Below are 109,751 nucleotides of genomic sequence, written 5' to 3'. Positions count from 1 at the left end.
GAGGCCTACATTGTTTGTTCCAAAGCATCTGGCACACCTGAGGTCAGGGCGAGTTAATGTTGAGGGGGCCATTAGACTGTGGCAGCTGTGTGTGAGGGAGCCTATGAATACCATCATCAGCCAATAGTAGGAGACGGGGCACAACAGATCAGCATATAATAGACTTTGCATGTAGAATCCTCCTTGTCCTGAGGTACTGGTACACAACAGAGAAATAAAACATCTGATGGGGGGAAATGTAAAGTGTTGCAATGTTGTTAATAAATACTATGCTGGCAATACTAAAGGTTTCTGTGAGAATGGGTGCTTGTTTGGGTAGATAGATTATAAAAGTCTACCAGAAAGAGAGAAAAGGATGGCAATGCCCAAGAATGGACTGCAACTTTGATCGGTTTTCATATGTTACTCTTTTAAAAAGCAGACTCAACTTGACTGTAGTCTTTCATTTTATACGTCAATTTCATGACCCCCTCCACCTTCTTACAGGTAACACCCTTCAGCCCGGTCAAAGGTCATGTCCAACAGTACTCCCCTCAAAAACATTGAAATGGCACTGTACAGTACAAGACATTAACTGTACAGTACAATACAGAAAAGGTGCATTCTGTGTTTTATTACGACAGTTATTACAATATTATTACTTCTCACATGGTCACGTGGTAATGAATTACTCTGCTACTTTACAAGTCATTATGTCCATGGTTCTGGGTGAAACAATACAGCCATATCGACATGCTCCATACCAGCTCTAATTTTGACAATAAACCCGATAAGGCATACAGTGGCGTGCGAAAGTATACACCCCCCTTGGCATTTTTCCTATTTTGTTGCCTTACAACCTGGAATTAAAATTGATTTTTGGGGGGGTTGTATCATTTGATTTACACAACATACCTACCACTGTGAAGATGCTAAATATTTTTTATTGTGAGAAAACGGAAAACTTGAGCGTGCATAACTATTCACCCCCCCTAAAGTCAATACTTTGTAGAGCCACCTTTTGCAGCAATTACAGCTGCAAGTCTCTTGGGGTATGTCTCTATAAGCTTGGCACATCTAGCCACTGGGGTTTTTGCCCATTCTTCAAGGCAAAACTGCTCCAGCTCCTTCAAGTTGGATGGGTTCCGCTGGTGTAGAGCAATATTTAAGTCATACCACAGATTCTCAATTGGATTGAGGTCTAGGCTTTGACTAAGCCATTCAAAGACATTTAAATGTTTCCCCTTAAACCACTTGAGTGTTGCCTTAGCAGAATGCTTAGGATCATTGTCCTGCTGGAAGGTGAACCTACATCCCAGTCTCAAATCTCCGGAAGACTGGAACAGGTTTCCCTCAAGAATTTGCCTGTATTTAGCGCCATCCATTATTCCTTCAATTCTGACCAGTTTCCCAGTCCCTGCCGATGAAAAACATCCCCACAGCATGATGCTGCCACCACCATGCTTCACTGTGGGGATGGTATTCTCAGGGTGATGAGAAAAGCCCAGCTCTGTGGAGTGTACGGCTTAAAGTGGTCCTATGGACAGATACTCCAATCTCCTCTGTGAAGCTTTGCAGCTCCTTCAGGGTTATCTTTGGTCTCTTTTGTTGCCTCTCTGATTAATGCCCTCCTTGCCTGGTCAGTGAGTTTTGGTGGACGGTCCTCTCTTGGCAGGTTTGTTATGGTGCCATATTCTTTCAATTTTTTAATAATGGATTTAATAGTGCTCCGTGGGATGTTCAAAGTTTCAGATATTTTTTTATAACCCAACCCTGATCTGTACTTCTCCACAAGTTTGTTCCTGACCTGTTTGGAGAGCTCCTTGGTCTTCATGGTGCCGCTTGCTTGTTGATGCCCCTTGCTTAGTGGTGTTGCAGACTCCGGGGCCTTTCAGAACAGGTGTAGATATGTGTAGACACTTAGATTGCACACAGGTGGACTTTATTTAACTAATTATGTGACTTCTGAAGGTAATTGGTTGCACCAGATCTTATTTAGGGAGATCATAGAAAACGGGGTGAATACATATGCACGCACCACATTTTTATTTTACTTTTTTTTTTTAAACAAGTCATTTTTTTCATTTTACTTCACCAATTTGGGCTATTTTGTTTATGTCCATTACATGTAATCCAAATAAAAATCTATTTAAATTACATGTTGTAATACAACAAAATAGGAAAAATGCCAAGGGGGATGAATACTTTTGCAAGGCACTGTACCTAGTGCAAAGACACTGCCTATAAGCTCTCAGCAACAAGATACTGCCTCAGAGCATCCAAAGCGAGCAATCACTGAAGTTATAATTAAGATGCTGAAGATAAAAGCAATGCTCCCTAGCGACTTACCACTATCGTTGTTTGGTAAAAACGACATCCCAGGTGTCTATTTAAATCTCGGGATCACTGTGGTGTAGATGGTGTAATTGTTTTAGCAGTAAAATGTTGTTTTGGTGCTCAGAATGCATCAGATTGAGTCAGTGGAGCTTTTTGCTGAGTCTTGCTGAACGGTTGAAGTTGGGATGAGGAGGCATTGCCATTTCACGTTCCCACATATCCACTTCCACGCTTGTGGCTTTATTTGTGATGTAACATGATTTTCTTTCAGCTTTCCCTGTTTTTATTGGACTCGAGCCTTTCATGCCTCTTGTTTGCATATTATAAGGCTATGTTATTGGGGCCTAAGCTGTCAAATAAGGGTTCATGGAATGACTCGCCCTGTTTTGAGACACATAGAAAGAGAGAATGTGTTTGGAAGCTTGCCAGGTTTATATAACACCACTCTTGTTCTTTCTTTGGGAATGAGATTACCATAGAATGGCGTTTGATTTACAGTTTGGGTTGTGAGTCGTTGGTTTGTTCCATCCAGATTCAAATGGAATCCCTTGGTAACCCTACAGTATATCATTTTGAAAGCCGCTGTCTCAAGCCTTGAGACTATAGTCGGATTCAAGTGGACCCTCCTTTATGTGCAGCTATACATGATAGGTCTTATACCTGTGGGCGTGGTCTCCAAGGACATGGCGATCTCCTGTGACAGACACCATAACTCGTGGCGAGGTTTGAGATCAGAGCTCCTCATGGTACATGTAAATTAGAGGTGTCCTGATGTCTTGTCCACCAGTTTGTTCCAGACAGTCTCAGACAGCCCTGGCTGCTCCCCCTGAACCCATTTGCCAAGTGAGACCCATTTCTGTGGTCGTCTCGGGGAGGTGACAGGCACTCTAAGTAAGAATGTGTATCTTTTTCAGTGACCGCTCAGACGTGCGCGTGTGGGGGAATACGTGGTTTTGTGTGTATGTGTGTGTTTTGAGGGACTCCAAGGGTTCAGATTTTCTGCTCCGGTTGGTCCACTGTCATGTGTGTGGCTGACCTATACTTTGTGAACTCAGCTGCTGGCCCAGAACCCCCCCCCCCACACACACATATAAATAAATATCCACACCTTTTGGATGTGTGGAGTCTGCCTCTAGCAATACAGAGTCAACACCATGATGGTATGTTAGACACAGCAGAGGTTACCACAACAGAAAGCTTTATTCATAGCAGAGACCAGGATCATGTGTGTGATGTCAACTTTGTCCTCGGAGGAAAGAAGCCGAGGTTGGTTTTCTGTGGCACAGTATCTTCCTTTCCATTAAGATAGATATGACAACAGTGGAGGGTTGCACTCTTAAACAGACTAAATTGATGGTCCCTGTACTACAACATTCTTTTAAAAGTCAATCTCCATAGAGGTCAAAAGACTTTGCTTACAGGTGGAACAGAGCAGCGACTCCAATGTCTGCACCTTCAGTCAGCTGGAGATCGAGACAGGCCAGAATAACCTCCAGCATTTCCTCAAGAGTTATTTCTGCATGATGGGTCTAGTTTCCTGACCGGAAGGAACAGACTCATTGGATAGCTTCACAGACGTGACCTTTAGTTGAAGGGAGAAGAAAGCTTTTTGTGCAATGCCACAGTCAATAACTCCAGAAACCTTTTTTTTACCCTTTTTTTGGGTGTATACACATTCCATGCTATAAATTGTAGTCATAGAAATGGGGTAGATTTATTGTAATTAGTATAATGAAGCTAATCAAAATGGTGTAGATGTATTGTAGTTAGTATGATGAAGCTAAACAAAATTGGGTAGATTTATTGTAGTTAGTATGATGAAGCTAAACAAAATGGCGTAGATTTATTGTAGTTAGTATGATGAAGCTAAACAAAATGGCGTAGATTTATTGTAGTTAGAATGATGAAGCTAAACAAAATGGGGAAGATTTATTGTAGTTAGTTTGATGAAGTTAATCAAAATTATTTATTGTAGTTAGTATGATGAAACTAAACAAAATGGGGTAGATTTATTGTAGTTAGCATGACGAAGCTAAACAAAATGGGGTAGATTTATTGTAGTTAGTATGATGAAGCTAAACAAAATGGGGATGTGAGAAAGGAAACCCAGAGTAATAAATCATATCAAATTTTATTGGTCACACACATGGTTAGCAGATGTTAATGCGAGTGTAGCGAAATGCTTGTGCTTCTAGTTCTGACAGTGCAGTAATATCTAACAAGTAATCTAAAAATTCCCCAACAATTACCTAATACACACAAATCTAAAGGGGTGAACGAGAATATGTACATATAAGTATATGGATGAGCGATGGCCAAGCGGCATAGGCAAGGTGCAGTAGATGGTATAAAATACAGGATATACATGTGATATGAGTAATGTAAGCATTATTAAAGTGGCATTATTTAAAGAGTCATTGTTTAACCTCTTACGTCTAGGCATCCGCTAGCGGAACCCCGTTCCGCCAGCGGAACCCCTAGCCAACAGCCAATGGGATCGCATGGCGTGAAATACAAAAACAACTAAAATACCACAATTCAATTTTCTCAAACATACGACTATTTTACACCATTTGAAAGATAAACCTCTCCTGAATCCAACCATGTTGTCCGATTTCAAAAAGGCTTTACAGCGAAAGCAAAACATTCGATTATGTTAGGAGAGTACAAAGACCAAAATAACCTCACAGCCATTTTCCAAGCAAGCATATATGTCAATAAAACCCAAAACACAGCTAAATGAAGCACTAACCTTTGATGATCTTCATCAGATGACACTCCTAGGACATTATGTTATACAATACATGTATGTTTTGTTCAATCAAGTTCATATTTATATCCAAAAACAGCTTTTTACATTGGCGCGTGATGTTCTGAAAATGAATTCCCACCAAAAACTTCCAGTGAATTTACAAAAATACTCATCATAAACGTTGACACGTTGACAAAATACATAACAATTATTTTAAGAATTATAGATACAGAACTCCTTTATGCAATCGCTGTGTCAGATTTTAAAATAGCTTTTCGGCGAAAACACATTTTTCAATATTCTGAGTACATAGCTCGCCATCACGGCTATTCAGACACCCGCCATGTTCGGGGCAACCTAAACTCAGAATTACTATTAGAAATATTGTATTACCTTTGCTGATCTTCGTCAGAATGCACTCCCAGGACTGCTACTTCCACAAGAAATGTTGTTTTTGTTCGCAATAATCCATAGTTATTTCCAAATACCTTCGTTTTGTTCGTGCGTTCAGGTCACTATCCAAAGGGTAACGCGCGAGCGCAATTCGAGTCACAAAAAGTCAAAATGTTCCATTACCGTACTTAGAAGCATGTCAAACGCTGTTTAAAATCAATTTTTATGGTATTTTTAATGTAAAATTGCAATAATATTCCAACCGGACAATAGTGTATTCATTCAAGGAGGAAAATAAAAAACAGCGTGCTTGTGGGAATGCGCATATCCAATCTCTTTGTCCTCAGGCAGACCACTCAGTAACTGAGCTCCTATACTCTGCCCAGAGACAGGAGAAGGCTCAATCCACTTTCTGAAGGCTTTATACAGCCAATGGAAGCCTTAGAAAGTGCAACGTAACAGCACAGATACTGTAGTTTCGAAAGGGACTAGAAAAAAGAACTACATTTCTTAGATCCTACACTTCCTGGTTGACTTTTTCTCAGGTTTTTGCCTGCCATATGAGTTCTGTTATACTCACAGACACCATTCAAACAGTTTTAGAAACTTCAGAGGGTTTGCTATCCAAATCCACTAATAATATGCATATTCTCGTTTCTGGGCAAGAGTAGTAACCAGTTTAAATCGGGTATGTTTTTTCATCTGGCTGTGAAAATACTGCCCCCTATCCATATCAGGTTAAAGTGACTAGTGATCCATTTATTAGTGTCCAGTGTTTGGTCTCAATGTAGGCAGCAGCCTCTCTGAGTTAGTGATTGCTGTTTAGCAGTCTGATGGCCTTGAGATAGAAGCTCTTTTTCAATCTCTCGGTCCCAGCTTTGATGCACCTGTACTGACCTCGCCTTCTGGATGATAGCGGTGTGAACATGCACTGGCTCGGGTGGTTATTGTCCTTGATGATCTTTTTGGCCTTCCTGTGACATCGGGTGTTGTAGGTGTCATGGAGGGCAGGTAGTTTGCCCCCGGCGATGTGTTGTGCAGACCGCACTACCCCCTGGAGAGCCGTGCTGTTGAGGGCAGTGCAGTTGCCGTACCAGGCTGTGATACAGCCCGACAGGATGCTCTTGATTGTGCATCTGTAAAAGTTTGTCAGGGTTTTGGGTGACAAGCCAAATTTCTTCAGCCTCTTGAGGTTGAAGAGGCGCTGTTGCGCCTTCTTTACCACACTGTCTGTCTGGGTGGATCATTTCATTTTGTCTGTGATGTGTACGCCGAAGAACTAAACACTTTCCACCTTCTCCACTGCTGTCCCTTTGATGTGGATAGGGGGTGCTTCCTCTGCTGTTTCCTGAAGTCCACGATCATCTCCTTTGTTTTGTTGACATTGAGTGAGAGGTTGATTTCCTGTCACCACACTCCGAGTGTCCTCCCCTCCTCCCTGTAGGCTGTCTCGTTGTTGTTGGTGATCAAGCCCACTTCTGTTGTGTCGTCTGCAAACTTGATGATTGAGTTGGAGGCGTGCATGGCTATGCTGTCGTGGGTGAACAGGGAGTACAGGAGAGGGCTGAGGAAGTGGAGATCTTGTTTCCTACCTTCACCATCTTGGGGCAGCCCGTCAGATAGTCCAGGACCCAGTTGCACAGGGCGGGGTTGAGACCCAGGGCCTCCAGCTTGATGATGAGCTTGGAGGGTACTATGGTGTTGAATGCTGAGCTGTAGTCAATGAATAGAATTCTTACATAGGTATTATTTTTGTCCAGATGTGATTGTGCAGTGTGATGGCGATTGCATCATCTGTGGACCTGTTGGGGCGGTATGCAAACGTAATTGGGTCTAGGGTGGCCGGTAAGGTGGCGGTGATATGATCCTTGACTAGCCTCTCTAAGCACTTCCTGATGACAGAAGTAAGTGCTACGGGGCGTTAGTCATTTAGTTCAGTTATCTTTGCCTTCTTGGGTACAGGAACAATGGTAGCCATCTTGAAGCATGTGGGGACAACAGACTGGGATAGGGAGCAATTGAATATGTCTGTAAACACACCAGCCAGCTGGTCTGCGCATGCTCTGAGGACGTGGCTATGGATGCTGTCTGGGCCAGCAGCCTTGCGAGGGTTAACAAGTTTAAATGATTTACTCACGTCAGCCACAGAGAAGGGGGGGGGGGGGGTCTTTGTTAGCAAGCCGTAACGGTGGCACTGTATTATCCTCAAAGTGGGCAAAGAAGGTGTTGAGTTTGTCTGGAAGCGTGATGTCGTTGTCCATGACGTGACTGTTTGGTTTTGTATTCCGTGATTTCCTCTAGACCCTGCCACATACGTCTCGTGTCTGAGCTGTTGAATTGCGACTCTGCCTTGTCCTTGTACCAGCATTTCGCTTGCTTGATTGCCTTGCGGAGGGAATAACTACACTGTTTAAATTCAGCCATATTTCCAGACCTCTTTCTATGGTTAAATGCGGTAGATCGCGCTTTCAGTTCGCGCTTTCGCCATCTATCCACGGTTCCTGATTGGGTATGTTTTAATAGTCACAGTGGGTACAACATCTCCAATGCACTTCTTAATATACGCACTCACCGAGTCAGCGTATAGGTTAATGTTGATCTATGAGGCTGACCGGAACATATTCCAGTCCGCGTGATCAAAACAATCTTGAAGCGTGGCTTCCGATTGGTCAGACCAGCGTTGAATGGTTCTCGTCACTGGTTTATCCTCTTTGAGTTTCTACCTGTAAGACGGAACGAGCAAGATGGCGTCGTGGTCGGATTTACCGAAGGGAGGGAGAGGGCTTTGTATGCATCGCGGAAGTTAGAGTAGCAGTGATCGATAGTATTAGCCCTGCGAGTTGTGCAATCTATATGCTGATATAATTTAGGTAGCCTTGTTCTCTTATTTGCTTTGTTAAAATCCCCAGCTACAATAAATGCAGCCTCCGGATATATGGTTTTCAGTTTACATAGAGTCCAGTGAAGTTCCTTGAGGGCTGTCTTGGTGTTCGCTTGAGGGGGAATGTACACAGTTGTGACTATAACTGACGAGAATTCTCTTGGTAGGTAAAATGGTTGTAAGGAATTGTAAGGACTTCTAGGTCGGGTGAGCAGAAGGACTTGAGTTCCTGTATGTTGTTATGATTACAACATGGGTTGTTAATCATAAAGCATAAACCCCCGCCCTTCCTCTTCCCAGAGAGGTGTTTATCTCTGTTGGCGTGCTGCATGGAGAAGCTCGGTGGCTTAACCGATTCAGACAAAATATCCCGAGAGAGCCATCTTTCCGTGAGACAGAGAATGTTACAATCTCTGATGTCTCTCTGGAAGGCAACCCTTGCACTAACTTTGTCCACCTTGTTGTCAGGAGACTTGACATTGGTGAGTAGTATACTCGGGAGCGGTGAGTGATGTGCATGTCTTTGGCGCCTGACCAGAATACCGCTCCGTCTGCCCATTCTGCGCGTCGTTGTTTTGGGTCGGCTACTGGGATCAGATCCATTGTCCTGGGTGGTGGTCTGAACAGAGGATCCGTTTCGGGAAAGTCGTATTCCTGGTCGTAATGTTGGTAAGTTGGCGTTGCTCTTATATCCAATAGTTCTTCCCGTCGTTATGTAATAAGACTTAAGATTTCCTGAGGTAACAATGTAAAAATGAATACATAAAAAACCCGAAATACTGCATAGTTTCCTAAGAACGTGAAGCGAGGCAACCATCTCTGTGTAACGTCTGCTTCCAACTCACACCGTCAAACATGTAGATCCATTGAACGCAGATCACTTTCCAGCCCACTTTCCAGTTCACACTCTCAAACACCTAGATCCCCTGAACGCAGCTCACTCTCCAGATCCCAATCACCTGAATTATAATCACCTGTTCACACACCTGTATGTCTTTATTACACACTATTTAGTTCAGTTCTTTGCACCCCATCACTGTGAGGTATTGTTTGTCACACGTCTTTAAGAGCTCTGTTTCTTCCCGTGATTTACTCCTCCGGGATATGATAGTTTTTGCCTGCCTCACTAACGATGCCTTTTGCCTATTCTCTGCCTATACTTTAGCCTATTGGATTTCCTGTTATCTACCTATTGCCTGATCTCCCAGACTACGTTACTAGCCTTTTCCCTGCATGTACTGTTGCCCTTTTGGACCCCCTGTGTATGACCTTCTGCCTGCCCCTGGACCCAGCTACCTGCCTCCTCCTGTGGTCCTTTGCAATAAACACCTGCTGCGCCCTGCGCTTGAAACCAGCTCTCTGTCTCCCCTCGTGTTCATTACACTCTGTCGGCGCCATGGTTGATATTCAGTACATTGTTATGGATTACTCTTTGGAGAGGACACCCTTCAATGCACAATAAATACTGACTCCAAAGACAAACCTTCCTCCCAATCTAAAGACCAATACAGTATCACCCCGTTTCCCCATTCACCTTGATGAAGGACAACCCCTCCCTCTATGTACAGTAGATGAAGCCAACCATTGATGATGCATGTCAAGGTGTTATATATCTTATTGCATAAGAGACACACATGAATGCCATGATTGGACCAGTGCAGAGAGATAGAACAATGATGTGTGTAACTGAGAGGAAATTAATTTCTGCCAAGGCCTCCAGACAGTCAATAGAATCGCTGATGGGGCCTTTATATTATGTACTAAGAACAAATCAATTAGTCTGATACTTTCTTTGTCTTCACTTTTTCAAATTTTGACGCAGCAAGTAAAATATATCAGAACATCTCTAGAAATAGATCGTTTTTTGGCCGTTTGATATTTAGTGTGGTCACTTCTTCTTTTGGCATGGCAACTGAAATACAATACACATTTCGTTTTCAGATTCTTTCTACTGTTTATGGAGGCTACGTACTTTTAAGAGTGAGTTCTAACTAATCTCACACCTGTTTGATTTCTCAGTCAGGCTTGTACTAAGTATAAAAGTTGGCTTGAGAAAACCCTTTGCTAGTGTGCAATTTCATATTTATCTTTTATTTAGGGTAAAAAAAAAACTACGGGCTTTGGCGTACCTAATGACTCCAACTAAACACCCTGGACGGGGGCTGCCTCTCGTAACATGTGTGTGTGTGTGCACATGTGTGTGTGCTGATCAGACATAGGCAACGGGGAAGTGTTGGGCACAGAAAGCTTAGAAGAGGAACACAGAGAATCTTGTTAGCATTTTAGAGCCCTAGTGTAAGTCAGGAGAGAAGGGGTTGACATGGTTCTAAATCCTTCTGGGTATCTGGTCACCTTAAAGTGGAACTGACAGTGTCACGTCCTGACCAGCAGATGGAGCTGGTGTAGTAGTTTGGGGGTCAGGACGTGGCAGTCTGGTGTGTGTCTTGTGACTCCTGATCAGGAACAGCTGGGAATCGTTGTTCCTGATTGGGAGTCATATATGTAGGAGTTGTTTGTCACTGGGGTTTGTGGGTAATTGTTTCTGTTTTGAGTATTTTTCCTAACAGGACTGTTTGCTGTCGTTTTTTTGTTCATTTTGTAGTGTTCTCTTGTTTATTTTGAATTAAAATTCTAATGATGAACACATCCTCTGCTGCACCTTGGTCCCCTCTTCCAGACAGCCGTTACAGACAGCATTTTAATGACTTTGCAGATATGAAACAAACAGACAATCACAATACCAGCAAAGAATATCAAATTCCCAGTTTTTGCAACAAAAACAACTTTATTAGAGGTTCTATTTGACAAAAAAATTCTGTGATGTATAGTAAGGCAGAATAGATGGATTCAGTTCAATTCATGATTAATATATGAATATAAACACAAAATGTAAGTTGTTGTTCCCATGTTTCATGAGCTGAAATAAAACATCCCAGATACTTTCCATACACACAAAAAACATTCATTCTCTCAAATGTTGTTCCCAAATTTGGATACATCCCAGCATTTCTCATTTTCCAAGATAATCCATCCACCTGACAGGTGTGGCATATCAAGAAGCTGATTAAACAGCATGATCATTACACAGGTTCACCTTGTGCTGGGGAGAATAAAAGGCCACTCTAAAATGTGCATTTTTGACACACCTCACAAAGCCACAGATGTCTCAAGTTTTGAGGGAGCGTGCAATTGGAAAGCTAACTGCAGGAATGTTCACCAGAGCTGATGCCAGAGAATTTTATGTTAATTTCTCTACCATAATTCTCCTCCAATGTTGTTTTAGAGAATTTGGCAGTACGTCCAACCGGCTTCACAACTGCAGACAACGTGTAACCACGCCAGCCCAGGACCTCCGCATCCGGCTTCTTCACCTGAGACCAGCCACTCAGACAGATGATGAAACTGTGGGTTAGCACAAATAAAGAACTTCTGCACAAACTGTCAGAAACCGTCTCAGGAAGCTCATCTGCGTGCTTGTGGTCCTTACCAGGGTCTTGACCTGACTGCAGTTCAGTCGGGTAACAGGCACACTGGAGAAGTGTGCTCTTCATGGATTGATCCCAGTATCAACTGTGCGGGGCAGATGGCAGACAGCATGTGATAGCGTTGTGTGGGCGAGCGGTTTGCTGATGTCAACGTTGTGAACAGAATGCCCCATGGTGGCGGTGGGGTTATGGTATGGACAAGCATAAGCTATGGACGACGAACACATTTGCATTTAATTAATGGCAATTTGAATGCACGGTGATGCTGTGACGAGATCCTGAGGCCCATTGTCGTGACATACATTTTCAGCATGATAATGCACAGCCCCATGTCGCAAGGATCTGCACACAATTCTGGGAAGCTGAAAATGTTCCAGTTCTTCCATTATCTGCATACTCACCAGACATGTCACCCATTGAGCATGTTTGGGATGCTCTGGATCGACGTTTACAACCGTGTGTTCCCGTCCCCGCCAATATCCAGTAACTTCGCACAGAAGAGGAGTGGGACAACATTCCACAGGCCACAATCAACAGCCTGATCAAATCTATGTGAAAGAGATGTATCGCACTGCGTGAAACAAATGGTGGTCACAACAGATCAGATCAAATCAAGTTTATTTATAAAGCCCTTCTTACATCAGCTGATATCTCAAAGTGCTGTACAGAAACCCAGCCTAAAACCCCAAACAGCAAGCAATGCAGGTGTAGAAGCAGAAGCAGAAGATACTGACTGGTTTCTGATCCACGCCCCTACTTGTTTATAAAGATATCCGTGACCAACAGATGCATATCTGTTTTCCGAGTCATGTGAAATCCATAGATTAGTGCTTAATTAATGTATTTCTATTGACTGATTTCCTTATATGAACTGTAACTAGGTAATTTTTTTACATTTGTTTCCTGTTGCGTTTATATTTTTGCTCAGTTTAATTTCTTGGTAGTTGAACCAATATTGTTATCAGGTTGTAAATCACAGCTTGCCTGCTACATTGTGTGCTTCCTCCGGCCATTTGGGATACAATATTTCAGTTTCAATGACTCAATACTTTGGACAATAATGGACAAATGTAACTACGGAAGTCTACAGTGATCTAATAGTTGTGACCGACCAACTCGATGTAGCAACATTTTGAAATGGATAAAAGTATAGACTCAGACCTAGAAAATTGTATATCATACACTACAGTTGAGGAACAATGGCATACACTACAGTTGAGGGAAAATGGGAAAGTAATTCTGCTTTGAAAGTTGATAAACCCACTTTTGAGAAAATGGCCCCTGATTGTTTTGGTTCACCTACTGGAGAGCTCGTCGTTGTCTACACACATTCAGCATTGTTCACACCCTGTTAACTTCTTGGTGACAGGGGAGAGTATTCCGAAATTCAGATGAATAACGTGCCCAAATTAAACTGCCTGCTACTCGGGCCCAGAAGTTAGGATATGCATGTTATTAATACATTTGGAAAGAAAACACTCTGAAGTTTCTAAAACTGTTTGAATGATATCTGTGAGTATAACAGAACTCATATGACAGGCAAAAACCTGAGAAAATATCCAACCAGGAAGTGTTTTGTAGTTTTTCAAGTGATTGCCTATCCAAACTACAGTGTCTGTGGGGTCATTTTGCACTTCCTAAGGCTTCCACTAGATGTCAACAGTCTTTAGAACCTTGTTTCATGCTTCTACTGTTACTGGGGAGAGAATAAGAGCTGTGGACTGCCTGAGACCAATGAGTTGTTTACTGCGCGGTCACACAGGCGCGCTGTCACGCAGGCGCGCCGCTCCTTCTTTTTCCTCTGTAATGAATACACTATTGTCCGGTTGAAATATTATCGAAGATTTATGTTAAAAAGACCCTAAGGATTGATTGTAAACATCGTTTGACATGTTTCTACGAACAGTAATGGACCTTTTTGACTTTTCGTCTCGGGTTTTGCGCTCGCGCATTATACCTTTGGAATAGTGATCTGAACGCGCAAACAAAACGGAGGTATTTGGACATAGATATGGAGTTCCGTTTTAGGACCACTATTGTTTTCACTATATATTTTACCTCTTGGGGATGTCATTCGAAAACATAATTTTAAATTTCACTGCTATGCGGATGACACACAGCTGTACATTTCAATGAAACATGGTGAAGCCCCAAAATTGCCCTCGCTAGAAGCCTGTGTTTCAGACATAAGGAAGTGGATGGCTGCAAACGTTCTACTTTTAAACTCGGACAAAACAGAGATGCTTGTTATAGGTCCCAAGAAACAAAGAGATCTTCTGTTGAATCTGACAATTAATCTGGACAGTCGTCTCAAATAAAACTGTGAAGGACCTCGGCGTTACTCTGGACCCTGATCTCCCTTTTGAAGAACATATCAAGACTGTTTCAAGGACAGCTTTTTTCCATCTATGTAACATTGCAAAAATCAGAAACTTTCTGTCCAAAAATGATGCAGAAAAATGAATCCATGCTTTTGTTACTTCTAGGTTGGACTACTGCAATGCTCTACTTTCCGGCTACCTGGATAAAGCACTAAATAAACTTCAGTTAGTGCTAAATATGGCTGCTAGAATCCTGACTAGAACCAAAAAATGTGATCATATTACTCCAGTGCTAGCCTCCCTACACTGGCTTCCTGTTAAGGCAAGGGCTGATTTCAAGGTTTTACTGCTAACCTACAAAGCATTACATGGGCTTGCTCCTACCTATCTTTCCAATTTGGTCCTGCCGTACATACCTACACGTACGCTACGGTCACAAGACGCGGGCCTCCTAATTGTCCCTAGAATTTCTAAGCAAACAGCTGGAGGCAGGGCTTTCTCCTATAGAGCTCCATTTTTATGGAATAGTCTGCCTACCCATGTGAGAGACGCAGACTCAGTCTCAAACTTTAAGTCTTTACTGAAGACTCATCGCTTCAGTAGGTCCTACGATTAAGTGTAGTCTGGCCCAGGGGTGTGAAGGTGAACAGAAAGGCTGGAGCAACGAACCGCCCTTGCTGTCTCTGCCTGGCCGGTTCCCCTTTCTCCACTGGGATTCTCTGCCTCTAACCCTATTACAGGGCCTTAGTCACTGGCTTACTAGTGTTCTTCCATGCCGTCCCTGGGAGGGGTGCGTCACTTGAGTGGGTTGAGTCACTGACGTAGTCTTCCTGTCTGGGTTGGCGCCCCCCCTTGGGTTGTGCCGTGACGGAGATCTTTGTGGGCTATGCTCGGCCTTGTCTCAGGATGGTAAGTTGGTGGTTTGAGATATCCCTCCAGTGGTGTGGGGGCTGTGCTTTGGCAAAGTGGGTGGGGTTATATCCTGCCTGTTTGGCCCTGTCCGGGGGTATCATTGGATGGGGCCACAGTGTCTCCTACCCCTCCTGTCTCAGCCTCCAGTATTTATGCTGCAGTAGTTTATGTGTCGGGGGGCTAGGGTAAGTCTGTTACATCTGGGGTATTTCTCTTGTCTTATCCGGTGTCCTGTGTGAATTTAAATATGCTCTCTCTAATTCTCTCTTTCTCTCTTTCTTTCTTTCTCTCTCTCGGAGGACCTGAGCCCTAGGACCATGCCTCAGGACTACCTGGCATGATGACTCCTTGCTGTCCCCAGTCCACCTGGCCGTGCTGCTGCTCCAGTTTAAACTGTTTTGCCTGCGGCTATGGAACCTTGACCTGTTCACCGGACGTGCTACCTGTCCCAAACCTGCTGTCCCTATCCTGCTGGAACCCTGACCTGTTCACCGGACGTGCTACCTGTCCCAGACCTGCTGTCCCAGACCTGCTGGAACCCTGACCTGTTCACCGGACGTGCTACCTGTCCCAGACCTGCTGTTTTCAACTCTCTAGAGACAGCAGGAGCGGTAGAGATACTCTTAAAGATCGGCTATGAAAAATCCAACTGACACTTACTCTTGAGTTGCTGACTTGTTGCACCCTCGACAACTACTATGATTATTATTATTTGACCATGCTGGTCATTTATGAACATTTGAAGATCTTGGCCATGTGCTGTTATAATCTCCACCCGGCACAGCCAGAAGAGGACTGGCCACCCCTCATAGCCTGGTTCCTCTCTAGGTTTCTTCCTAGGTTTTGGCCTTTCTAGGGAGTTTTTCCTAGCCACCGTGCTTCTACACCTGCATTGCTTGCTGTTTGGGGTTTTAGGCTGGGTTTCTGTACAGCACTTTGAGATATCAGCTGATGTAAGAAGGGCTATATAAATACATTTGATTTGATTTGATTTGATTTTGAGTTTATCGAAGAATATGAACATTTCTTGTGGAAGTGGGAGTCCTGGGAGTGCATTCCGATGAAGATCAGCAAAGGTAAGTGAAGATTTATAATACTATTTCTGAGTTTTGTTGACTCCAGAACTTGGCGGGTAACTGTATAGCTTGCTTTGATGGCTGAGCTCTGTACTCAGAATATTGAACAATGTGCTATCGCCGTAAAGCTATTTTGAAATCTGACACCGCGGTTGCATTAAGGAGAAGTGTATCTATAATTCTTTCAATAACTGTTGTAAATTTTATCAACGTTTATGATGAGTATTTTTGTAAATTGATGTGCTCATTCACCGGATGTTTTGGGAGGCAAAACATTTTCTGAACATCACGCGCCAATGTAAAATAGGGTTTTTGAATATAAATATGAACTTTATCGAACAAAACATACATGTATTGTGTAACATTGAGTCCTGGGAGTGTCATCTGATGAAGATCGTCAAAGGTTAGTGATTAATTTTAGCTGTATTTCTGATTTTTGTGACGCCTCTCCTTGCTTGGAAAATGACTGTGTGGTTTTTCTTGTCTCGGCGCTGTCCTAACATAATCTAATGTTATGCTTTCGCCATAAAGCCTTTTTGAAATCGGACAATGTGGTTGGATTAACGACAAGTGTATCTTTAAAATGGGATATAATAGTTGTATTTTTGAGAAATTTGAATTATGAGATTTTTGTTGATTTGAATTTGCCGCCCTGCTATTTCACTGGCTGTTGAATAGTGTGTCCCGCGGGTGGGACGCTAGCATCCCACATGTCCCAGAGAGGTTTTAAGCCTTAGCCCCACACTTGAGGCCATGATTCACAGAGTGAGTATGATAGTGTACTAGCTAAACAGCCAAAGATTTCAAGACTAAAGGCTGGTTTATAATACGTCTATCGACATGTCTGTAGACAGTTGTCGCAGTGACATCATGAACATTCTATTGTTGTCCGACATCAAAATTGTCATAATGAAAAAGTGTAAACACAAAAACAACAGGCTTCATGACATCAGCAGTCTGGTGGTCCAAAATAGCATAGCTGTTTTTTTTAACACCAATAAATGTATTTCAATCTAGCAAACCAGGCAACTAAAAGCAACTTTCGAAACAATGTTCATGGTTTGTTTCTAGCTTGTTAGCTAGCTAGCTAACACTAGCTATCCAGTTCAAATAATGACCATATCAAATAGCTGACATTTTAACTTTAGCTAATTTGTATTCGTTATCACAGGAAAATAAACTCACAACAATATATTTTTTTACAAGTTAATCGCGAGCTATTTACAGAAAATAGCTTACAATTGTGAGTGTGACTAAATAGGCCATTCTACCGAAGAATTGTAGAGCTTGGATACTGTCTTGTTGGCCTAATGTTATATCCTAATTTGACTTTGGTGCAGGTCATATTGTTATTTATATTACCATCTCTGATAAACACACACTATATCAAATCAGATCTCAGTTTATTTGTCACATGCACAGGATACAGAAGGTGTAAACGGTACAGTGAAATGGTTGCTTGCATAGTCAAGTCTTTTGTTTAGACATGTAGCTAGCTAGCTAGCTAAATAATTAACCATAATCCCAACTCATAACACTACTACCCTGCATGAATCTGCTGTTAGCTAAAACTGACTAACTAGCAAGGTTCAGTGTTAGCAAATGCGAATGGCTCTGAGATACGAATAATATTACTACACAGATCATACACGTAACGTTAGCTAGTGAGCCAGCCAGCTAACAGTATGCTTTAACTTGCAATGAAATTACTTTTACAACATTAGAAAAGTATATGAAAATGTAGCTAGCTAGACTCTCTTCCCCGTATACATGGATGAATGCTTCTCCCTTTCTGCCATGGATCCCATGGTTGCCCTTAGTTTGAAGATGTAATCCGGAGACAGGTGTTTTATTCAACAGCCGTCTTCTAAGCCGTTCTAAGGCAGCGTGGTTGTCAGTACATAAAAGGATCAAAGAGTCTCCACATAGACAAAGATATGCTTCTGTATGATAGAATCCTGCTATTTGTGTGGGGAAGCAGTTCTAGTAGGCATTTCTGCCCAAAAATGCATTTTGATAAAAATAAATGTTTATTTTCAAATGCCTCTCCTTAAAAGTAGTGACGAGCAACATACGCCTAGTTTCCTGAAACAAGTCACAATTTGGTCCGATAAAAAAAATGTGAAAGTGCATTTCACGATCTGACATAATGGTAGCCTACTTTCATTTGTTTCTAATAACCATAGATCTCGGTCTATTTTTAAGCATTTTGAACAAAGAGCCATTTGGGAGCCTACTGAGACGGCTCTTTTTGGTGAACGGAGCCAAATGAGCCAGCTCATAGAAAATACTTGAAGTGCCCAGCAATAGTTGTTTTATCAATAGGACTGTAAAGTTCCAAAATGTAAGAGGATTCCTGTGGTATTTACATATTTGCAGAAATCCATGTAGGTGTATTTTGTGGCTTTCGGTGAATGCTTTATAATGATCTAAAGTAACGCTGTTGCTACTGCCTGTTAATACACAGTCCAGTACAAAGTGAATGATGGCAGGCCCGTGTGGCAAATTACTTATTTGCATATAGGCCTACTATAGCTCTGATTGGCTATGGCATACCGGTCTGTATAGACTACGGTCCTGGACTAGACAGATGTTTTTTGGGTGGGGGGGTTATTTACTGCATTGTCTATTAATTGTCTAACTGCACGGCTGCTTTTCCATTCTTTATTGCTATAGAATTTTCACAAATGCCTTACCCTACGTTATACCCAAGCATTCTATGAATGTATGAAAACGTGAAAATGACCATATCTAAGAGCTCACAGGTCAGAAAATGTAAAAGAAAGTCTCCAGTTTCTTCCTGGAGGTGTATATGAACAGATTTGAATAATATTTCATGTTGCTAAAATGCTGTCAGTTCCACCTTAAGTATTAGAGCCTTTATTACCTGATTGACAATCTTTAGGAAATTACCTTAAAATAGCATCTCAGCCTCCCCAAAGATGGAAGCCACTCAACTAAAGCCAGTTGGGACCCTAGGGACAACCTATCCATTGGTACTTGTTTTAGAAATGTACAGAATCAAATCAAAATCAAATCAAAATGTATTTGTCACAGGATACAGCACGTGTAAATGGTACAGTTAAATGTCTACTTGCAAGCTTTTCCTCAACAGTGTAGTATTATTTATATATATAATATACACACACACACAGTACCAGTCAAAAGGTTAGACACACCACCTCATACAAGGGTTTTTTCTTTATTTCTTAATTTTTACTATTTTCTACATTGTATAATAATAGTGAAGACATCAAAACTATGAAATAACACATATGGAATCATATCGTAACCAAAAAAGTGTTAAACAAATCAAAATAGATTTTATGTTTTAGATTCTTCGAAGTAGCCACCATTTGCATTGATAACAGCTTTGCAGGTGAAGATGGTTGAGAGAATACCAAGAGTGTGTAAAGCTGTCATCAAGGCAAAGGGTGGCTACTTTGAAGAATCTAAAATCTAAAATATATTTTGATTTGTTTAACACTTTTTCGGTTTCTACGTGATTTCATATGTTTTATTATGTAGTTTGATGTCTTTACTCTTATTTTACAATGTAGAAAACAGTACAAATAAAGAAAAAGCCTTGAATGAGTAGGTGTGTCCAAACTTTTGACTGGAACTGTATATATATATACAGTATACAGAATATATACAAAAAACATTTAACTTCTTATTAAAAAAACTATTAAATAAGATGGACATCTCATGAATAATAATCTGAACAGGCTGGTGGTGCATATGGCTTAGTGTGGCTAGACAGGCGGAGGTGTAAGGGTCTGTGGCATCCCCTGTCAGGACCAATCCTGCTCCCTACACGGATGGGAACCGATGGTGTGACCACCTTTCACTTCTGATATCCTTCCTCTCCTCTCGTTCCAGAAACAGTGTGTAGTTGATATCAAGTAATTACCTACTGGGGTTTTCTTTGTCTCTGATGTTTCTGATGTGTCTTACGTTCTTTGTTATGAAGCAAAGCAGATATGTTTTTCATTCAACGTTATATAGTGTACCATACATTTAACCAAAGATTATAGGGTGGTCTTCGCAGATCCAGGTTCACGTCTTATCCAGGTTCCCTTCTAAGCCTGGTTCACTTCTAGTCCTGGTTCACTTCTAGTCCTGGTTCACTTCTAGTCCTGGTTCACTTCTAGTCCAGGTTCACTTCAAGTCCAGGTTCACTTCTATTCCTGGTTCACTCCTAGTCCGATAGAGTGATTAAAATTAATGTAAATAATATAATGAAAAATTCTCAAAGGCACGAGGGTTAGCTCAATTAAAAACCAGTTTACATCACTGTCTCTACATCAATGTCAAAGGACCCGATCATCAATGGCCTTATCCTTTGCCATCTTCTATAGCACAGTAGGACTAAATTAAAGGTAATACCACAGAGTTTCTTAACCCAGAGGAGCAACGTCTCAAGACTTCTGTGAACGCTTGCGAAACAGACCAAACACACCCGGCCGGGGTTTGGGGCTTGATAAGTCAATGAGAGAAGTGAAAAATGATTCCTTAGTTGTTCATTTTCTTGAAATCTAATGGCGCAACCTAGATTCGAGCCAATGTCTTAAGTATATGAACATGTTATTACTCCAACCTCGTAAAAGTGACAACCTGACACGTTTTCATTTTCATTAAAAAAAAGTATATTGAAGGAGTGCCTCTGATTTGATGGCCTGCACATGCATAGTTCAAATCAAATCAAATCAAATGTATTTATATAGCCCTTCTTACATCAGCTGATATCTCAAAGTGCTGTACAGAAACCCAGCCTAAAACCCCAAACAGCAAGCAATGCAGGTGTAGAAGCACGGTGGCTAGGAAAAACTCCCTAGAAAGGCCAAAACCTAGGAAGAAACCTAAAGAGGAACCAGGCTATGCAGGGTGGCCAATCCTCTTCTGGCTGTGCCGGCTGGAGATTATAACAGAACATGGCCAGGATGTTCAAATGTTCATAAATGACCAGCATGGTCAAATAATAATAATCACAGTTGTCGGGGTGCAACAAGTCAGCACCTCAAGAGTAGATGTCAGTTGGCTTTTCATAGCCGATCATTGAGAGTATCTCTACCGCTCCTGCTGTCTCTAGAGAGTTGAAAACAGCAGGTCTGGGACAGGTAGCACGTCCGGTGAACAGGTCAGGGTTCCATAGCCGCAGGCAGAACAGTTGAAACTGGAGCAGCAGCACGGCCAAGTGGACTGGGGACAGCAAGGAGTCATCATGTCAGGTAGTCCTGAGGCATGGTCCTAGGGCTCAGGTCCTCCGAGAGAGAAAGAAAGAAAGAAAGAAAGAAAGAAAGAGAGAAAGAAAGAAAGAAAGAAAGAAAGAAAGAAAGAAAGAAAGAAAGAGAGAATTAGAGAGAGCATGCTTAAATTCACACAGGACACCGGATAAGACAGGAGAGATACTCCAGATGTAACAGACTGACCCTAGCCCCCCGACACATAAACTACTGCAGCATAAATACTGGAGGCTGAGACAGGAGGGGTCAGGAGACACTGTGGCCCCATCCGACGATACCCCCGGACGGGGCCAAACCGGCAGGATATAACCCCACCCACTTTGCCCCCACACCACTAGAGGGATACTTCAACCACCAACTTACCATCCTGAGACAAGCCCGAGTATAACCCACAAAGATCTCCACCACGGCACAACCCGTGGGGGGGGGGGCGCCAACCCAGACAGGAAGACCACGTCAGTGGCACAACCCACTCAAGTGATGCACCCCTCCTAGGGACGGAATGGAAGAGCACCAGTAAGCCAGTGACTCAGCCCCTGTAATAGGGTTAGAGGCAGAGAATCCCAGTGGAGAGAGGGGAACCGGCCAGGCAGAGACAGCAAGGGCGGTTCGTCGCTCCAGAGCCTTTCCGTTCACCTTCACACTCCTGGGCCAGACTACACTCAATCATAGGACCTACTGAAGAGATGAGTCTTCAGTAAAGACTCCCCGTTCAGTGCAAGACGACCGTAAGACCTGATGCCATGTTTCTACGCATGAGCTTAGCTAGCCAACGTCGCCATGACATCGCCTGCAAGTGTGATCAGGGATTTCTATTGGAGAAGCAGTTTTCTTCATACTGTACTATCTTTGGTATTACTGTAGATCTGCGGTACTTCATTATAACTATTTCTGTAAGGTGACCTGGGTGTGCGCGGTATTACAGTCATGTCCCTGAGGCTGAGCCTGGACAAGCTTATTAAACTTACAAACAAGAACATCAAACGCAGGGAGAACTGGGTCATACAGCTGCAGCCGTGCATACTGTACACACACAATGTCCCATTGTTTATTGTTGTCTAATCTACATGCCCACACAGTATACATAAATCTATATAAATACCTGGGTTCAAATAGCATTTGGAAACTCAACGCAACACACAGCATACTTGAACTCTCGTGTGGCACACTCTAACTAAAACAAAAGCTAGTTAATTTATTTTAATTATTTTAATTAGTTAATTCCTCTCTCTCTCTCTCTCTCTCTCTCTCTCTCTCTCTCTCTCTCTCTGTCTTTCTCTCTGTCTGTCTCTCACTCTGTCTCTCTCTCTCTCTCTCTCTCTGTCTCTGTCTCTCTCTCTCTCTCTCTCTCTCTGTCTCTCTCTCTGTCTAATCACCATCTGTCTCTCTCTCTGTCTAATTGCCATCAGTCTCTCTCTCTGTCTAATCGCCATATGTCTCTCTCTCTGTCTAATTGCCATCTGTCTCTAAGTGTGGGCTCACTGGGCTGTGATTTATTACTCGTCCCAGTCTGGTGCCACACATTGCTTTTAATGTCTGATGAACAAAACAGAGGAGAGGGGGAGGAAAAATGAAACATGGAAACAATCAATTTTTTAGTAGTTTGTGTAGGTCGATCTAATTTGAATGCAAATGGGTAGAAACTCTCTGGTTTCGGGCTTCCATTTATTGTTTATTCTGCTTTATGCTAATTATACAATTGAACAGCTCATCTCGATTAGATTGTCTGTACAAAATCAATGGTACATAATAGGAAGAATTAAACAATCTCTTAAGGGAAAATAGGCATTTAGTGTGAGTTCCCAGCAAACCAAAATTGTTCTGTGAAGGTTCCAAGAACATTCATTAGGTCACAGCGAAAGTTCTCATAACACCAAACTGTCCAGTTGTGGTGATGATTGTAGAATGTTTGTATAAAACATTCATCTGATTTTGCAAGAATGTTCCTATAACACATGTATTCTGTTCTTTAAAGGTTCCCAAAATGTTTTATTTGATTGTGGGAACAGTCTGCTGAGAACAATGTGTGGACATCACAAAATATATGTTCCCAAAACACAAAAACTGTCCAGTTGTGCTGATGATTCTACAATGTTCCTTTTAGGGTGCAAAAACATTCACCTAGAATGTTCCAGGAGGACATTTATTTAAGGTTCACATTCTGGGAATATTTAAAGAAAATATTAAATGTGTTCTAGAAATGTTCTTGCAAAATCAGGTGAATGTTTTGCACAAACATTCTACAATCATCACCACGACTGGAAAGTGTGTATGTTATGAGAACATGTGCCGCGACCTAAAAAATGTTCTGGGAACATTCACAGAAACAATTTTTGGTTTGCTTGGAACTCAAAAGAAATAAAATCTAATTTTATTTGTCACATGCGCCGAATACAACAGGTGTAGACCTTACAGTGAAATGCTTACTTACAAGCCCTTAACCAACAATGCAATTTTAAGAAAATCCCTTAAAAAAGTACAAAAAAAAGCACAAAACATTCCTTTGATGTTGCAAGAATGTTGACAGAACATACTTTCTGATTTTTTTAAAGGTTCCCAGAACATTTAATTAGGTTGTGGGACAGCGTGGGTACATTAGAAGAGATTGTTTCCCAACACAAAATATACTCAGTTCTGATGACATTCAAGCAATGTTTAAAGTTAAAGACATTCCCTTAATGTTGTAATAATGAAATAAGTCTGTTTTTATGAAGTTCATAGCATATTTGTTTTAGGTTTAACATAATATTCCATTGCTGTTAACGCAATATAACTTGTTTTGGAGGTCCACATTTATAAAATTTGATATTTAAGTTTTACCAAAAATTACCACAACATTCTCAGCATGCAATTGTGTAGCTGCATAAGAAAGCCGATTGGAATAAATCCCCATTATGTTTCTCTCTAGATATAATCCAGATGTAATGGCAATTTGCATTTGTGAACTGTATTGTAAGTGATATAGAGACACATGGCATTTTAATTTCATTCACAAGACATTTGAACAACATTTAATCATATGTGTGCCCCTTGAGCAAGGCATTTAACCCTAATTGTTCTATTTTAAATGTATTTTAAATTGAACCTTTAACTAGGCAAGCCAGTTAAGAACAAATTCTTATTTACAATGACGGCCTACCCCGGCCAAACCCGGACAATGCTGGGCCAATTCTGCACCGCCCTATGGGACTCCCATTCACGGCCAGATGTAATGCAGCCTGGATTCAAACCAGGTACTGCAGTGACGCCTCTTGCACTGAGATGCAGTGTTGCAGACCACATGCGCCCCTCGGGAGCCTTGATAAGAACGTCTGCTAAATGACTAAAATGTAAATGTAAAAACTCCCTAGAAAGACCAGGACCTAGGAAGAAACCTAGAGAGGAACCAGGCTCTGAGGGGTGGCCAGTCCTCTTCTGGCTGTGCCGGGTGGAGATTATAACAGAACATGGCCAAGATGTTCAAACGTTCATAGATGACCAGCAGGGTCAGATAATAATAATCACAGTGGTTGTAGAGGGTGAAACAGGACAGCACCTCAGGAGTAAAGGTCAGTTGGCTTTTCATAGCTGATCATTCAGAGGTAGAGACAGCAGGTGCGGTAGAGAGAGAGTCTAAAACAGCAGGTCCGGGACAAGGTAGCACGTCCGGTGAACAGGTCAGTGTTCCATAGCCGCAGGCAGCACAGTTGAAACTGGAGTAGCAGCACGACCAGGTGGACTGGGGACAGCAAGGAGTCATCAGGCCAGGTAGTCCTGAGGCATGGTCCTAGGGCTCATGTCCTCTGAGAGAAGAGAGAGAGAAAGCAAGAGAGAAAAGAGAGAGAGAGAATTAGAGGGAGCATACTTAAATTCACACAGAGACAGGAGAAATACTCCAGCTATAACAGACTGACCCAAGCCTGCCGACACATAAACTATTGCAGCATAAATACTAGAGGCTGAGACAGGAGGGGTCGGGAGACACTGTGCCCCTGTCCGACGATACCCCCGGACAGGGCCAAACAGGCAGGATAGCTTTGGCCTTTTTTGTACTTGTAACACTATTTTATCATGTGTTGAAAGTCTTATGAAATGTGATTTTGAAATTGAGAAAAGGTCCAATTGTTTTCTTATTTAGTTTGAAGGTTCTGAGTCTGTTTTTAAGAAGTCTATGAATAAACAAGAATTGTTTTCTTATTTAGTTTGAAGGTTCTGAGTCTGTTTTTAAGAAGTCTATGAATAAACAAGAATACAAGTTATTTAATAAAGGAAGGTTTATCCAACTTAAATCACATTATATAAGACTTTCAACACGTCATGTAGAAATACATTAATATAATGTAGTGGTACAGTATGAAGAGGATTGGAACATTTTAATAACTCAGAGAAATTGTCGTCTGTGTCCTGATTGTCCATATTTGACTGGAAAGAAAACACAATACCAAAAGCTATTCCCTGGTCGCGCAGAGTTAATTATCTGGCTGAAGATTGCAGGTTCAATCACACATACTCTTTAACCATGTTTCTTTAGAATAGTTTTTTATTCAGTCAGAAATGCAGAATTTAGACTAACTGTAAACTCCCAATCATTGTGTAAAAAGTGACTGTTCAACTTTGAAAAACGCACCGATATAACTCCTACCTCCGACGCTTCATATGGTCCCCCCTGGCTTATTGTTCATGATCTGAAAAGCAAAAGTGATCCTAGATCAGCACTCAGAGTTTTGGATACCTTGTAAATATTGGCCCAGAAGTACACAGCATATAAAGAGGATGGATGGGCATAGTGATGGTGAATAACCCAGATACCAATATATCCCTGGGTTAGTTATGTCTAAGAAGGCTAAAAAGGAAGCATGGAATTCCTGATTGATCATACTGCCAGCTCTACTGGGAACGTGTCTCTTATAATGTACCCACGCTGTTTCCACAACCTAATGAAACATTCTGGGAACCTTTAAAGAACATCTAAAATGTGTTGTGGGAAAGTTCTTGTAACATCAGGTGAATGGTTTTTGCACCCTAAAATAAACTTTGTAGAATCATCCACACAACAGTTTTTATGTTTTGGGAACATATCTTTTGTGATGTTCCTACAATGTCCCCACCAGACTGTTCCCACAACTTAATGAAACATTCTGTGAACCATTAAAGAACAGACTAAATGTGTTCTGGGAATGTTCTTGCAACATCAGGCAGATGTTTTATACAAGCATTCTATAATTAGGGCTGTTGCAGTGACCATATTACCGCCACACCAGCAAGACATGAGTCATGACCACAGTAAAAATTCTACATGAGCATTGAGTCATGGTAATCTCCTCTTATGCAGTTATCTACATACCTTAGTAGTACCCAACTCACTAACGATCATCAGGTCACCAATGGCTGGGTACACAGGGCTCTATTGTCCCTATAACCACTCTGACATCAATGCAAATCCAATCAAAAATCACATCAAACACTTATCATCAAAACAGTATTTGCTTTTAAAACTCACCTCACTGTGATCAATTTCAACAGATTAAAACTGAGTGGAAAACATGGTTATTGTGGATGTTGTTTCAAACCTAACACAACGAAATGGACAGATCTTACTAAGGTGATGATTAGTGGTTAGAGCGTTGGTCCAGTAACCGAAAGGTTGCTGGATCGAATACCCGAGCTGAGAAGGTAAAAATCTGTCGCTCTGCCCCTGAGCAAGGCAGTTAACCCGCTGTTCCCCAGGCGCCGAAGACGTGGATGTCGATTATGGCAGCCCCCCGCACCTCTCTGATTCAGAGGGGTTAGGTTAAATGCGGAAGACACATTTCAGTTGAAGGCATTCAGTTGTACAACTGACAAGGTATCCCCCTTTACCTTCAAAACACCCATAAGCGTATTAGAGCTTATGCATATGCATAGGCCTATATATGAGCCCAAGCCAGAAAAAAAAAACGGAATTAAAATAATGATTGTGCTGTTATACAATACATAGCCTGCTGCATATTATGCATGGCAGAATTATTTTTTTTTTAAATACGGATTTAAGATATCTTTGGAAATAATTGGTCTAGCCTAAATTAAACAAATTCAGAGTTAGCCTACAGTTCTTGTGAATTTGCCTTTGATTTTGAATAGCCTAGTAATAGGGCACGTTTTATATTTTCATAATTAATAGCTGACACATTACCTTTAGCTACAGAATATCTCACCACCACGCATTTCCATCTCCTCCATGCTGTCCTTCATTCCTTTCTCCAGTGCGCAGAGAGAGAGAGACAATCAACAGTTTAATGAAATCTGTTTTGTTGTGAAAACATGTTACTATCGATGTTCCAAAACATTTTTCACTTGGTTTCCCAAATCAAGCAATGGGTAGCTGCAGGAACAGGGTTGGAGAGCCCATGGCATACAGAATTTGGGCAGAATATGCTCTAAAGGCGTGATCAGTGGCTTGTATGCGTGGAAGCCTGGAGATACTAAACATGTTTATATTAATTAACAGTCAATTCCCATGAGACCAGTAGTCTTTTGCATGGCAATAACTGGTTGACAAAATGTAATATCATATCACAGCCCTATCAATAATCATCACCAAGAATGGACAGTTTTTGTGTTATGAGAACATTTGCTGCGACTTAATGAATGTTCTTGGGTACATTCACAGAAGCAATTTTGGTTTGCTGGGAAAACATTACTGGTATATTGTGATATTACATTACCTGGAAACCTAATGAGAACTTTTGGGGAATTTTCTGTGGTAGTTGTTAAAGATGGTTGTTGAATATTACAAGGATATTTCATTGAAAACATTTTGTTATCAAGGGATGTTATCACCCTAATTTTAGATAAAACCCTAACTAGAACTTAGCTAATGTTTTGGGAATGTTTTCGGTTTGCTGGGTTGGCTCCATTGAAAGAAATTAGATTAGATTGTTGTACGCCTACAAAGGACAGTAAAAGTCCACTTACTACTCTAGGCCATCCTGTGTGTAGAAGACAGTACATGTGTATTGCTAGCCTCGTTACATGCGTTCCATGTAGCTCTTACATTACATTTACATTTTACATTTTAGTCATTTAGCAGACGCTCTTATCCAGAGCGACTTACAGTAGTGAATGCATACATTTCATACTTTTTTTTTTTGCATGGCATGACAATGACAGTAGACTTGGCTACAGCATAATACAGCATGGCTTGAGGTTACTTTATTGCATGCTTGCTTGTATGAAACAAGTCTAGTGTTTCCATCTCAGGAACACAGCATGTCACATCCACTACCGAGGGGGATATGTGATGCAAGCCTGAGCTAACCTACATTTCCTGCCCGTGGTCAGATGCACTCTGCTAACTACAGTAGGCTATAAAAGGGTACAAACATGAACCTTTTGGGTTTCACCATATTCCTTATTTATATCATAAGCCACGTACAGTGTGTTTGCTGATTGACTGCATAACCACACTCCTAGAAAAAAAAGGTGCTATCTAGAACCAAAAAGGGTTCTTCGACTGTCCCCATTGGACAAATATTTGAAGAACCCTTTTGGGTTCCATGTATAACCCTCTGTAGAACAGACTCTACATGGAACCAAAAAGGGTTCTACCTGGAACAAAAAATGGTTCTCCTATGGGGACACCCTTTCTTCTAAGAGTGTAGAGAAAAACATTTTAATATCTTTATTTATTATTTAGTGTTCTCATAGTAACTGCCATATTAGTTTACACAGAGCTACAAGAAAGCAGGTTTTTGCCCTTAGGTTATCATAAGGATTAGGATAAAAACACACTGACAATATGACTGCAAATGTTAAGTACACTATATGTCATCTGTGACCTATAGGTAATTGCCCATGAAAAATCTAAATGTGTGTCATTGCATGGAATACGGTAAAGGTCACCCAAGCTGAAGACTGAATCTAAGATGACAAAATAATGATTACTTTATCCTACCTTCCTCTATTACAGTATATTCAGACTGATAACCAGGTTGACTGCTGAAAACACTTTCCGTTGTCTGAATACTCTATTGACATTTTCGCCCCCATCCTTTACCTCCCTCCCTCCCTCCCTCTCTCCCCACCAGAAAGTCCAGACTGTCACGGCAGTCAGATGAATCCAGTGCAGTCTAACTGTATGAGCGATGACCCCCAAGGCTCATCAGACTGCCATCCGATAAGGAGGTGGACAGGGTGCGTCCCACTCACTTCACTTCACGGCCTCATTAACTCTACCGTGCATGATGTCACATCTTTTTTAACCGTCCTGCATAATCACTCCAGGAACCACTCGACACAACTCGTTATGACAAATATTTTACACATTAACCCACCTACGGCATACTAAACAGCCACAAAAGAGCATAAAAACGTATTGTCAGACCATATAAAATGAACCTATTGATTGACAGATACCAGCTTTGACTTAATGTTGTGAAACATGGAGCTGGTGGGCAGAGTAGCAACTCAGTTTTTTTTCTGTCAGCTGATCACTGAGATGAGGGGAAGTAGACAAGGGATGTGTCTGAGACAACTGCAAGAGCTGGCAAGGCATTCTAGATCAGGGACATTCAAGCACCTTACAATATCTCTTTAGCCCAATCTTATCCATTCCTATGAGCAAGAACATATCTATTGAAAAAATGACAACATACTCATGACCTTAAAATCACATAATCAGACATAAGAAACTTCAGTATTGTCTAATATCATTATCCCGACCCTAGGCAATAGCAGTGACAAGCCACTGGGCACACACTGGCTGAATCAAAGTTCATTCAATGAGGGTCCCTGGAATGTTTTTTCTTCCCCTTGTCAACGTAGGCAGTGACATAGTTCCTCTGTGATAAAAGAGTCCATCATTGAAACCAGACCCCTAGTCACTGTGTTTGCAAATTTATGAAAAATACAAAATGGAAATATGACATTTACATAAGTATTCAGACTCTTTACTCAGTACTTTGTTGAAGCACCTTTGGCAGAGATTACAGCCTTGAGTCTTCTTGGGTATGACGCTATAAGCTTGGCACTAGGGGAATTTCTTCTGCAGATCCTGTCAAGCTCTGTCAAGTTGGATGAGGAGCATTGCTGCACAGCTTTTTTCAGTTCTCTCCAGAGATGTTCGATCGGTTTCAAGTCCGGGCTCTGGCTGAGCCACTCAAGGACACTCTGAGACTTGTCCCGAAGCCACTCCTGCGTTGTCTTGGCTGTGTGCTTAGGGTCATCGTCCTGTTGGAAGGTGAACCTTCACCCCCAGTCTGAGGTCCTGAGCGCTCTGGAGCAGGTTTTCATCAAGGATCTCTCTGTACTTTGCTCCGTTCATCTTTCCCTCGATCCTGACTAGTCTCTCAGTCCCTGCAGCCGAAAAACATCCCCACAATAAGATGCTGACACCACCACGCTTCACCGTAGAGATGGTGCCAAGTTTTCTCCAGAAGTGACACTTGGCATTCAGGCCAAAGAGTTCAATCTTGGTTTCATCAGACCAGAGAATCTTGTTTCTCATGGTCTGAGAGTCCATTAGGTGCTTTTAGGCAAACTCCAAGTGGGCTGTCATGTGCCTTTTACTGAGGAGTGGCTTCCGTCTGGCCACTCTACCAATCAGGCCTGAGAGAGAATAAAGTAGACGGCATCGGTCAAAATCGTGATTTATGACCCTATGTCCGGATGACGTGTACATGCCCAAATAAGCATGTAGGTGGGAAGGTGTCACGTGGTTAGGGCCATATAGTTGCATCCTGTTCTGTCACGTGTTAGTGTGTGTTATTTTATATCTATATTGCATCTATTCCTTTGAAGTTATCATGATGATTGATGTGTAGGGACCTCGTTGAACTGAGGGGGGGGGTTATGTTTGAACATTTCAAAGAGGATGGCTCCACACCCCACCTATTTTATTGCTCTCAGGGTTGTCTATGAAGTAGGAATGTCCGGGGGGGAATTGTGTTGGCGGCAGACGCCTTGTAAATAAGACCCAGAACAACACATGCGGCCCCAGAACACTAAACAAGATTGTGATGACCGTAACAATGGAAGCAGGACCTAGGCTGAAACATAGAGAAAAGACCAAGTATAAAGCAACAATATACGATGCGCCAAAAAAGTGGTGTCTAAGTGTGTATAGAACCCAAAAACTGCCCGCAACTGCCCTGAAAGATCAAGTGATGATGTCCAATGGACAGCACTGGGGGTATCAGTTTGATTACCAGGCCTGTAGAGTGAAACTCTATACCGTAGCTGAAGGTGAAGAATATACAGACCAGACTTTAGGAGTGGACTACGGGGTTGAAGACTGGTCGGTTTTTCGCAAGGTTGTGTGTCCCGAACTGAGAGTTATCACCAAGTGGTATAGCGTGTTCACTGGCTACGAGACCCGTTGGGAAGGTACCCCAGACTCCTCAGGAAGAGTATTTCACAGGGTGAAAATACAGAGAAAGAATGGACATCCTTGTGGATGCTTGGAGTTCTACCCGCAACCAAAACATTCGTGATGGTGGCCTGACTGGGGATTTCAGGTTGCGCATGCTTATTCCTTTTATTAAAAGTTGGGATCTAATGGAATTGAAAATGTTAGTTGTTGGACACTCTTTTTGTACAGAGCCATCAGCATCAGAGCATTGTTCGGCTAAGGAAGTGCATAATATATACAAATCCTGCGGATTATGATTCAAAGGAACCCCAAGAAGAGTCATCCTCAGAAGGGTCAGCCCCCGAAGAAAACTAAGTACGCGGCTGCGTTAACCACGTCCTGACCCCCCCAAAGGACTGGTTCAACAATAAAAGGAATGCCCATAAAGCCTCCGGTTCTTCATTTCGTCATAGACCATGGATATTCATACAACATACCAGGACTCCGATACGTCATGGGGGCCAGACCCTAAGGACTCTATGCCTCGCAGGCCACCATTCTACTCCCCCCAGCCAAGACCCCCGACACCCCCTACATGTACACAGCCTGAGGATGTGTTTGATGGGGTGGTCAGTACTATTTTTGTGGACACCATCAAGGCCCCTGTAGCCACACTTTTAGACGTGGTGATTGGAGAGTATATAAGACAAAAATGCATCGGTTGTGAGATCAATCACCCCAGCCAGCGCCGGCATCCGTGTTTATACGAGCCCCCAAGATACTACTTCTTCAACCATTTTGAGGAGCTGGTGAAAAGACTGTGGTCCTGCAGATTTATACCATCACTGGTCAGCGCCCTGGAATCTATGGGTCTTGTGCCGTCTATTCCCAGAGTTTACGGGGTAACCAAGGCTTTCCTACATGAACTGAAGGAGGTGATCTACATCCACGAGAAACTCAAAGAAATCTGACACACCCTGGTGGACGACAACAAATATAGGGAAGCTGTGGTGGATGATGGGATGACTTTCTGGCTCAATAAACCCCAAGAGACCGAGTGACAATACACATTTGTTATTTAGATGTAAAGCAATGGGGAACTATATGCATACGATGTTAGAGAGAATAAATACATGTTTTCTTTTGAGAGAACTTACAAATGTGATGCATCAAATTATTGATAATAAATTCAACAATGTATCATTCTACACAACCCACAATACATGGGCTAATGTAGAGCGTGTGCTAAAAATGGAGCGAATCATGTATGACATACGGGCGAGAGTCTACAATGGACACAACTGGTCTCCCGTCTTGTGGATGATTCTGAAGAACTAGAAACAACCTTGTCTAACATTTTACTTTATTTGTTTGAAACACCGTTTAATTGTAACATGTATCATATTTGTTGTTTATATACTTATATAGCGGATGTGTGTGTTTTAAAAATTCAGCGACACAAGCCTGTAAATCTAAACCAAATATACAGGGTGTTGCATGCTTGGATCGTTGAGAAAACGGGTACAAGTATCCTGCAACGAATCCTGAATTGTCTGTATACGTAATACTTGATGTTTGCAAAAATAAAAATTCTAAATGAAAATTAAATGTTGTCGTTATTTGAAAGTGGCTCATTAACATTATGGTACATCAGAGAGGCAAGAAGGATGGCGGAGCAGATGTTGAAAAACCTGTATTATATCCCCTCTAACCCTGGGTCTTATGGGGGTAAGGAGCGTTTACAGAGCGCTATATCGCGAAGAAACAGGTAGCCGGTTAGGCGTTGCTCAAGTGAATGAGTGGTTAGCAGAGCAGGATGCTTATAATCTGCATAAACCTGTACGAAAACAATTTCCAAGAAATATAGTTTTTTTTCTACTCATCCCTTGTCTCCCTTACCTCCCGTGTGGCTCAGTTGGTAGAGCATGGTGTTTGCAATGCCAGGGTTGTGGGTTCGATTCCCACGGGGGACCAGTATGGGGAAGAAAAAAAAATGTATGAAATGTATGCATTCACTACTGTAAGTTGCTCTGGATAAGAGCGTCTGCTAAATGACTAAAATGTAAATGTCCCAGTTTCAGGTGGATCTATGTGACATGCAGGCCCTTGCAGATAAAAATTATGGAAATCGATACATGCTAACGGTTATAGATATTTTCTCTAAAATAGCATTTGTAAGGGTCTTAAAAAAATAAGAGCGGGGCAGAGGTGACCAGGGCCTTTGACGCTATCTTGAAAGAAGGGGGAGTCCCCAAGAAAGTGCAGACTGATGGTGGAAAATAATTTTTTAATAATACTTTTCAGAAACTCATGAAGAAGGACAGTATAGTACATTTTGCTACAGGCTTGGATTTGAAAGCTTCAGTTGTTGAATGCTTTAACAGAACTCTGAAGGAGCGGATGTGGAGATATTTTATAGCTCACAACACGCATAGATATATCGATATAGTTCAAGAATTAGTAAAGGGTTACAACTACCATAAGAGTATAAGGATGAAGCCCACCGAGGTCTCTTCTGAAAACTCTTTTCAAGTCTTTAAAAATCTGTATGGTTTGTTCCCCCTTCGCCGTGAGAAAAAAAAGATTTTAAATTCATAGTGGGGGACTTGGTACGTATATCCAAGTTGAGGGGTGTTTTCGACAAAAAATATGAGCAAGGTTACAGCGATGAGGTGTTCACCGTTACCGAATGTCTACCGTGCATACCCCCTGTCTACAAGTTAAAAGATTATGACGAGGAGCTTATAGAGGGATTGTTTTATGAGAAGGAACTACAGAAGGTATAGATGGGTAAAGACAAAGTATTTCACGTGGAGGAGATTCTAGATCATAAGAGAGAAAAGGGTAAAAAAATGGGTGTTGGTCCGTTGGAAAAACTGGCCCCAAAAGTTTGACAGTTGGGTATTAGAGCACGCTGTGGTGGAGGCATCGGGGGTTAACTTAAACCCTCATGTATGATAAATACAACATCATTCGCGTGTACACAGGAGTGCATCATGGAACACAGCGGCTTCTACCTGACCCTCCCCAGTAATGCGTCAGCACATATATATCGCAATAATGTGGGGGGACCAGTACGGAGACAAAATGTATGAAATGTATGCATTCACTACTGTAAGTCGTTCTGGATAAGAGCGTCTGCTAAATGACTAAAATGTAAATGTAATAACCAAAGTTCAAATTATACAACCAATTTTCCAAAGCCTATAGAGTTATCCGAGGCCTGGGAAGTAGGTCTCAGCGAGATTACATACCCACATAGTTGTTATAATATCAAGGATAAGGACCGGGATTTTTATTGCAAAAGGATATCGGAACCTGCGAAACTTATAAAGATTAAAAAAGGGTTCTATAGAACCGTCGACAGGATCGTCTCAGAGTTGAATGAACTCCTAACCCAGAACAATGCGGAAATACTCTTGAGCTACAACCCTATCCATAAACGTGTACAAATCTCAGGGGCTGCGGATAGGGGTATAAAGACCACCGGTAATTTAGCCTACATGTTGGGGATGGTTCCCAATAAATGGATGTATGTGAAAGATAAATTAGTCCCATTCCCTGCGGATATACATGCAGGGTTTTACAACATATTTGTGTATACCGACATCATATCCTATCAAAGGGTAGGAGACAGTTGTGTGCCCCTCCTGAGAACAGTTTATATAGAGGGAAAGGATGGAGGGATAGTCACTGTCACCCATGACAAGCCACACTATGTATCTGTAAGCAAGAAATATATTGAAAACATTCTGGTTGAGCTTAAAACGGATCAGAACGAAAACATCGAATTTACTTATGGTAAAACGATTGTAAAACTCCACTTTAGGCCCTCCAAAGCCTCTCTACATATATAATATATTATTAGTATTTTATATATTATTATTATTATTATTATTTATTTATTTATTTTTTAACATTTTATTATTATTATTATTTTTTTTTATAAACATACCATAATTTCCGGACTATTGAGCGCACCTGTATATAAGCCGCACCCACTGAATTAAAAAATAAATAATATTTCGAACATAAATAAGCCGCACATGTCTATAAGCCGCAGGTGCCTACCGGTACATTGAAACAAATTTACACAAGCTTTAACGAAACATGGCTTGTAACAAAAATAAATAGGCTTTAACGAAACACGGCTTGTAAGAAAAATAAATAGGCTTTAACGAAACACGGCTTGTAACAAAAAAATTAGAAATTAGCAGTAAACAGTAGCCTACCAAGAAAGTCATTGCTCCAGACCAAGCTCCCGTGCAGCAGCTCTATTTCCTTTTCCAACAGCCAGATCAATCGCCTTCAACTTGAAAGCTGCATCATATGCATTTCTCCGTGTCTTTGCCATGATGAGGGTGACAAAATGACTACTGTAATCAGAATAATGGGAAGTTTGAGCGTGCTCGATTTAATCTAAACAGTAAACAAAAAAGTTGTTTGACCTTAACCCATTTGGCAATTTCATTGGTCTAATGAAAGCTTCATGCCGCCAAAAAAACTGAGCACGTCACAGAATGTGTTTTTATTTGTTTTTAATTTGAAAGCGGGAAAAATCCATATATTAGCCACGTCATTGTTTAAGCCGCGAGGTTTAAAGCGTGGGAAAAAAGTAGCGGCTTATAGTCCGGAAATTACGGTAATAAAAATTAATTAAAATGGTTATGGAACACAACCACCATCTCGACCCTAACCGCTATGTCTCATACTATGTTGATCAAGTGGGTAATGGATCATGGATCCCCGACCATGTACGGTTCAGGCATAGGAGGTATATTTCGTAATCTCTTTAGGATGGTTTTACCGTTTATGAAGAGAGGCCTCAGCATAGCCAAACCCCATTTAAAATCAGCAGCTAAAAATATAGTAAGTGAGGTTGTAGCCAATGCTATGACCCGAAGGGCATCACCAGATGCCGAGCATCAAGAAGGCTCGGGGCTTATGATGTTGTCTTGAAGACCAAAAAAAGAAACCTCCGGGTATAAGGCGCAGGCCTGCCCCTAAAAAGCGGAGGTTAACCGTTAAAAGAAACTCAGTAACTCAAAAACGTGGTAAAGTGGAGGAGGTCTGGACCAAAAATGGCAAAAAGAATACTCGGAAGTATTTTCTAAAAGAACAAGCAACATGTCTCTTTTACACCGCATGTCCTCTGAAGCTATAAAGACAGAGCTCGATCTTTTCACGGCCCCCTTAACCCAACACACAATAGATAGCCCCATTCTCTGCCATTACCGACAACGGTCCTATACCAGGCCACGGTGACAACTATCTGGACCTGAACAACACCTTGGTGCATTTATGTCTAAAAGTGACCAAAAGAGATGGTACTAATATTGCAAACGATACCAAAGTGAGTCTCATTAATTACCCCTTGGCCACCATCTTCTCCCAAGTGGATGTGACTTTGGGTGAACGCCTAATCAGTCAAAGCAGTGCCACATACCCCTATAGGGCCATCATAGAGTGTTTACTCAACTACTCCGAAGACACTCAAGACACAATTCAGCGCCGGGCTGTTTAGCAAGGATACTGCAGGAGTCTCTATGGAATCGATAGACCGTTCCACCAGTGCAAACAAAGGACTGGAGGCACGCGCTCACTACTGTGCCGAATCTCAAGAGTTTCATCTGCTAGGGCTTATACACTCTGACATTTTCTTTCAAGAACGTTTACTCTTAAATTCGGTTGATTTAAGACTAAAATTAACCAGGGCCAAGGATGAGTTTTGTCTGATGTCTGCCCAAGATGGTGACTTTAGTTTAAAAGTTTTGGGGGCAACACTTTTTATTAAAAAAGTGTCTGTATCTCCGGCAGTTCGTCTGGGTCACTCACAGGCTTTGATGAAAGGAAACGCCCTTTACCCTCTCCAAAGAATTACCGTGAAAACCTTTAGCATACCTGTGGGCAATAGAATCTGCAGTCAAGAAAATATTTTTCTAGGCCCTTTACCCCGCTACATGGTTATAGGTTTGGTTGATCACACCTCTAATACGGGCAGCTTACATAAAAACCCATTTAATTTTCAACACTTCAATGCAGAGTATGTAGCTCTCTGTCAGGACGGACGTCAGTTCCCTGCTAAGGCTTTCCAACCGCAATTTAATAACAACATATCTGTGCGAGAATTTTACAATCTATTCCTGGCTACCGGGAGGCATCTAAAAGATCTGTCTTTACCTATTGACAGAAATGATTTTGCACAGGGTTACACATTGTATGCTTTCAATTTATCCCATGATGATGAAACCTCAGGAAATCTGTCTGTGGTGTCCCAAGGAATCCTCAGGCTGGAAATGCGTTTCTGTTCACCTTTAGCCTGTACAGTTAGCATGATTGTTTATGCATGCTCTGATTCAATCTTGGAAGTGAATGCCCGAAGACAAGTCTTAGTGGATTATTATTAAGGATCGTTGAGCAAAGACATGAATACCCAAGAGTTGGAAGGGCTTGATTGGAAAAAAAATTTGTGGAGTGTGGGCTTGTGATGAATTACCTATTGAGAAATTGCCTGAGTGGCCGGCCATGTTTATTGTCAATACCCATCCTAAACACATGCCTGGTGAACATTGGCTAGCTGTGACCTTAGAAGATGAAGGAGGAAGAAAAATCTCAACTTTTTTTTTAATCCTACGGCTTTCCCCCGGTTTTTCACATTTCTACAAATCTATTAAAGAATTTTTGACCAAAAACGGATCAAAGATCTACTACAGCAGCAAACAAGTGCAAGATAACCTTTCCACTACATGTGGTCAACACTGTGTATTCTACCTATGCCAAAGAGCCCGTGGAGTTTATTTTGAAGATGTTATGTCTCTTTATAATGATGATTTAAGAAGTAATGATACCGTTGTAGCTTGTTTTGTTAGAAAATATCAAAAGTGTTCAAATATGTGTCCTTTAAGACCGTGTAATCAAGGCGTATGCTCACGTCAAATGTTTCAAGAATGCCACAAATCATTAAAATGCAAATCAATTTATAACATTTTCGACATGCGTTTTTCTGGATTTTTTGGTTATTCTGTCTCTCACTGTTCAAATAAACCTACCATTAAAATTATAGACTGATCATTTCTTTGTCAGTGGGCGAACGTACAAAATCAGCAGGGGATCAAATACTTTTTTCTCTCATTGTATGTGAACCCTTGACAACAGCGCCCTGAAGGATAAACTCTCCTTTGTCATTCCAAGTAGCGGTCCCCTTTGAGTCTTTTATCTTGTTCATAATGTATCTAACTTTTTTCTTGTTATGTACTGGAACATGTGTCAACATGTCATGCATAACATTATCTTCAACATGCATTTGATCTTCAGCCGGTAAGATCGCAGGTACAGGCATTACAGGGGCTTGGCTCTCTCTAGGGGCGTCATCTTTTAAAGGTTCCGGTAGGGAAAGCGTTAAATGGTTGGTATCTCTCTCACCTTGTTTTACCAAGGCCAAATACCTTTGCAAGAGGTTTGTGTATTTTTGGACCTTATCATAGGGGTTCAATCCTTTTCGGTTCAAAATATCCTTCATGGCCGTATCCAAATCATTTTCTGCTGTTTGTCTGATATTTTCAGGACCCTGCATTTGTTTTTTTAAGTCTATCCAACTCTTGTTGAGGCACCAAGTACATTTTATTTGCCATCACACTGTGTTCAACCCCCACGTCTGGCAGCAATACGGCTGGGGATGAAGGGCACAGCTATAGTTAGCAACGGCAGAAGAAAACCCCCAGACTGTTGTAGGCTATGTCTTTTCTTTTGAAGAATGGCTCTTTTATTGGCAAAGAGTTTGATCGCGGTCTTTTGTCTCTTTAATTTTTTTAATTGGGTCAGGGTGAGTGGAAGGCGCCCTTTGAGAAGATTCAAAGCAATCTCACATAGGGATAATATGAGATCTGAAGAACAGTGTGTCACAGGCCGGCTCATAGCCTGTGGCAAAAATGAGGGGACATGGACAGCAGGTATAGGCCAATCAAAAGGTTCTTTATTATAAACCAAACTATTAACTCTAAACAAAGAAAAAGGAATGAGGAATGGAAATGTCATAATGTAGGGTGAACCACGGAGGTGCTCCCGAGCCAATGTAGGGGAAAAGCAAAAGGGAAGCTCTACCCACGTTCACTGCCACCTAAAACAAAAACACCACGAGCCTCCTATTGACACTCGCTGATAAGCCTGAACAGGAGAGGACTCCCACTTGAACAAAAACCCAGAGTGAATTGCTAACCAAATTTAGCTACCAAGCTAACTGAACCAAAAAAAAACACATGGCTCTCAACGCTCTCTCCAACAATATTGGCCCAACCGAAACATCCCCTCAAACAATTTTTTTTTGCTATCTGAACTAAACTAACCCAAGTTAACTATAAAACAATAGTCAAATAAGCCAAATTACAAATAAACAAACGTATCAATAATAAAGCAAAGACAATCTAGACAAAACCTTAACCATGACAAAATGTTAAAGTAAACTAAAATACTAAAGTAAGACTAAAGTACAATTAACTTCAGCTTACGGACGAGCCCCCACTTGTCACAGGCCGGCTCATAGCCTGCGGCAAAAATGAGGGGACATGGACAACAGGTATAGGCCAATCAAAAGGTTCTTTATTATAAACCAAACTATTAACTCTAAACAAAGAAAAGGAATGAGATATGGAAATGTCATAATGTAGGGTGAATGTAAGGTGCATGGATGCACGAATCTGTGTGTGTGAACATGACTGAGTGGAAACTACGTAAACCTACAAAGGCACAAACAAAACATGATGATACCTGGAGGAGCAGGGAGAGAGACAGAGTGGTTAGTGAAGCAGCAGGTTTAAATACCCTGAGCCCAGGTGGCTCCAATCACGCCAGCTCCAATCACTAACGACACTCCTCTGCCTGCAGGAGGAACCGCCCCTGCACTGCAGAGGAGGGGCCGTGACAAGTGACCCAAGATGGCCTTCCGTTCTTTAGCTGTAGCCCCAACTAGGCTTCTCAAGAGGGGCAGGTTTCTTTTTAAACGCAGAGACATAGCGGTTACTTTTTAGGAATGTACGCAGCCGGCCACTCCCACGGGAACAGGCCAGTTCGGAGCCTCAGGTGTTCTGGAGTATTTGCTTTTAAATCCACGATTAAATAAGAAAATGACGCTTTGGTAGCGTCCTCATAGCTCTCCTTAAAGTAGGATTTCCTTCCCGGGTACATCTGCTGAGCTAGAGTGTTAATTTGTAGTTTGTCTCTAGGGTTTTTGAACAAAACCATGTAATTGACGTTCAAACTAATGGTACAGCTATTTTTACCTTGGTGAAACACATTCTGCACCAATTAAAGGACGGACAGGTTTCTATGATGAGTATATTGGGTAAAAGCTTGTGCAATTTCAGGATGTTCGCTACCTGCAAATAGCCTATCGTCCAAAACCAGCAGATTGTTTTTATGAGGAGGTAAAAGTTCATCATCAGACAGGGATTCAGGTATTCCTTCAACAAACTTGATTTTTATTTTCTTCAACAGTTCATCATACAAAGGCTGATAACATGAATAACACCACACAATATTGTCAGGCTTCTGAGATAACACATGTTCAGAATTCTCTAAAATACTTTTTACAAAACAAGTTTTACCACTGTTGTAGGGGCCTGCGATTAAGGCCGAAAATGGTAGTTGCAACCGGGGGTCAAAACCTTCTACAGCAGCCATTATATCTTAAGCTTTAAGACACACTGGGGCTTGTAGCATACGTCAGTAGCCAAAGGGCAATGTGGTCCCGTCAGGTAAAAGCAGTCTCTTGTCATAGACTACCCTGAATCTTTTAGTAAGTGGGGCATTCCTTAGATGGAAGCCCTTTTTATCCCTAACAATTTTTTTGTAGGAGCTCAAAATCTCCAAGTCACTATTCCGGTCGTTTATGAACCCCTCGACCAAGCGTGTGATTGATTCCAAGTTTACAGGCGGGGCAGATAGTTGCTAAGTGGGGGGCTCCAATCACCCTGTTTGCTTACATTGACCACAGAGTCTGTGTCATGGTAAAGAACCCGCTGCTGAAGGTGCTCCATGAGGGCGTACAGTTCAAGTCGGCCATAGGCCGTGGTAAACGCTGCAAGAAACACACTTATATTACCCGGGGGTAGAACCCACTTCTTGTTACGTCTCCATTGCACCAGGGCAATGTCTTGACTCAAGAATGAAAAATGGGAAATTTCGTATTGGTCCGAAAAAACAAATTCCAAAAATTCTTCGGGGTCTTTAATGATCGACGTTGTTAGCATATTGCATCTCTGCGAAAGCTTCCCCCAAAGAGAGTTTAAGTACAATTTCGACACATTTCTTTTGGTTTTGTTGACCTCTGTTCTGTCAGGGTCAAGAAGTATGCCTTCTCTGTCGTGATAGTCTTGAATGTACTTGTTTTTGCTCTCTTCATCTGTGACCGAGGCAGGATAGCCTGAAGCCATTTGCTTGCATCTCAAGAAGGTCTTGATGTACTCTTTAAAAAGAGTGTCTGATTTCCTGGAAAAGTTCCACACTTCAAAGATTTTGGCCACACGATACCCCATCTCTAGAGCCTTAGAGAATTCAACTGTGATCCATACACCTGTCAGGGCTCTTTCTTGATCTGAGTGATCACAAGGCTTTTCCTGGTTGTTGTTTTCACTGCAGGTGCGACATAGGGGAAAGAAAAGTTTTCCTTGAGGTCCCTTGTAAGGCAACACTGGTATAAACAAACCCCTAGGAGTGTAGACAGTTGCTTTGATCAGACCAAAATAGTTTTGAGGTAAGTCAAATTCGCGGTGAATAATTTCAGGATGTCCCATAGGATAGCATGAGGAACTCATTACATGAGGATAAAGGGATGTAAAATCTACATATCCTATTGTCTCGTCGGGTTGCGCTACATACCGCAATGTCAAAGCATTGGTACGGCCTCCATACAAGGCCTGTCGTTGTTCCAAGGGTTCTGGTGTGTCAAAGCTGGAAAGGAAGGCTTGAACATGAGGATCAGACTTTTTGAGTGCGGTCCACTCATGCTCCCACATCACATTCACTTTCAAACCGTAAGTAGCCTGTAAAGATTCCAACTTGTCTTGAAACTCTTGGTATATTTCCCCAAAAGTCTTTTGGATTAGGACACACATGGCCTGTGGCACAAAGCAAGATTTACAACCGTAGAAGAAACAACCGTTGTACTCAAACACGGTCTCAACACCGTCAATCTGTGTGTATCCATCTACATGATAAGGCCCAAATGCCTTCTCACCCCTATTCAAAGCATGTTGAATAAAAATGTCTTTATCCTGGGTCAAGTACTCCAACCACTGAATGGAACCACTAGAGTATGACTTCAATTAGCGTCGGTAGTTGTCAGGCGAGGGGATAGCTATAGATGCTGTAGGTAGAAAGTGTGTACGATAGATTTTCATGCATGCCGATGCAATAGTTGTACAACTCCAAGGGTCAATGCCTGCATCTTTGGTTACCTCTTCTCTGAATCTGAGGCATCCTTCACAAAGTATAACTACATCGTTGTCACAGTATGACTCCATCTCTTTATGGAAATCAAAAGTGCTGTGACATACTGTCTCGTACCATGTCATGAATCTCTCTCGCTCTTTGGGAGACATTTGATCACACCTGTACATTTCGGGTCTCGGATAAGATCCAATATAATGTAGATTCTCCTCAGATGTGAAAAAATGGGGGAACCAGCTTTTCACAGAGTTCGCAAAACCCAATGCCTCAGGCATTTGAGCCAATCTCATGGGTAAGAAGCTTAAACTGTCACTGTATTTCTGGTTGAAAGCAGGGTCTACAAAACACAAGATTTTACTACCTTGAGCTATGACACTGGGTGCAACGCCTTGCTGTATCAGAGGATTCAAAAGAAGGTATGAATCATATGCTCTAGAATTGTGCGCTATAAACGTGAAGTTTCTGTACTGGGGTTTTCTGAAGTGTTTTAGAAAGAGGAGTGCACAAGGAGTGCACACTCTGCTGACCACTTATCCCCCTTGAAAGTCAGGGTAGATACAAGAATAGGCAAATGAACCCCTGATTGCTGATTAGTCTCAACATCATAAAAAATGTATTTCTCTGAATGTTCATCTTCAGCCAAGGGCTGAATATAACACTCATGTGGCACTTCTTGAACCACTTCAGAGTCTCTGCTTTTCAAAGGCCCTTTACAGATTGGGCAATGTATGATTCCACACACATGAGGTTTAGGGCTGTCTATTTTAAGGTTGTAACTGCACAGGCATTTTGTGCTTACAGATTTACAGGCCTTGGGGTGCCATGTTTCAATTTTGTGTTTTTCGTAGCAGTAGGCCGAACGACATATGCGGTGACAATCCGCACAGGGTGTCAGGTTTAATTAAGGGTTGCATCGGACAATTTTCATCCAGACATACTGAACAGTTATAACGGCACGAGTGACCCCCCTTTCGGGTGTAGCCTGTATGACAGGCTGGACACACATATGGTGCGCCTAAAAATGCAGCGATGTTGGTAATAGCATAATAAGGGTCGTTTTGCACATAAAAGTACAGAATCTGAGGATGAGGTTGTGGGTTGTTTTGGAATTTCAAGAGAGCTGCATTAGCTCTACTGTGGTACAAAACCACAATCTTGATGTTCAGAAAGTTTTCAAATTTGACTATGTCAGAGAATGCGACAGCGTCCAGTATACCCAGACCGACAGCATTTTGAAGCTCTCTAGCGTTTTGTAACGCCTCTAGATCCGTACATCCAGGGTTGAGTAAATGTGCTAGGCCTATTGCAAAGCATAGTTTATTACCGGGATTGTTATCGGGCATGCCCTTTTATTGTTTATGATTTCTGATTGCATTAGGCTATCTAGTTTCCTTCTCTGCCCCCCACCACCCAGGGGTTGACGTATTATTTGCACTGAAAACGCTACGGACCTATCGGCTATAACGGATACATTTGATTGAACAAGTCATTCCAGCAGGGCTATAAATTGTTCAAGATCCGCTTCACCATTGGGTAAAATAAGAGATACAGTGTTTTGCATGCTATCGCCACAAATTTCCAACTGTAAGACATTACGAGGTTCGCCATAATCTCTTGCCCTGTCTAACAGTTCGTTCAGAGTATCCAATATCATCACATAAAAAACCGCATAGTCAAGATTCTGATTCATCCATGTGAAATTGAAAAACGGTCTAATCTCTGTATTGTTGAATTTATTTCTGTACACAACCCGAACACTTCTATCAAGACCATCTCCCTCCTGATTTATTAGACAATTTTCCAATTCCTCAAAAACATCGTATTGCGTTTCAGACTCTTCAGACATGGGCGTTAATGGTGGGGTCTGTGTGGGGTCCAGTGTAGAAGATCTTATGCTCTCATTAATCTGGTTAATTTAACATACGAGGGCGTCCGGGATCTGGGATAACGGGTTTTCATCGGTCGTCCCGGACTCATTCATATGTTTAATTATTTCGATGAGTTCGGCGGGAATCTGGGATAACAGCGTTTCGTCTATCGGAATTATGTCCGTTACCCCATCCTCGTTCATCTGTTCAGTTAAAGCTTGGAGTTGCGTGCTCTTGGTGTGTATGGTCTTCTGTGCCATTATACGCCGGGCAGGAGTCAAAAAAATAAATAAATATACAAAATAGATTATTTAACATAAAAATATATTACGTAAAAAAAGTCAAATACATTTCAGACATAATACTTTATATTAACAATACATAATTAAATTACCTCTGCTTTTTTGATGCGGGCTGTTCTGATGAATCGCGGAAACCGTGGGCTCTAGACTTTTTTCACCATGCCTTCCAGATTCTGCCGAGCATGTCTCGTTGGAGTCTGAAAAAAACATTATTTGTCATTGTTTTAGCATATTCGATCATAAAAATGTATAAATTATAATAAAATATGTATAACTATGTCACATCCTGACCAGCAGAGGGAGCAAATGGATTAGTTTTGGTCAGGATGTGGCAGGGTTTTTGTGTGTGTGAATGGTTGTGTTGGTGATTAGGACTCCCAATTGAAGGCAGGTGTGTTGAGTTGCCTTTGATTGGGAGTCCTATATAGGAGTGTGTGTTTTTCTGTGGGGTTGTGGGTAATTGTTTCTTGTTTAGTGTGGTTGCACCTGACAGGACTGTTGGCTGTCAGTTTTCTCAGTTTGTTTTTGTTATAGTGTTCTTTCTATTAAATTCAAGATGACGAACACTAACTCTGCTGCATTTTGGTCCTTTCCTGAAGACAGCTGTGACAGAATTACCCACCAAACCAGGACCAAGCAGCAGAGGAACGAGGAGGAAGGATGGACGTGGGCAGAGATAAGGAGGAGCGTTTCCAGGGCTATGGAAGAGTTTCGTAAACTCGAGAGGCAGCCCCAATAAAAAAATTTGGAGGGGCACAAGGGCTGTTTGGCGGGGCGAGATGGGAGCCCCAGGCCAGCTCCCCGTACCCTTGTAGGGCAGAGACAGACTGGACAGGTCCCATGCTTTGGGGTTGGGGCTGTGGTGAGGCCTGGGATTTTCAGGCCGGTAGGCACAGTACCAGCGCCCCGCATGTGCCAGGGCGAGGTGAGCATCGAGCCGGAAGGGGTGATGCCAACCCTGCGCTCAAGACCGCCAGTGCGCCTCTACGGTCCGGTGTTTCCCGCTATACGCACTAGCATGGAGGTGCGTGTCTCCAGCCTGGCACGTCCGGTACCAGCCCCACGCATCAGGCGTCTAGTGAGTCAGCCCAGCCTCGCCAGTCATGAGTCGCCAGAGCCGCCCGCCAGTCATGAGTCGCCAGAGCCGCCCGCCAGTCATGAGTCGCCAGAGCCGCCCGCCAGCCATGAGTCGCCAGAGCCGCCCGCCAGCCATGAGTCGCCAGAGCCGCCCGCCAGCCATGAGTCGCCAGAACCGCCCGCCAGCCATGAGTCGCCAGAGCCGCCCGCCAGCCATGAGTCGCCAGAGCCGCCCGCTAGTCAGGAGCTGCCAGAGTGGCCAGACTGCCCGGCCCAGCCCGAGTGGCCCGCCTGTCCTTCGGCCCAGCCCGAGTGGCCCGCCTGCCAGGGTCAGCCCGAGTGGCCCGTCTGCCCGGCGCAGCTATCGGCACCACCGAAGTGGGCGACGCCGAAGGTGGAGAGAGGTCCACGTCCCGCACCTGAGCCACCTCCAGGATAGGTGGGTTGGGGAGGGAGGGTGTAGCACAGTGCCGTCGTTGACGGCCTTCCCTCCCTTAATGTTTAGGGGTTATTGTTTATTGGTTTTGTTGGGGTATTGGGGAATTTTTGTTGTGTTTTCTTTTTGTAAGGTGCATTACGGGGTCTGCACCTTGAGGGGGGGGTACTGTCACATCCTGACCAGCAGAGGGAGCAATTGGATTAGTTTTGGTCAGGATGTGGCAGGGTTTGTGTGTGTGTGAATGGTTGTGTTGGTGATTAGGACTCCCAATTGAAGGCAGGTGTGTTGAGTTGCCTTTGATTGGGAGTCCTATATAGGAGTGTGTGTTTTTCTGTGGGGTTGTGGGTAATTGTTTCTTGTTTAGTGTGGTTGCACCTGACAGGACTGTTGGCTGTCAGTTTTCTCAGTTTGTTTTTGGTATAGTGTTCTTTCTATTAAATTCAAGATGACGAACACTAACTCTGCTGCATTTTGGTCCTTTCCTGAAGACAGCTGTGACAAACTAATAACATATATAATGGCTTCATACCTTGTCCATGTAGCGCCGTTTCTTGAAGCAGTAAGTTTCCGGCCCAGTAACACTTTTCGGGCTGGGGTGATTCTGCGCAATGCACTTGCGCACAAGTTGTGCGTTGCTTGTTTGGGTCGGGAATATGGAGCCTGCGGGTGGTGGTTCCCGGGGGAGTTGATGTGACGATTCTCGGTGCATACAGAACGGGAGAATAGCATCTATGTCATCTTTCAGAGTACATAATGCAGCAGTGATCCTTCTTTGTGGTCTGTCAGCTGTAAACACAAAAAATAGCTTTTAATATAGGGTTCACACTTTTTGTTTTTAATGTATAAATATTCTTATGGATTTTATTATTGGACTTACGTCGACAATAGTGTGATGGGGACTGGCTGCACGCGTTTTGCTCCACTGAAACCCCCTCTAACGAAGGCTGTTCCAAATCATCTATTCCCCGGATTAACTGTGTAAAGGGTCGATCCTACAAACGTTAAACTAATATTAACATATATTTATACTATATATACATTTTTTAAATATAACAATACATGCATTTGACATATTACCTAAAAAAATCGTTGTCCATCCGTTTTAGAATATCGGTAAAATAACAACAACAAAAAACAACAACATATAACTCCTGTTTAATATTACAATAATATCAAATTGTAATATCCAAACAATTCCCTGAAAATACCTCTCCAAATCTAATATATTATTTTCACTAACTCACCTTCAGAAAGCTACATTATGACGGTTTCACAGCTGATCTTTGAGCTGTTCGGGGCTGTTGGCCTGGTGTCTGGAGTTGCACTTTAGCCGGTCGTACAGAATGGCTAGTATCTGTTTCGCTAGCCTCGCTCCGCGGTCGTGTCTCTAACGAGAAATATTCTGTAATGAGCTTACAGAGTGGGGGTGCCGTTTTTCGGGCGACATCCTGTATGCAAAAAGGGTCATATAAAGTACCCACGAATGTCTAGAGACCCAAAAACCACAGGCGGTTGTCTCGACATATTCTGTCTGCCGGTATTGCATTTATGCTTCATAGCACAGCTTGGGGGTGTCCGTTGTAAGTTTATATCCCGGGGTGGGGGACCGTTAGTATATTCGCTGATTAGAAATAACATATGTTTTAAACTGTAGGAGGTTGTCTAGACAAGATATATTCTGCCTGGGCTGTTTGACTTTTTAGTCCCCACATCCTTGGGGGTGAGATAAATACGTATTTGAAGGCTTGTGTGGTAATCAAATCGAAAGTGCCAAGCCCAATTGAAGAGATGCACACAATCCTAAACTGCCTCACACACACCTTTTCTGGTTTCAAAAGCCCCCCATGCAGAGACACCCACCCCCTTTTTGTTTTGAAACACACACACCTACACTCCCGCACATGCACACACCCCCCGCGCATGCACACGTCTTTCCGGAATCCTTTTTGTCCGGGACAGACATGTTGCTAGAGCGAAAAGGCAGAGTCCCTTCGTTAAAGGTGAGATACAGCTTTAAAACCATTTATTTAATTTATAATATTTAGTACAGACCAAACATTTTTACTGCGCAATATTGAAACATGCAATAATGTTTTTTATGTATAAACAATGTTTGTACAGCAGGTCAGCCACCTGGCACAGTACTACACTTTTTAATAACCTTTAATGTTTCTAACATGTTGTTGTAGGAAAGACTATTCGTATAAAATAAAACATTGGATTTCTCCGCGACAGACCGGGGCGAGAGAGAAATTACAGATTCCCGTTCGTTAACCTGTTAGGGCTAGGGGGCAGTATTGACACGGCTGGATAAAAAACGTACCCGATTTAATCTGGTTACTACTCCTGCCCAGTAACTAGAATATGCATATAATTATTGGCTTTGGATAGAAAACACCCTAAAGTTTCTAAAACTGTTTGAATGGTGTCTGTGAGTATAACAGAACTCATATGGCAGGCCAAAACCTGAGAAGATTCCATGCAGGAAGTGGCCTGTCTGACAAGTTGTGTTTAATCTGGGCTCTTTTTATTGAAGATTTAGGATCTTTGCAATAACGTGACACTTCCTACGGCTCCCATAGGCTCTCAGAGCCCGGGAAAAAGCTGAAGGATATCGAGGCAGGCTCTGGCTGAAACACATTATCGCGTTTGGCAAGTGGCCGCTCAGAGTACTGTGGGCTTAGGCGCGTGCCCGAGTCGACCGAATGCTTTAATTTTTTTCCTCTGTTTACCTAAATGCAGATTCCCGGTCGGAATATTATCGCTTTTTTACGATAAAAATGGCATAAAAATGGATTTTAAACAGCGGTTGACATGCTTCGAAGTACGGTAATGGAATATTTAGATTTTTTTGGTCACGAATTGCGCCATGCTCGTCACCCTTATTTACCCTTTCGGATAGTGTCTTGAACGCACGAACAAAACGCCGCTGTTTGGATATAACTATGGATTATTTTGAACCAAACCAACATTTGTTATTGAAGTAGAAGTCCTGGGAGTGCATTCTGATGAAGACAGCAAAGGTAATAACATTCTTCTTATAGTAAATGTGACTTTTCTGAGTGCTAAACTTGCTGGGTGTCTAAATAGCTAGCCTTGTGATGCCGGGCTATCTACTGAGAATATTGCAAAATGTGCTTTCACCAAAAAGCTATTTTAAAATCGGACATATCGAGTGCATAGAGGAGTTCTGTATCTATAATTCTTAAAATAATTGTTATGCTTTTTGTGAACGTTTATCGTGAGTAATTTAGTAAATTCACCTGCAGTGTTCGGTGGGAATGCTAGTCACATGCTAGTCACATGCTAATGTAAAAAGCTGGTTTTTGATATAAATATGAACTTGATTGAACAAAACATGCATGTATTGTATAACATAATGTCCTAGGGTTGTCATCTGATGAAGATCATCAAAGGTTAGTGCTGCATTTAGCTGTGGTTTGGGTTTATGTGACATTATATGCTAGCTTGAAAAATGGGTGTCTGATTATTTCTGGCTGGGTACTCTGCTGACATAATCTAATGTTTTGCTTTTGTTGTAAAGCCTGTTTGAAATCGGACAGTGTGGTTAGATTAACGAGAGTCTTGTCTTTAAAATGGTGTAAAATAGTCATATGTTTGGGCATGTACGCGCCATCAGGACATAGGGTCATAAATCACAATTTTGACCGATGCCGTCTACTTTATTATCTCTGGCCTGATTGGTGGAGTGCTGCAGAGATGGTTGTCCTTCTGGAAGGTTCTCCCATCTCCACAGAGGAACTCTAGTGCTCTGTCACAGTGACCATCGGGTTCTTGGTCACCTCCCTGACCAAGGCCCTTCTCCCCCGATTGCTCAGTTTGGCCAGGCGGCCAGCTCTAGGAAGGGTCTTGGTGGTTCCAAACTTCTTCTATTTCAGAATGATGGAGGCCACTGTGTTCTTGGGGACCTTCAATGCTGCAGACGTGTTTTGGTACTCTTCCCCAGATCTGTGCCTCAACACAATCCTGTCTCGGAGCTCTACGGACAATTCCTTCGACCTGATAGTTCGGTTTTTGCTCTGACATGCACTGTCAACTGTGGGATACCTATAGAGAGGTGTGTGCCTTTCCAAATCATGTCCAATCAAACAAATTTACCACAGGTGGACTCCAATCAAGTTGTAGAAACATCTCAAGGATGATCAATGGAAACAAGATGCACCTGATTTCAATTTCGAGTCTCATAGCAAATGGTCTGACTACTTATGTAAATTAGGTTTTTGTGTTTTTTATTTCAAATAAATGTGCCAAAATTTCAAAAAAACTGTTTTTGCTTTGTTATTTTTGGGTATTGTGTGTAGATTGATGAGGGAAAAAATGTCTGACCTGTTCACCGGACGTGCTACCAGTCCCAGACCTGCTGTTTTCAACTCTCTAGAGACAGCAGGAGCGGTAGAGATACTCTGAATGACCTGCTATGAAAAGCCAACTGACATTTACTCCTGAGGTGCTAACCTGTTGCACCTCTCTACAACCACTGTGATTATTATTATTTGACCCTGTTGGTCATCTATGACATTTGAACATCTTGGCCATGTTCTGTTATCTCCACCCGGCACAGCCAGAAGAGGACTGGCCACCCCTCATAGCCTGGTTCCTCTCTAGGTTTCTTCCTAGGTTTTGGCCTTTCTAGGGAGTTTTTCCTAGCCACCATGCTTCTACATCTGCATTGCTTGCTGTTTGGGGTTTTAGGCTGGGTTTCTGTACAGCACTTTGTGACATCAGCTGATGTAAGAAGGGCTTTCTAAATACATTTCATTGATTGATATTTAATCAATTTTAGAAAAAGGCTGTAATGTAACAACATCTGGAAAAGGGGAAGTGGTCTGGATACTTACCAAATGCACTGTAATTGATTACAGTTTTCTTTGTAATCAGTTACTCCTCAAACCTGATGACATTTACTCTACCTTCTATACCACCCATAGTGCAGGGCTCTATGCTGACCTTTTTTATAAGGAGTAGGTGTGCGCCTAAATTGAAAATGTAGGCTCACACAAATACATTTAGTAGCACAATGCAAAATATTTTAGGTAATGAAGCTAGAATCCTTCATTTTCTAGGCGCACTGATGCTGCTAAATAAAATAAAAAATATTTAGGCGCATATTCGCGTAAAATGGTCACACTATAGAGCCCTATAGTAGCAAACAAAACAAAAAATAAGGACGCATACTGTTTGTAAAGTGTCTATTTAAAGGGTGCATTGTCAACTCTGTACACTCCCTACACGTACTATATACTTATTCATGCATTTTGACTTTAGTGATACAGGCCTACACCCCCTGCAGGCTTATTCCCTATATCTTTTTCATAAAGACTTCCTTTATAGGTTGACTTATTTGTGGAGGAAATTCATACTAGTCCTAGTTGACATGTTGATTCCCCTGCCTCTAATGTTGTCACTTGGCAACAGTTGGCAGGATGCTCCCCTGACAGTCCATCAGAATGGAACCCTCTGACATCATCACCACGGGACACCAGACACACAGCAGGAAATGCATTCTCTTTTCATTACTAAATGGAAGCTCACCAAAATAACTATTGAGGAAGGGGACATCAATGTATCCATAATAAAAGAGAAGCTTTCGTCTTGAAATGTGATTGTTCTGTCTTTGTTGAATATTGATGCTGCGGTATAAAATGATGGGCTGTGTACTCACAGATAGACGTTTTATCAATGTTTTATCACCATTTACATACCCACGGGATTTTTTTGGTATATTTTATAGAGAATATGCAACAATAGAGAATCATTAATGAAAGGCCATGAGTACTTAAAACAGTGCCAGTCTTGTCTGAATCTTTCATCCACATGATAATAGAAATGAGAGCGAGAGAGAGAGAGAGAGGGAGAGATAAAAGGAGTCTAACTGTACTGTTGAGCACACCCTGTAGCTGTAAGAGTGATATAGAGTGTTTTCAACCTGAAACCAAACCTCTTTCATCACAGATTGAGTTCTGAAAAGTCTGGGGCCCATGTCACTCTGTGGCCCCTGAGCCGTGGAAGACATATACCATAATTTTCACACTATCATGCCGACTCGAACCACACAGCGCTGGTTTTGTTATTTTCAACATAACTTGGCATAGCTTAGTTCGGCTCAGCACATCACATGGCTACTGATGAGCTAATCTGAAATCAGCAGAATGAGATTTCACTCTCTTCCCCCTAATAACAGAGAAACAAAAATTGGTTAGAGTTTCACCCTATGACCTCAGTGGCTATGGAGCGTACCGTGGAGCATTTAGGACGGGAGAGTGGGAGACGAGCACTTTGTGGTGTTCATCCCCATAAATACCCTGTGAGATGTGTTTTAATCCTCGTTGTGGCTGTGTGGTGTACTGGAGCTCCAGACGGAAAGGATATTCGCTCAATAGAGCGAATATCTTTGGGTCCTAATCAACAGGATGAGCATCCATCCAGCCTGGAGCAGAGTACAATGACTGACTCAGGGAGTCTTTTCTCACCGCGAAAAAGACAGTTCCCTTATCATGCTCGAGCTCCTAGCTAGGAGAGGTCTGTAAGAGGAATATATCTGTATAATATTTTATACAAGTTAAAGACAATAAGAGTAAATATAACTTAACTGTAGTAAATACTGTATAATAGCCATTGTAAACCGGTATGTCATAATTGTGTATGTAGGTGGCAGGGAAGTCAGGCGCAGGAGAAACCAAATTGGTTAAACTGGAGTATTTAATGACAAAAACAAACACTCTCTCCATCTGCCCGTTTGTAGGGCCGTAGGGAGACCGGGCAAAGGGAGGAGACGACAGGACTTAGAAAACCGATCCACAACGACCAGGATCGTGGTGTTACCTTGTGAAGGTGGAAGATCAGTTATAAAATCCACTGACAAGTGCAACCAGGACCGTTGTGGAACGGGTAAGGGTTGTAACTTACCCCTGGGTAGGTGTCTAGGAGCCTTGCACTGAGCGCACACTGAGCAGGAGGAAACATAAACCCTCACGTCTTTAGCTAAAGTAGGCCACCAGTACCTCCCACTAAGACAGCGCATCGTCCACTCAATCCCAGGATGACCATAGGAGGGTGACGTGTGAGCCCAGTAGATCAATCGGTCGCGGACAGCAAACGGAATGTACCGACGCCCAGCTGGACACTCAGGGGGAACGGGCTCTGCACGTGATGCCCGTTCAATATCCGCGTCCAGCTTCCACACTACCGGTGCCACCAAACAAGAGGCTGGAATTATGGGAGTGGGATCCATATATCAGAATATATATCAGAATGTCATCGATATACACCACTACACCCTGCCCGTGTAGGTCCCTGAAAATCTCGTCTACAAAAGATTGGAAGACTGATGGAGCATTCTTCAACCCTTACGGCATGACGAGGTACTCATAATGCCCTGAGGTGGTACTAAATGCTGTCTTCCACTCGTCCCCCTCTCGGATACGCACCAAGTTGTACGCACTCCTGAGATCCAGTTTAGTGAAGAAGCGCGCCCCGTGCATTAACTGAATCGTAGTGGGTAACTGTATCCCACCGGGTGAAATGGAGGACCTAATGTACCCCTGACGCAGGGATTCGGAGATATATGTCTCCATAGCCACCGTCCATAGCCACCGTCTCCGCTTGTGACAGGGGATACACGTGACTCTTGGGAAGTGCAGCGTCTACCATGAGATTTATCGCACAATCCCCCTGTCGATGGGGTGGTAATTGGGTCGCCTTCCTTTTACAGAAGGCGAGAGCCAAAAAGTCCAACGCCGCATCTCCTTCTCCACACACAGCGCTGGCCCATTCCAGGGCTCTCCCGGTGAGGCACGAGACAAGGGCGAAACTCTTCTCACGGTCAGTTGGAACTGGGTGGACCGTGGCCAGATAAAGTTCTAATTTGAGCAGCCCGGTTGGGCTGGTGGAGGCGCTGGACGAATTCCCTGTCTCTGCCAGTGGTCCATATTCTGGACAACGTGATCCATGGTGGCACATAAATGGTGTAGCTTCTCCACATTCTCCTGGATGCGCTCCTCCACCTCTCTGTCTGGGGTATCTTCTCCTGCTGACTTCAATATTTTGGTCGGTGATTCTGTCATAATCGTGTATGTAGGTGGCAGGGAAGTCAGGCGCAAGAGAAACCAAATTGGTTAAACTGGAGTATTTAATGACAAAAACAAACTCCAAAACCAATGTACAAAATAACATTGGTAAAATAACGCACACCGATACAAAATACACACGCAACATAACATCACAAACAATCACAACATGTAATTAATGGGATTGGAAACAGGTGTGTAGGAAGACAAGACAAAACCAATGAAAAACTGATCAATGATGGCTAGAAGACCGGTGACATCGACCGTTGAGCACCACCCGAGGAAGGAGGGGCATCGACCTCGGCAGAAGTCGTGACATAGTAACATAATTTGATGTGGTAACAATTTGTCACGTCCTGACCAGCAGAGGGAGTAGTTGTTTAGTATTTGGTCAGGACGTGGCAGAAGTTGTGTGTTGTATGTAGTTTCTAGTTGTTCTGTTTCTGTGTTAGTCTTGTGACTCCCGATCAGGAACAGCTGGATATCGTTGTTCCTGATTGGGAGTCATATATTAGGTGTGTGTTTTTCTCTTGGGGTTGTGGGTTGTTTTATTTCGCACTGCTGTAAGTATTTGTATAGCCTGTGAAACTGTCACTCGTTCATTTCGTGTTTATTGTTTTCCGTGTACATCATAGTTAATAAAAATGATGTTGAGCACGCAATCTGCTGCGTATTGGTCCACCTTTTCTGACAGTGATTTTGAGATATCTTCAGACGAAGGAGAATATCGTGACAGAACAACCCACCATAAAAGGACCAAGCAGCGGAGGAAATCTGGTGAGGACCGGGGAACACGGCTGGTAAGGGAGCCCGAGAGGCAGCCCCAATAATGTTTTGGGGGGGGGGCACAAGGGTAGTTTGGCTGGGCATGGATGGAGCCCCAGGCCAGCTCCCCGTACCCTTTTTGGGCAGAGACATACTGGACAGGTTCCGTGCTTTGGGGTGATGGGTGCTGTGGCGAGTCCGGGTATTTTCAGGCCGGTACGCGCAGTACCAGCGCCCCGCATGTGCCAGGGGAAAAGTGGGCATCCAGCCAGTAGGGGTGATGCCAGTCCTGCGCTCGAGACTGCCAGTGCGTCTCTATGGTCCAGTGTTTCCCGCTACACGCACTAGCCTTGAGGTGCGTGTCTCCAGGCTGGCACGTCCAGTACCAGCCCCACGCATCAGGCTTCTAGTGCGTCAGCCCAGCCTCGCCAGTCTGGAGCCGCCAGAGCCGCCCGCCAGTCTGAAGCCGCCAGAGCCGCCCGCCAGTCTGGAGCCGCCAGAGCCGCCCGCCAGTCTGGAGCCGCCAGAGCCGCCCGCCAGTCTGGAGCCGCCAGAGCCGCCCGCCAGTCTGGAGCCGCCAGAGCCGCCCGCCAGTCTGGAGACGCCAGAGCCGCCCGCCAGTCTGGAGCCGCCAGAACCGCCCGCCAGTCTGGAGCCGCCAGAGCCGCCCGCCAGTCTGGAGCCGCCAGAGCCGCCCGCCAGTCTGGAGCCGCCAGAGCCGCCCGCCAGTCTGGAGCCGCCAGAACCGCCCGCCAGTCTGGAGCCGCCAGAGCCGCCCGCCAGTCTGAAGCCGCCAGAGCCGCCCGCCAGTCTGGAGCCGCCAGAGCCGCCCGCCAGTCTGGAGCCGCCAGAGCCGCCCGCCAGTCTGGAGCCGCCAGAGCCGCCCGCCAGTCTGGAGCCGCCAGAGCCGCCCGCCAGTCTGGAGCCGCCAGAACCGCCCGCCAGTCTGGAGCCGCCAGAGCCGCCCGCCAGTCTGGAGCCGCCAGAGCCGCCCGCCAGTCTGGAGCCGCCAGAACCGCCCGCCAGTCTGGAGCTGCCAGAGCCGCCCGCCAGTCTGGAGCCGCCAGGGTCATCAGCCAGGCGAGCGCAGCAAGAGTCGCCCGCCAGCCGGGCGCAGCCAGGGTCGCCCGCCAGCCGGGCGCAGCAGGAATCGCCCGCCAGCCGGGCGCAGTCAGGGTCGCCCACCAGTCCTCCGACGCGGCCAGGGACGCCACCTAAGTGGGTGACGCCAAGGGTGGAGCGGGGTCCACGTCCCGCACCTGAGCCGCCTCCAATATAGGTGGGTTGCGGAGGGGGGGTGTAGCACAGGTGCCGTCGTTGACGGCAGCCACCCTCTTTTCCCTCCCCTTTTTGTTTAGGGGGTATTTATTTTTATTTTTTGTAGTATTGGGGGAATTTTTTTGTCTGTTTTCTTTTAAGGTGCATTCCGGGGTCTGCACCTTTAGGGGGGGGGGGTACTGTCACGTCCTGACCAGCAGAGGAAAACTGGAAACACTTATCTCCCTCACTAGCTTTAAGCACCAGCTGTCAGAGCAGCTCACAGATCACTGCACCTGTACATAGCCCATCTATAATTTAGCCCAAACTACTACCTCTTCCCCTACTGTATTTATTTATTTTATTTATTTTGCTCCTTTGCACCATATTATTTATATTTTATCTCTGAACTTTCTTCAAACTACAAATCTACCATTCCAGTGTTTTTCTTGCTATACTTTATTTACTTTGCCACCATGGCATTTTTTTGCCTTTACCTCCCTTATCTCACATCATTTGCTCACATTGTATATAGTCTTATTTTTTTTTCTTCTACTGCATCATTGATTGTATGTTGTTTTACTCCATGTGTAACTCTGTGTTTTTGTATGTTGTCGAACTGCTTTGCTTTATCTTGGCCAGGTCGCAATTGTAAATGAGAACTTGTTCTCAACTTGCCTACCTGGTTAAATAAAGGTGAAAAAAAATAAAAAAAGAGGGAGTAGTTGTTTAGTATTTGGTCAGGACGTGGCAGAAGTTGTGTGTTGTATGTAGTTTCTAGTTGTTCTGTTTCTGTGTTAGTCTTGTGACTCCCGATCAGGAACAGCTGGATATCGTTGTTCCTGATTGGGAGTCATATATTAGGTGTGTGTTTTTCTCTTGGGGTTGTGGGTTGTTTTATTTCGCACTGCTGTAAGTATTTGTATAGCCTGTGAAACTGTCACTCGTTCATTTCGTGTTTATTGTTTTCCGTGTACATCATAGTTAATAAAAATGATGTTGCGCACGCAACCCGCTGCGTATTGGTCCACCTTTTCTGACAGTGATTTTGAGATATCTTCAGACGAAGGAGAATATTGTGACACAAATGAGCAAATGCAAATGACAAGCAGTGATGAAAATGATCACATGCATTATGTAAGGGATAATCAACAAGGGGCTATGCATTCTATGGAAAATAATGAACGACGTAGAGAATCTATAATGCCCTTCAATCCAATCGGAAACGAGTATTCAACAATGCCATGGTAATTGTAAGGTATAGAACATCCCCTGAATCCATATAAAAGAGTGGTTTGTCATGCTCATGTTTTCCAGTTCATCATCCCCATGTCCACCTTTTCTGTCAAGACTATAGTCCATGTTTTTGCACCCTGTGTCAATTAGTCATGGTCATTGTCTTCCGTCAGACGGAGTCATCCTAACACGTCACACAGCGCTATCTGATGTGAGAAGATGGTATACAGTAAAACCCAGGGGCACAATTTCCACTGGGGACGGAGGGGGACACATTCTGAAATTGAATTTTTGCCCCCCCAAGTTTTATCATTGGAATGTGATACAAAACGAGGCGACGGTGTGCTTTAGGACCATGCGGAAGCCCTGAGCGGTCGGGTAGGCTGTTGAGTGTTTATCTGACTGGATTAAAAAAGAGAAAGAGGAGTGGGAGGCCCCAGTGCACAACTGAGCAAGAGGACAAGTACATTAGAGTGTCTAGTTTGAGAAACAGATGCCTCACAAGTCCTCAATTGGCAGCTTCATTAAATAGTACCCGCAAAACACCAGTCTCAATGTCAACAGTGATGAGACGACTCCAGGATGCTGGCCTTCTAGGCAGCGTTCCTCTGTCCAGTGACTGTGTTCTTTTGCCCATCTTTTATTTTTATTGGCCAGTCTGAGAGATGGCTTTTTCTTTGCAACTCTGCAATGGTTCCGTGACTATACTGCTAACACTAAACAGAGACAAGAGTCACGACAGTACTTACCTTATGCAGAATCAGGAAAATGTTTGTGTTGTAGCAGTCTGCGTCTGAAGGATGCCACAACAGACCCTAGGCCCCTCTCATCCTTCAGTGAGTAGATGAAATGAGAATGAGAGTGAAGGTGAGGAGAGGAGGATTAAAAGGAAGGTGATGAGAGCACAGGTGATGGATGGGAAAGAGATTAAAGGACAGGTGAGAAGATTCGGAAAGGTAAGGAAAGGAGGAGTTACCAGAGGAAAGAAGTAGAGAAATTAAGTGTTAATGGAGGAGAAAAACAATTCAGGTGCATACTTCCCAGGCTGCATTAGGCTTTTTCTCTTTATTTCCCTTCCTAAGCATGGTTACAGCATGGAACATTTAGACCACTGCAGATTTGCTGGGGTCCACTAGACTTCCTTGGGGTCTACAGGATTCTATAGGGGTCTTCCTGAAGTCCGCTAGTCTTCCTTGGGGTCCACAGGAGTCTACATGGGTCTTCCTGAGGTCTGCTAGTCTTCTTTGGGGTCAACAGTAGTCTACATGGGTCTTCCTGAGGTCTGCTAGTCTTCCTTGGGGTCCATGGGAGTCTACATGGGTCTTGCTGAGGTCTGCTAGTCTTCCTTGGGGTCCACGGGAGTCTACATGGGTCTTCCTGAGGTCTGCTAGTCTTCATGGGGTCTTCTCCTTTAACACACACCTCAACAACACACTGAGATTAGTATGATATGCTGATGAATAGTGAAGGGATCTACAATCCACAGTATCCGGCCTTCCTTCCTGTTGGTCATATGACAACTTTTTTCTTCTCTTGTTTACGGCTGATATGAAGAGAGAATAAGGCGTATGAGTTGTGTCCAATGGTCCTAGCACTAGCACTTCTGTCAGCATGCAACCAAAACTCCCTTCCCTCAGCCTAAAGAGGAGTTTGGGGCAGAGAAAGAAATCCTTCCACAGGGGTGTCGATTGGGCTCCAAGGACCTCTGGCACTGTAGAAATCCTTCCACAGGGGTGTTGTTTGGGCTCCAAGGACATCTGGCTCTGTAGAAATCCTTCCACAGGTGTGTTGTTTGGGCTCCAAGGACATCTGGCTCTGTAGAAATCCTTCCACAGGGGTGTGGGTTGGGCTCCAAAGACATCTGGCACTGTAGAAAACATTCCACAGGGGTGTCGGTTGGGCTCCAAGGTCCTCTGGAACTGTAGAAATCCTTCCACAAGGGTGTCGGTTGGGCTCCAAGGTCCTCTGGCACTGTAGAAATCCTTCCACAAGGGTGTCGGTTGGGCTCCAATGTCCTCTGGCACTGGAGCGTTGCTTCTATTGCTCCAGGACCTAGAGTCTAGGTAGTACATCTAGGCCACCTATGAGATACTCACTGTGTTGACTGACCTTACTCTTCCAATGGTAAATTGACTCCACATGGAGAAGCAAGGCATTCCCAACTCATCAAAAAATGATTATATATATCATATTTTATATATATATATATATATATATATATATATATATATATATGTATGTTGCTTAGTAACCAGCTCAGGAGATCTACAGATTGCTCAGCAATATGTTGATTTCATCCGTTTTCATAAGTGTTTTGCAACAATAACAGTAGTACACTGTAGTACCTTTACAAGGATGGAGAAAAAAAAGCTAGAAGCAGAGAATACATTTCTATAATGTGTCTGGGAAATGCAAGATCAACTGGAAGTATGTGATGAATATCATGTCACTAAGAAGAGGGGAAGAGTGCACGATCATTTATAGACTGTGATATGTATTGATTTGCATCAGTACACAGGACTACAGGTCAACAACACTGAAGGTTAAAGTTCAGACAGAATTCTTCCAAGAACTGACAACTGCTAATATCCCTCACCTGAAAGTAGCAGCGGAGTAAAACGCATGGTGTATGATTGGAATATATATTTGATTGTATGATTTCAATGTTAGCATTCACGTAACACATTCATAAGCAAACAATGAACATGATTTTTGCATTTTGGTCCTCTGGTTTAGTTGTACATTTGTGGCATACATCTTCCAAGTGGAATGTATTATAAAGCTTTAATAATGCTCTATGTAGCTGTTACAATTGCATCATATGTACAGTTGAAGTCAGAAGTTTACATACACTTAGGTTGGAGTCATTAAAACTTGTTTTTCAACCACTCCACACATTTGTTGTTAACAAACGATAGTTTTGGCAAGTCCGCTAGGACATCTACTTTGTGCATGACACAAATCATTTTTCCAACAATTGTTTACAGACACATTACTTCACTTATAATTCACTGTATCACAATTCCAGTGGGTCAGAAGTTTACATACACTAAGTTGACTGTGCCTTTAAACAGCTTGGAAAATTCCAGAAAATGATGTCATGACTTTAGAAGCTTCTGTAGACACCTGAAACCCCACCTCTTTAAGGAATACCTGGGATAGGATTAGTAATCCTTCTAACCCCCCCCCAAAAAACATATAGATGTACTATTGTAAAGTGGTTGTTCCACTGGATTTCTTAAGGTGAATGCACCAATTTGACGTAAATGTAAATTTTAGGCTAATTGACATCATTTGAGTCAATTGGAGGTGTACCTGTGGATGTATTTCAAGGCCTAACTTCAAACTCAGTGCCTCTTTGCTTGACATCATGGGAAAATCTAAAGAAATCAGCCAAGACCTCAGAAAAAAAATTGTAGACCTCCACAAGTCTAGTTCATCCTTGGGAGCAATTTCCAAACGACTGAAGGTACCACGTTCATCTGTACAAACAATAGTAAGCAAGTATAAACACCATGGGACCACACAGCCGTCATACCGCTCAGGAAGAAGAGACATGGAGAAATGTCCTCTGGTCTGATGAAACAAAAATGTAACTGTAAGGTCATAATGACCCTCGTCATGTTTGGAGGAAAAAGGGGGACGCTTGCAAACTGAAGAACACCATCCCAACCGTGAAGCACGGGGGTGGCAGCATCATGTTGTGGGGGTGCTTTGCTGCAGGAGGGACTAGTGCACTTCACAAAATAGATGGCATCATGAGGAGGAAAATTATGTGGATATATTGAAGCAACATCTCAAGATATCAGTCAGGAAGTTAAAGCTTGGTTGCAAATGGGTCTTCCAAATGGACAATGACCCCAAGCATAATTCCAAAGTTGTGGCAAAATGGCTTAAGGACAACAAAGTCAAGGTATTGGAGTGGCCATCACAAAGCCCTGACCTCAATCCTACAGAAAATTTGTGGGCAGAACTGAAAAAGCGTGTGCGAGCAAGGAGGCCTACAAACCTGACTCAGTTACACCAGCTCTGTCAGGAGGAATGGGACAAAATTCACCCAACTTATTGTGGGAAGCTTGTGGAAGGCTACCCAAAATGTTTGACCCAAGATAAACAATTTAAAGGCACTGCTACCAAATACTAATTGAGTGTATGTAAACGTCTGACCCACTGGGAATGTGATGAAAGAAATAATAGCTGAAATAAATAATTCTCTCCACTATTATTCTGACATTTCACATTCTTAAAATAAAGTAGTGATCCTAACTGACCGAAAACAAGGAATTTTTACTTTGATTAATGTCAGGAATTGTGAAAAACTGAGTTGAAATGTATTTGGCTAAGGTGTATGTTAACTTTTTGTCCGTTATGTCCCGAGTCTGTATTCTCACAGAGAGGTCTTATATATTATGATCATACTGCCAGCAATTCATATTTTAAAATATGTTTCACACAGCAAACTATACAACAAATACTCTTCATATTAATTTATTGTACAGCCTCGAATAATACATTGAAACCTAATGAAAACCGTCAAGAATGAATAACAAACAATATGAGATAAAAATAAAGGTCAACATTATAGCAAATCATTGTGGATGACTATTGCTTTGACACTTCTACCTCAGATGTATGGTAAGTAATGTTGCATTGTGTTCATATCACATTTGACTGTAGAAAATTAGTCAGTGTTGTCGTGACAACCATTACTCCAACTTAAAATCATAAAATGGCTTCTACATACAGATTGTCTTTAATAAATGGCACAGCAATTAAATACTAAACAGAACTAATGGTTAATAAATATTTGCCATTGAAATTTACAGTAGTGCTTTACAGTTGTGCCAAGGCAATGTCTTGCAGCACCATCTAGTGTCTAACAAACCAAACTACCAGTCAATCGATTTTCAGTTTGAAAATGGATATGATTGAAGTATTGACGTATTGACAAGAGCCAAACTTGAAAAGAATATCTAGTTAAACCTTTATCTTCCTCTTACAAGGGAAGAATCCTCTCCAGAGCTCAGTAAAATACACATGTCAAAAACTTTTAGATACTTGACAGTATACTATAGCCTAGTCTCTGCTTGAGAAAGTGCTCTATTCAATCAGATCCGCTTTAGTGACATCAGCATAGCGGTTGTTTTGGTGGTGTCAGAGGTGGAACTGCTGTTAGAGCTGTCAAATCCACAAGTGGCTCCAGGCATTATACCTAAAGCGGACATTGCCATTGGCTTCACAGAGTCCAATTAACAGAAATCCCATGCAGCCTTGTTTCCAAGTTGGAACACTGGAATGTGAGATGGAATCTACACATCAATTAGGCTGATAGAAATCCTCTTTATATAGTTTAATTATTTTTCAATTTGAGCGTAATTATTATAGTCTTCACTTTCTCGCTCTGAACTTCCAAAGCGAGTGGGGACAGATGTGGCTTCTTGACAATGATCGCAAGAGCAGCTACTCACCGATTTGACGGCTCCAACGCAGTTCCACCTCTGACAGCAAAAACATTCATTATTCGTGTGTCTGCTATCACAGTTTAACACTTGATCTGATTGAATCTAGGCCTTAGCATGGAGCTTGTACTTTTGGGACGATTCCATTATACCAGGCAGACCAAATCCGATGCTGGTCAAGTATTTCAAAGAATAGCATCTGAACATTCCATAGTGATTAAAGTACAGTATAGTGCTGTACATTATATTTGTCCACTTTACTGTAAATCATTGCCCTACAGAGTCAACAAGGTGGGGGAGAATCGTGGTCCCAGTAGTCCATCCTCAAGACTCATGTCACTACCAGGGAGAGGCTTGGAGAGCAAGTTGTTGGGAAGGGCCTCTTCCCGGAATGAGGACTCAGCCCTATCCTGCTCACCCAGGCTGGGGTGATGGTGAGACAGCATGGGACAGGATAGATCCACCAAATGGGCTGGGCTGCAGCTCACCATGGATGGGGTGGTGAAGCAGTCGACACTGGGACAGTACTCTTCTACATGGCGATAGGTGGGTTTGATGGCGCAGTGTTCATGGTGGTGAAAGGAGAACAGCATCTCCTCCTGGGGCTCCTGCTTTATCGTGGGAGGGGGGCTCAGGGGTTTGGCCAGGGGGGAGGTGGCTGTGGGGTACATGGTCGGGGCGAGAGGGGGCAGTGGCTGAGCCTGGGGATGCCCGTCACAGCCCAGTAGACACACTGGGGCATGCAACACTAGCACGCGCTCCAGCTTCTCTCTCTCCTCCTGGAGCCTCTCAACCTGGGTCTTCAAGCTGGCCTGCTCTCTCTCCAGTTCATCAGTCTCCTTATAGGACAGACAACAAGAGTTCATAGTTCATAACCATCAACATCCATCTATGCTTACAAAACAGTAGGTAGGTTGAGCTACAGTATTGACTGACTGGTCATTCTCTCTGTTTGGACTCACTCCTTGCAGTTGGTCGGTCAGCTCCTTCCTGTGGTTGCGACACTTGGCAGCAGCCAGCTTGTTCCTTTCTCTCCGCAACCTTCTCCTCTCCTCTTCAGCTGGGTTCAACTGTTGATGGAAAACAGTGAGAAACAGTGAGAAACAGCATTTGGCTGGATATGCCATTCATTTGAATAAAAACGGTCAACTCTAACATGAGATAGATACTATAGACCAGGGGTTCCAAAACCTTTTCATTTGGGCCCCCCTTCCAGCATCTATGTCTACAGGCACAAGCACTGTTCATGACACAGACTGTTCACACTCCTTGTTGGTGGAGAGTATTTTGCTGGTTGTAAGCTTATTTCCTGCAAATCTACACATTTTGCCATGCCTAAAGTGTATGCATGTGATATTTGAGTGCATTTGTTTTTTACAACAATATATATGGGCTAAAAACCAACATAAAAAAACATTAGCTGACATGCGCTAGTTGATCTGGTCATTTCTGACAAATAGCTCACTAAAGTTCACAATGACTGACATGACATGAGGAACTGATGATGCACTACACGATTTAGAAATCGCACCATGTACATTCTACTATTACAATGTCCAAGAAAAAGTTTAAAGCTGTACTGAGTTGGGAACCACTGCTATAGGCTACTTACGGAAAAAATATATATTGCAGTATGAATATATTGATATTTTGATCTACTGTGAAAAACTGTATATTGCAATAACAATATTTTTTTTATTATTATATCCACAATATTAACAACATATCCATATCCCTTAGTCAAAGCCTCTCGGTCTTCCTGTACAGTGTGTTTCCTTACTGTTACCTGATCACTACGCCTGCTCCTTCCATGCGTGTTGCCCACTGTCCGTATTACCCCGAGCCTTGTGTGGCTCCCAGGCCCCAGGCTACTGCTGATGTCCAGGGGCTGGTAGGGGTGAGAGCGTAGGCAGTGGCCAGGCTTGGAGGCTAGAATAGCTGGCTGGATCATCCACTGCAGCTCCTGACTGGACGTGATGGCATTGATGGTGGGGATGAAGGAACTGCTGGGTAGCTGCATTTTGACAGGATACTGGAGAGGGATAGAAAAATAACAATTGAAAAACAGTAGGCTACATGAGCTTTTGCATTATTAAGTGGTAGGCTATGGCTGCCTCAGTCTTAGCTTGTTTCCAAGTAGTACTACTCAATAATGAAATTGTTGCCTTAGCCTATTTGCCTTGCCTACACTTCATTTACATTTTATCATAATTAATCAACGAATTAATATAGGCTATATATGGTAAAAAAAAAATATCACAAAGTAGGCTATTTGAAGCAAACGTGTAATTTTAATTTAGGTAGAATAGGCATACGAATACCTGTTGGGATTTTGAGGATGCCCAACTATTGACGGCATCGGAGGAGAGCTCGAGCTGACCCCTTTTCCCGCCACGGAGAGTGGTCTCGTGGTCCGCGGAGTGGTTCAGATGCATGGTCCGTTTGTTCCACGAGCCAACAAACACTCAGAATGCAGTGGACAAAACTCGAATTATTTAGTCGCCGTTTACTAATACCAATTAAATAGTTAATTTGCCAATAGAAAGACTAGATTTTATGAAGTAATGCTGTTGAAATCTATCGTTCTGCCTGGACGAGCACGTCATCATCCAGGCGCACAGGGAGACGGAGGTAGCTGCGACTGTGAAGACTGAAACTTATTTATAGCCAAATGAGATAAATTCTAGATCCGGTACCTCGGTGATAATACAATGTCTGAAAAACTCTTTAACACATCATGGAAATTGCAAATATGGTCAACTGATTCCATGTATGCCATGTGGTGATTTTAAAAAGGTCTTGCTGACGCAGGCATCCAAAAACAGGACAATTGCCGTCAGAGCTGAAGTGTGTGGGTAGCTACCATGGTTTAATTGACGTCACATAGAAGAGTGTTTCCGTCCAGCGCTGCAGAGATGAGAGCTGTAGGCTTAGCTTCTTCAGGCTTCAGACAAAATAACATGTCGCTCAGGAAACAGGAAACCGCGAATGAATTGTGAAATCAGAGTAAAAGATCTGGACAGAAGCAAACGGATGTAAGCAGAGGTTGGATGTGGTTATTGCCATATAACTGCTGTATTTAAGCACACATATTTTATTCCTTCTCTCTTGGACTTTTTCAGCTGGACCTCAAGGCATTCTTTTATATGTCCTTCTCCCTCATTATGTAAAGTGGATGAGCTTTAATTTACAGCAGTCTTTTGTTCTCTCCCTTCAGCATTTAGTCTCCCCTCACAACATACTGAGATTGTCTGCATTGTGTTGTCCAGAGGAACAGTAGATAGGAAACATAATTAAATATTGAGTATAGAAGAGTGTAAAAAAAAGTCTCTATATAAAAATTGAAGTCAGAATTTCTCTGTAAAGGAGAAAAGTGATTCCCCCTGTGTGTGTGTGTGTGTGTGTTTAGCCTTTCTCTTTCTGACCACAATTACACCAATTGGGATGGTGTGTGTATGCATTCATTCTGAGCTCACCAGACCCTCTGCTCAACTCTGGGCTTTATGTGTGATTAACATGCTCCTCTTTTCAGAGCGGACAATGGCAGGGCACAGGGTGTATCCGTGGAGGGTCTTAAACCCTGGCTGCTGTTCCTGTATGTATTTAAGGAGAACATGGTGTTCCCAGAGTCTTGACCACAGCACACCGTGTCTCACATTATTAATAGGCCACAACATATGTTTTCATCAGTGGAGACCTAAATCCCTCACTGCCAACTTGGCATCTGCATTTATACAATGCATTTGGGAAGTATTCAGACCCCTTGACGTTTTCCATATTTTGTTACATTACAGCCTTATTCTAAAATTGATTAAATCGTTTTTTTTGTCCTCATCAATCTCGACATAATGAGAAAGAAAAAACGGTGAATTTTATAAATTTTGGAAAATGTATTAACAAAAAAGTACAAAAAAAATGCTACTGGCTTCTGTCTGGCCACTCTACCATACAGGCCTGATTGGTGAAGTGCTGCAGAGATGGTTGTCCTTGTGGAAGATTCTCCCATCTCCACAGAGGAACTCTGGAGCTCTGTCAGAGTGACCATTGGGTTCTTGTTCACCTCCCTGACCAAGGACCTTCTCTCCCGATTGCTCAGTTTGGCCAGGTGGACAGCTCTATGAAGTCTTGATGGTTCCGAACTTCTTCCATTTAATAATGATGGAGGCCACTGTGTTCTTGGGGATCTTCGACGCTGCAGACACTTTTTTTGGTATCATTCCCCAGATCTGTGCCTCAACACAATCCTGTCATGGAGTTCTACAGACAATTCCTTTGACCTCATGGATTGGTTTTTGCTCTGACATGCGCTGTCAACTGTGGGAACTCACATAGACAGGTGTGTGCCTTTCCAAATCATGTCCAATCAATTGAATTTACCACAGGTGGACTCCAATCAAGTGGTAGAAACATCTCAAGGATGATTAATGAAAACAGGATGCACCTGAGCTCAATTTCGAGTCATAGCAAAAGGTCTGAATACTTATGTAAATAAGGTTTCTGTTTTTTATTTTTAATACATTTGCAAAAACATCTAAAAGCCTGGGGTATTGTGTGTAGATTGATGAGGGAAAAAATGTATTTAATACATTTTAGAATAAGGCTGTAACGTAACAAAATGTGTAAAATGTCTAGGGGTCTGAATACTTTCTGAATGCACTGTATATATAGTTGAACTGTTAGAGATAGGCATAGCTGAACCCACCTCATGTGCATACAGTGTGAGGTAACTGAGGTAGGTTACATATCTTGTATTGATGCATCTCGCATCTGCTGTTGTTACACAAATGCAATCTTGACTGTGTCTAATAGTGTTTGAAGTAAAACTTGTGTGAAGACTGGGTTTTTTTGCTTTGAAAAGGGAATGTGATAATTGCTTTTTAGATTGAAGTGCATTTTACTACAGTTCTGTTATTGTTGGAAATTCATTCCACTTCGGCTGTTTTCCATAACCATCTTCCCAATTCTTTTATTATTTTTTCTCAGAGGAAAGCAGACATATTTTCAGTGTTGCCTAGAAGGTGGAATTGAACCACTTTGACTCTCATCAGCTACAGGTTTGAAGCCTGCACCCCAGACCACTGAAACTCATCTGGGTAGAATTAAGAGAGCATCTGGCTCTTATATTCAGCATCAATTTGACATATGTTTTTACATTATGTAGTTAAATGATTTTATTTACAATTATTTGGTGATTAGGAAAGCACATTTAAATCCCATATGCGTATTCACAGCAGGAAAAAAAGGTGTGGTGTTGTAGAGAATCAAAGGACCATGAATATAATATAATAAGAAACCTTCGGTACTGGCTTAAGGCCGGTAGCAACCACTACAGAATGTCCGGTCAGAACAAGGATGAGGCAGATGTCCAGGTTAAGGGGAGTTTAATGGAAGATGTCCACACTCACACATTACACACACATTTGACCACTCATGGTTCAGATATCTGAGAATCATGTCCAGTGATAACAGACATTAACTATGTGGTCGTTTAGATGCATTCACAGTTAAACATCAGACATACAGGGATTCAGTACACAAGAGGAAAAGTTCAGCAGGAGGGAAAACTGTGGAAGTGCTCATCAGGATTGAGAAAGCACGTTTCTGACCACACAGCGTGTTGGGGTAATAGACCAACTGAAACTGAAGTCCTGGGAATCAAGGCTGCTGATAGGCTGAATGAGATGTGGTGATAAGTATTTGGTGTGACCTTGACCAATAAGACACTAACAAAAGTGGGGGTCCTCTGCTGAATAGGAGAGTAAGCTGCTCGACTAGAACAAGCATAAAGGATGGCTAGAATCAACTGACTGAAGCTGGACCCTTTAACAGGTAAGATGTTTGTTTTCAATCAAAACTAACATTTGGAGTTGGGAATGTAGCACTGCAAAGCATCCTGGGACATATGCAAATGATTATATCCATGAGATTTAAACTTGAATTCCCCTAATCAGTTATTTCAGTTGCCCTTTATACAGTCCATTCGCAAAGTATTCAGACCCCTTGACTTTTTCCACATTTTGTTACGCTACAGCGTTATTCTAAAATTGATTAAATACTTTTTTTCCTCATCAATCTACACACAATACCCCATAATGACATTGCAAAAACAGGTTTTTAGACATTTTAGCAAATTTCTCTATATATATAAAAAAATATGACATTTACATAAGTATTCAGAGCCTTTACTCAGTACTTTGTTGAAGCACCTTTGGCAGCGATTAGAGCCTCAAGTCTTATTGGGTATGACGCTACCTGACGCACACCTGTATTTGGGGAGTTTCTCCCATTCTTCTCTGCAGATCCTCTCCAGCTCTGTCAGGTTGGATGGGGAGCGTTACTGCACAGTTATATTCAGGTTTCTCCAGAGATAATCAAGTCTGGGCTCTGGCTGGGCCACTCAAAGAAATTCAGAGACTTGTCCCGAAGCCACTCTTACGTTTTCTTGGCTGTGTGCTTAGGGTCGTTGTCCTGTTGGAAGGTGAACCTTTTCCCCAGTTTGAGGTCTGGAGCAGGTTTTCAAGGATCTCTCTGTACTTTGCTCTGTTCATCTTTCCGTCAATCCCGACTAGTCTCCCAGTCCCTGCCACTGAAGAACATCCCCACAGCATGATGCTGCCACCATGATGCTTCACAGTAGGGATGGTGCCAGGTTTCCTCCAGACGTGACGCTTGGCATTCAGGCCAAAGAGTTCAATCTTGGTTTCATCAGACCAGAGAATCTTGTTTCTCATGGTCTGAGAGTCCTTTAGGTGCCTTTTGGCAAACTCCAAGCAGGCTGTCATGTGCCTTTTACTGAGGAGAGGATCTGTAGAGAAGAATGGGAGAAACTCCCCAAATACAGTTGTTCCAAGCTTGTAGCGTCATTCCCAAGAAGACTCGATACTGTAACTGCTGGTAAAGGTGCTTCAACAAAGTACTGAGTAAAGGGACTGAATGCTTATGTAAATGTGATATTTCAGTTTTTATTTGTAATACGTTTCCCAAAATAAAAAATGTACTGTTTTTGCTTTCTCTTTATAGAGTATTGTGTGGAGATTGATGAGGAAAAAAACAATTACATTTTAGAATAAGGCTGTAACGTAACAAAATGTGGAAAAAGTCAAGGGTTCTGAATACTTTCCAAATGCACTGTATATCCCTGACCTATTACATAATTTATGCAGTAGCATACAATACATTTTTGAACCATTTTTGTGCTGTGCTCACTTGAACAGGAAGGTGGCGCGGCGGTCCTTCTTGTGGGCAAACTTTGTCATCAAATTCTGTCATTCTCTGGATATATGGTGCTTTCAAGACAACTTGGAACTCGAGAAAAAAACGAGGTCGAATCATAATGTCAGTGATCTTCAGGTCGGAAAGTCTGAGCTCTAGAAGGAGGCCCGAGTTCCCGACTTGAAATTCCAAGTTGGATTACCGTTCAAAACGTATTTTCCCAGTCGGAGCTCAGTTCCCAGTTGTCTTGAACACACCAAAGTCAGAGATTTCCCAGTTCTGAGTTTCCAGTTGTTTTGAACGCGGCAGAAGTCATGCTGGATTGATAGCATGGCCAATGTATTCAACCTTTCCTGCCCATGGTGTTGCGTGTGAATATTTATCCTTTTAAGGTTGGAAAAGACCCTTTCAGACAGATGTTTTAAATCCTTAACCCTTGTGTTGTGTTTATGTTTTTGTTATTCACCCAATGTCTGATGGACCCACAATATTATTGGGTTTTTAAAACAATTCAGCCATAACAATTTACGTAAAAATACTTAATTCTTAATACTTAGATGTTGACTTATATCAATTACAACAATATAGACAGCATACATTGTTAATATTTGCCATTTACCTCTGCTAGATCACATTTATCAATAAAAGCGCTATTTGTTGTTTTGGGGATAAAAGACATGGGTGGAATAAATCATGTTTATCTTGAACAAATGTAAATTAAACAAGGATTTCATCACTATTGATGTTTATTGCTTTGAACTGAACAAATTGGAAGGACACATTTTACCTACAGTATTTTATGGAAATGATAAATGAGCCCCATTGAACACAAATTAAGGCCAGTCTACACACCACGAGGGACATAGTTTCACAGTGTGTGTGTGTTGCAAATGTATTTCTTGCACTTGATGCATGTGTACTGTGTCTTCCTGTCCTTCTTGGGTCCACACAAATCGCAGCACTTCTTGTTGCTACCGGCTGCAGTCTAGAATGATGAAAACACTTAGTTCAGGAATTTTACTAACAACTCACTCACTCACTCACTCACTCACTCACTCACTCACTCACTCACTCACTCACTCACTCACTCACTCACTCACTCACTCACTCACTCACTCACTCACTCACTCACATATATAGTTACAGCAGGCCAAGGTAGGAGAGTCAGACACACCCACATGCATCAACATCACTCACACTTACTTCCGGTATTGGAGTTGTTGGTTCTGTGGGTCGGGCGGATGGGGCACCAGCATCCTCCTGAATCTTCCTCATGATGGCTGCAGAAGCTGGGGTCCTTGAGATATGTTGATTTGAGGTCTTACCAATGACTTGCCCAGCTCCTTGAGAAAGATCCGTCTCCTCTGGAGCTTACCTCTGTTCCAATCTGGGTTCAACGCAATCCAGATGACAAACGCGTTGTCTAAGTTGTTGAAGAATATCACAAGTGGCCAGCGTAGGGTTCTTCTTTTGCAGCTGTAGCCAGTCACCAGCTTGTCTAAAATGTCCACCCCTCCTTTCGTGGCATTGTAATCCATTTTGATTTCTGTTATTTGATGTTCCTGGCCACAGATTCTCCAATCCCTATGCAGCGTACTCATGAGTACTACATTTTTGTCTTTCTTTCGCACGTAGGACACTAGGGACATGTCGGCCGTGAACACAAACTTAGAGGAATTGATAGGCCTGTTCTGTGTATTCAACAGCTGAGGTGGGAGAACTGGCTTGTTTTTTCGTACTGTTCCTACCATCATCAGCTTCCTCTTGAGGAGCTCCTGTCCCAGCTTGTGCGAAGTAAAAAAGTTATTGCATGTGATGTTGTGGCCACGGAGTCCCTGTGTCACATCCAGGACAACCCGCATCCCTTGGTTCTTCTCAGGGGCTCCTCCATCTGGCTTCCCCATATACACTTGCAAGTTCCAGACATATGATGAAGCAGCATCACAGGCAGCCCAGATCTTGATTCCATATTTTGCGGGTTTAGAAGGTATGTACTGCCTGAAGGGGCAGCGGCCATCCGGAAAATAATGTGGATGTTTTCCAGAGACAATGTTGCATTGAAGAGTTCTCTGCCAGTTTCTGCATCCCACGGGGATTCTGTGGATTCCCCATTTAATCTGAAAACACCAGCAAGGATAATAACCCCAAAGTATGCATTTAAATATGTTTGGTCCATCTCCTTCCATCTCTCTTCAAAAACACGCCTTCCCTCCAAATTAGTGCAGTCCAGAATAATTTTCTGGATGGTGTCTGGGGTTTGAAATGAAGTCTTTATGTCCCGCACATGAGTCGGCCCTGGTTACATCCTTATTACATTGGCAGCCATGTGGGGTGGCTCATTTCTTGGGAAAGAAGACCATTCCATTTTTTGACATCCATATTTCTCCTCCTGCAGTCTGCTGATGAGGTGGTTGCTGATGGGCTGGGCCTTGGGGCTGGCTGAGGGTTAATCATCCTCTTCCAACTCACTGTCAGACTCTGAATTGACAGAGACATGATCTTCATATTCTGAAAATTCTTCATCTTCCAAAGTGGAAGATGCTCCTTCCACACCAGCTTCTCTCTCTGCAAAAATTATGTCTAAGGCCCTCTGAACAGAGATTATTTTGCCATACTGATTGATTGTGGTAAGGAGCCACACATGCAACGTTATTTATTTGTTGTGTCCCTCCCCCAATTTGCACCTGGCTGGTAGTGTGGGAAAATACTGCATTTTTTTACTATGTATCGGAACTAATGCATTGAAATAATGTCTTGGAATAACTCTGTGCAGGTTCCCGCAGACGTTGTGTAGTTTCACACACTACAAAGGGTAAAGAGTGCGAGAAAAGCGGGAGACAGACAGACAGGCAGGGAGACAGACAGGTTCTTGGTACTATGTTGAAACAGCAGGCCCAGTGAGGAGGAAGACAGAGTGAAGTCACACAGCAAACCTTTTTGTTTCATTTTTACTTGTTTTCACCTATACACACACTTTTCCACACTTTTATTACCCTTGGGTCCAGTGGAACCGAACAACACAAATGTAATATACATTTGAAGTGGAAGTTTACATACACTTAGGTTGGAGTCATTAAAACTTGTTTTTCAACCACTCCACACATTTCTTGTTAACAAACCATAGTTTTTGCAAGTCGGTTAAGACATCTACTTTGTGCATGACACAAGTAATTTTTCCAACAATTGTTTACAGACAGATTATTTCACTTATAATTTACTGTATCACAATTCCAGTGGGTCAGAAGTTTACATACACTAAGTTGACTGTGTCTTTAAACAGCTTGGACATTTCCAGCTTTAGAAGCTTCTGATAGGCTAATTGACATAATTTGAGTCAATTGGAGGTGTACCTGTGGATGTATGTCAAGGCCTACCTTCAAACTCAGTGCCTCTTTGCTTGACATCATGGGAAAATCTAAATAAATCAGCCAAGACCTCAGAAAATGGTAGACCTCCACAAGCCTGGTTCATCATTGGGAGACATTTCCAAATGCCTGAAGGTACCACATTCATCTGTACAAACAATAGTACGCAAGTATAAACACCATGGGACCACACAGCCGTCATACCGTTCAGGCAAGAGACACGTTCTGTCTCCTAGAGACGAACATACTTTGGTGCGAAAAGTGCAAATCAATCCCAGAATAACAGCAAAGGACCTTGTGAAGATGCTGGAGGAAACAGGTACAACAGCATTCTAATCCACAGTAAAACAAGGCCTATGTCGACATAACCTGAAAGGCCGCTCAACAAAGAAGAAGCCACTGCTCCAAAACCGCCATCAAAAATGCCAGACTACAATATGCAACTGCACATTGGGACAAAGTTCGTACTTTTTGGAGAAATGTCCTTTGGTCTGATGAAACAAAAATAGAACTGTTTGGCCATAATGACCATCGTTATGTTTGGAGGAAAAAGGGGAGGCATGCAGCCGAAGAACACCATCCCAACCGTGAAACATGGGTGTGACAGCATATAGTTGTGGGGGTGCTTTGCTGCTGAAGGGACTGGTGCACTTCACAAAATAGATGGCTTCATGAGGCAGGATAATTATGTGGATATATTAAAGCAACATCTCAAGACATCAGTCAGGAAGTTAAAACTTGGTTGCAAATGGGTCTTCCAAATGGACAATGACCCCAAGCATACTTCCAAAGTTGTGGCAAAATGGCTTAAGGACAACAAAGTCAAGGTATTGGAGTGGCCATCACAAAGCCCTGACCTCAATCCTATAGAAAATTTGTGGGCAGAACTGAAAAAGCGTGTGCGAGCAAGGAGGCCTACAAACCTGACTCAGTTACACCAGCTCTGTCAGGAGGAATGGGCCAAAATTCACCCAACTTATTGTGGAAGCTTGTGGAAAGCTACCCGAAACATTTGACCTAAGTTAAACAATTTAAAGGCAATGCTACAAAATACTAATTGAGTGTATGTAAACTTCTGACCCACTGGGAATGTGATGAAAGAAATAATAGCTGAAATAAATAATTCTCTCCACTATTATTCTGATATTTCACATTGTTAAAATAAAGTGGTGATCCTAACTGACCTAAGACAGGGAATATGTACTATGATTATATGTCAGGAATTGTGAAAAACTGAGTTTAAATGTATTTGGCTAAGGTGTATGTAAACTTCCGACTACAACTGTATATAAGTGTTTTTCTCCACTTTCTGGAGGACTGAGTATGATAGCTAAGGAGATGGAGAAAACACCTGTCTCTGGATTACACCTTCAGACTAAGGGCAACCATGGTATCCGTGACAGGGAGAAGCATCGAACCATGAAGTATGCGGGTAAGATAGTCTAGGTAGCTAAATTTTCAGATATTAAACGTTTTTAATTTTGACAGTCATTTTCATTTCAAGTTAAAGTGTACTGTTAGCTAGCTAGCTAATGTTAGCTGGCTGGCACACTAGCTAACGTTACATGTATGATCTTATTATTAGTATCTTAGAGTCATTTGCTTGGCTAGTTATAGCCTAATGTTAGCTAGTTCACATTGAACCTGGTTGGTTAGCTACCTGCAGATTCAGGCAGGGTAGTAACATCATGAGTTAGGATTATGGCTCATTGTTTACCTAGCTAGCTAGTTAAATATCTTAACAAAATACTCAACTATGCAAGTAACCATTTCGGGTGCGTTCGTAAATTTACTCTGGCCATCTACTCCAATTTCAGAGCACTCTCGTCTGAGTGTGCCAGAGCGCAGAATAACTGATTAATTTCCGAACGTTCGTCACCTGCTGAATATGGCCGGTGTCAGTAAACGCCAGCCAAAAAGCATAATTAAATTGTTGCCAGAAGCACAGTTACAGTCACCAACGCTCTGGATAACATAAAAACAGCCTATCCAGCTCTGCTAGAGCGAGTAAAATGGTCAGAGTGGGTTGTTCTCTCATTTGTGTCTGGAAGTAGCTAGCAAGCTAACCTTGTTAGCCAGTTAGCTTGGGTGCTTGACTGCCATTGTGAGGTCTGAACGCTCGGATCAACCCTACTCGTCGGCCAGAGCATCCAATGTGCGCTCTGAACACTCCGAGAGCGAAACGCTCTTCATTTTCGAACGAACAATCTGACAGCACAGTTTCAGTCACCAACAAGTTGCAGTCACAAACGCTCTGGATAACATAAAAACAGCCTAACCAGCTCTGCTAGAGCGAGTAATGTTCAGTGAACTGTTCTCATTTGTGTATGGAAGTAGCTAGCAAGTTAGCCAGTTAGCTTGGGTGCTTGACTGCTGTTGTTAGTACGGAACACTCGAATCAACCGTTAAAGAGATGGGTCGGGCTAAAGCTTCTAGGATTTTCAAGATGCAGAATGGGTTTAGACAAAGAAGAGCTCTCCAGTTGGTACTAAAACATTCAAAGGCCATTTTCTCAAAAGTGAGGTTACAAGTTGATCAACTTTCAAAGCAAAATTACTTTCCCATTGTTCATCAAATGCAATGTATGATATACCATGTTGTAGCATGTTTCTACATAAGACCAAATCGAGCCGGTCGGTCACCCCTGAATAATCTGTATAATTGGCTCTTTTTTGGCATAGAATATGTAATGAACCTTCAAATTCATTTCCAACTTAACGTTAGCGTAGACTAGTTGAACATGCATACATGTGGACAGGCACAGATATTACATTTAGACTAATATAAATAAATATGGTATAACACTCAACCTTTACATAGTGACCAGACCATTCAAATGTACCTTGGTAGGTAGGCAGACAGTATCTAGCTACAGCCATGTCTAACAGGCATGCTTAGGCAAATATTTTTTTAATAGTAAAACCAGCTCATCAGTTTTAGAGATTTACAAGAGTTAAATTGTTGTATTATTGTTTCTCCTCACTGTTAGCTAGTAAACTTAGCTAGCTAGCTTGCTGGATAGCCTATACTTGTTATTTACATCTGTTTTGAATCCCGTGCCATGCCTAGTGTAGCACCCCGTATTATCGCCATATTCAACAGCTTTTAAGAAACATATTACTTTCAATCAGTGTTGCCTTGTGATCAAGCCATCAATCTTTTGTGATTATTGGTGTCGTAAAAGTGTTAGCTAACGGATTAGCAATTAGCATGTTTGACATTTCAGTGGAAATACTACTACTATCAGCTTTTTGATAAGCGGTTTAGCAAAAAAAATAAGGCCCATATTATCGGCATACGGTCCCCAGTTATTGGCCACCTTACTATTTTGTTCAATTACAAGATATATCTGTTTCATTTTGTTTAAAAAAAAATCAATCCGAAGTGTTTACTAGATAGTTGGCTAGCCTTCCGGGTAAAAAAAATTACTTGCATGGAATCGGTTAGCTATATTTCAGAGGTAAAAAGTTGGATATTAAATGATCTGTGCTTTGTCACACAGTCAAATTTTACATTATACAGCGTGACCCACAAAATATATAACTTTTTTGAAAACTCTCAATAGCTAACTTAACTTACATAAATTGCAATGAAAATCGGTGGTCAGCTAGCTAGAAGAGTGTCTTTAGTCGCAAAACATACCGCTATTTTCCAGTCCATTTAAATGTTGAGCTCGAGGTGATTTAATCCTCAAACTGCTAGAGAGTGTCCGAAGTTAGGTGGTGTCTGATGTTGGGGGAAAATTAGCTATAGTTGTGTGATTTTGAAATGCATCCACAGTCATAATCATAACAAATTTCATCCCTCGTCAATTATGTTACATAGTAAAACTATTTACAATTGTGGATGTTACACATGTTTGCTAAAAAGTTACAAACATGAGGCCTGGCACATAGTAACAAGTCAGCAGGTGCCAAGCTAACTGGCTAGCCAACTCTAGTCATGTGCTAACGTTTGCTTGTAAACCTAGCTTTAGGTGGCTGGTTATAATGTCATAGCTTGTTGTTTAGTTGCCTTAAAAGAGAAGAGGTTTTACAATCAAGATACAATAGATCTCCGATTGTAAAACCTCTTCTATTTTTAGTCATAGGTTTTTTATTTATCCCTTATTTTACCAAGTAAGTTGACTGAGAACACATTCTAATTTACAGCAACAACCAGGGGAATAGATACAGGGGATGAATGAACCAATTGTGAGCTTGGAATGATTAGGTGACCATGATGGTATGAGAGCCAGATTGGGAATTTAGCCAGGATACCAGGGTTAACACCCCTACTCTTACGATAAGTGTCATGTGATCTTTTAGTGACCACAGACACCTATTTCACATCCCATCCAATAACAGAAACCTACACAGGGCAATGTCAGGGATTGGGATATTTTTTTAGACCAGAGGAAAGGGTGACTCTTACTGGCCCTCCAACACCACTTCCAGCAGCATGTGGTCTCCCATCCAAGGACTGACCAGGACCGACCTTGCTTAGTTTCAGAAGCAAGCCAGTAGTGGGATATGTCTACCTGTAGTTGTTTAGCTAACTTAGTTAGCTAGACCAGGTACCTAAGTTATCAAACAAAATAATTTGATTTCCCCCCCATTGTAACACATTAGTATGTTAGCCAGCAATACACAATATGGGATTCAGTAGATAAACTAAAGTTAGCTAGCTTGCTATGTGGCTTGCAGGAAAAATTACTTATTTAGCTTGCCACCGTATTTGTCATCTACCCCCTTGGTGCTGGCATCGGCTGTAGAATCTGAGCTTCTAGCTAAATCCAACTCTTTGTTTCGATTCATCTTCGCTATATTCCGGTTGAAACATGTATGATTGAATGTCACCATGATGTAACAAAAAAAAAATGTTGATGAGAGGAATCACTTGAAGCCATTGTGGTCTGGTCAGTTCTTTCAGTTTTCCCAAAGGATTGCGTTGTTAATGTCCGCCGCCCTTTAAGAAAAAAGCCCCCCCCATCCCCTCCCCATCAATACACCAGAAGCCGTCATAGACAGTATCGTTCAACGAGCGAAGCCCATACTTTCCTTACTCCTGGGCAATTATGTGTGAAACACATCTTACTGACCTGGAAATGCCTCAGACAGGATAAAAATAATTCCAGATTCCTGATGGGTGAAATTCCTCTTTAAGTTAAGTTTTTGCTTCTTTTACTTTTTTTTTTTGTACACCAGCTTCAAACAACTTAAAATACAATATTTTTGGTTATTGAAAATATATTTCACAGCAGTTTAAATGGTATAATAATTCTCTACAGTATTGCTTGTTTTGTCACATGAACTGAAATTAGGCAAACTATTAGAATTTTAGCAAACAGGAAATGGCAGATTGATTTCTGCATATTGCACCTTTAAAATAAGATTTTGTTAGAATTTAGAAAGGAAGCTTGTTATTCTCTACATTGTGTGTGTGTGTGCGTCTATATCTGCGTCAGTGTCTGTGCTCCTGTTTAGATAATTCACATTAAATGGAGCTGAGCTATAGATTCCTGTGTTATGTGTTCTGTGACGTCAGCAGGGGGAGTAGGAGGAGTGGAAGAGCGGAATAGGAGGAGTGGAAGTGTGAGTAGGAGTTGGACAAAAAAGCAGACATCAGAAAGAGGAGTAGGAAAAGACTGAGGAAATAAGAGTGAGTAATTGTGGGAGCCAGCGTGTTCACCTGGGCCTTGTTCATTAGGCAAACATCGTGGAACATTGCAGATAGAAATGTCATGAACAGAGCGGAGAGGCATGTTTGTTCTACATAAGTGTTCCATAACATTTTGGGAGAATGCTGCATGAGATCTAGTGCAAACCATTATATAATAACTGTGCTACGTTATTACAATACACCCTTTCTTTCAGTGCCTCTCAGACCAACAGTGCCTCTCTGGGACTATATTTAGAGCCCTTATCCATTTCCTGCCTCACCATGGCATACCCTATTGTTTCATAAATCTGCCTCTGATGTAACAGCTGACTTACATCTGCAAGCTGTCTGTTGGTCGCTTGGCAACTCAGCCAGCATGCCAATAACATGGTTACTCAGCAACCGTTTGCCACATGTGATATACTACCCCTTTCTACTTCATTGATCCAGAATATTTCACCATTAGCATATACATGAAGTATTCAGTAGTCATGTTAACCAAGCTATCCTTGCGTCCTACTGTTTATAGGTGCACACAAACAAATGTAACAAATTGATATGAGAACATTCAGGATGACTATTTCTTAAACAAATGACAGTGCAAGATGGAGAATTTTTCTGTGGAATTCAAGGTTGAATATCATGGACATAATAGTTTGCATATTTCCCAGCATGTTTTGTAGTGCTTTATTCCTAAATCAAATGTTAGTTTTGCTAGAAAACAAACAGCTAAGTGTTTAAGTGATTTGGATGCACACATGCAATTTGAATATTTTGATCTATTAATGAAATAATTGTTAATAAAATAATGCTTTACTGATAACCATTTTGTTTAACTGAGGGATGTCTCCTTTAATATCTGGAAAAGGATGAAATAGTAGAAGAAGAAACTGATGCTGCATTGCTCATCTTCACAGTGGGAATCCAATCGACATAAGTTTCTTGATAGAGGTCAGCTCATCCAACAGTACATAAAAAAATACAAAGCACACCTGATGTTAGAATAGCACTTCTTCAGGTCACCTATACCATCAGGGCTCTTGGTTTCTTTGGTTGTGTTTAATTTATTCAGGTGTTCTAGTGTCATATAAAGATTAGATCTATTGTTGGGCTGAAACAACCAATAGTTAAGACAGCAGGTTGTCCTATCCTATTGAGGCCTTTGTCCTATGCTGTCATGCCCATACATTTTCTCAACAAATGATCATTGGGTCAGTGCCACTAGAGTGTTTTTGGACAATATGTCCCCCTCCAGTCTAGATGGACATCATATTGTACAATTTGTGTCTCCCCTATTCGCAGGCCTAAATTAGATGGTTGCATTAAAGACACGGTCGTTTTTATTGATCTGTTTGTCAATATCAGCAGAGTAGGCCTAGGCTACTCTGTGATTTGTCGTATTAAAGAAGATTCTGCTAATGTCTCCAGGCATACAAAGTCTAGTAGAATTGCCTGAAATGTAATTATTAAAGGCCACATTTTTCCCGTGCAAAGAAAAGGCAAGAAAGGTCTCTGATACAGCCGATAGGCCTATGCCGCTCCGCGCTCAGCCATGCACAGTGATCAGATTGAGTTACTACATTTTGACTATCCACTCTACTCATCACTTTAGGAGTAGTAGGCTTACATTAGTCTGCAAATGCGATGAAAGATGCATGCAATGCTATATTATTTTTATGAAAATAACTATGAGAGAGACGCATGCTGCATAGACTACACACTATCTAGCTAATGTTGGCTACTTAGTCTTGTTAACACCTGGTTACCATAACATCTAAACTAAACTGGAAATCAGACTAACCAGTGATGGAAAGATCAGTACTGACAGCTGTCTGGGTTCAGATCTTGACAGGCAAAAAGGTTTCTTCGCTTTTCTGGCAGTTCTTGAGTCTTATCTCCTTGGTGTCTGTCAAAATATATTTTTCCCGTTGTCTTTCCTGCCCTGCTAGAGCAGCCAAATACAGCACATAAATTGACCATGGTGATGAACCAAGTAGTTTTAGAGACTGTTATCATGTAGCTTGGGGTAGCTGTTATGTAGGAAGAATTGATGCGGTGGTCTTCCAACATGGCCATTGTATGTCACTTGGCAACCCTCTATATCAGCACAGTAGAATTCAATGGCTGTAGTTCAGTCCTAAATGTTCTATGTTTGAGGCTGAGCTGCTTTTGAAAGCAAAAGTCAAATTGAAAACATTATTGGCATTGTTGAATTTGATTTTCATAATAGTAAGCTAGGACGGATGGTTTGGTTAGCTAAACTAGCAAGTCTGTTTATTTGGTTACCAAGGCAACTACTGTAGTAAACTTGCTAGAACTTCAGTGGATGTTGAACACATTTATACCTGCAAATGAACACATTTCTAGCTGCAAATGTGTTACATTATAGCCATGGTATAAAACACAGGAGGTTGTTGGCACCTTAATTGGGGAGAACGGGATTGTTCTAAAGGCTGGAACGGAATATGTGGTATGGTATCAAATACATCAAACACATGGTTTCCAGGTGTTTGATACCATTCCATTTGCTCCGTTCCGGCCATTATTATGAGCCGTTCTCCCTTCAGCAGCCTCCTGTGGATATTCAAAAGGGATAATCAACTCGGGGCTCTATGCGTTCTCTATGGAAAATAATGCAACTCCGTGGAAGGTTAGTGGTTCATCTCCGCTAGCGTGTCATGAAACACACCTTCCACATTGTTCATTATTTTCCATAGAATGCGTAACCCCTCGTTGATTATCCCTTACATTTCTGCATATCAACATGCTGTAACCCACATGCTTCCATGGTTTCTTGAGATATGTGTAGGCTGTGGGCTTTGCCCCAGTCACTCCTTAGCCACACCCATAGTCACTTCCTGGTTTGAGTGGGTGTGTCAGGAAGGGGGAATCCATGTTGTGGAGGCCAGGGGTGTATTTATTATGTCTTGAAACGGAAACCGTTTACTGTTTAAGAACCAAGCAGAAACAAACCGCTTGAAAACTAGGAAACTGTTTATAGCTCACTATATACTGCACAGGTGAGCTCATCTATTGTTCTCAAATAATTGTTTACGGGATGTTGTATTGATTTTCAAGTGAAGCTTCCTCTGTAGGGTGTTGCATCTAAAGAACAAAGTTTGGAAGGCTATTTAGCCCTTGCTTGAATTTTTTATGTGAGTTGAGGCTCTATAATAATAAAAAAAATGTTTTACAGTTTTCTTCTGTGGACTTCTTTCCTTAGAATTATTACACAGACTAACAATGTAGCAGGTAAGTTCAAGCCTTATTTAATTTCTTTGCGGCTAAATTATTTTGATTATTGGATTTCCTACTGAATTTTAGGACAAATACATTGTTGCTAAAATAAAATAGGCTTGATTTTGCATTTTATTTTTAATTGAGCCTGCGCTTATTAGTTGGAGATTGATGTGGTGGAATTGTGCTTTGATTCTGTATGCCAGCTGATTCATTTGTGAATTCACATTAATTACATGGCATTCGTAGACTCCCTTTTTTTCTGTTAGAGGCGTTGGTTTTTAATAAGCATTCCATAAGCTATTATGGGAATGCATTCATTGTCAATGCTCTGATATACAGCTGGTTTTCAGGGTTATGTATGTGGGAGTCAAGGGACTCCTCCATACCAGCCTGTAGCAGTGATGTTGCAATGTAACATACAGTTTGACCAGCAGGTGGCAATGTACACATACTGTTTGTTGCTCAGCATCCAGCTAAATCCTGTTCTCACATTAAGCCTGTGGAGTCGCTGTCAGCAATGAAACATAATTTTATTTGTGTTGTACTGCCAAAGAGAAAATACTTAATTGGCCATTTTATGATTTGATTTGATTTAATGTCTTACATATTTATGAATTGGCGGGAGCAATTCAAGGGCCTGAAATGGCATAAAACGCCTGCTCTACTGTATAGTGTAAGTGTCTGATCAATCATAGGTCTATCAGCTGAGCCCCGAGAGGCAGTGAGAGCCTGCTGTCAAACGATCAGCTTCTACAGCTTCTGTTGTAACCAATGGCTGGGAAGCTGGGGTATCAGCCCTGTGTTGATGAGAACAGCACAGCTAAACAGCAGACACTCAGGCATACTGCACCGGAGACTGACACAAACAGATGTGTTCTCTGCAGGAGAGCCATTCACACGAACGCATACACTAAATGTCCCTCATAGAAAACCTCCCAGACCTCATCAGGTCTTGGTGGTCAAGCACAATGGGCTTCTACGCCCTCTGGTGGCCGGAAAGACCACCAAGTCCGGGCACGTCCAGGCATATGTCGCAGTCAGTGACACAATGATTCTTTACGTTTCAGAGTGGGAGAGAGACATAGAGTAGATGCCCCTATCTCTCAGACAGGCAGGGGAGTTAAGGCAGCAGTGATATGAGTAGCGCAGCTGCAGTTCTGCTTCAGCCACCACAGGTCATGGCGATGCTTTGATATAGCATATGTGTGGTCCATCTGGGGTCTCTCAAGCCTTCTGGTCATATTAACCAGGGTCCTTCTCAATCAGCTGGTTTGATATGGCTGGCTGCAACTCCATTTGACGGATAGATCCCAACTAACTTGCGCCAACATACTAAAGGTACAAATATGGATCTTAATTTGACCACTCTGCAATGCAGGACATTTAAAACGTGTAGTGTATTTGAGGTTTAAAAAGGTTTCTGACGTTTGTAATTTCCACTTCGACATTTCAGACTTTATTTCCCCGTATGAAAGATGTATCAACCCCTACAAAAATGTCCATTAATTATAATCCACATTTCCTATTGCTGCAGGATTATTTTCCTGCGGTAGCAAACTGGCTCAAATTAAGATCCTACATCTGTAGGTGAGAGGATGGTTCAAATGTACCAAAAAAACAAACAAACCGGCTCCTGCTTCACGGACAGCACCAAACAAGGTGCCTCCTCTTTCATGGACAGCACCAAACAAGACAACTCCTGCTTCACGGACAGAACCAAACAAGCCTCTTTCTGCTTCATGGACAGCATCAAACACACCGCCTCCTGCTTCACGGACAGCACACCACCTTGGATAAAATATAATTAGATGGAATCAGATGATAAGACTGATACAGCAAACTACAGAGAAGTTCTCTGTGGTAGCCAACTTTTCTTAAGGAAAATCCTTTTTGTTAACAGAAAAGGACCTTGCTAATGGATTACTTCCCAAAGGTGATAGAAAGTCATACTTCATGAGACCTTGTTCCCAGGGAAATGGACTAGTTTTTGAAATGCAGGCTCTTTAATGAGGAGTGATTTGAACGTCAGCAGATACCACTGAGGGGCCTAAACAATGACACACAGCGGCTCGGTGCCAAGCCAACCGCCCCGAGTGCACCGGCGCTTTTACCCCTCATAAAGGGTAAGGCAGACAGATTAAAGACATCAAATACATCTTTGATAAAGGTTTTACCAGCCTGCTGAAGCAATGGAAAATAGATCAAAGGGACTACAGGTTTGTGCTGCTTCCTGGACTGGCCTGTCTCCTTTCCCTCCAGTAGACATGTCTATTCATCTCTACAGCTCGGCACTATCCGCTTGAACATATCTCACAGTCTCACAGCCTGAGCATAATTTGGGCTGGTGAGTGCCAGTTCTTACAGAAAGCTGGGGGACTTACTGACTGGACAGGGAGTGAACTTTCTGTTTTGGTTCATTAGTTTTAATCTTGAGGGGGGATTTAAGAGTATCGGCTTTGGGCTTTGGGCCACCCACCATGGAGTCATATTTTTCAGGTCTGACTAAGCTCTTGATGTCTAAATCAGTTTAATTAGGGTACTAATTGGGAGGACTTTCAGAGCACCCTCTCCTCTCTGAAGATTTCTCACAGCTCCCGCCTTGGTAGAGTACCTTGAGTCAATACCCAAAACTCACTTTGATGGGAGTGGGGAAGAGGCAAAACATACATTTTTACCAAGTGCAGATGATATCATATGATCAATAGCAGTTTTTTGGATGGACTGCAGAGAGACTGTGGACAGCTCCTTGCCATAGGGATTGTCTCCTCTCAGCTCTTTCGTTCCTCCGTTCTGACATCCCTGTCTTGTTCATTCCACACCAGAGGTAGAAAGCGATTCATGCCGCATTCCAGACAGATGCAGCGGTTCTCTTCCTCATTGCCTGGGGCTATGTTGAAGTGAGAAGCCTAGCTTTTCCAGCATATCTCGATGGTACTGTTCTGTCAACTATCTCTGTCAGATAGCCCTCATTTGACACCCCGTTCATCTCCACTGCAGTATGTGTAAGGGAGAAAGTAGGCGAAAATCACTGGTATAAACACAACACTTATGGAGAGCATTAGAACTTGAGTCTCTCCTTGCCCATGAGCCCAGAATGCTACAGTACTCATTGGCATTAGAATGCCAGTGATTACCCAGAGTTGTTCAGGGAGCTAATGTCTTAAACAGCCTAGGCTCACGTGCTTTGAAAAAGGGGCCCAGCACAGTTAGGCCTTGATAGTGCCGTTTTTTTCACTCCCTCACTTTTTTTCCATAGGGGCACGGAGAGACGCCAGAGAAAGATGACGTGTCAAAAACAACCAGTGCATATCATGTGAGATTCACACTTCCACAAGATGGGGAAGAAAGTCTCTCACCTCTATGGAACATGACAACAGGAAAGTGTGTGATCTTGCGATAGGGCCGACACCTCCTCCTTGTCCATAGCATTTGTGTTCAGCCACAGCTTGAAAAAGGAGCTGTTGGTGTCATATGAAAGGGCGGACTTGACATGTAATTGACATGTTGTTCCTCCTATACTGTCTTTGCTTTCAGAGTTTTCTTTCATATGTACGTCCATATGTTTCATCATCACTGGCAGCTGCCTCACTGTATTGGTTCAGTGTGTTGAACTGGAAAGCCATAATGGAATTGCCAGGTACAACTCATTAGGTAATCACCATTAGTTTCCCCCATCAAGAACCCATCTGCAATGGGCATCGATTAGAGGATGTGTTGGGGCGTATAGTCTCACACTGGCAGGATGAAACATAGTACAGAAAGATTGGCTAGCAAGAGAGACAAATGTGTTTGCTGTTCAACTGTTTTTCAGTTGTCTACCCTATCAACGGGAACCAATGGGGATCCGTCTCTCAGTCATTAAAAAACACTATTTTGTCCAGATTAAAATCGATGATCCGTTTGCTTGAAAAACATCCTTTATTTTGTCACCTTGGGTAACTGTAGACTCGACAGCTCACCACAAATGGTGTGTTATACTGTCATTATTTGTGCGGAGCAACATTTTTGCAATGTACCGTCTGGATAACAGCTCAGCCAGAGGAATAACCACTGCCATGTGATGCATGCTGGGCAGTAGTACACTTCCAAAATGTACTTTAAACACATTTTACTCATATCTCATTGCTGCCTGGTCTCAGTCAGGGTTGCCCGTACACATCCGTTGTCTTATGAGATTTTCACCCTTAATTTATGAATAATTCTCTACACGATTAATATAAGGGTATAGTGATTTGTAACATGGCAACAACATGCAAATTGGACCGATAATTTCGATGCCGCAGTCGAGTGTTACACGGTCGATGTAGTCGCAGTGGATGTAGCCAGAGGTTGACTGTGAGAAATCCTTTTGGATTTGACACTCGAATGCGGATATATACATACATCCAATATGTTAACCTACAGCGCACAAAGAGCATGCCAACAACAGTACACCATGTAACAGCAAGTCACTAACAGCCGGTCCACCAGCAGTACACCAGCTCACGCGGGTCTTTGAATAGTGCAAGAGTACATTTCAGTCAGTCTCCCTGTTGAATAAAGAGTGGTCTGTGGCTGTGCCCCTGCCTGTCCCTGTACACAGAATGCCGCAGATAAGCAGGCAGTGTGGGAAGGCAGAGAGCTCAGCAGGGCCGTGACTGTGAATCCTAATGTGCCTCAGTATATACCACTGCCTTGCTCTGGCGCTGCCTTGCCTGGGCTGACTGACAGGGAAAAGGATAATTACCCGTCCTAATCCCCCTGTCCCCATCCCCCTGTCTCCGTCTCCATCCATCCGCTTCAATGCACCGGACTGAATTTGGGAACGAAGGGGGGGGGGTTGGAGCTATCCCTACACAGTTACTGTAGTTACTGTAGGCTGTTAGCCCTAGCCAACATTCTTTTGATTAACTGGGGAGCCCCTTGTTTCAATGGGAAATTCCAACCAGGCTTCTTCATTCCATCAACATACTGTATGTTCACAGTGTGGCAGGCAGGCGGGCGTACAGCGTTCCAATGCTATGCCTCTGCGCTCCCAGAGCTCAAACCGTTTCCCCAGCCTAATAGGATGGTGGGAAGTGATGAAGTGACTTCCTTTAAAATAACTATTTGTCTTACTGCACGTCACACAATATGGAACTATCTAGATGCTTTTGCTATAGGGGCTTGCTATCTATCATACAGTAGACACAGCTCTGGAACAAAGTAGAAGCTTCCGCCAGCTAAAATAAGGCTTTATGTTGGTTCTATAGCTAGCAGCAGTGTGATGTGAAGAGTAAATACAACCCACGGAGAGCTGATAGGAAGTTCCTCCTCTGCAGAGACTCTCAGGGAAATTGTCCGTCATTTCCTCGTTTAGTTTTCAACTACTCAGAGATGTTCTCGCCTTCTTTTGCAGTGAAAATATTCTGTTTGGGTAATTATTATCCCACTGTGATGTTTATGCCTTGCTGGCAGGAGGAAAACGTCCTAGTCTACAGAATAGTTTCTCTACACCCATTTCTACTTCAGAAGACCGCAGGATTTAATTAGTTGGGGTTTTATCACCTCAAAAGGTTTTTGTCGTCTTGTCAAGGCATGAGAGAAGAGACACTTGGTCAAGTCTGTTTGGGGTTCACGCAGTTCTCACGGAGATAACAAAGTCTCTGCTGTCAACAGAGATCACAAACCGCACAGACAGAATACGTCAGGGATTAAATCATGTCTAGAGCCAGGTCGAGCCATCCTACTTTAGGTCAGGAAGATTTGTGTAAGGGTTTTGCTGCTTAACTTGGATCTACTCTATATTTAGACAGTGGATCTTGGATCTACTCTATATTTAGACTCTATATTTAGACAGACTAAATGCACTCTTTGGGTTGCTGTTCGTGGTCCTGAAATGCACTCTTGTACATAGGACTGAAATGCAGTCTTCTCCATGGTCCTTAAATACACTCTTGTGTATGGTGCTGAAATGCTCTCTTGTTCATGGGCCTTGAATGCCTTCTAGTCCATAGACCTGGAATGCCCTCTTGCAGCCGTGTCACTAAACTTTAGCTGTTACTAATATGAAATGACTGCCATACCATAGGATACAGTATGCACCGTCGCAAAACATCACATATACAGTAGAGGGGGTGAAAGAGGAAATAACTGTTCATTTTTACATTATCACCTTCGTTAGTCCTAGGTCTTCTTAAACATATTTCGTGCTTCAGTTTCTTCTACACGTCCACGATAAAATAGAACCCTTGTCACATTGGAAAAGGGTGTTATTAGCTAAGTCTCTTACTGTTTCGCTGTAGGACCATAACAATGGGCCTCAGACTAATAAGCGCTGTGAATAGATGATGCTAATGACATCTGCCAGCACTTCATTCCCCTGTATGGCTGGCTAATCCAAACACACAGTCAGCCCTGCGAGGCAGTCATTGTGAGACAAGCTGTCTCGGCTTAAGACTCTCGTCCTCCATCGAAACCTGTTCGAAATGATTATATTTATATGACGGGATAATAGAATGGAATGCAGTGGGAATAGAATACACTGATGTTCAAAAAGATCATGGCCAAGCAGCCAATTTGGGGCTAGAGTTAAAGGCTTCACCACCTACAAAATCCCAATTCAACCCCTGCATACTGATTTTTACCCTAATGGTGTGAGCTAGCTAGCAACCAGTCATTCAATTAATTTGTTGTAACTAGTCAGGGACCACAGGCGTGATCCAAGCAGAAATGGTCTGTTCTCATTTAGAGAACATCACATCTGAAAGGTGGCCCTCTGCCACGGGGCAACAGCAAAAATGTTTGTTTCACTCAGTCCAATTCGGTATGTTGTTGATGGCAAATGTGGACTGGTGGACCCACAGGGCTCTAATGATAGAGAAGAGTAGACAGAACAGATGGTTGGCTGATAAGGACAATTCCTCCATGACAGAGTGATGCTGAGACTCTGATTTTCCACTTAAAATATTTGCCTAACAATCATACAATTCTATGCACAAGGACTAATTTTAACAATTCCACAGAAAATGTTGCAAAAACACATTTACTTGAAGAACAGTGCAGATTGGTAACAGAATGACGGTTTGTTCTGCTTGTGCCGTCATTCTGTTACCAAACCTTGCATCTGCACTGTTCTTCAACTAAATGTGTTTTTGTAACATTTTCTGTGGAATTGTTAAATGTAGTCCTTGTGCGTAGAGTTGTACGATTTGTTTAAATTTGAAATCATTGGTTTTTGTTTGACATACATTTTATGTCTCAGGATCAGTCTGTTTCTGTGTTAATGCCCATAACTTTTCCTGTGGATTTTCACGAAAGCCAATCAGGGTCCTCTGAGGTTGAGCTTGTGGAAATTGGAAATGAGTTTAACCAAACACTTCCTGCTCTGGGCTCAAACGACCATTTACACGTATTTGGGGAATCCAATACAGAGAGGAAATGGGAAGGAAAAATCTACTTTATATTTTGGGAAACACGAAAAATACTACAGGCATCGATTTTGGTGTTCCTGTACCTCATCATTATCTTTGCTGCTTTTCACCTATGGAACCCTACAGTTCCTGACACACTGACCACCCAGCACTCTGCATTTGATCAGGTACAGCATGTGAACACGTCCGGCAGAGTAGCAAAGCACGGCTCGGCTGATGACCTTTACTGACATACAGCCAGAGAACAGCAATGTCCTGCCCTCGGGTCAGGTGATTCACCTCAAGTGCTGCTGAAAAACCACCACCAGTGATGAAGAATGTAAGCATAATAAAGGTTGTTGACAAGGCTATGAGGTTGTGTGTGTGTGTTTGTGTGTGTTGGGGGAGGAGAGGTGGTAATACAAAGCTGTGACAGAGGATAGAGGCAGCCACAGCCCCAAGACCGCCCGGAATCTTCTCTCTCTCTCTTTCTTTCTCTCTCTCTCTCTCTCTCTCTCTCTCTCACTGCATGATGAGCACAGCCTTAATGGGTTCGGTTGCCTGGACACTGGGCGGTGAATTAACCGCTGAGAAGCTGGCTAGCTGGGTTGTGTGTTCTGGCCGGGGCTCAGGGGACTCCTGGTGATCCACTGGGCTTTGCTTCCATCCTGCACTCAGTGCCGTTGTGTTCCCTTCCTTTTTTCTGCATCCCTGCACCCTCCTCTCCCAATCATGAATTACATACATGGTACAGTACATAAATCCACTAGGGCGGTGGGCGTACAAGCCAAGCCAATCCTACCTGCTTGCTGGGAGATAGAGTGGACCAATGCTTTGTTGATAATTCAAAGAAAGTAGGAAAAGCTGACTTTGTTGGCTTGGCCTGATTAGCTTGGAGGAATGAAAAAGGAAATTTACTTTTGAGATGTAGACAGAGTTTGACAGGGAATGTAGCAACATGAACAGAAAGTGATAAATAGAGAATGAATGGGAAGACAACGGGGCAGAATGCCCTGACTCAGGTGCTATGGTGCCAGTGTGGAGCCGTTATCCCCGCGGTGGGAATGTCATCTCTTTTACCGCTGGCCAAATAAAACCATAGACTATGAAGAGGTTCTGATTTGAAACATTATAGTAGCGGGTCACCAAAAAGGAGTGGGGAGTTTAACAAGTGAACATTTACCACTGTGAACTGTCAGCATGGATTTGGCTGTTTTAGCACTGTGAACTGTCAGCATGGATTTGGCTGTTTTACCACTGTGAACTGTCAGCATGGATTTGGCTGTTTTACCACTGTGAACTGTCAGCATGGATTTGGCTGTTTTACCACTGTGAACTGTCAGCATGGATTTGGCTGTTTTACCACTGTGAACAGTCAGCATGGATTTGGCTGTTTTACCACTGTGAACTATCAGCATGGATTTGGCTGTTTTACCACTCTGAACTGTCAGTATGGATGTGGCTGTTTTACCACTGTGAACAGTCAACATGGATTTGGCTGTTTTACCACTGTGAACTGTCAGCATGGATTTGGCTGTTTTACCACTGTGAACTGTCAGCATGGATTTGGCTGTTTTACCACTGTGAACTGTCAGTATGGATGTGGCTGTTTTACCACTGTGAACTGTCAGTATGGATTTGGCTGTTTTACCACTGTGAACTGACAGCATGGATTTGGCTGTTTTACCACTGTGAACAGTCTATGGATTTGGCTGTTTTACCACTGTGAACTGTCAGCATGGATTTGGCTGTTTTACCACTGTGAACAGTCAGTATGGATTTGGCTGTTTTACCACTGTGAACTGTCAGCATGGATTTGGCTGTTTTACCACTGTGAACTGTCAGTATTGATTTGGCTGTTTTACCACTGTGAACAGTCAGCATGGATTTGGCTGTTTTACCACTGTGAACAGTCAGTATGGATTTGGCTGTTTTACCACTGTCAGCATGGATTTGGCTGTTTTACCACTGTGAACAGTCAGTATGGATTTGGCTGTTTTACCACTGTGAACAGTCAGTATGGATTTGGCTGTTTTACCACTGTCAGCATGGATTTGGCTGTTTTACCACTGTGAACTGTCAGTATGGATTTGGCTGTTTTACCACTGTGAACTGTCAGCAAGGATGTGGCTGTTTTACCACTGTGAACTGTCAGTATGGATTTGGCTGTTTTACCACTGTGAACAGTCAGTATGGAATTGGCTGTTTTACCACTGTCAGCATGGATTTGGCTGTTTTACCACTGTGAACAGTCAGTATGGATTTGGCTGTTTTACCACTGTGAACTGTCAGCATGGATTTGGCTGTTTTACCACTGTGAACTGTCAGCATGGATTTGGCTGTTTTACCCCTGTGAACAGTCAGTATGGATTTGGCTGTTTTACCACTGTGAACTGTCAGCATGGATGTGGCTGTTTTACCACTGTGAACTGTCAGCATGGATTTGGCTGTTTTACCACTGTGAACTGTCAGCATGGATTTGGCTGTTTTACCACTGTGAACTGTCAGTATTGATTTGGCTGTTTTACCACTGTGAACTGTCAGCATGGATTTGGCTGTTTTACCACTGTGAACAGTCAGTATGGATGTGGCTGTTTTACCACTGTGAACTGTCAGTATGGATGTGGCTGTTTTACCACTGTGAACTGTCAGTATTGATTTGGCTGTTTTACCACTGTGAACAGTCAGCATGGATTTGGCTGTTTTACCACTGTGAACAGTCAGCATGGATTTGGCTGTTTTACCACTGTGAACAGTCAGTATGGATTTGGCTGTTTTACCACTGTCAGCATGGATTTGGCTGTTTTACCACTGTGAACAGTCAGTATGGATTTGGCTGTTTTACCACTGTGAACTGTCAGTATGGATTTGGCTGTTTTACCACTGTGAACTGTCAGCATGGATGTGGCTGTTTTACCACTGTGAACTGTCAGTATGGATTTGGCTGTTTTACCACTGTGAACAGTCAGTATGGAATTGGCTGTTTTACCACTGTCAGCATGGATTTGGCTGTTTTACCACTGTGAACAGTCAGTATGGATTTGGCTGTTTTACCACTGTGAACTGTCAGCATGGATTTGGCTGTTTTACCACTGTGAACAGTCCGTATGGATTTGGCTGTTTTACCACTGTCAGCATGGATTTGGCTGTTTTACCACTGTGAACTGTCAGTATGGATTTGGCTGTTTTATCACTGTCAGCATGGATTTGGCTGTTTTACCACTGTGAACTGTCAGTATGGATTTGGCTGTTTTACCACTGTGAACTGTCAGCATGGATTTGGCTGTTTTACCACTGTGAACTGTCAGCATGGATTTGGCTGTTTTACCACTGTGAACTGTCCGCATGGATTTGGCTGTTTTACCGCTGTGAACTGTCAGCATGGATTTGGCTGTTTTACCACTGTGAACAGTCAGTATGGATTTGGCTGTTTTACCACTGTGAACAGTCAGTATGGATTTGGCTGTTTTACCACTGTCAGCATGGATTTGGCTGTTTTACCACTGTGAACTGTCAGTATGGATTTGCCATTCAGCCACTGTGAGTGTGCACATATTTAATTAATGCTTGGCCCTGGAGTGGGGGGTGAGTAGTGTGTATGTAGTGTGTGTGTGTGTGTGTGTGTGTGTGTGTGTGTGTGTGTGTGTGTGTGTGTGTGTGTGTGTGTGCGTGCATGCTTTGGTGTGTGTGTCGTGGTGGGTTATGTCGCGTGGGATGACCTGCGGAACCGTCTCAGGGGAGTTAATGGGAATGTGGGGCGGGGTGCAAGTCGAGGTCAATTAGCGACAAACTGCAGCGACAAACAGTTTTCTCCCAGGCTGTCACGCAAGGCAAGGAGCCAGGGAGCACATCTGGAGGGGGCAGTGTTCCGTTGGAGGGCTCTCAGGGTGTGCAGGTCTCTCTCTACCATTTAACATTATGTCACAAGACACTGCTGCTGCTGCTGCTGCTCCTTCGTTGTTTCTATGTGCTCCGAGGCAGGCCACAGTATAGAGCTCATTATACTCCCGTTAGACTTCTCCAAAGCAGAACGCCACATACTCCAGGGCTTTCTTTAGGTGCTAGAACCAATTCACTCGGTGTCGTTGGTTATTCATATAATGCACGCTTGTGAACGGGAGCACAATGTTTGAAAAAGGCATATTGAAATTTGCATTCGTTCCCATTTACTGTGTTTTCACTTTGGAAAGTAAACAGAAAAGTGTCAGCGGTGGAAAACCACAGAGTGTACAGTGCTGTGGATAAACACACAGGCACCCATTGGGACATGGAGAGAAACAGTAAACAAGCTAACAAGCCTAAAACTCTACCACATGTCTTCTAGCACATTCATAACATCGAGTCCCTTGATCTAATTGGGTCTCGAGCAAAGCCTTTTACTTAGCTGGATGCTGGAATTTCCTTCCTCTTGTCACGAGGTGTCAATCTACATCAGTGCAACGACAAAGGGAGAGGACACTGTTTAGACTCTGACACAGATTGACATTATTTACCATGTTCTAATACAGTACCAGGCTACACATCTTGCTCGTTTATAACGTCTTGTGATGTGTCTTGTGTCATTTTGTAATTTGAGGAACACTGCCCCAACATACACTACATGACCAAAAGTATGTGGACACCTGCTCGTTGAACATCTCATTCCAAAATCATGGGCATTAATATGGAGTTGGTCCCCCCTTTGCTGCTATAACAGCCTCCACTCTTCTGGAAAGGCTTTCCACTAGATGTTGGAACATTGCTGTGGGGACTTGCTTCCATTCAGCCACAAGAACATTAGTGAGGTCAGTGCACTGATGTTGTGCGATTAGGCCTGGCTCACACTTGGTGTTCATCCCAAAGGTGTTCGATGGGTGTTGAGGTCAGGGCTCTGTGCAGGCCAGTCATGTTCTACCACCCCGTACTTGACAAACCATTTCTGTATACACCTCCTATTTTGCAAGGGGGTATTGTCATGCTAAAACAGAAAAGGGCATTCCCCAAACTGTTGCCACAAAGTTGGAAGCACAGAATCATCTAGAATGTCATTGCATGCTGTAGCATTAAGATTTCCCTTCACTGGAACTAAGGGGCCTAGCCCAATCTATGAAAAACAGCCCCAGACAATTATTATTCATCCACCAATCTTTACAATTGGCACTATGCATTGGGGCAGGTAGCGTACTCCTGGCATCCGCCGAACCCAGATTCGTCCGTCGGACTGCCAGATGGTGAAGCGTGATTCATTACTCCAGAGAACGAGTTTCCACTGCTGGATAGTCCAATGGCGGTGAGCTTAACACCACTCCAGCCAACGCTTGGCATTGTGCATGATGATTTTAGGCTTGTGTGTGGCTGCTCAGTCATGGAAACCCATTTCATGATGCTCCCGACGAACAGTTCTTGTGCTGACGTAGCTTCCAGAAGCAGTTTGGTACTGAGTGTTGCAACCGAGGAGAGACGATTTTTGTGCACTACGTGCTTCAGCACTCGGCGGTCCCGTTCTGTGAGCTTATGTGGCCTACCACTTCGCGGCTGAGCCATTGTTGCTTTAAGACTTTTGCACTTCACAATAACAGCACTTACAGTTGACCGGGGCAGCTCTAGCAGGGCAGAAATTTGAAGAACTAGCTTGTTAGAAAGGTGGCATCCTATGACAGTGCCATGTTGAAAGTCTCTGAGCTCTTCAGTAAGGCCAATGTTTGTATATGGAGATTGCATGGCTGTATGCTTGATTTTATACACCTGTCAGCAACGGGTGTGGCTGAAATAGCTGAATCCAGTAATTTCAAGGGATGTCCACATACTTTTGTATATATAGTGTATGTCTGACTTCATGATCCTGTTTTCAATTAAAACAGGAGCAGATATGTGACCGCTTTGAGGGCGGGTAGTGCTCCTCTTAGATAACAGAGGAGCACTACAACACACGCAACCACACACACACACATTGTTGTTTCATGAATATGAAAAGGACTGTTTAACACTAGACACTGTCAGACAGTATAATGCTATCTTAAAGATGGTTGAATGGGTTTATGTTTCCATACTGTCATTAAATGACTTTGTAACATAAGCTTAAACAGATAATTCCGTTTTATTTTCATGATATTCTGATGGGACCATACTTGAGCATCACAGTATGTTTGGAATCTCAGCAATGAGTACACCTGTTATTTGATTTAGCTATAGATATATACTGTAGTTTAATTCAAAAGCTATTTAGGTGGTATCATCCTATGACATTATCAAATCTCCCCCAATCACTTGCAAGATGACTGTGGTGAATGGGGGTCAATGCATTCTCCTGATCAAAGGTAGCTACAGTACTGTACTACAAACGGGGTTCAATGACAATGTTCAGTGACTGTGGGATGGGAAGAGGCGAGATATGCATGGCGATGATGATGCAAATACTTACTTGGGTGTGAACAGAATATTGGGGTTGCATCTCAAATGGCACCCTATTCCCTACACAGTACACTAATTTTCACCAGAGCCCTATGAGTCCTTGTTAAAAGTCGTGCACTTTATATTGAACAAGGTGCCATTTGGGACACCCTGGATATGCAATCTGTGACAGCGTCATGACTATTTATGTGGTTCTTTTGGACACTATCCCTAATTGCTGCTGAGTCATCTATATTCATCCCGATATCTGCCTGTGACAACCCATCATCGCTGGGAATCCTTTGACCAGAAAGGAAATGGAACAATCTGCACACTTTAACTATGAGATCTTCTTTTTAGAGATTGAAAACACTAAAATAGACAAAGTCGGGAGCTTTGAAAAATATTGTAACACTGCAAGTGTATTTCTTAATCAAATATGTTTTTTTGTCACGTCTTTCATTCATATAATAAAATTCAATTATGTAATATACACAATTATGCAATATGATGCAATTGTGCAATATGATGCAATTGTTTGGAACAATACACTCTTCAAACACATCAAGGTTCCAGAGTGGGCTCTCTCGTACTTTTGAAGGTATGACCCATTTTATACATAGCAATTGACATTATATGTATGTCATTACAGGGAAACTTTACCACTAGACACTATTTGGAGTGTTCTTTCCAGTCTCCCAACATTATTCTGTGTGATGAGAGCTGTTTCAGACATAATTACGCACCATAGCACCATAGCGGTATTTCGTTTTATTTTCACGCCAGGAGAGCTCAACCACGCGTTAACAACCCAATATTGGTAATCAACCAGGTTGTTTTTTTATTTTATGAGGGATGCCAGATTTTATGAGGGTTGCCAGAGTAAAAAGCTGTATTTGTCTTTTTTGTGGTATCGATGAAGGTATTTGATAGAGGAATGGGGAAACATTTTCATGATGGGGAATTAATTTATCAATAAATGTGGTTTAAATTCTCCTGTTGCAACTATAATGAGTCTGGACTATAATCAATTAAGATTTACATTAAGCCATATCAATGCAGTTTAACAGGTTAATGTTAAATAATGAATTAAGTTGGCTTACACTAATGATACTTCCAAGGCCTTTCCATGATGATTATTAAGATTGTGTCAATCATGTTATATACTTAGGTTATTGTATCAAGGCATATGCCAGCATTGTAGGCCTACTGCCTCTGCCCAGAGGCCTACTAGGCTTTCATGGCAACGGCTGTTAGAGCTCACTTTGCCACGTATGAGCCTTGGTTAGAGTCCCTGTTGCAGCAGTGGGATCACGTCCAGCTCACGTCTAGTTATGTGATCTAGTGGTGGGAAGCGTTCTGTTTTACAACATTGTGTTGGGTGTAATTACATTGATACATCTAGTGGACAATGGTTTAGTAAGAATGGGTGTGACGGATAGAAGTAGACACTACAGGTGTGATCAAACCTTACATCAAAGTTGCCTGAAGCTGAATGGAAAGTGCTATTCCCTGACCAGTTATTCATCAGAATATCCCCTGTGACTGTCCAATTTACATACGTTAACTTACCAGTGTGGACCCAAAACAAACTCATTCTACACATTTACAAACGACCTGTTTAAAGTGTTCTTACAACCATGGTGTTCTTTTGTTACTGAAGTTATATATCTAATAACCTGACAATGATCCACATCATATGGGTAGACAAATAATGCGTCTTATGCAGCAAAACACAACTAGCCTTTTTTAGGATGAAAACCAGTAATATGAATGAATCACTGTTGCTCCATCCTGTTCTGATCGAATGAGATGGATGGAGGATTTTCTACAGCCTAGAATCAAGTCCTTTCCCATCATGAAGGACGAAGCCAGGCCCTTCTTGGTTCTCATTGGCAAAGAATGAACTTAAGGGGTTATATGTCATACTCTCCTATACCACTTTGCCCAACATGTTATACCCCAGAAGTTGTAACTAAACCATTTTTAAGGGGATATAACTTGTATTATTATTATAGGGCTGTGAAACTCATAGCCGAACGGCTTCAGACTGATCATTTCTCACCATTTATTTAAGGAGAGGAAATTCCTTTATAACAGCTAGTGTCCATTTACAGTAGTGTGCTAATTATTTGCTATCTTCAGTGGAAATACAGATTATGTATAAAATCGCCAAATATACAAAAAGCTAAATCTATCAACATGCAAACTACAAACATTTAACCAGTTAAAGATAATGAATACATGACAACTAGATACAAATATTTTATTAAAAAGAATTCATACAAAACTCAAGAGTTGGCTACAACATGAGTACAAACAAAGTGAGTGTGTGTGTGTGTGTAAATGTTTGTGTGCATGTGTGTGTATTATGGTGTGTATTCTAATTTCCCATCATAAAAATGTATTCCCATTGCCCAATCAAATACCTTCATTGATACTAACAACCCCCCCACCCCAAAACAAATCTGTAATTTTACTCCAATCTTGAAACCCTCATAAAATTCGACATAGCCTTGTATAAAGTGCATTATGAAAGAAATGGTGTAATGTACACAAAAGTGGAGCTTTGTATAAAATGCATTTTGAAGAAAATTGTGTAATGTACAGTAGGCTCCACAAAATATGAAAAGTGTTATGAAGAAAATTGTGTAGGCCTACTGTTGCCTACAGGAAAAAAGGGCCTTTCTGACCACAAGCGCACCAGTATCCCAAAGTATTAAAGCAAAAACAAGCATAAAAAACAGTATTGGCATTAATATATTTTTTTCAACAGTATCTAAGGCCACTATTATATTATAATTATTTTGGTGACAGCCTGGTTAATTAATTAACGCAGTGTAGAACTTAACTAACTTAACTTTGCAAATTAACTTTAGCTATAACACATTGCCAGATAGCAGCTGGATAATCACAATTATTTTCTTTAGAATGTCTAGCTAGCATATTATGAAAGCTAACTAGCTAGATTTTGGTTTAGATAGACAAATGCAGTTCGCGAGTTAGCTAGCTAACTAAGTAAGCTCCGTTACCTTTGCTTGATTTCTTAGTAAGGTAACCAATGAAATGTTACCCCAGCAGCCTGTGCTTGCTTGTAGTTTGCACATTCAGGTACTGAGCACCACACCATGACTAAACTTTACAGTTGTCCACACAAAAATGAAAAAGAAATAGTTCTTCACAAGTTCTGCAAACGAGCGGTCCAGTGAGTAACCATATACAATGGGTGAGTCTAATCCTGAATCCTGATTGGTTAAAACCACATTCCAGCCGGTGTCTATTCCGCAAGTTGCCGCCGGCTAAATCTATGACGTTAAAATGCCTATTTACTCTGTTCCATCTGACTGTGAAATCCACTGTCTCATCAGCCCAGCCAAGCAATTTATAAACTTGATCTCAACTATAAAAAGCATCTAGACATTATCGCACATTTCTTTTAGACAAAAATGTTGATTTCAACAGCTGAGATTTGTATAAACCTTGCTCTCTCTCTTTCTGACATTTGCAACATTGTTTCAATATTCAAATTCAATCTCCAGCTGTCTCATATTAATAAATGTGTCGGGAGTCGCGATGAGACAGACAGGCAGGCAGCATTTCTCAGATGGTAGAAATCATAAATCAGCTGGCATCATTTCTCTTGATATACAGTGCATTCAGAAGTATTAAGACCCCTTGACTTTTTCCACATTTTGTTACTTCACAGCCTTACTCTTAAATAGATGAAATAAATAAAAATCCTCATCAATCTACACACAATACCCCATATTTCCAAAGTGAAAACAGGTTTTTAGAAATATCTGCAAATGTATATAAAAAAATATTAAAATATATTTTTTACATATGTATTCAGACCCTTTGCTATGAGACTCGAAATTGAGCTCAGCTGCATCCTGTTTCCCATTGATCATCCTTGATTGAAGTCCACCTGTGGTAAATTCGATTGATTGGACATGATTTGGAAAGGCACACACCTCTCTATATAATTCCCCACAGTTGACAGTGACTGTCGGAGCAAAAACCAAGCCATGAGGTTAAAGTAATTGTCCGTAGAGCTTCGAGTCGGAATTGTTTCGAGGCACAGATCTGGGGAAGGACACCACAACATTTCTGCAACATTGAAGGTCCCCAAGAACACAGTGGCCTCCATCATTCTTAAATAGAATAAGTTTGGAACCACCAAGACTCTTCCTTGAGCTGGCCGCCCGGCCAAACTGAGCAATCGGGGTAGAAGGACCTTGGTCAGGGAGGTGACCAAGAACCCGATGGTCACTCTAACAGAGCTCCAGAGTTCCTCTGTGGAGATGGGAGAACCTTCCAGAAGGACAACCATCTCTGCAGCCCTCCACCAATCAGGCCTTTATGGTAGAGTGGCCAGACGGAAGCCACTCCTCAGTAAAAGGCACATGACAGCCCGCTTGGAGTTTGCCATAAAGTACATAAAGGACTCTCAGAGCACGAGAAACAAAATTCTCTGGTCTGATGAAACCAAGATTGAACTCTTTGGCCTGAATGCCAAGCATCACTTCTGGAGGAAACCAGGCACCACTCATCACCTGGCCAATACCATCCCTACGATAAAGTATAGTGGTGGCATGGGACTGGGAGACTAGTCAGGATCGAGGTAAAGATGGATGGAGCAAAGTGCAGAGAGATCCTTGATGAAAACCTGCTCCAGAGCGCTCAGGACCTCAGACTGGGACGAAGGTTCACCTTCCAACAGGACAACAACCCTAAGCACACAGCCAAGACAATGCAGGAGTGGCATCAGGACAAGTCTCAGAATGTCCTTGAGTGGCTCTGCCAGAGCCCGGACTTGAACCCAATCTAATATCTCTGGAGAGACCTGAAAATAGCTGTGCAGCGATGCTCCCCATCCAACCTGACAGAGCTTGAGAGGATCTGCAGAGAATATTGGGAGAAACTCCCCAAATACAGGTGTGCCAAGCTTGTAGCATCATACCCAAGAAAACTTGAGGCTGTAATCGCTGCGAAAGGTGCTTCAACAAAGTACTGAGTAAAGGGTCTGAATACTTGTCTGAATACTTAAGTAAATGTGATTTTTCTATATTTTATTTTTAAAACATTTGCAAAAAATTCTAAAAAACTGTTTTTGCCTTGTCATTATGGGGTATTGTGTATAGATTGTTGAAGGTAAAAAAAAAAAGATTTAATACATTTTAGAATAAGGCTGTAACAAAATATGGAAAAAGTGAAGGGATCTGAATACTTTCGAATGCACTGGATTGGCCTGGGTATTTGCCGTGCCATCATCCGTGCCAATATATCCTCCAAACACTGGCTTCTCGGGCATTATCGCTTAATTAGCTACCTGGTGACACCCATTCTCAAACGGATCCAAAATCAAAAAGGGCACTTCGGAGATATTGTAAAAAATGATAAAATATGTATTTCAGAATATAGACACTCCATTTTTGATACAACTAAATAAAAACTAGCAAATCAGGTCTGAAAACTGAAACTAAACTGAATTTAAAATCAAAATTGAAAAACGAATAGAATTAAAAGTAATATAAAAACACAAAACTATAACCTCGGAGAAGACAGTTGGTGAGGTTCCTGGGAAAATGTTTTCGAAAGGCTGCTTCTCACAACATGCTAGGGAAATGTACTGTAATGATCTCGTTGGATGATGGCTTTTCTCTAGATGGATGATGACTTTTCCCTAGTTGGACAATGACTTTTATACTGTAGGACGATTACTTTTCTCTTTTGTGGCTGATGGCCAGTAGTGTTCCACTTCTCGCTCTCTGTGTCCTGTCCAGGGGACCTGAGTACCACCCCTGGCAGTCCAGATGAAGATAGCTGAGTTGGCATATTCCAGAGCGTTGGCTGGCAGGCAGACAGGCGAAACAGATACAAATGACCTGTGAAGACTGATGGGCCTGAGTCAGGCAGTGCCTGATGGGATACAACGGCCCATCAGCCGAGCAGGGGGCCAAGGGTGCCAATCATGCCCCGGGACTTTTATCTATATCCAGGCTGCAGCCAATCACGCCCAGGGACCTCTGTCTGTATCCAGGCAGCTGCCCTCCACAACCTCCATTACCAATCCAACAAACACTCTCCTCTAAACTTCCCACTTCAACAAACACCTCCCCGTTAACTTCTCCTTGGCTTTATAAAGTCTGACTTCCTGCGTCCCTGCCGCAATGAAATCCCACTCAAGACATTTTGGGGATAAAATATAGACTATTTTTGTTTGACATCCATTCTTTTTGCATTTGGTAACCATGTAAACTAGTTTCTGGGTCATCGAATAGCTTTGGATATGTGTATTGCAATAAAATAGTGGGGGTTGTGACAAATGGAGCCCGGTGTTAAATGTCACAAGGCTTGAATGTTCTCGTCCTGTCTGCTAGATGGCAGCGGCATCTCAGTTACCAGCCCTTATGCTGACTTATGACATGCGGCGCAAAGGAATTGGCTAGGTCTCACTGTTTTTACACCATAAACACATTTAATGCCCCAAATACCTCTCAGAATTCAGTTAAGCTGGCCTCATGATGATTTAAGACTTACGTTAATACGTCTTCATAATTTTGGAGACTGTAAACACACATAAAATGTAATATAGGCCACATAGACATTGAGGCGTGATGCTATTTTTAAAACATGGTGATTAAGCCAGAGTATATTTTATGCTCTGATTTCAAATTAAATAGTTTGTTAAGCAGTCCTTTGATGTCTGTGTGGCACACTTGGTAACTTTACCGCTGTTGGTAACTTTATCAGCTGTTGGTAACTTTAAGCAGCAGTTTCAGCCTAGACTGCACCTCTCATCATGGAGAATGCTTACCAGACCCAAATTGCCACGGCAAACCCTGCCCGTCTTGCACCCCAGACAGGCTAAAGCAAATGCTAGAAGTATTTGAAAGATTTCAAGTACTATTTGAACCCGGGTCAGCTTCTTACCACAGTCGCCTGTGCAACCGAACATAGGTCAACACTTCAACAATACCCATATAGCTCAATTGTGAATTGAAGGTGGATGGGTCAACCCTATACAATGTTGAAACGTATTGAGACCTAGTGAGCCATCGGCATTGTACGCATTATGTAATAGCCATTGTATAATTCAAATATGATCATTATTCAAACGTCATTGTCGAGGGTCAAGATAAAGATAACCCAAAACCATAAAACAGTCAACACTTTACATAAACAGGATTATGAGGAAACGATGAGGAAGACTATGATGAGGAAGAGGATGATGAGGAAGAGGACTAGGAAGAAAGAGGAAAGAGTCACCTTGGGGTTAATATTTCTGTTTGTCATTCCATTCTGTTGTTGCTATTCATATTTATGGTTATTTCTAATGCCATAATAAATCCACCAGGGATATCTCCTGTATTGTATGGGACATGCATATAGCCTTCACTCTGAAGAGAAACAGTGTTTAAAAGATGAGATGTTACACTTGTCATTTAGGACCATGAAATTGAGCGAGTTCCTCCATTTACCAGTGCACACGACGCTCTGCACAGCAGTGACTTTGTGCATTTTGGTGTAACACCCGCTTCCTCCTCAATCAAAACATATTCCTGTTTTTTCTCTCATCTCATCTCACTCCTCCCCTCCCTCCCTCCTCCTCTTACTCTCCTCCAGAGAGAATCAAGGACTTTTTGCAGAGCGAAAGAGAGAAAGCTATTTCTCCAACTGTGCCAATCAGAGGGAGCAACCCATCTTTGGTCAGTTATAATACGGTGTATTGCACCTCACACTGAGATGACTGAACTCAAATTGCCTTGGTAACAGCGTCAACACTTGCCATTTGTGTGATCTCTCAGTGCAATGATCACCAGAGGGATGGGAAACGATGGCCAATTATCTGTAAGAGGCCCTGTTGGAGTCGATGGTGTGTTTCGAAACAAAAAATCATGAGAACAGAGAGCCAGAGACGGATCTCACAGTCAGAGGGCTGCTCTCACCGAGGCAGTCACTGAAAACATTTCCTACATTTTATTCACACAATCATAAAGTCTCGAAATGCAATGATGCCAGGATCAAAAGACGTCAGTAGGGGAGCCACTGTTGTTGATGCCGCACTCACTCACCCGCACGCCCCCCAATAATTGTAATTATTCAAGACCGACTAGAATCAATGCAGCAGACCGATGCGAAAGCTTCCCTAGGCAGAAAATAAGACAAGGCTCAGTAATGAGTGAACCTGGTAATTAAGTGGCTCGGCTCTGTTGGGATCTGGCAATACAGAAAGGGAATTATAATGCATTAGCATTGTTTATATTCACTTCACAGACTAAGGCAGCAATTTGAACATACTAGTTTACCCTCACTTAAGCAGACGGATTTTGGGTTTGGCTCTGTTAATGTGTTGGATTGATTTTGCCAGCCCAGAGAGGGGTTTTGGCCCTGATCAGTGTTGGGGTCAATTCCATTTAAAATCCAGTCAACCCTTACAAAAAATATATAGCAGTTTTTAAACTGCAGTTAAAGTGCACTAACTGCAGTCGACTGTGGTATTTTGGATGCAGTAATTGCCGAATAACTTCTGTGTGCTGCATTTGACATGCTGTTATACTTGACTCTAACTGCAGATACACTGCAAAACTCCTGCAATACAGTTATTTTGTTATTTTGGACGCAGTTTTTGCAGCATACTGCAGATATACTGCACCCTGACTAGTGTACTGCAGATATACTGCACTCCGACTAGTGTACTGCAGATATACTGCACTCCGACTAGTGTACTGCAGATATACTGCAATCCGACTAGTGTACTGCAGATATACTGCACTCCGACTAGTGTACTGCAGATATACTGCACTCCGACTAGTGTACTGCAGATATACTGGACTCTGACTGCAATATTTTTTTGTAAGAGAATTCAGTAAGAACACTGAAATTCCTATTTCAATTCTCTGCAATGCTGTTCAATGAGAAACATTTGGAATTGGAATTCAAATGTGGTTTACTTTCTGAATTTAAATGTAATTTACCCCAACCCTGGTAATGATTTCTATTTTCTGGTCAATATTGATATGTTATTGATATGTTACTAACATGTAATTTATATGTTATTAAAAGTCCTATATTTGACTGACAAAAAAAATCCCCATCAAAGTCCTTCAGTTTAAGGTAGAGATATCAGTTTCTGCATTGGATGCGTCTCAATCCACCACATCCGCATCTGCAGTGAAAGGTGGCAGAGCTAGAGCGGTGTTTGTCAGACCACGAGACATTCCGAAAATCGGTCTTCTCAGGTAAACGTATGTAGCGTCCAAACGGTTTGGCCTACAAATTATGGAAAGGGCAGACTCCCACGATGGTGTTTTCTGTTTTGCTCTTCGACCCCCACAAGTGTCACGGGACTTGTATGAAGGTTTTTATTTTATTGAACCTTTATTTTTTATTTTTATTTTATTTTATTTAACTAGGCAAGTCAGTTAAGAACAAATTCTTATTTACAATGACAGCCTACCCCGGCCAAACCCTAACCCGGACGACACTGGGCCAATTGTGCACCGCCCTATGGGACTCCAAATAGTGGCCGGTTATGATGCAGCCCAAAATTGAACCAGGGTCTGTAGTGATGCCTCTAGCACTGAGATAGTGTCTTAGATGGCTGCGCCACTCGGGAGCCCAAAAGATAACCGGTACTGGTTTAAAAAAAACAACGGAAGTATGAAGGTAGTTTTGTGCCTACCCAAAAATGGGGTTAAATATGTGTAAAAAAAAAGAAATATATATACAGTACCAGTCAAAAGTTGACACACCTACTGATGAAATGTTTTTTCTTTATTTTAACTGTTTTCTACATTGTAGAATAATAGTGAATACATCCAAACTATGAAATAACACATATGGAATCATGTATATTTGAGATTTGAGATTCTTCAAAGTAACCACTCTTGGCAGCTTTGCACACTCTTGCCATTCTCTCAACCTGCTTCACCTGGAATGTTTTACAACAGTCTTGAAAGAGTTCCCACATATGCTGAGCACTTGTTGGCTGCTTTTCCTTCACTCTGTTGTCCAACTCATCCCAAACCATCTCAATTGGGTTGAGGTCGGGGGATTATGGAGGCCAGGTCATCTGATGCAGCACTCCATAACTCTCCTTCTTGGTCAAATAGCCCATACACTGCCTGGAGGTGTGTTAGGTCATTGTCCTGTTGAAAAACAAATGATAGTCCCACTAAGCACAAAGCAGATGGGATGCCGTATCGCTGCAGAATGCTGTGGTAGACATGCTGGTTAAGTGTGCCTCGAATTTTAAATAAATCACAGACAGTGTCACCAGCAAAGCACTGCCACACCATCACACCTCCTCCTCCATGCTTCACAGTGGGACCCACACATGTAGAGATCATCCGTTCACCTACGCTGTGTCTCACAAAGAAACGGCGGTTGGAACCAAAAATCTGAAATTTGGACTCATCAGACCAAAGGACAGATTTCCATCGGTCTAATGTCCATTGCTCGTGATTCATGGCCCAAGCAAGTCTCTTCACTTACTGGTGTCCTTTAGTAGTTATTTATTTGCAGCAATTTGATCATGAAGGCCTGATTCACACAGTCTCCTCTGAACAGTTGATGTTGATATGTGTCTGTGACTTGAACTCTTTGAAGCATTTATTTGGGCTGCAATTTCTGAGGCTGGTAACTAACAAACTTCACCTCTGCAGCAGAGGTAACTCTGGGTCTTCCTTTCCTGTGGTGGTCCTCATGAGAGCCAGTTTCATCATAGCGCTTGATGGTTTTTGCGACTGCGCTTGAAGAGACTTTCAAAATTGTTTACATTTTCTGGATTGACTGACCTTCATGTCTTAAAGTAATGATGGACTGTCATTTCTCTTTGCTTATTTGAGCTGTTCTTGCCTTAATATGTACTTGGTAGCTACTTTGAAGAAAATATATTTAGATTTAACACTTTTTGGTTACTACATGATTCCCTATGTGTTATTTCATAGTTTTGATGTCTTCATTGTTATTCTACAATGTAGAAAATAGTACAAATAAAGAAAAACACTGGAATGAGTAGGTGTGTCCAAACTTTTGACTGGTATTATATAACTGTATATATATTTGAATGTTCGCTACGTGGTTCCCATAACATATATATATTTGAATGCTCGCTACGTGGTTCCCATAAAATAAATAACTGAGATATATATATATATATATATATATTTGGAAGCTTGCTTGGTGGTTCCATAACATATATAATTGTATATATATTTGTAGGCTGGCTAGGTGGTTCGGTATTAGATATACTGTAACTATATATATTTGTAGGCTCGCTAGATGGTTACGTAACAGATATAACTATATATATTTGTAGGCTCGCTAGGTGGTTCGGTAACTGTCACGTTCGTCATAAGGATTAGACCAAAACGCAGCGGGAATGTGAATACTCATCTTCTTTAATTCGAAGAAAACCAAAACAAATACTTAATCAAAAACAACGACGAAAAACAGTCCTGTAAGGCACACAGCTAAACACGGAACAACTACCCACAAATCCCAATGAAAAACACCCCTATTAAATAGGACCTTCAATTAGAGGCAACGATGAACAGCTGCCTCCAATTGAAGGTCAACCCAATAAACTTAGCATAGAAATAGAATAACTAGACACAGACATAGAAATAGACTAACATAGAACATTACCCCCCAAAAAACGAAACGCACTAAACAAACACCCCCTGCCACGCCCTGACCAAACTACAATAACAAACAACCCCTTTTACTGGTCAGGACGTGACAGTACCCCCCCCGCCCCCCCACCCCCCCAAAGGTGCAGACCCCAGATGCACCTCAAACGAAAAACACCCCAAAACAAAATTAATCCCAAACTAAAGGGAGGGAAGGGAGGGTGGCCACCATCACTGACGGTTCTTGTGCTACACCCCCCCTCCCCAATCCTCCTACTATGGAGGTGGCTCAGGCTCTGGTTTTAGTGCCCAACTTAACCTGTCCTGGCGGGGCGACTCTGGCTGCGCCGGACTGGCGGGGCGACTCTGGCTGCGCCGGACTGGCGGGGCGACTCTGGCTGCGCCGGACTGGCGGGGCGACTCTGGCTGCGCCGGACTGGCGGGGCGACTCTGGCTGCGCCGGACTGGCGGGGCGACTCTGGCTGCGCCGGACGGGGAACTGTCGCCGGAAGCTCTGGATTGGACAGGCGCACTACAGGCCTGGTGCGTGGGGCTGGCTTTGGAGGTGCCAGACTGGTAACATGTACCTCAAGGCCAGTGCGAGGAGCAGGAACTGGATACACTGGGTCATGAATAAGCACTGGAGGTCTGGAGCGCACAGCCTGGACAACCCATCCTGGCTGGATTGTAACAGTAGCCCTACACGGGCGGAGTGCTGGCACAGGGCGAACTGGGCTGTGCAGAGGACTGATGGCTGCCGTGCGTAGAGCAGGCGCAGGGTAGCCTGGGCCTAGGAGATGCACTGGTGGCCAGATGTGCTGCGCAGGCATACTCCTACCTGGCTGGATGCCCACTCTAGCACGGCACTTGCGGGGGGTTGGTATCGCTCGCACCGGACTGTGCGTGCGCATGGGCGAGATCGTGTGCACTTCCGCATAGCACGGTGCTCTCTTGATCCGTCGCTCCCCGTAATAAGCACGGGGAGTGGCTTAGGGCTCACCCTTGGCCCAGCCAAACTACCCGTGTGCCCCCCAAGTGCCTCTCGCACTTGCCTCTCGGTGCGTATAACGCCTCGTAATGGCACTGCTCCGCCTTGGCTGCCTCCAGCCCCTACTTAGGGTGCCGGTACTCCCCAGCCTGGTGCCAAGGTCCTGCCCCATCCAGAATCTCCTCCCAGGTCCATGACTCTGTATAGTCCTCCTGTTGCTGCTTCCTCTGCTGCTTGGTCCTTTGGTGGTGGGTAGTTCTGTCGAAGAAAACCAAAACAAACACTTAATCAAAAACAACGACAAAAAA

General features: G+C 42.6%; 1 protein-coding gene, 1 long non-coding RNA gene and 1 other non-coding gene across 3 annotated transcripts; 1 reads left to right on the top strand and 2 right to left on the bottom strand.

The window, feature by feature from the left end:
• Window positions 1-62,633: 62,633 nt before the first annotated feature.
• On the bottom strand, window positions 62,634-66,696 carry LOC106608192 (fos-related antigen 2). The gene is made up of 4 exons (XM_014205991.2): window positions 65,942-66,696; window positions 65,407-65,652; window positions 64,583-64,690; window positions 62,634-64,459 (listed from the first exon to the last, which is right to left on the bottom strand). The coding sequence occupies exons 1-4, from the start codon at window positions 66,053-66,055 to the stop codon at window positions 63,896-63,898; spliced, it is 1,032 nt and encodes a 343-aa protein (XP_014061466.1). The 5' UTR covers window positions 66,056-66,696; the 3' UTR covers window positions 62,634-63,895.
• Window positions 66,697-68,628: 1,932 nt separating this feature from the next.
• Window positions 68,629-68,715, bottom strand: trnastop-uca (transfer RNA opal suppressor (anticodon UCA)). Its single transcript has one exon. It is a non-coding gene; the product is annotated as a tRNA-Sec (tRNA).
• A 6,802-nt stretch (window positions 68,716-75,517) lies between these two features.
• On the top strand, window positions 75,518-90,810 carry LOC123743502 (uncharacterized). Its single transcript, XR_006770340.1, has 3 exons — window positions 75,518-75,629; window positions 79,724-79,837; window positions 90,636-90,810. It is a non-coding gene; the product is annotated as an uncharacterized lncRNA (long non-coding RNA).
• Window positions 90,811-109,751: the final 18,941 nt, after the last annotated feature.

This window comes from Salmo salar, chromosome ssa06, assembly GCF_905237065.1.
Source record: "Salmo salar chromosome ssa06, Ssal_v3.1, whole genome shotgun sequence".
In the NCBI taxonomy this organism is placed as follows: Eukaryota; Metazoa; Chordata; class Actinopteri; order Salmoniformes; family Salmonidae; genus Salmo; species Salmo salar.
The sequence above is the reverse complement of the archived record's forward strand: the minus strand, read 5'-3'. Positions and strand labels throughout refer to the sequence as shown.

Bases quoted from the DNA above. Each gene is read 5' to 3' on its own strand.
- LOC106608192 (XM_014205991.2), bottom strand. From the start codon at position 66,055: ATGCATCTGAACCACTCCGCGGACCACGAGACCACTCTCCGTGGCGGG. The intron at 65,653-65,941 runs GTATTCGTATGC...ATCCCTCTCCAG, and splicing joins CATCCTCAAAATCCCAACAG to TATCCTGTCAAAATGCAGCT. The intron at 64,460-64,582 runs GTGAGTCCAAAC...CTGTCCTATAAG, and splicing joins TGACCGACCAACTGCAAGGA to GAGACTGATGAACTGGAGAG.